Source organism: Salmo salar, chromosome ssa04, assembly GCF_905237065.1.
Source record: "Salmo salar chromosome ssa04, Ssal_v3.1, whole genome shotgun sequence".
Taxonomy (NCBI): domain Eukaryota; kingdom Metazoa; phylum Chordata; class Actinopteri; order Salmoniformes; family Salmonidae; genus Salmo; species Salmo salar.
The window spans coordinates 23,327,340-23,471,518 of record NC_059445.1 but is presented as its reverse complement, the minus strand read 5'-3'; the positions used below and the strand labels follow the sequence as shown (position 1 = coordinate 23,471,518).

Here is a 144,179-nt window from a genome sequence, read left to right as displayed (position 1 = left end):
CAGTTGAGCATTTAGCAGTCATGCATGACACAGCATAAAGTAGGCGTTGCAGCCAGTTCCACTGAACTGCATCTTGGGAGGTATCGACTGGGTGGTAATGTTTCAAGCATTATCATGTGTGTCAAATACGTCAGTTTATTGTAGGCTATTTCCAAGATAACTGGGCTGTTATTGTCAATAGACGTTCACTTTCGTTTTCGGCCTTGCGCCATAAGTAACTATTCGAAACTGTATTTATATTTGCTTGTAGGCGTGTTTTCTTTTATGCCCTCTATAAATACAGTTTAATTTAAGATTCATTTTAGTTTCCTGTTTTGTTGATGATAATGATGATGATTAGTCTTTCTGTATGTCATGGTTGGTTGCGATCATATAAACCCATCATTGAGTCGGACACATCGGCAGGTGTCTCTCCTTCAAGTGTTAGAATCTGTATGGACTTGTTTAAGAATATAACACAACAATGATTTCATGGGGAGAGGATAGTCGTAATGGCTTTGGTTTAGATACGACAAGAACGGATATTAGTTGCGTTAATTTGATACACCTTAAATCTAAAATTCAGGGTCTGTCCGCAGGTAACAGTGTGGTCGCGTTTATCAGAAATAATGGGAGACTAGTGTCTGTCGCACAGATTCAAGAGGACCAAGATGGGAGAAGATTCACAGGGAAACTGAGTAGGTCTAATCTCCTTTCCAATCAATTTTTATAAAATATTTTCTTGAGTTGCCCAATCATATGTTTTATGTGCTTTAGAGAGTGTGAAACGTAAGGAGACGATTCGGGCTCTGAGTTGTGGAGATTCTCATGCTGTTTTACTGTCAGAAGAGGGCCGGGTTCTCTGCTAGGGGACACAACAAGTACAGTATACATTACACAATAGCATATGTGTTGACTTTTGTTAAATATATTGAAATAATCAAGGTCCAGACCGAAGACCCTGAACAGTACATTATTTGAAACAGGTGTGTTAGTGTTGGGTTTAAACAAAAGTCTTCACACTCAGTAGCTCGCTCAGGCTGTAGCTGGAGACTCCTGATTTATCTATTATCAACCTCATTTTTTGGTGTTTTTATGTGAAAAAAATAAAGAAAAGTACAGAAATGTGCTTTTTCTGTCTAAAAACTATTTTAACCAGGATGAGAGAGAACAATGTGACATGTGTTTGAGGGTTATGTGTTGTAAATAATTATAAAAAATAATATATAATAATAACAATAAAACAAACCCAATTTTCTGTAGACAGACATGCCCCAGCTCCTGTTGATTGCCTGAATCTGAAGAAGAGTGTTTTGATTTCATGTGGAGGAGAACATACTGCCGTTCTGACAAAGGTTGTATATCTGTCTGACATAATTACACTTTTCCCTATCATTTGAACTAAATGTTGTTTGGACCATACAATATGTCTACATTTTATGTGTGTTTATTTATATTGGTGTCTCAATGTTCGCTGCAGCCAGCAACTGGAACAAGCTGCAACAAGCACTCAAACTGGACAGTTTTATCTCTTCATTCAAAGACTCAATTATGGACACTCTTACTGACAGTTGTGGCTGCTTTGCATGATGTATTGTTGTCTCTACCTTCTTGCCCTTTGTGCTGTTGTCTGTGCCCAATAATGTTTGTACCATGTTTTGTGCTGCTACCATGTTGCGCTGCTGCCATGTTGTGTTGCTACCATGTTGCTGTCATGTTGTGTTGCTACCATGCTGTGTTGTCATGTGTTGCTGCCATGCTGTGTTGTTGTCTTAGGTCTCTCTTTATGTAGTGTTGTCTCATGTCGTGATGTGTTTTCTCCTATATTTTTATTTAATTAAATTATATTTTTAATCCCAGACCCCGTCCCAGACGGGGGGACCTTTTGGTAGGCTGTCATTGTCAATAACAATTTGTTCTTAACTGACTCGCCTAGTTAAATAATGTTGAAATAAAAAAAGAAATGAAATGTTTTAGTTTTTAGTTCCCTGGAATTTTGCATTGAAACATCCTCATTAACGTAGAGGAAAACACTGTATGATAACTGTCTGGGTTGATTTTGTTCTAGGGAGGTGTGGTGTTCACATTTGGCTCAGGCCGCTATGGACAGCTTGGACACAACTCTCTCCGAGATGAACTACGACCTCGAGTGGTGGGGCAACTCTGGGGGTCAATGGTGACCCAGATAGCCTGTGGAAGGTAGGCTACACTTATTACACATGATCTGGAATTGACAAAATGTTTTGACACAACAAAAATTGTGATGTAGAACCTGTTTGGTTATTTTCATCTTAGCATAAGACCTTTTTAGAAGTCATTGTTGATTTGAGAAATGTTTTCTCTGTCCGTTTGCCACATTAGACACCACACATTAGCATTTGTGGGGCCCTCCAATAAGATCTACTAATTTGGGTGCGGAGAGCAAGGGTAGCTGGGAAATGCAGTAAAGATTGATCAGTCTGTGCCCCTACCAGTACAACTGCCAGGTAAAACATTCATTTATGGTATACCATTAGCCAGAGTACACGCATTTTCAGAACAGATCAAACCTGAATAAAAGTCAACTCAACAAATGCTTATTTGACAATACTCAACTAAAATAACATGAAGTAAAACATGAAATAGCATTAACTTGATAATCAACTATTTTTGTCAACATTTCAGACCAGATTGATGACCAGAAAATTGAACACATTTTTGCTGGAGGAAACCATTCCTTTGCATTGTGCACTCTTGGTCAGGTATGGACACAATTTGCTTTGAAACAATGAGTTAGCAAAACAGGACATAGTTTGTCCTTTATACTTAACATTGCTGTGATACGTTTCATCACTTTGTCATCTTCCCAGGAGTCTGAAGAAAGGTCTAACAATCTCAGGTCAAGTGTGGGCAAAGTGACACAACAAACTATAGATGAAGAAATCATTGACAAATGGATCTCAGAATGTGATTCAAAATCATGGAAAAAAGGACAGAAGTAAGTATGATATAAGTAACTATCATTTACTGTTGTTATTTCCTTATTTTGTTTATGTACGGTCAAATACTGAACTGAAAGATTACTCAAACTTGTATTTGCAGGGAAATCACCAAAATGTTTTCTTCTGCATCATGCTTAAATGGGAGTTTTCTTGATAAAAGGTAACAGTATATAATATTGGTTCAAATGATTGACTTGTGTTTGAAATATTACATTATCAAAGTATACTGATTTAAATATTTAAATATTATACATTTTTTTCTTGCTTTTATTAGTTGTGACAAACATTACCAAACCTCACCAAAACAGTCTGGCCTGGATTCTTCACTCGTCCAAGGCGCATTCCGGAAGCTGGCGAAAAAGGACAAAGTTTTGACTGAGGTATTCTGTCAACATATTTATATAATATACCGGTATACTCGAAACACTGATCTCCCTCACTAGCTTTAAGCACCAGCTGTCAGCGCAGCTCACAGATCACTGCACCTGTACATAGCCCATCTATAATTTAGCCTAAACAACTACCTCTTCCCCTACTGTATTTATTTATATATTTTGCTCCTTTGCACCCCATTATTTCTAGTTCTACTTTGCACTTTCTTCCACTACAAATCTACCATTCCAGTGTTTTACATTTACGTCATCCAGTGTTTTACATTTACGTTTTACTTGCTATATTGTATTTACTTTGCCACCATGGCCTTTTTTGCCTTTACCTCCCTTATCTCACCTCATTTGCTCACATTGTATATAGACTTATTTTTCTACTTTATTATTGACTGTAAGTTTGTTTTACTCCATGTGTAACTCTGTGTTGTTGTATGTGTCGAACTGCTTTGCTTTATCTTGGCCAGGTCGCAATTGTAAATGAGAACTTGTTCTCAACTTGCCAACCTGGTTAAATAAAGGTGAAATAAAAAAATAAAAAATGTAATCTAATTCCTATTTGTCTTTATCTTGCCATATCTGTTCAATAGCACATTGAATTGCTGAAATACTTGTCATTATCATTTGAATGACATACAACACTTTCATTGCACTAGGTTGAAGCTGTTGTCCAGCACACACTGCTTCCCTCCCTGTATGAGGAGCCCATTGGAGTGGAGGGCTTGAGGGTCTACCTGGTTCTCCCTGACCTCCTGAGGGTCCTTCACAAACAGCACAGAAGGACAGATCTCACCAAAGCCGTTGCTGCTGCTATCCTCAAACTGCACCCCGACAAGCTGCAGGTCCTCGGTAATGTTGCTGTCCATTTAAAATGTTAAGTGTGTCACCCCAAATTCAACTAATCAACAATAACTTTGTCGCAGATCTGTTTATGCTTTAACCAATTAAAGCAACTCTTTACCTTGGTCATTCGTTACCATGCCAAATATGTTGACATAGCATGGCAATGATAGTCAGAGGAGTTGGCTAAAGTGCAAACAAATCTGGATCTGGGTAAATCACAAAGTTCTTGATGATTTGAAATAGGTTTGTTTGTGCTGAGCTAAAACACACGTGCACACCCTGAAGGATTAATTCTATGCCCTCAGTGAATGTTTTGAGAAGAAATTGCATAATTCATCTCTTCTTTAACATGTCCTGTAGTTGACTGGTGGTCCTCACTGAAGCTCTCTGTCGCGACCAAGCACATTAGGATGTGGAAGAAGGCCCTATCGGTGATTCTGACAACTACCCATCTCCGCACCCCTGGCCTCAAACACCTGTTCCAGGTCCTCGACCATCTCCACAGAGTCAGTGTCCATGCATCTCTGCCCTTACAATCAATTTGATAAAGTTGTTGACCATTTTGAACAGGCAACATCCGGTCCCAACATGGTGCCAGGGTCATTTTAATGGAGCCTATGTATTTACTTTATTGCACAAATCAATGAAACCGTAACTGAGAGTTGATGAAATAACATTTTGCTGATACACAATTATATTTTGCTAATACACTTAATTTATTTATAAAGTATTTTCTTGTCATATTAAAGCTCCTTGACTTTTGTATATTATTTAAAAGGCAAACCAAAAGGCTGGTGGGGCCCAGATTGTTCCCGACAGTTCTTTTTGTTTGGAGGATACTGAGTTCCATCCCATGTTCCTAGAGGAAGATGTGAAGCTTTGGCGTTCATTGTCAAAGCAGGTAAGAAAAGTAAAGTTATCTAGTCTCAGTCTTGAGGTGTTTGTTTGTTGTTTTGTTAAGATTTAGTGTCAAAGGCTGCATCTCAATAGAAGCTTCCTATGCTTCATCAACAATGATCTGAAAAAACAGACAATGGTGGTTTCCTACTAGAGAATCTGTCTGTCTCTTGAATTTTTTGTTTTATCAGTGCAGACGAATGAAATAAGATGGAGAGGAAGCTACTTTAGGCTTTTGAGATGCATTGTATGTTTTCTTTTACATCACTTTCAGGATCAGACAACTGCCATCTTTTGTCGTTACCCATTCTTGATGAATCTGCAGAGCAAGATAAACGTTTTTAACATCAATGCTGCACTCACAAAGGTAATGAATCTTGCTTCTCAATATATAGTATTATAATATACAGCAGATACTATAAATCAGGGTGGCTAAACCCCCTACTAGAGACCAACTGACTGTGTATGCAGGCTTTTGCTCTTGCCCTGCTCTAACACACCTGGTTCTACTAATCAGCTGCTCACCAGGATCTTGATTAGCTGAATCAGGTGTGTTAGAACAGGGCTGGAGCAAAAGCCTGCATTCCAAGTAGCTCTGGAGTGTTGACCATCAATACTGAAGAAACCAACCATATTTATTAACCTTGTTGATGGGAGAAACTGGTTGAAATTAATACTAGAAAAGCACTAACTGAAGACTTAGTATTGCACTGTATTGCAGAATCCCCCTAACAATCGCCAAAGGACTGGCATGTGGCCTTTTGACATGTTCCCCGTGGCGGCTCCTGCTCCGTTCTTTGAGCTGAGGCTGAGGAGAGCATCACTCATCGAAGACACTTTCCATCAACTGAGTGTCGCATATCACAGTACCTTCAAGAGGTCCATTGTGGTAAGTCCATATTTTTAAATATGATGAGACAATGTTTTGAACAGAGAAGGGCTATGCCAAAATGTACTGCTTACCTCTCTCAGGTGTATTTCGACGAGGATGCGACGCTGACAGCTGTCTACAAAAGGGACTACTTCCTCCATTTGTTTGATAAGCTGTTGGTTCCCGAATCTGGGATGTTCATGTACAACGACACCAACACGCTGGCCTGGTTCCCTGCAATGGTGAGGCACGTTTAGGGAAGTTACACTTGAATTATGAGGTTTTCTGCTCCTCAACACATTATTTTATTTCTATATCGATAATCATTGTACTTTCAAAAAGCTTCAAATGTGCTGGTAGTGAAACACTATAATTATATGTTCCTGGAGAGGATCTACTACTGTATTACTACTGTATTACTAGCCTACTGCTGTATTGTAGAAACCACAGTACCTTCCCTTTACTGTATATTAAGCTATCATTTTCCCCAGGTTATCAACAGCATGTCCTATATTTTCACTCATGGCGTATTTCTTGTCTCTTGTCCAACACATCCTTACTAACAGCCTAGAGTGGAGGAGAAGCGTTATTTCCTGTTTGGGGTTCTGTGTGGGATGGCCCTGTACAACAACAACATGGTGCACCTCCCCTTCCCCATGGCCTTCTTCAAGAAGCTGGTGAACATCAAGCCCTCTTTAGAGGACCTGAGAGAGTTTAGCCCCATTGAAGCTGGGTAAGTTCAGACCATAATATATTGTTATCCCTTAGTCAGTAATGTATTACAGTACAGGCAGTTGTATTTGTTATAAGGACACCAAGGACAGATTAAGAAATTGCATCTCAATGCATTTTATTGCATCTCAGGGGCAGGGCACTTGCTCTGTGTGGATAAGCAATTATTCATTATTTGGATAAATAGTTTTTAATTTATGAAAGCATCATGATTTATTGATTGCAGATTTTATAATTGTCACATATTATTTTCAATGCTTTTGAAGGAGTTTGCAGTACATCTTGGATTACCCTGATGATGATGTTGAAAACATGGACATGACTTTCTCAGTATGTATTGCATTTGTCACGGCTGTTGTCGGTGAATGAGGACCAAAACGCAGCAGGTACGTGAATGCTCATCTTGATTTTTAATTATCTTTCAAAACGAACATACAAAATAACAAAAACACGAACGATCAACAAAAACAGTCTGGTAAGGCACAAGGCGAAACACAGAACAATCACCCACAAATCACACATACAAACACACCCTAATATATGGAACTCTCAATCAAAGGCAGATAGACAACACCTGCCTTCAACTGAGAGTCCCAACCCCAATCAACCAAACATAGAAACACACAACCTAGACTAACCATAGAATTACTAAACATAAACCAAAACCCGGAATTACTAAATCAAACACCCTTTACACAAAACACACCACCCCGAACCACAGAAAACAAATACCCCCTGCCACGCCCTGACCAAACTACAGAACAATTAACCTTATATACTGGCCAGGACGTGACAGCATTCAAACAGTTTGATCGATGAACAAATAAAATCTAACATAATACAGATGTAGGATATTAATTTGATCACTCTTTTGTTGCTGACAATTTTCCTGCACAGCAGGAAATACAAACTTGTAGTGTATTCAAGGTTTTATAAGGCTTCTAAAGTTAGTAATTTACACTTTAAAATGACAGACTTGATTTGCCCATACGAGAAATGTGTCAACCCCTACAAAAAATGTCCATTCATTATAATACACATAATAATTCACATTTCCTGTTGCTGCAGGATTATTTTCCAGCTGTATCATTTTGGCTCAAATTAAGATCTTACATCTGTAGTTAATTGAAGTGAAGTGGTATGAATTACTGAACATAAGATCAATTATATTATTTCAGTGTGTATTTCTTTCCCAGATCACTCCCATCTATTTTTCCATACCCTCAGTCTGAAGTGTTATCATTGTTCATTTACCTCACTATTTTCATTACTCACTATTATAGGTGATGTGGGGTGACGTAGTGGTGGAACTTGATCCTAAAGAAACTGGAAAACTCGTCACAAGTGCTAACAAGTAAGATTATAGCAATATTTACTACTGACAAAATACAAGGTTTACAAAATGACAAGTTTTTCCATTGCTACAGCTACCAGGATTGGGGTCAATTCCATTTCGGCAATATCATCTCAAATTGAAATATAATTGTATGAATGGAGAAATCATAATGGAAAGTAAATGATGCTTCTCATTCCTTGAATTGACATCAACTGGAATTGACAGCAACCTATACTATCTACAACTCAATGGATATCTGACTCTGTCATTCTTTTGACAGGAAGGAGTTTGTTGACACCTATGTGAACTACATCTTCAACCAGTCAGTAGAGGTGGTGTTTGAAGAGTTCAGGAAAGGCTTCTTCAAGGTGTGTGACATGGATGTGGTGGAGTTCTTCCAGCCAGAGGAACTGAGGGGAGTGATGGTTGGGAAGGAGAACTTCGACTGGGAAACGCTGAAACAGGTCAGAACCATGTTTTGTTACTACATGACTGAAGCTCAATCACAAATCTACCCCAAGCCAATTGTCTACATCTGAGAGCATTAGACAAGTAAAAACATATAATATATGCAGAAATGTCACCTAGCCTTTCAGAGGGCAAGATGGAGCCTTAAAAACAAGTGTCCTGGGGTTGATTTGGGATTCATGGTGAACATGTTCTGCAACCTAGCTAAAATGTTGTTTTGATACATTGATTTGACAAATGGTTTGAATGTTGTTAAGTGTCTATTGCTTCACCATATTAATTGATGGCATTTCCCCCCAAACTAGAACACTGTGTAGGAGAGTACCATGCTGGGCATCCCAACATCGTCACATTCTGGGAGGTGTTTGAGGAACTGACAGAGGATCAAAAGAAAGCGTTCCTGTGTAAGTATGGAACATTTTCATTGTAACAGATGAACCAATAACGTAGGCTACTGAGAATAACGTTCTGTTCTGTCATTCACTGCCCTCTCCCTTTTACCACCTTTGCCCCTTCAGTGTTCCTGACTGGCTGTGATCGTGTGCCCATCCTGGGTATGAACCAGATCAGGATGAGGGTCCAAACCCTTCTCAACTCCTCCCAACAGCATTTTCCAGAGGCGCTGACCTGTCACTCTCTGTTGCAGCTGCCCATCTACCCCTCCAAAGAGACACTACAGAGCAGGCTTATAGAGGCTGTTGGCCACAACAGAGGCTTCTGGAATGAATAATGGGTGTATAGTGTTGCTGCTGTATATACTCCTCTCCTGAGTTCATCTTTTCATTGTTCTATAGTTGGGTTTAAGATTTGGATTGTTTTAATGTAGGGTTGTATTTCAAATCCTAACTTGAGATCTGTGTGGTACTATGACATTATCATATTGCATTCATCAAATGTTATTAAAATATTTATAAATCAACAAGTACAGCATGGTTTGTGCCTGCACATTAAACAGATTTTAAAAAATGATAACAACCAAGATACAAGGAAATCCCAAAGTAATTGAAATAATCAAATTGTTAATAGAAGCATCAGGTTTTCAGTTGAACACAAGAACTATTCTTTTACAAGACCCACCAAATGGTTCATTACAGAAATCAATGAAAACATAATATCCCTGCAGTTAGGTGGCACACAATAAGACACGGATCATTTGGCACACATCCTTCTCAATCATCCTTCCCCAATTCACAATATAGGGCAGGATTTAACTCAAGGCGCTCTATAGCGCAGCGCACTATAAGATACATTTAAAGGTCATTTACACTTTAGCAGACATGCCAGCATTTACCATGAACGTGATCTCAGTGAACATCGGGAACAAGGCCTTTAAAAGGCGTATTTTCGGTTGTGTAGTGCCTTGACATAAAAATAAAACCTCCAGGCTCATGATTTGAGCACCACTGACCTCGACTTATATTTAGAGTACTACTCAAGTTCATAGCACTTCTAAATGAGTAATTTTCCTTCGTGAACTTGATTCCATTTCCAAAAAGACATACATACTGTTCAAATGACGCATACTTAATTCCCTTTGAAAAGAGACGCACGTGTAAACAAAGTCGTATCGGATTTTAAGACACTATATAGAGGTCATGTTAAAGGTACCCGTGATTAAATTACAAACATTCCTCTTTGATTTTTAAAAGATCAGTGCAAAATAGATCACTTCCAGATCAGTGGAGGCTGCTGAGGGGAGGACGGCTCATAATAATGGGTGGAACGGAGTGTTTGATGTGTTTCATACCATTCCACTGATTCCGCTCCACCAATTAAGGTGCCACCGACCTCCTGTGTTCCAGATAAATGCAGTAAGTGCATTTTTGATCAGCGATCATCATAAGAGATCTTCTTTATGTAACAGCGCCCTCTGGTGTTTGTGGTCAGACTTAACAATGGCGTTAAGGACCGGGGGTGTTTGTGAACTCCACCGTACAGCGCCTGGGGTTGCATGGGTCCCCCTCCAGCTCCAGGGTGGTCACATTGTTGGATGCACGTACAAGGTGAACTGTGGGCCGCGAGCGGGCCAGTAGCGGCCCAGGTTGAAACCGTTGATCCGCACCTGGCCCTAGTTATAAAAACAAAACAAAGTGAAAGCATAAAAAAAAGGCTAGAAATAACGTACGTGTTCAGGATTCAGTAGTGTCAGGGACCATGAACAAATATGCTGCACCAGGGTATATGAAACTGACGTGATTCAGTAAACCAAGCTTATGTGATGAGTAACCTTGCCTGAGCTCTGAAGAGGTGAGTCTAAGGTTAATGCCTAGGCTTTAGCTCAGAGGGCTAACACACCAGTCTTGTCAGGGCACAGAAGACACAGATCAGTTATACTGACCAAAACTATAAACACAACATGCAACAATTTCAACCATTTTACTGAGATACAGTTCATGTCATGAAATCAGTTAATTTAATTCATTATGCCCTAATCTATGTATTTCACATGACTGGTCACAGATACCTTAAAAAAAAGTGTGGGCGTGGATCAGAAAACCAGTCAGTATCTACTGTGACCACCATTTGCCTCATGGGGTACTCTGTTCACAACTTGCCCACACAACGCCATACATGTGATCTGCAGTTGTGAGGCAGGTTGGACATATTTCCAAATTCTCTAAAACGATGTTGGAGGCGGCTTATGGTAGAAATATGAACATTCAATTATCTGGCAACAGCTCTGGTGGACATTCCTGCAGTCAGCATGCCAATTGCACGCTCCCTCAAAAATTGAAGCAAAAGTGGCATTGTGTTGTGTGACAAAACTGCGCATTTTAGGACAGCTCATAATAATGGAATGGAATGGCATCAAACACATGGAAACCATGTGTTTGTTGTGTTTGATACCACTCCACTAATTCCGCTCCAGCCATTAACATGAGCCCGTCCTCCCCAATTATGGCGTCACCAACCTCCTGTGTTGCGTTTATATTTTTGTTCAGTAATAGATGACCTGGTTAAGAAGCTAAGATTTTTCTACAGAAACAGATCGTTCCTTTCTCTAAGCAGTTGGAAGCAGATTATTCAGTCAACCTTTTTATCTGTTCTTGATTATGGTGATATTATTTATCAGCTGCTACTACTCTTAAACCTTTGGATGCCATCTCCCATATAACCCTTCGTTTTGTTATAGATGACAGTTTTGAGACTCATCACTGCATCCTGTATCAAAAGGTTAATGTATATCTATCTATAGATTTGTTTGGGTATAAAGTATATATTTATGTTGTATATACAGGGCAAATTTGTAAAAGAGGCCTAGGTCTCAATATGTCCTCCCTGTTAAAATAAAGGTATAAAAATAAAAATATTATAAAAGTTTGGGTTGGCATTGGGCCTAGTGCAGATTTACCAACCCTTGCAATGGTTTTGTTGTTTTACCATGGTACAATAAATAAAAATGTAATGAACAAAGATACAGAGTCAAACTCTGGAAGTTGGACAGATAAGCGTTGTGTAACAATGGCACTGCATAGGGCTACAATATGCATTACATATTTTACCAATCCGATTAGTTTTTTTATCAGAGTAGATGGGAATGAAATAGAATCGACTGAGTTGTTCGACTGAGTCATGAATCACCACATCTCTATCTATGACATTTATGTCTGCAACTGACCGTGGCCCTTTTATCTCCGTCCCAGTTTATGCACTTTATAGACCACTAGAGGGTAACGCGACCAAAGAAATCTCCACCGACAGTATTGCTGCCTTCATCCAATCTTTTTTGACATAAAATACCAACAGGTTCATCAACAGCATGTAAAAAAAAAATCTGTAATATGTCGATGTACACATTTCCTACTTTCACAATTTGCTTCGCAAAACAAGCTTTATTGGGTTATAGATTCATAGCAATAGGCATTCACAAAGACGTGGTTGCACAACTCTGTGTGATCAAACAAGCAAACTAATTATAACAAAGAATACGTTTTGAAATTGTAATACATTTTATCCACAAATTTGATCAATAGGATAATATTTATGGTCAGGGATTTGTTTAAAAATTCTGATGTAGCCTACGTCAGGGGTTTTCAAACCTCTCCTTGGGAACCCCCAGCCATTCCATGTATTTTACGGGGTATGGTAGTAGGTGCCAGGCGCACCAGTTTGAGTGTGTCAACAACCAAATCAAATCAAATGTATTTGTCACATACACATGGTTAGCAGATGTTAATGCGAGTGTAGCGAACTGCAACGCTGCTGGGTTTTTCACACTCAGCAGTTTCCCATGTATATCAAGAATGGTCCACTACCCAATGACACTCTCTGTCCACATCCCTCATAGGGATGACAGTCATTTCCCCTCACACACATTATACAAGCCAACTATTAAAGAGGTTATACATACTGTATGTCTGGACTGTCAGGTTATGAGCCTTACATCATTCATTCAATGTACTTGCTTATCTCCCCAATGTATGTAAAGTTGTCTCCAGCTGGAGAAGCTTACTACTTTTAATTATCTAATACATTTAATAAGTCAATCATTCCTTCCAATCCCATCTCAATGCATATATGCCAAAGCTGTTCTGTCTAACACTCAGTTTATTGCTTTATTTGTGTAGTAACCTGGTATATTTATGTTTACCAATAGATGGCAGTATTGACTCAAGACGGGGGGTTTCTTTCCGCTATCCGTAGCCGTTTTCTACGTCTGCCTTATATAACTAACTATGCTTGAGAAAGCCTAGTTTACGTCAGGTCGTACCCAGATGCATTAGGGAAAGTTATTCTAAGTAACCATGAAATACTAAAACGTACTTACGTGTCCAGTGTCATCAATCTAAGAAGCCTCTTAAAATACTACATATTTGGTGACTAGGATGACTGCGTTGGATTTGTTTGCCACGAATTCAACGGAGTGTTTGGCGTGTAACGCTGGATGTGGTGAAGATTCTGAAGAATTGATTCCCAGGATACGTGTAGGAAAAAATATTGACTGTGTGAGGCGAGAGAGAATCGGAAAAGATGGCTTTGGAAACAATAGGTTCGCTACCACCATTTGATCCTAAAAATCAGGAATGGGAGGAGTACTGTGAAATAATGGAACATTTCTTTGCTGCTAATAAAATAACTGATGCAGCTATGGAAAGCCATACTCATAAGCGTTGTCTGTGCACAGACATACAGTTTACTGAGAAACATGTTGAGCCCAGATAAGCCAGGAGAAAATACATTCATACATCTAGTCCTTCTATTAAAATATCACTTCAACCCCAAACCCAGTGAAATAGTGCAACGATTCACGCATGAGTTAACCTACCGAATCAATTGGGAACATGTGGCTGAGCTGAGAACTAGCACTGGACTGTAACTATGGGAATACATTATCTCTAATGCCACGCGATCGGCTGTTGTGTGGGATTAATTATGACAGGATACAACTACGCTTGTTAACAGAGCCTAATATCACATTTGAGAATGCACTCAAACTGGCCCAGGCCACAGAGTCCGCGAATAGAAATGCACTGGATTTACAGGCAAGGTGCGCAACTATGTGCCATACAGTAAAGGTGAGTAGCTCTGAGCGCGCTGAATTTCAAAGAGGGGAAAGCCGCGGGGCAGCAGCCAATAATAAATAGACTGTTATAGTTGCAAAGGCAAACACGCAGCGCTTGACTGTAAATTCAAACATGAAAAGTGTTATGCCTGTGGGATAATGGGACACATGCGAGGGCGTGTCGCATTAAGAAAAGCCACCATCTACAGAAAACAGAATACCTCGCCACGCTCAAATCAAGTGATAGAAAATGAAAGTGAGTGCGTAGAAGCAGAGCAAGCGTTCTCACTGTACAGTGTACAGGAGGCGATATGAAAAAGGTGACGCCTTTCATTGTGGAAATTGGATTAAATGGATTTAAGGTACCGTTTGAAATAGACACAGGATGTAGCGTCACACTGATGAACAGGTCCCAATTCAATGAGAAGTGGAAAAAAGTTGAAGTGCCTAAACTGAGAGACACACCCATTAAACTCAGCATACACAGGGGAGAAGATCACTGTGATTGGAGTTGCTGATGTTCAAGTGGAATATCAAGGTTTGCCTCTTGTAGTGGAAGGTACTGGCCCCAGCTTACTAGGGAGAGGGTGGTTGGAGGGGAAAAAATTTAACTGGGATGAAATCAAACATGTTACCACAGAGACATTGTCCCTGCAGCAAGTGCTTTCAAAGCATGAGTGTGTTTTCAAAGAAGAGCTAGGGACATTAAAAGGTGTCCATGCTACCATTCAAGTTGCTGCAGATGCTGCTCCCAAATTATGTAGGCCAAGATCAGTTCCATATGCTATGAAGCCTAAAGTGGATGTGGAAATTGGCAGACTCTTAGCAGAGGACAGAATTATTCCTTTCAAGTTCTGAGCTTACCTTTCGGGGTGTCTTTTGCACAAGCTATCTTTCAAAGAACCATGGGAGTTCTGCAGTGGATACCCAAGGTAGCACTTTACCTCTACGGCATTCTTGTCACGAGAGTAACAAAGGAGGAACATCTCAGAAACTTGGGTGAAGTTGGGTCTCCGGCTGAAGAGGAGCAAGTGTACACTGTTAACTGATGAAGTGCATTACCTGGGTCACAAGGTGGACGCCAAGGGGTTACCCACTGTAAAAGCTAAAGTGAGGGCTGTCGCGGAAGCTCCAGCTCCGACAAGCGTTACAGAGCTGAAAGCCTATCTAGGCTTACTGATCTATTACAATCGCTTCCTCCCTAACCTCTCTACCCTCTTAGCTCCACTGTATCAACTGTTAAGGAAGGATGTGGCCTGGAAATTGTCAGAAAGACAGGAAGAAGCTTTTGCAAAGTCAAAGGTGTCACTGCAATCAGCAGAAGTGCTGGTGCACTACTCATCTTATCTTGTGATGCCTCATTGTATGGTGTGGGGACGGTTCTGTCACACCGGATGGAGAATGGTGCAGAGAAACCTATCCGGTTCATGTCAAGAACATTGTCGCCAGCGGAGGAAAAAGTACTCCTCATATTCGAAATACAGAGATTCCACAAATACTTATACGGGAGAACAATCACTATTGTGACCAACTATAAGCCTCTGATCTCTCTGTTCCATGAACAAAAGCCAGTACCACAAATGGTCTCTCCAAGAGTTAAACGTTGGGCTGTGTGGCTCAGGGCCCACGACTACAGAATTTACAAGCCAGGTAGATGCCATGGGAATGCTGATGCTCTGAGTAGACTGCCCATTCCAGAAATCATCGCTCAAAAAGGAGAAAATGACCAAGTCTTGATGATCGAAGTGTTGGATGATGCGCCGGTGAACACAGCACAAATCAGGCAATGGACTTCAATAGGATTTGACATTATCACAAGTGCATGAATTTATCCTGAAAGGATGGCCTTCAGTGACACAGCCTCAGATCATTCCTTACTACGTTTGTCACTTGACCTTGACTGTTCGAGATGGGTGTGTTCTGTGGGGTTCAAGAGTAGTTATCCCACCACAAGGGCAGGGTATGCTACCGAAGTTGTTGCACCAGTCGCATCCAGGTATGTTGACAATGAAAGGCATAGCGAGTCATATGTCTGATGGCCAAAGATGGACCAGGATGTGGAAAATTAGGTTTGTCAGAGTAACAGGAAGTCATCCCCCGCCGCGCCATTACATCCATGGGAATGCCCGTAAAAACCACGGACACGACTACATGTGGACTAAAACTGAAGGACCTCGGTATTACTCTGGACCCTGATCTCTCTTTTGACGAACATAAACTCAGCAAAAACAGAAATGCCCCTTTTTCAGGACCCTGTCTTTCAAAGATAATTTGTAAAAATCCAAATAACTTCACAGATCATTGTAAAAGGTTTAAACACTGTTTCCCATGCTTGTTCAATGAACCATTAACAATTAATGAACATGCACCTGTGGAACGGTCGTTAAGACACTAACAGCTTACAGACGGTAGGAAATTAAGGTGACAGTTATGAAAACTTAGGACACTAAAGAGGCCTTCCTACTGACTCTGAAAAACACCAAAAGAAAGATGCCCAGGGTCCCTGCTCATCTGTGTGAACGTGCCTTAGGCATGCTGCAAGGACGCATGAGGACTGCAGATGTGGCCAGGGCAATGAATTGCAATGTCCGTACTGTGAGACGCCTAACACAGCGCTACAGGGCAGACCACGCAGTGGCAGACCACGTGTAACAACACCTGCACAGGATCGGTACATCCGAACATCACACCTGCGGGACAGGTACAGGATAGCAACAACAACTGCCCGAGGAATGCACAATCCCTCCATCAGTGCTCAGACTGTCAGCAATAGGCTGAGAGAGGCTGGACTGAGGGCTCGTAGGCCTGTTGTAAGGCAGGTCCTTACCAGACATTACCGGCAACAACTTCACCTATGGGCACAAACCCACCGTCGCTGGACCAAACAGGACTGGCAAAAAGTGCTCTTCTCTGACGAGTCACGGTTTTGTCTCACCAGGGGTGAGGGTCGGATTCGCGTTTATCGTCGAAGGAATGAGCGTTACACCGAGGCCTGTACTCTGGAGCGGGATCGATTTGGAAGTGGAGGTTCTGTCATGGTCTGGGGCGGTGTGTCACAGGATCATCGGACTGAGCTTGTTGTCATTGCAGGCAATCTCAACACTGTGCGTTACAGGGAAGACATCCTCCTCCCTCATGTGGTGTCCTTCCTGCAGGTTCATCCTGACATGACCCTCCAGCATGACAATGCCACCAGCCATACTGTTCGTTCTGTGCGTGATTTCCTGCAAGACAGGAATGTCAGTGTTCTGCCATGGTCAGCGAAGAGCCCAGATCTCAATCCCATTGACCACATCTGGGACCTGTTGGATCCTTACAGGTGCCTTGGTGGAAGAGTGGGGTAACATCTCACAGCAAGAACTGGCAAATCTAGTGCAGTACATGAGGAGGAGATGCACTGCAGTACTTATTGCAGCTGGTGGCCACACCAGATACTGACTGTTCAGGGACACATTATTCCATTTCTGTTAGTCACATGTCTGTGGAACTTGTTCAGTTTATGTCTCAGTTGTTGAATCTTGTTATGTTCATACAAATATTTACACATGTTAAGTTTGCTGAAAATAAACGCAGTTGACAGTGAGAGGACATTTCTTTTTTTGCTGAGTTTAGTAGTGATGTCAACCTCAATACATGTTGATGTCATCATCACCAAGAAATTGCATTACAGTTAAAAAGCGACTTTGAGTACCATCATCGATTTCTCTATGCTAGCTACAGTGCCTTGCAAAAGTATTCACCCCCTTGGCTTTTTTCCTATTTTGTTTCATTACAACTTGTAATTTAAATAGATTTTTACTTGGATTTCATGTAATGGACATACACAAAATAGTCCAAATTGGTGAAGTGAAATGAAAAAAATTAGTTGTTTCAAAAAATTCTAAATAATAAAAACGTTAAAGTGGTGCGTGCATATGTATTCACCCCCTTTGCTATGAAGCCTCTAAATAAGATCTGGTGCAACCAATTACCTTCAGAAATCACATAATTAGTTAAATAAAGTCCACCAGTGTCACATGATCTGTCACATGATCTCAGTATATATACACCTGTTCTGAAAGGCCCCAGAGTCTGCAACACCACTAAGCAAGGGGCACCACCAAGCAAGCGGCACTATGAAGACCAAGGAGCAAGCCAAACAGGTCAGCGACAAAGTTGTGGAAATGTACAGATCAGGGTTGGGTTATAAAAAAATATCTGAAACTTTGAACATCCCATGGAGCACCATTAAATCCATTATAAAAAAATGGAAAGAATATGGCACCACAACAAACCTGCCAAGAGAGGGCCACCTACCAAAACTCATGGACCAGGCAAGGAGGGCATTAATCAGAGAGGCAACAAAGAGACTAAAGATAACCCTGAAGGAGTTGCAAAGCTCCATAGCGGAGATTAGAGTATCTGTCCATAGGACCACTTTAAGCCGTACACTCCACAGAGCTGGGCTTTATGGAAGAGTGGCCATAAAAAAGCCATTGCTTAAAGAAAAAAGTAAGCAAACACATTTGGTGTACGCCAAAAGGCGTGTGGGAGACTCCCCAATCATAAGGAAGAAGGTACTCTGGTCAGATGAGACTAAAATGTTGCTTTTTGGCCATCAAGGAAAACGCTATGTCTGGCGCAAACCCAACACCTCGCATCACCCCGAGAACACCATCCCCACAGTGAAGCATGGTGGTGGCAGCATCATGCTTGTGGGATGTTTTTCATTGGCAGGGACTGGGAAACTGGTCAGAATTGAAGGAATGATGGATGGTGCTAAATACAGGGAAATTCTTAAGGGAAGCCTGTTTCACTTTTCCAGAGATTTGAGACTGAGACATAGGTTCACCTTCCAGCAGGACAATGACCCTAAGCATACTGCTAAAGTAACACTCGAGTGGTTTAAGGGGAAACATTTAAATGTCTTGGAATGACCTAGTCAAAGCCCAGGCCTCAGTCCAATTGAGGATCTGTGGTATGACTTAAAAATTGCTGTACATCAGCGGAACCCATCCAACTTGAAGGAGCTGGAGCAGTTTGCCTTGAAGAATGGGCAAAAATCCCATTGGCTAGATGTGCCAAGCTTATAGAGACATATCCCAAGAGACTTGGGGGGGGGGGAATAGTTACACACGCTCAAGTTTTTTTTTTTTTTTTCACAAGAAAAAATATTTTGCATTTTCACAGTGTTGTGTAAATAAAATGATACAAACCCCCCAAAAATCAATTTTAATTCCAGGTTGTAAGGCAACAAAATAGGAAAAATGCCAGGGGGGTGAATACTTTCGCAAGCCACTGTATGCTACCAGTTATATGAATGTGAGTTAGCATTTAGCAGTCACTTCTTCGAAACCTGAAAAGGGACCACTTCTAAATGTTATGCCGTGAAAACAGACAAATATATCCAAATCAAACTTTAGTAAGCACATTCTGGGCATGTTACAATACCTCAAAATGACGATTTGACAAATATCGATTTTGTTAAAACAGATTTGTTGAATGTGCGTCCTTCTATCCCCCACGGTCTGCGTTCCATTGACTTCATTACTGCCTCTATTAGCATTCAACACTTTAGTTTATCAGAGATGATCAGTCTTGGTGATCAGGGAGATAGAGATACAACCACAAGAACAGAGAGGCTACTGCCAAGCCATTGAGTAGAGGAGCCTTTGGGGATGATTGATGGAGGACTCGTACTTGTAGGAGATCTGGTGAGACAAACAGACAAAGACAGACGTTCATTCTCCAAAGAATAAGGTAGACATTTTAAAACCACTTGACTCTTGTTTCGTCTAAACCTATTTGGTAGTCTAATGTTGTCATATCTTTTCGCTTACATAACCTGGCCTCACCTGGGGAAGAGGTAACAGTCGCGGATGCTGTCAATGCTGTGAGTCCTTGAACTTGTCATACGATCTCTCTGTACTCGTGATCTTCATTGCTTACATTCTTTACTCAGTAGCCCTCTTTGTGGTAGCAGTCCAATACAACCCATTAATATATTACTGGTATTCTAGGCTACCGCTATTTAGTCTGAAATTGCAATGTACTAAATAGTACCTTCTAGTGCTATATTGTTAATTTGTGAGCAGATACTTTAGCAGAATATTTCCTTAAGTGTATACCTTGATTGCATGACACATTAGTATTGTTTTTTAATGAAGTTGCCACTAGCCTATTTAATTTCCTTGTTTGAGGTAGTTTTTTTCTGTGCTCGATAGAGAGAACTTTAGGCTATTGCATCGATTTGTAAATGACCATAAGAAATTGAATATCCAAATAATAATTTGCTAGATTTTCACTCTCACCTTCTGAACTTGTTTAACAGTCCGTTGAATTGTCTCACTCCCTTAGAGGTCTGTAGCATAAGAGTAAACACTTCCTGTTACTATCTAGATACTGTACATCATCTCTTTCTTTCTCTCTCACACACGCACACACACACTTTGTCTTGCAATCTAGAGCCATAATCTTTACGCTTAATTCTATGCAAAAAAAAAGGTTTATTTTTCTGCTAGGGATGTGCAGTTATTCGAATATCCGAACGAACGTTAGTATTTGAATACTTGTGAGTTTTCATTTTTTCGACAACATAAAAAATATACAGGCGTCTTTTTAACTTTTCAAAACTTTTTCTAAATTAAATTAAAATATCCATGTTACATACCCGGATATGCCATGACATTTCAAATTATACATTTAATAATGTAGTTTTTATAAAGTGCACGTGCGCCCCCCCCAAAAAAGACCAGTAGCCAACCAGAAGCCTTCAGGTGTGTAGCTTGTTGTTTGTGTTGGCCAATCAAAGTGGCTCAATGTCAAGCAAGTGGCGTGAGAGTTCACTGATGCAATGCAAGTTGGAAAAAAATACAGAGTCCATGCCCTGACGAATTGAGGCTGTTCTGAGGAAAAAAGGGGGTGAACAAGTTGAAACCGTAATTCCCAGAACAGTGTAAGTTACGTCAATTATACCAGGACCTCTGCATACTGATATTTGCACCACAGTTGTAAGGCAGGCTTGACCTCAACTCTTCTTTGCAGAAACCACCATGTGCTTCAATGAGACAACACTCAAATGAATTGTTCTTCAATTCTGGTCCAAGTCACACAGTGTGCAGGTTTTAGTTCCAGTCCAGTACTAAAACATCTGATTCAACGAATCAAGGGCTTTATGATCGGTTGGTTAGTTGTATCCAGTGAGCTGGTGCTGGGCTGGAACAAAAGCCTGCACAACATGCAGGTTCCAGGATAAGGATGAAATATTAGTGAAAACATGTGTGGCTTCAGCTGTGATTGAGTCAGTGCAAACACCTTGTAACTAAGACCTAAAGGCTAGTGCTACAGGTGATTTTGAGCATGTCTTGAGCTTGGAGAAAGGGCACTCTCTGTCCACATCCCTCATAGGTATGACAGTCATTTCCCCTCACACATATTACACAACCTAAATAATACGAGGTCACACTGTTTGTCTGGACTGTCAGGTTATGAGCCTTACATCATTAATTCAACGTACATGCTTATCACCCCACTGTATGTAAAGTTGTCTACAGCTAGAGAAAATTACTACTTTGAACTATTTAATATATTTAATACATCAATCACTCCTTCCCACCCCATCTCAATGCATATATACCAAAGGTGGACTATCCAACACTCAAAAATACTCATCTTATTGCTTTATTTGATATCAAAACAAGAGGAACATTTAATTACATCTATGAAAACTGGACACCACTCACACTCAATTGTGATACAAAAATATTTGCTAAATGCATACCATATTGTTTAAAACGTCTTATCTAATATTATCAATTCACCATAATCTTATGTTTGACAAAAACAATAAAATGCAAAGAAATACATTTTAAGAGAATATCATTATGCTGAGGGATTTGACAGGTTTGCACTTTGTCACATTTGATGAATGTGTCTGTGTGCATTGATATTACATACATGCAATTTTGTGTGTGCGTGTGCGAGTGTGTGTGACCTTTTCAATAGACGTGGTAAAGAGGTTCATGGAACTCGACCAAAACAATGGAAACGCATGGGGGAAAGATGCCTCATTGCCCACTAGCAAAATTAGCCTACATTTAGGCTATTGTTTATGTGTGTTTCACACTATGTTGAGGTAAAAATCAGAGTATAATGCTGGAATGGATGTCAACCCGAATACATGTTGATGTCATCATCACCAAGAAACTGCATTACAGTTAAAACCGACTTTGACTACCACCATCGATTTCTATATGCTAGCTATGCTACCAGTCTATATGAATGGGAGTTAGCCTTTAGCAGTCACTTCTTCCAAACCTGAAAAGGGACTATTTCTAAATGTTATGCTGACAAAACAGACAAATATATCCAAATAAGACTTTAGTAACCACATTCTGGGCATGTTACAATACCTAAAAAAAAATGACGATTTGACAAATATCTATTTTGTTAGATCAGATTTCTTGAATGTGCATCCTTCTATCCCCCACGGTCTGCGTTCCATTGACTTCATTACCGCATCTATTAGCATTCAACACTTTAGTTTATCAGAGATGATCAGTCCTGGTGATCAGGGAGATAGAGAGAGATACAACCACAAGAACAGAGAGGCTACTGCCAAGCCATTGAGTAGAGGAGCCTTTGGGGGTGATTGATGGAGGACTCGTACTTGTAGGAGATCTGGTGAGACAAACAGACAAAGACAGATGTTCATTCTCCAAAGAATAAGGTAGACATTTTAAAACCACTTGACTCTTGTGTCGTCTACACCTATATGGTAGTCTAATGTTGTCATATCTTTTCGCTTACATAACCTGGCCTCACCTGGGGAAGAGGTAACAGTCGCGGATGCTGTCAATGCTGTGAGTCCTTGAACTTGTCAAAACGATCTCTCTGTACTCGTGATCTTTATTTATTACATTCTTTACCTCAGCCACCCTAAACACCTCTGCTGGGGATATCAGCTGATCAATGCTGTCTGAGAAGCAAGTGTACTCATCAATGTTGACTACAGTGCAGGAAGTGATGTTGAAAAGGATCCCATTATCTGTAGCAGATTCCTCCGAATCAGAACGTTTGGCCTTGGTTGTAGTAAACCTCCCAAATCGCACTTCTGACCCTACTTGTACCTCATACTCTTTGCTTGTGCCATAAAACACAGTTTGGCACTTCTCTGTCTTCAGAAGCCTCATGGCATCCATTAGAAGGAAGTGGAGGGATTTGAACCGGAACTCTCTGTTATAGACATTGACATTCCCACCCTGAGTCTCCACTGCATTGTTGAAAATCTTTCTGAACACGTTTCCCCCATGTCCATAAGCCACCAATGCAGCCGTGTGTTGCTTGATGCCTCCCGGTATTAACTTCGGACACTGCTTTGCCCGCCAGGCAGAACTATACTCTATACTGCCTTTCAGTTCTTCTTCCAGCAGACCCCCTTCCACAACCTTCTTCAGCATCTGCACCCGACATCGAGTGTACTGGTCATCCACGGCATTAGGAACCATGTCCATTACCTTTGCCTGAGTCACCTGTAATAGTAAAGATAATTGTTACCCTTTTTAATACAGGTAGTGTCACAGTGTAACAATGTATAGGCACTCAACATTTTATGACAATACAATTCTAATTTGCCAAGTTCAAATTCAAGCATTTGCCAAATTAAGTACATCAAGGTCAGTTTCCCAGAGTAAGGCTAGTCCTTGACAAAAAAACATGCTCAATGGAGAGTCCAGGAATAGGCTCACTCTGGATCTGGGAAACTGGCCCAGAAGTCTATCCTTACAGTATGTCTGGTTCAATCAGTGGTGTAAAGTACTTAAGTAGTACTTTAAAGTATTTTTTACTTAAGTACAGATACCCCAAAAAACGACTTTACTATTTATTGTTTTGACAACTTTTACTTCACTATATTCCTATAGAAAATATTGTACTTTTTACTCCATAGATTTTCCCTGACAAACAAAAGTACATTTTGAATGCTTAGCAGGACAGGAAAATTGTGAAATTCACACACTTATCAAGAGAACATGTGGTCATCCCTACTGCCTATGGTCAGGCGGACTCACTAAACACAAATGCATCTTTTGCAAATGTCTGAGTGTTGGAGTGTGCCCCTGACTATACGTACATTTTAAAACAAGAAAATGGCGCTGTCTGTTTTGCTTAATATAAGGAATTTTTTTGACTTTTGATACTTAAGTATATTTTAGCAATTACATTTACTTTTGATACTTAAGTATATTTAAAGCCAAATACTTTTAGACTTTTACTCAAGTAGTATTTTACTGGTTGACTGTCACTTTTACTTGAGTAACTTTCTATTAAGGTACACTACTGTTCAAAAGTTTGAGGTCACTTAGGAATGTCCTTGTTTTTAAAAGAAAAGCACCTTTTCTGTCCATTAAAATAACATCAAATTGATCAGAAATGCAGTGTAGACATTGTTAATGTTGTAAATGACTATTGTAGCTCGAAACAGCTGGTTTTTTACGGAAAATCTACAGTTGAAGTCGGAAGTTTACATACACCTTAGCCAAATACATTTAAACTCAGTGTCTCACAATGCTTGACATTTAATCCTAGTAAAAATTCCCTGTCTTAGGTCAGTTAGGATCACCACTTTATTTTAAGAATGTGAAATGTCAGAATAATAGTAGAGAGAATGATTTATTTCAGCTTTCATTTATTTCATCACATTCCCAGTGGGTCAGAAGTTCACATAGACTCAATTAGTATTCGGTAGCATTGCCTTTAAATTGTTTAACTTGGGTCAAATGTTTTGGGTAGCCTTCCACAAGCTTCCCACAATAAGTTGGGTGAATTTTGGCCCATTCCTCCTGACAGAGCTGGTGTAACTGAGTCAGGTTTGTAGGCCTCCTTGCTCGCACAAGCTTTTTCAGTTCTGCCCACAAATTATGTATAGGATTGAGGTCAGGGCTTTGTGATCGCCACTCCGATACCTTGACTTTCTTGTCCTTAAGCCATTTTGCCACAACTTTGGAAGTATGCTTGGGGTCATTGTCCATTTGGAAGACCCATTTGCGACCAAGCTTTAACTTACTGATGTCTTGAGATGTTGCTTCAATATATCCATATAATGTTCCTTCCTCATGATGCAATCTATTTTGTGAAGTGCACCAGTCCATCCTGAAGCAAAGCACCCCCACAACATGATGCTGCCACCCCCGTGCTTCACGGTTGGGATGGTGTTCTTCGGCTTGCAAGCCTCGCCTTTTTCCTCCAAACATAACGATGGTCATTATGGCCAAACAGTTTGATTTTTGTTTCATCAGACCAGAGGACATTTCTCCAAAAAGTACGATCTTTGTCCCTATGTGCAGTTGCAAACTGTAGTCTGGCTTTTTTTATGGCGGTTTTGGAGCAGTGGCTTCTTCCTTGCTGAGCGGCATTTCAGGTTATGTCGATATAGGACTCGTTTTACTGTGGATATTGATACTTTTTTTTACCTGTTTCCTCCAGCATCTTCACAAGGTCCTTTGCTGTTGTTCTGGGATTGATTTGCACTTCTCGCACCAAAGTACGTTCATCTCTAGGAGACAGAACGCGTCTCCTTCCTGAGCGGTATTATATTTACATTACATTTAAGTCATTTAGCAGACGCTCTTATCCAGAGCGACTTACAAATTGGTGCATTCACCTTATGATATCCAGTGGAACAACCACTTTACAATAGTGCATCTAAATCTTTTAAGGGGGGGTTTAGAAGGATTACTTTATCCTATCCTAGGTATTCCTTAAAGAGGTGGGGTTTCAGGTGTCTCCGGAAGGTGGTGATTGACTCCGCTGTCCTGGCGTCGTGAGGGAGCTTGTTCCACCATTGGGGTGCCAGAGCAGCGAACAGTTTTGACTGGGCTGAGCGGGAACTGTGCTTCCTCAGAGGTAGGGGGGCCAGCAGGCCAGAGGTGGATGAACGCAGTGCCCTTGTTTGGGTGTAGGGCCTGATCAGAGCCTGAAGGTATGGAGGTGCCGTTCCCTTCACAGCTCCGTAGGCAATCACCATGGTCTTGTAGCGGATGCGAGCTTCAACTGGAAGCCAGTGGAGAGAGCGGAGGAGCGGGGTGACGTGAGAGAACTTGGGAAGGTTGAACACCAGACGGGCTGCGGCGTTCTGGATGAGTTGTAGGGGTTTAATGGCACAGGCAGGGAGCCCAGCCAACAGCGAGTTGCAGTAATCCAGACGGTATGATGGCTGCGTGGTCACATGGTATTTATACTTGCGTACTATTGTTTGTACAGATGAACGTGGTACCTTCAGGCGTTTGAAAATTGCTCCCAAGGATGAACCAGACTTGTGGACGTCTACAATTGTTTTTCTGAGGTCTTGGCTGACTTCTTTTGATTTTCCCATGATGTCAAGCAAAGAGGCACTGAGTTTGAAGGTAGGCCTTGAAGTACATCCCTAGGTACACCTGCAATTGACTCAAATGATGTCAATTTGCCAATCAGAAGCTTCTAAAGGCATGACATAATTTTCTGGAATTTTCCAAGCCGTTTAAAGGCAGTCAACTTAGTGTATGTAAACTCCTGACCCACTGCAATTGTGATACACTGAGTTATAAGAAAATAATCTGTCTGTAAACAATTGTTGGAAAAATGACTTGTGTCAAGCACAAAGTAGATGTCCTAACCGACTTGCCAAAACTATAGTTTGTTAACAAGAAATTTGTGGAGTGGTTGAAAAACCAGTTTTAATGACTCCGACCTAAGTGTATGTAAACTTCCAACTTCGACTGTACATAGGCATACAGAGGCCCATTATCAGCAACCATCACTCCTGTGTTCCAATGGCACGTTGTGTTAGCTAATCCAAGTTTATCATTTTAAAAGGCTAATTGATCATTAGAAAACCCTTTTGCAATTTTGTTAGCACAGCTGAATGCTGATTAAAAAAGCAATAAGACTGGCCTTCTTTAGACTAGTTGAGTATCTGGAGCATCAGCATTTGTGGGTTCGATTACAAGCTCAAAATGGCCAGAAACAAAGAACTTTCTTCTGAAATTAAGGCAATTTCATGCGAGAAATTGCCAAGAAACTGAAGATCTTGTACAACGCTGTGTACTACTCCCTTCACAGAACAGCGCAAACTGGCCCTAACCAGAATAGAAAGAGGTATGTGATGCCCCGGTGCACAACTGAGCAAGAGGACAAGTACATTACTGTCTAGTTTGAGAAACAGATGCCTCTCAAGTTCTCAACTGGCAGCTTCATTAAATAGTACCCGCAAAACACCAGTCTCAACGTCAACAGTGAAGAGGCGACACCGGGATGCTGGCCTTCTAGGCAGAGTTGCAAAGAAAAAGCCATATCTCAGACTGGCCAATAAAAAGAAAAGATGGGCAAAAGAACACAGACACGGGACAGAGGAAGATTGGAAAAACAGTGTTATGGACATACAAATCTAACTTTGAGGTGTTCGGATCACAAAGAAGAACATTCGTGAGACTCCGAAAAAAATGAAAAGATGCTGGAGAAGTGCTTGACGCTATCTGTCAAGCATGGTGGAGGCAATGTGATGGTCTGGGGGTGCTTTGGTAGTGGTAAAGTGGGAGATTTGTACAGGGTAAAGGGGATCTTGAAGAAGGAAGGCTATCACTCCATTTTGCAATGCCATGCCATACCCTGTGGACGGCACTTAATTGGAGCCAATTTCCTCCTACAACAGGACAATGACCCAAAGCACAGCTCCAAACTATGCAAGAACTATGTAGGGAAGAAGCAATCAGCTGGTATTGTGTCTATAATGGAGTGGCCAGCACAGTCACCGGATCTCAACCCTATTGAACTATTGTGGGAGCAGCTTGACCGTATGGTAACGTAAGAAGTGCCCATCAAGCCAATCCAACTTGTGGGAGGTCCTTGAGGAAGCATGGGGTGAAATCTCTTCAGATTATCTCAACAAATTGACAAATACAGTTTTGTAAGGCTTTGTCTGCAAGGCTGTAAGTGCTGCAAATGGAGGATTCTTTGACAAAAGCAAAGTTTGAAGGACACAATTATTATTTCAATTAAAAATCATTATTTATAACCTTGTCAACGTCTTGACTATATTACCTATTCATTTTGCAACTAATGTCATGTATGTTTTCATGGAAAACAAGGACATTTCTAAGTGACCCCTAACGTTTGAACGGTAGTGTATCTATACTTTTACTCAAGTATGACAATTGGGTACTTTTTCAACATCTGGGTTCAATCAATTCAATCTTATGACAAAAAAAAATGTGTTTGGCCAAAACTCTTACCCTGTGCGAGAGCGCAGCAAAGAGGATCAATATGAATATCTTCTCTCTCTGGCACTGCATTTTCTCAGCAACGGCTGCCTTGTGTGTTCTGGTGACCAATGAATGAGGGATTGAGAGGAGATGGGACAGATCTGAGATGAGAAACAAAATGCAATTGAGAGTAAATTACATTGTGAGGTTATAAATCGCAAACAATAATCTTAAACTTACACAGACACAATTTTACTGTATGTTTTACAACTTTTAGGGGTCTTTCATCACAAAATGTCCAGGCAATGTTTAACTACACAACTACTGCCCCTTCTCACAGGTATTATTCTGAAAGTTGACGCATCTACAACATAGATATTTTCAGTGTGGTATGTTCCTAGACTCAAGTGTAAGTAGCCTACAGTTGTTTTAGTTGAGTAACTTCTACTATTAACGACTCAAACTATAGGCCTACTGTTATAAAAGGCCCTGAAACCTAACAAGCATAACATGGGACAATCAAAATAATACATGAAAGATAAGATTTGGACACATAGCTTCAGAGTCATGTGGTGATCTAAATGTAATGAACAAACAGAGAGTCAGACTCTGGAAGTTGGACAGATAAGCGTTGTGTAACAATGGCACTGCATAGGGCTACACTATGCAATAGACATTTTACTAATCAGTTTTGGTTTTTATCAGAGTAGATGGGAATGAAATAGAATCGACTGAGTTGTTCAACTGAGTCATGAATCGAGGCATCTCTATCTATGACACAGTCGGCCAGTGATACCTTAACTGGGGAGGACGGGCCCATAGTAATGGCTGGAACGGAATTAAAGGAATGCTATCGAACACATCAAATACATGTTTTAATGCGTTTGATACCATTCCATTCACCGCATTCCAGCCATTATTATGAGCCGTCCTCCCCTCAGCAGCTTCCTGTGATGCTATGGCATTTCTGTCTGCAACGTTCCACATTTGCATACTGATCGTGGCCTGGTATGTAGCCCTTTAATACTCCAGGGTTTCACAAACTTGGTCCACGGACCCCCAACCATGTAACATTGTTGCATACCTGGATATGCCATTAAATTTCAAATGATGAATTTAATAAAAGTTCAATTCTTTAATGTAGTTTCTATGAAGTGCACGTGCACCCCATAAAAAGACCAGTAGCCAACCAGAACCTTCAGGTGTGTAGCTTGTTGTTTATGTTGGCCAATCAAAGTGGCAAAGAGGCTCAATGTCAAGCAAGTGGAGTGAGAGTTCACTGATGCAATGCAAGTTGGAAAAAAACATGGAAATAAAAGTTAACGAAATGAGAAGGAGTAGGCTACAATGAGTAGGCTGTTGTTTTATCTGAATTGGTTTGGGGAGAAAGCGCAGCATGTGGCCTCAATTACAGATGCCTTCAGAAAGGTTGACTTTTTCCAAATGTTGTTGTGTTACAGCCTGCATTTAAAATGTATTAAGTTGAGATTGTTGGTCACTAGCCTACACACAATAACCCACGATGGCAAAATGGAATTGTGTTTTTTGATTTAAAAAAAATATATAACTATACGAAATTAAAATAAATATTCAACCCTTTTGTTATGGCATGCCTAAATAAGTTCAGAGTTAAAAATGTCCTTAACAAGTCATATAATAAGTTACATGGACTTTCTCTGTGTGCAATAATAGTGTTTTACCTTCAGGCTCTGATCAGGCCCTACACCCAAACAAGGGCACTCCGTTCATCCACCTCTGGCCTGCTCGCCTCCCTACCTCTGAGGAAGCACAGTTCCCGCTCAGCCCAGTCAAAACTGTTCACTGCTCTGGCACCCCAATGGTGGAACAAGCTCCCTCACGACGCCAGGACAGCGGAGTCAATCACCACCTTCCGGAGACACCTGAAACCCCACCTCTTCAAGGAATACCTGGGATAGGATAAAGTAATCCTTCTAACCCCCCCCCTTAAAAGATTTAGATGCACTATTGTAAAGTGGTTGTTCCACTGGATATTATAAGGTGAATGCACCAATTTGTAAGTCGCTCTGGATAAGAGCGTCTGCTAAATGACTTAAATGTAAATGTAAATGTTTAACATGATTTTTGAATGACTACCTCATCGCTGTATCCCACACATACAATTATCCCTCAGTTGAGCAGGAAAGTTCAAACACAGATTCAACCACAAAGCAGGGATGCAAACTGGTGAGGTCCCAAAAAGGTGACACTTTTTTTGTTGTTGCATTGAAACACGCAAAAAAATCCCTGCTAGGGGGAAATGCAGGTTTTAACTAAATAAACAACAAAAATTATGATCTACATGATCAGTCTCTGTGTGTAAAATAAAAAGTGGTTAATGTGAACCTAACTCACAGTTAAAAAAATGTAAAGAAAGCAATCCAATGTTATTTGTTGCCTAGACTTTACTGCAAATGACACTTGAAAGAAAACGCATTAATATTGCAGTTAGCTATGACAGCCTTTATAATATAAAGCTTGTGACCACACATAAATGTTGCACTTGGGGGAAAAAACATCTTAAAATAGAAATAGAATGAAACAAACAGGCATTCTATGTTTGCTCTATTATAGTGGCTCCTATAGACATCAATCAAATGCACAAGGCTACATGTGCGCAAAAATAAAGTTCAGAGTAAAAAAAAGTATTAGAAGGGTGGGGAGAATTCTGGCAGGGAGATTTTTGGCACAACGGCCAGGAGTCGTATACCAGTTAATACTACAGCGAATTGGTTAGGTTACTAATGTTAGCTCACACGATGTTAGCTGTCTGCCTTTATTAGCAAGCTCATTTTCACACCATAAACTCAATTATTTATCAGATAAGTTGGCTAATGTTGATCAACATAAATTGGCTAATGTTGCCCAACATTTCTCTAGCTAGCTAACGGGTCCAGCTAGCAAGATGCTTAACAGTGCTAATAGTTGTTCACCACACTTTCTCCCTCACCTCAAACTTTCCAAAAGCCAGTCGTTTTTCGGTTACAGCTCATGAAGTACGCTTCATCACCTTCTCACCCCGGTCTCCGTGGTCAGGCTTCTCACCTAAAGTTGCCTCTTCGTTATCGTTCAGGGGACGCGCTGCTGTAACTGACAAGCTGACTTTCCAGAGGCGCGCTGACGCTGTAAGTAGTAAGTTGGTTGTCTCCTCTTTCTTCAGTAGCGTGCTGCGCTGCATTCTGCTGTTATGTAACGATTGGCTGAGCCTTCGTCAGTAGTGATCCAAACCCACACCCAAACCGTTCTCATCGGATCTACACGAATTACGTAGGGCACCTATTTTGGTTTAAAAACGGCGAATTTCGCCGAAAAGTGACTAGTTTGCATCCCTGACAAAGACCAGTGAGATTTTCCAATGTCTTGCAAAGAAGGGCATCTATTGGTAGATAGGTAAAAAATAAAAAGAAGCGGACAATTAATATCCGTTTGAGCATTGTGAAGTAATTAATTACACTTTGGATGGTGTATCCATACAACCAGTCACTACAAAGATACAGGCGTCCTTCCTAACTCAGTTGCCGTAGAAGGAAGGAAACCACTCAGGGATTTCAGCATGAGGCTTTAAAACAGTTATATAGTTTAATGGATGTGATAGGAGGAAACTGAGGATGGATCAACAACATTGTAGTTACTCCACAATACTAAACTAATTGGCAGAGTGAAAAGAAAGAAGCCTGTACCGAATAAAAAATATTCCAAAACATGGATCATGTTTTCAACAAAGCACTAAAGTAATACTGCAAAAAATGTGGCAAAGCAATTACATTTTTGTCCTGAACACAAAGAGTTATGTTTGGGAAACATCCAATACAACACATTACTAAGTACCACTATCCATCTTTTAATGTTATGGGTATGCTTGTAATCATTAAGGACTGGGGAGTTTTTCAGGATTAAAAAGAAACGGAATGGAGCTAAGCAAAGGCTAAATCCTAGAGGAAAACCTGGTTCAGTCTGCTTTCCACGAGACACTGGGAGATGAATTCACCTTTCAGCAGGACATTAAGCTAAAACATAAGGCCAAATCTACACTTGAGTTGCTTACCAAGAAGATAGTGAATTTTCCTGAGTGGGCGAGTTACAGTTTTGACTTAAATCTACTTGAAAATCTATGGCAAGACCATAAAATGGTTTTCTAGCAACGACCAACCACCAATTTGACAGAGCTTGAAGAATTTTGAAAAGAATAATGGACAAATGCTCTTAGAGACTTACCCAGACACACAGCTGTAATCGCTGCCAAAGTTGACTCTACAAAGTATTGACTCAGGGGTGTGAATACTTATGTAAATACAACATATTTGTATTTCATTTTCAATAAATGTGCAATAAAATTCTAAAAACATATTTTCACTATGGCATTATGGGGTATTGTGTGTAGATGGGTGAGAGAAAACAAATATTTAATACATTTTGAATTCAGGCTGTAAAACAACAAAATGTTAAGTCAAGAGATATGAATACTTTCTGAAGGTATTGTAGCCTAGCCAGAATCTGACTGGATGTCATTCCTTGGAAAAATCCAGGAGAGCTTCATCAACAACAAAAAAACGAATGCCAAAAGTTTTATCTGAGTGCACAAATCAGTATGCCTACCTACCAAAGTCCAGCACTACTACCGCCCTTGTGAAAGCCACACACACTCCTGGCTGACAGCTACAGACTCCAAAAAAACAACAATGGTGAGGGTGTTACTTGCTGATATGTCCAAAGCCATTGATCGAATAGATCACGCAAAGCTCCTGCAACATCTGTCTGACATTGAACTGTGTCCAAGGTTACTAGCCTGGCTCCACAGCTACACCACAGGAAGAATGCAGAGGGTGATGGCAAATGGCACTTTTAGCCCTTGGTCAGAGGTCACCTCTGGTGTGCCACAGGGGGTGTGGTTGCACCATATCTGTTTCTCCTTCACATGTCCACCTGAAAAGTTGTCTTCAGTGACACTCTGGACACTGGACAATGTAGGGCTGTCCCGAGCCATACCATTAACCAGCATCAAAGAGGACATGTCCATGGGCTTGGAGGCAAAGCAGCTGGAAGAGTGGGCCACATCCAACAACATGCTCCTGAATGGGAAAAAGTCCATGGAAATTCGAACATGTTATTTCTAGAGACCACAACCCACATCACTAATCCTAGAAGGACAGGAAGTACCAGTGGTAACAACAACTAAGTATCTTGGTTTTCATCTAGAATCTAACTTCAGTGGTGACACACATGTGGAGCAGTCAGTGAGGAAGGCCTCAAAATGCCTGCACTTTGTGAATGGTCATGCCAGAATTGGCCTACCGACTGAAGATCTGGTCACAGTCTATACTATACTGCTTAGACCTTGTCTGGAATACGGTGGAGTGATGTTAGTTGGATGCAGTAAAAAGCAGCAGGCCCAACTGGACAGGGTGCAGAGGAGGGCCTTGAGGACCATCTCCAGAGTTGGAGCAGTCCAACCACAGGTTGCAGTGCATCTGGTGAAAGACATGCACACTCTTGACCATCCACTGAATGACCTGCTCCCTCCAAAAAGAGGTAACTGCACCACCAGGCTCCTGAGAAAATGCCATCAACTGTCCTGCATAACTGCCCAAACGAACCGCCTGTGAAAACGCCACTCTACCCACTGCTACCAGACTGCATAATAACTCTAGCTCTTAAATGGTTCTCCCAAAAATTATATATATTTTTTAAATCACATTTTAATATTACATTTCCATCATGAAAAAATGTCCTGTAATGTTTTCAATTGTTCAATATTCTATACATGTCACGTATTATGTGTTATCTATTTTAAATTAGTGTTTTGCAATGATTAGTAATGTAAATTCTGCATTTCTTCAGTTTCATCTGTGAGCAAGAATAAATCAACTCAAACTCTTCATTAAGTTCTCTCTCTAGTCAGAATGCTGCTATGACACGATCAAGACTGCTCGGGGCCGGCGAGAGATATGGCTCGGGAAAAGTACCTCAATCCAGGAATGGAATACAGCGGTGTACTCCTAATTATCCCAACTGACAAATCGAGAAGATTGAAATACTGCTAGTTGTTAATGAATGTTAGTTGTTCGTCAGCATGCTAGGCTAGCTAATCCTATAGCAGCCCATTGGATTCCATGAAAAGGCGATGCCTAGCGTTGGGGTGAGTAGCTACAGGAAGTGTTGTCGAATCCAATAGGCTACTCCAGTCAATATAGACACTGTTATATGGGATGATAATAAATAACATCGTCGCTGATGCAAGTTAGCTAGCTAGTGTTGGCTGTAGCGGAGTTGTCTTGGCGTCTCTCTCTCCCTCCGTCTGCTCGCTCCCATCTCTATTTCCTGTTCTTCCACAGCTGCAACAGTAAAGTACCATCTTTTCCCTCGCATAGCTGGGTTCAGGTTTAAAACGTAGGTTTTTAAAAACCACATGTATTTCAAATATCCGAATATCAGACAAAAATCTATGTTACTATTCGACTAGTAAAAGTATTTCAAACTCCCATTCCTTCTTTCTGCATAGGTTATTATATACCTATTTACCTGTTCAATTGCCATTTTAATTTTTAGTACAACTGCCACACTGATGTATAGTATCATAACCCAACAATTAAAGCAATTTTAGTATTTTCTTTACTCTTTGCCTGGTTAAGTCAGTGTGCACCCTCCGAAAAATACTGCTGACAGTTATTTTTTGAAATAATAATGATAAACGTGAGCTTAAAAGTGAAGTTTGGTAATTAATTTAAAATATGAAGAAGAAAAAAAATTTATGCATTTAGCAGTCATGCATGACAGAGCATAAAGTAGGCGTTGCAGCCAGTTCCACTGAAATGCATCTAGGGAGGAATCGACTGGGTGGTAATGTTTCAAGCATTATCATGTGTGTCAAATACGTCAGTTTATTGTAGGCTATTTCCAAGATAACTGGGCTGTTATTGTCAATAGACGTTCACTTTCGTTTTCGGCCTTGCGCCATAAGTAACTATTCGAAACTGTATTTATATTTGCTTGTAGGCGTGTTTTCTTTTATGCCCTCTAAAAATACAGTTTAATTTAAGATTCATTTTCGTTTCCTGCTTTGTTGATGATAATGATGATGATTAGTCTTTCTGTATGTCATATGGTTGGTTGCGATCATATAAACCCATCATTGAGTCGGACACATCGGCAGGTGCTCTCCTTCAAGTGTTAGAATCTGTATGGACTTGTTTAAGAATATAACACAACAATGATTTCATGGGGAGAGGATAGTCGTAATGGCTTTGGTTTAGATACGACAAAAACGGATATTAGTTGCGTTAATTTGATACACCTTAAATCTAAAATTCAAGGTCTGTCCGCAGGTAACAGTGTGGTCGCGTTTATCAGAAATAATGGGAGACTAGTGTCTGTCGCACGGATTCAAGAGGACCAAGATGGGAGAAGATTCACAGGGAAACTGAGTAGGTCTAATCTGCTTTCCAATCAATTTTTATAATATATTTTCTTGAGTTGCCCAATCATATGTTTTATGTGCTTTAGGGAGTGTGAAATGTAAGGAGACGATTCAGGCTCTGAGTTGTGGAGATTCTCATGCTGTTCTACTGTCTGAAGAGGGCTGGGTTCTCTGCTTGGACAAAGCCAATATTCTCAGGTGGGTTCCATTCCATAATGATACATTTATATGTAGTTTACCCAAAGAAATGGTCACCCCCTCATTCAAATAGCTAAAGTATAAAAACAATTTGTCATTTAATTGAAATGGGCCAACTAATCTTATTTATCTTTCTTCTTTTTCCCCCAGACCATTGGATAAGAAGCTATTTAACCGAAAGGTAACTCAGGTTGCATGTGGAGACCAGCATTCAATTTCACTAACACAGGGTAAATGACCATTAACACACCACTAATCGCTGTTTCACAATGCAACTTAACCAAAACAGTCTAACCTTTCAAAACTGTAATCCTGTACAATGTTCTCACTGTATGGTTGCTTACTTCTGATTTCTGTTCAGATGGTCAGGTGTTCACATGGGGTCAGAACACCAGCGGTCAGCTGGGTTTGGGGTGGGGCAATCCCAGCGCCATGTCCCCAACACCCCTGAAGTCTCTATCAGGGATCCCCCTGGTTCAGATCACTGCAGGGGGAGACCACAGCTTCGCTCTGTCCCTTTCTGGAGCTGTGTTCGGCTGGGGCAAGAACACAGCCGGGCAACTGGGACTAGGGGACACAACAGGTACAGTATACATTACACAATAGCATATGTGTTGACTCTTGTTAAATATATTTAAATAATCAAGGTCCAGACCGAAGAGCATAAATTGTACATGATTTGAAACAGGTGTGTTAGTGTTGGGTTTAAACAAAAGTCTTCCCACTCAGTAGCTCTCTCAGGCTGTAGCTGGAGACTCCTGATTTATATATTATCAACCACATTTTTTGGTGGTTTTATGTGAAAAAATATAGAGAAGTACATAAATTAGCATTTTCTGTCTAAAAACTATTTTAACCAGGATGAGAGCACAATGTGTCGCGTGTTTGAGGGTTATGTGTTGTGAATAAATAATTATAAAAAATTATATATAATAATAACAATAAAACAAACCCAATTTTCTGTAGACAGACATGCCCCAGCTCCTGTTGATTGCCTGAATCTGAAGAAGAGTGTTTTGATTTCATGTGGAGGAGGACATACTTCCGTTCTGACAAAGGTTGTATATCTGTCTGACATAATTACACTTTTCCCTATCATTTGAACTAAATGTTGTTTGGACCATACAATATGTCTACATTTTATGTGTGTTTATTTATATTGGTGTCTCAATGTTCGCTGCAGCCAGCGACTGGAACGAGCTGCAACAAACACTCAAACTGGACAGTTTTATCTCTTCATTCAAAGACTCGATCATGGACACTCTTACTGACAGTTGTGGCTGCTTTGCATGATGTATTGTTGTCTCTACCACCTTGCCCTTTGTGCTGTTGTCTGTGCCCAATAATGTTTGTACCATGTTGTGCTGCTACCATGCTGTGTTGTCATGTGTTGCTGCCATGCTATGTTGTTGTCTTAGGTCTCTGTTTATGTAGTGTTGTGTTGTCTCTCTTGTCGTGATGTGTGTTGTCCTATATTTTTATTTAATTAAATAATATTTTTAATCCCAGACCCCGTCCCCGACGGGGGACCTTTGGTAGGCCGTCATTGTCAATAAGAATTTGTTCTTAACTGACTTGACTAGTTAAATAATATTAAAATAAAAAATAAACCAAAAAAATGAAATGGTTTTTAGTTCCCTGGAAATGTGCATTGAAACATCCTCATTAATGTAGAGGAAAACACTGTATGATAACTGTCTGGGTTGATTTTGTTCTAGGGAGGTGTGGTGTTCACATTTGGCTCAGGCCGCTATGGACAGCTTGGACACAACTCTCTCCGAGATGAACTACGACCTCGAGTGGTGGGGAACTCTGGGGGTCAAAGGTGACCCAGATAGCCTGTGGAAGGTAGGTTACACTTATTAGACATGATCTGGATTTGACAAAATGTTGTGACACAACAAAAATTGATGTAGGACAGTTTTGGTTATTTTCATTACATTTATATTTTAGTCATTTAGCAGACGCTCTTATCCAGAGCGACTTACAGTAGTGAATGCATACATTTCATACATTTTTTTTTCTTCCCCGTACTGGTCCCCCGTGGGAATCGTACCCACAACCCTGGCGTTGCAAACACCATGCTCTACCAACTGAGCCACACGGGACATTTTCATCTTAGCATAAGACCTTTTTAGAATTCATTGTTGATTTGAGAAATGTTTTCTCTGTCCGTTTGCCACGTTAGACACCACACATTAGCATTTGTGGGGCCCTCCAATAAGATCTACTCATTTGGGTGCGGAGAACAAGGGCAGCTGGGAAATGGAGTAAAGATTGATCAGTCTGTGCCCCTTCCAGTACAACTGCCAGGTAAAACATAAATTTATGGTATAACATTATATATGGTATAACATTACTCAACTAAGATAACAGGAGGTAAAACATGAAATAACATTAACTTGATAATCAACTATTTTTGTCAACATTTCAGACCAGATTGATGACCAGAAAATTGAACACATTTTTGCTGGAGGAAACCATTCCTTTGCATTGTGCACTCTTGGTCAGGTATGGACACAATTCGGGTTTGAAACAATGAGTTAGCAAAACAGGACATAGTTTGTCCTTTGTACTTAACATTGCTGTGATACGTTGCATCACATTGTTATCTTCCCAGGAGTCTGAAGAAAGGTCTAACAATCTCTGGTCAAGTGTGGGCAAAGTGACACAACAAGCTATAGATGAAGAAATCATTGACAAATGGATCTCGGAATGTGACTCAAAGTCTTGGAAAAAAGGACAGAAGTAAGTATGATATAAGTAACTATAATTTACCGTTGTTGTTATTTCCTTATTTTGTTTATGTACGGTCACATACTGAACTGAAAGATTACTCAAACTTGTAATTGCAGGGAAATCACAAAAATGTTTTCTTCTGCATCATGTTTAAATGGGAGCTTTCTTGATAAAAGGTAACAGTATTTAATATTGGTTCAAATACATGATTGTCTCATGTTTGAAATATTACATTATCAAAGAATACTGATTTAAATATGACATAAATATTGACAATTATTTCTTGCTTTTATTAGTTGTGACAAACATTACCAAACCTCACCAAAACAGTCTGGCCTGGATTTTTCACTCGTTCAAGGCGCATTCCGGAAGCTGTCGAAAAAGGCCAAAGTTTTGACTGAGGTATTTTGTGAATATATTTATAAATTGATATGTAATCGATCCTATTCTGACATGTATCTTGAACGAGGGACGATTCACACACCTCTTTCATTGCACTAGGTTGAAGCTGTTGTCCATCACACACTGCTTCCCTCCCTGTATGAGGAGCCCATTGGAGTGGAGGGCTTGAGGGTCTACCTGGTTCTCCCTGAGCTCCTGAGGGTCCTTCACAAACAGCACAGAAGGACAGATCTCACCGAAGCCGTTGCTGCTGCTATCCTCAGACTGCACCCCGACAAGCTGCAGGTCCTCGGTAATGTTGCCGTCCATTTAAAATGTTTAAAGTGTGTCACCCCAAATTCAACTAATCAACAATAACGTAGTTGTAAATCTGTTTGTGCTGTAGACAACTTATTTTGTCCTTGTTCATTCGCTATCGGGCAGATTTCGACTAGGCTAAATTTACAAAACCATTGATAATTTGAATCGAATGTGGTTTGCTGGGCTAAAACAAGACTTGTGCACATTGGGGGTGCCCCTGGAATGATTGTGAAGTAGAGCAAATTCTACTTCTATGGTTTGAGAAAGTAATCTGTGTGTTATCATGTCCTGTAGGTGACTGCTGGTCCTCATTGAAGCGGTCTGTCATGACCAAGCACATTGGGGTGTGGAAGAAGGCCCTGTCGGTGATTCTGAGGAGTGAACATATTCTACGCACTCGTGACCCTGGGATCAAACACCTGCTCCAGGTCCTCGGCCATCTACACAGAGTCAGTGTCCATGCTTCTCTGCTCGTACTGTCAATCCATTTATAATGCTGTTTTCCCATTTTGACCAGTCAACTTCGAGGACCAATCTGGTGGCAGTTATTTCAATGCAACCTATTTAGAATCAATGAGACTGTAACTGAGATCTGATTAAATAATATTTTTCTGACAAACATGGAAAATATTTAGCTAATACTTGCTAATAATTGTTTATTTATTATCAATGTATTTTACTTTTCTATATTGTTTCAAAGGCAAACCAGAAATCTGTAGAAACCCAGAGAGTTCCAGACAGTACCTTTTGTATGGAGGAGGTTCACTTCAATCCCATATTTCTAGAGGAGGATGTAAAGCTTTGGCGTTTATGGTCAAAGCAGGTAAGAAAAGTTATTTTGCCTCAGTCACTGATTGCTAACCATGCTAGTTGCTGTCAGTCTTCAAGTGTTTTAATGTTTGTTGTTTGGGTCTTAGAAAGTGTCCTACAGCAGGCTGCATCTCAATAGAGGCTATAGATTTCCTCTACCTGAAATGGTCTGGAAAGAGAGAGTGAAGGAAACATGTTGTTTTCCTACTGGAGAATCTTTCTCCCCTACTAAAGTTCCTTCTTATCAGTGCAGATGAACATAATTAGACAAAGAAGCTCCTTAATTGAGATGCATTGTACGTTTTCCTTTACATCACTTTCAGGATGTGGATCAGACACCTGCCATCTTTTGTCGTTACCCATTCTTGATGAATCTGCAGAGCAAGATAAACGTTTTTAACATCAACGCTGCACTCACAAAGGTAATGAAACTTGCTTCTCAATATATAGTATTATAATATACAGCAGATACTATAAATCAGGGTGGCTAAACCCCCTACTAGAGACCAACTGACTGTGTATGCAGGCTTTTGCTCTTGCCCTGCTCTAACACACCTGGTTCTACTAATCAGCTGCTCACCAGGATCTTGATTAGCTGAATCAGGTGTGTTAGAACAGGGCTGGAGCAAAACGCCTGCATTCCAAGTAGCTCTGGAGTGTTGACCATCAATACTGAAGAAACCAACCATATTTCTTAACCTTGTTGATGTGAGAAACTGGTTGAAATTAATACTAGAAAAGCACTAACTGAAGACTTAGTATTGCACTGTATTGCAGAATCCCCCTAACAATCGCCAAAGAACTGGCATGTGGCCTTTTGACATGTTCCCCGTGGCGGCTCCTGCTCCGTTCTTTGAGCTGAGGCTGAGGAGAGCGTCACTCATCGAAGACACTTTCCATCAACTGAGTGTAGCATATCACAGTACCTTCAAGAGGTCCCTTGTGGTAAGTCCATATTTTTAAATATGATGAGACAATGTTTTGAACAGAGAAGGGCTATGCCAAAATGTACTGCTTACCTCTCTCAGGTGTATTTGGACGAGGATGCGAAGCTGACAGACGTCTACAAAAGGGACTTCTTCCTCCATTTGTTTGATAAGCTGTTGGTTCCCGAGTCTGGGATGTTCATGTACAACGACACCAACACGCTGGCCTGGTTCCCTGCAATGGTGAGGCACGTTTAGGGAAGTTACACTTGGATTATGAGGTTTTCTGCTCCTCAACACATTATTTTCTTTTCTATATCGATAATCATTGTACTTTCAAATAGCTTCAAATGTGCTGGTAGTGAAACACTGTTAAAGATATGTTCCTAGAGAGGATCTACTACTGTATTACTACTGTATTACTAGCCTACTGCTGTATTGTAGAAACCACAGTACCTTCCCTTTAATGTATATTAAGCTATCATTTTCCCCAGGTTAACAACAGCATGTCCTATACTCTCACTCATGGCGTATTTCTTGTCTCTTGTCCAACACATCCTTACTAACAGCCTAGAGTGGAGGAGAAGCGTTATTTCCTGTTTGGGGTTCTGTGTGGGATGGCCCTGTACAACAACAACATGGTGCACCTCCCCTTCCCCATGGCCTTCTTCAAGAAGCTGGTGAACATCAAGCCCTCTTTAGAGGACCTGAGAGAGTTTAGCCCCATTGAAGCCGGGTAAGTTCAGACCATAATATATTGTTATCCCTTAGTCAGTAATGTATTACAGTACAGGCAGTTGTATTTGTTATAAGGACACCAAGGACAGATTAAGAAATTGCATCTCAATGCATTTTATTGCATCTCAGGGGCAGGGCACTTGCTCTGTGTGGATAAGCAATGATTCATTATGTGGATGAATAGTTTTTCATTTATGAAAGCATCATGATTTATTGATTGCCGATTTTATAATTGTCACATATTATTTTCAATGCTTTTGAAGGAGTTTGCAGTACATCTTGGATTACCCTGATGATGATGTTGAAAACATGGACATGACTTTCTCAGTATGTATTGCATTCAAACAGTTTGATCGATGAACAAATAAAATCTAACATAATACAGATGTAGGATTTTTATTTGATCACTCTTTTGTTGCTGACAATTTTCCCACACAGCAAGAAATGCAAACGTGTAGTGTATTCAAGGTTTTAAAGGGCTTCTGAAGTTAGTAATTTACACTTTTTAAAATGACAGACTTGATTTGCCCTTATGAAAAATCTATCAACCCCTACAAAAAATGTCCATTAATTATAATACACATAATTCACATTTCCAGTTGCTGCAGGATTATTTTCCAGCTGTATCAAATTGGCTCAAATTAAGATCCTACATTGAAAAGACCCTACATTGAAGTGAAGTGTTATGAATTACTGAACATAAGATCAATTATATTATTTCAGTGTGTATGTCTCTCCCAGATCACTCCCATCTATTTTTCCATACCCTCAGTCTGAAGTGTTATCATTGTTCATTTACCTCACTATTTTCATTACTCACTATTATAGGTGATGTGGGGTGACGTAGTGGTGGAACTTGATCCTAAAGAACCTGGAAAACTCGTCACAAGTGCTAACAAGTAAGATTATAGCAATATTTACTACTGACAAAATACAAGGTTTACAAAATGACACGTTTTTCCATTGCTACAGCTACCAGGATTGGGGTTAATTCCATTTTGCCAATATCATCTCAAATTGAAATATAATTGTATGAATGGAGAAATCATAATGGAAAGTAAATGATGCTTCTCATTCCTTGAATTGACATCAACTGGAATTGGCAGCAACCTATACTATCTACAACTCAATGGATATCTGACTCTGTCTGTCATTCTTTTGACAGGAAGGAGTTTGTTGACACCTATGTGAACTACGTCTTCAACCAGTCAGTAGAGGTGGTGTTTGAAGAGTTCAGGAAAGGCTTCTTCAAGGTGTGTGACATGGACGTGGTGGAGTTCTTCCAGCCAGAGGAACTGAGGGGAGTGATGGTGGGAAAGGAGAATTTCGACTGGGAAACGCTGAAACAGGTCAGAACCATGTTTTGTTACTACATGACTGAAGCTCAATCCCAAATCTACCCCGAGCCAATTGTCTACATCTGAGAGCATTAGACAAGTAAAAACATATAATATATGCAGAAATGTCACCTAGCCTATCAGAGGGCAAGATGGAGCCTTAAAAACAAGAGTCCTGGGGTTGATTTGGGATTGATGGTGAACATGTTCTGCAACCTAGCTAAAATGTTGTTTTGATACATTGGTTAGACAAATGGTTTGAATGGTGTCAAGTGTCTATTGCTTCACCATATTCATTGACGGCATTTTCCTCCAAACTAGAACACTGTGTATGAAGGAGAGTACCATGCTGGGCATCCCAACATCGTCACATTCTGGGAGGTGTTTGAGGAACTGACAGAGGATCAAAAGAAAGCGTTCCTGTGTAAGTATGGAACATTTTCATTGTAACAGATGAACTAATAACGTAGGCTACTGAGAATAACGTTCTGTTCTGTCATTCACTGCCCTCTCCCTTTTACCACCTTTGCCCCTTCAGTGTTCCTGACTGGCTGTGATTGTGTGCCCATCCTGGGTATGAACCAGATCAGGATGAGGGTCCAAACCCTTCTCAACTCCTCCCAACAGCATTTTCCAGAGGCGCTGACCTGTCACTCTCTGTTGCAGCTGCCCATCTACCCCTCCAAAGAGACACTACAGAGCAGGCTTATAGAGGCTGTTGGCCACAACAGAGGCTTCTGGAATGAATAATGGGTGTATAGTGTTGCTGCTGTATATACTTCTCTCCTGTGTTCATCTTTTCATTGTTCCATAGTTGCGTTTAAGATTTGGATTGTTTTAATGTAGGGTTGTATTTCAAATCCTAACTTGAGATCTGTGTGGTATTATGACATTATCATATTGCTTTCATCAAATTTTATTAAAAGATTTATAGATCAAAAAGTACAGCATGGTTTGTGCCTGCACATTAAACAGATTAACAAAAATGATAACCAAGATACAAGGAAATCCCAAAGTATTTGAAATAATCAAATTGTTAATAGAAGCATATCAGGTTTTCAGTTGAACACAAGAACTATTCATTTACAAGACCCACCAAATGGTTCATTACAGAAATCAATGAAAACATAATATCCCTGCAGTTAGGTGGCACACAATAAGACACGGATCATTTGGCACACATCCTTCTCAATCATCCTTCCCCAATTCACAATATAGGGCAGGATTTAACTCAAGGCGCTCTATAGCGCAGCGCACTATAAGATTCTTTTAAAGGTCATTTACACTTTAGCAGACATGCCAGCATTTACCATGAACGTGATCTGTGAACATCGGGAACAAGGCCTTTAAAAGGCGTATTTTCGGTTGTGTAGCGCCTTGACATAAAAATAAAACCTCCAGGCTCATGATTTGAGCACCACTGACCTCGACTTATATTTAGAGTACTACTCAAGTTCATAGCACTTCTAAATGAGTAATTTTCCTTCATGAACTTGATTCCATTTCCAAAAAGACATACATACTGTTCAAATGACGCATACTTAATTCCCTTTGAAAAGAGACGCACGTGTAAACAAAGTCGTATCGGATTTTAAGACACTATATAGAGGTCATGTTAAAGGTACCCGTGATTAAATTACAAACATTCCTCTTTGATTTTTAAAAGATCAGTGCAAAATAGATCACTTCCAGATCAGTGGAGGCTGCTGAGGGGAGGACGGCTAATAATAATGGGTGGAATTGAGTGTTTGATGTATTTCATACCATTCCACTGATTCCGCTCCACCAATTAAGGTGCCACCGACCTCCTGTGTTCCAGACAAATACAGTAAGTGCATTTTTGATCAGCGATCATCATGAGATCTTCTTTATGTAACAGCGCCCTCTGGTGTTTGTTGTCAGACTTAACAATGGCGTTAAGGACCGGGGGTGTTTGTGAACTCCACCGTACAGCGCCTGGGGTTGCATGGGTCCCCCTCCAGCTCCAGGGTGGTCACATTGTTGGATGCACGTACAAGGTGAACTGTGGGCCGCGAGCGGGCCAGTAGCGGCCCAGGTTGAAACCGTTGATCCGCACCTGGCCCTAGTTATAAAAACAAAATGTGAAAGTGAAAGCATTAAAAAAAAGGCTAGAAATAACGTACGTGTTCAGGATTCAGTAGTGTCAGGGACCATGAACAAATATGCTGCACCAGGGTATATGAAACTGACGTGATTCAGTAAACCAAGCTTATGTGATGAGTAACCTTGCCTGAGCTCTGAAGAGGTGAGTCTAAGGTTAATGCCTAGGCTTTAGCTCAGAGGGCTAACACACCAGTCTTGACAGGGCACAGAAGACACAGATCAGTTATACTGACCAAAACTATAAACACAACATGCAACAATTTCAACCATTTTACTGAGATACAGTTCATGTCATGAAATCAGTTAATTTGATTCATTATGCCCTAATCTATGTATTTCACATGACTGGTCACAGATACCTTAAAAAAAGTGTGGGCGTGGATCAGAAAACCAGTCAGTATCTAGTGTGACCACCATTTGCCTCATGGGGTACTCTGTTCACAACTTGCCCACACAACGCCATACATGTGATCTGCAGTTGTGAGGCAGGTTGGACATATTTCCAAATTCTCTAAAACGATGTTGGAGGCGGCTTATGGTAGAAATATGAACATTCAATTATCTGGCAACAGCTCTGGTGGACATTCCTGCAGTCAGCATGCCAATTGCACGCTCCCTCAAAAATTGAAGCAAAAGTGGAATTGTGTTGTGTGACAAATCTGCACATTTTAGGACAGCTCATAATAATGGAATGGAATGGCATCAAACACATGGAAACCATGTGTTTGTTGTGTTTGATACCACTCCACTAATTCCGCTCCAGCCATTAACATGAGCCCGTCCTCCCCAATTATGGTGTCACCAACCTCCTGTGTTGCGTTTATATTTTTGTTCAGTAATAGATGACCTGGTTAAGAAGCTAAGATTTTTCTACAGAAACAGATCGTTCCTTTCTCTAAGCAGTTGGAAGCAGATTATTCAGTCAACCTTTTTATCTATTCTTGATTATGGTGATATTATTTATCAGCTGCTACTACTCTTAAACCTTTGGATGCCATCTCCCATATAACCCTTCGTTTTGTTATAGATGACAGTTTTGAGACTCATCACTGCATCCTGTATCAAAAGGTTAATGTATATCTATCTATATATTTGTTTGGGTATAAAGTATATATTTATGTTGTATATACAGGGCACATTTGTAAAAGAGGCCTAGGTCTCAATATGTCCTCCCTGTTAAAATAAAGGTATAAAAATAAAAATATAATACAAGTTTGGGTTGGCATTGGGCCTAGTGCAGATTTACCAAACCTTGCAATGGTTTTGTTGTTTTACCATGGTACAATAAATGAAAATGTAATGAACAAAGATACAGAGTCAAACTCTGGAAGTTGGACAGATAAGCGTTGTGTAACAATGACACTGCATAGGGCTACAATATGCATTACATATTTTGCCAATCCGATTTGGTTTTTATCAGAGTAGATAGGAATGAAATAGAATCGACTGAGTTGTTCGACTGAGTCATGAATCACCACATCTCTATCTATGACATTTATGTCTGCAACTGACCGTGGCCCTTTTATCTCCGTCCCAGTTTATGCACTTTATAGACCACTAGAGGGTAACGCGACCAAAGAAACCTCCACCGACAGTATTGCTGCCTTCATCCAATCTTTTTTGACATAAAATACCAACAGGTTCATCAACAGCATGTAAAAAAAAATTCTGTAATATGTCGATGTACACATATCCTACTTTCACAATTTGCTTTGCAAAACAAGCTTTATTGGGTAACAGATTCATAGCAACAAGCATTCACAAAGACGTGGTTGCACAACTCTGTGTGACCAAACAAACAAACAAGCAAACGAATAATAACAAAATATATGTTTTGAAATTTTAATACATTTGATCCACAAATTGTATCAATAGGATAATATTTAAGGTCAGGGATTTTTAAAATGTATTCTGATGTAGCCTACGTCAGGGGTTTTCAAACCTCTCCTTGGGGTGCCCTATTCACAACTGTCTTGGTGTGCTTGGACCATGTTAGTTTGTTGGTGATGTGGACACCAAGGAACTTGAAGCTCTCAACCTACTCCACTACAGCCCCGTCGATGAGAATGGGGCGTGCTCGGTCCTCCTTTTCCTGTAGTCCAACTATCATCTCCTTTGTCTTTCATCACGTTGAGGGAGAGGTTGTTGTCCTGGCACCACACGGTCAGGTCTCTGACCTCCTCCCTATAGGCTGTCTCATCGTTGTCGGTGATCAGGCCTACCACTGTTGTGACATCAGCAAAATTAATGATGGTGTTGGAGTTGTGCCTGGCCGTGCAGTCATGAGTGAACTGGGAGTACAGGAGGGGGCTGAGCACGCAATCCTGAGGGGCCCCGTGTTGAGGATCAGCGTGGTGGATGTGTTGTTACCTACCCTTACCACCTGGGGCGGCCCATCAGGAAGTCCGGGATCCAATTGCAGAGGGAGGTGTTTAGTCCCAGGGTCCTTAGCTTAGTGATGAGTTTGAAGGCACTATGGTGTTGAATGCTGAGCTGTAGTCAATGAATAGCATTCTCACATAGGTGTTCCTTTTGTCAAGGTGGGAAAGGGCAGTGTCGAGTGCGATAGAGATTGCATCATCTGTGGATCTGTTGGTGCGGTATGCATATTGGAGTGGGTCTAGGGTTTCTGGAAAAATGGTGTTGATGTGAGCCATGACCAGCCTTTCAAAGCATTTCATGGCTACCGACGTGAGTGCTACAGGTCGGTAGTCATTTAGGCAGATTACCTTAGTTTTCTTGGGCACAGGGACTATAGTGGTCTGCTTGAAACATGTTGGTATTACAGACTCCGGTAGGGAGAGGTTGAAAATGTCAGTGAAGACACTTTCCAGTTGGTCAGCGCATGCTCAGAGTACACATCCTGGTAATCCATCTGGCCCAGCAGCCTTGTGAATGTTGACCTGTTTAAAGGTCTTACTCACATCAGCTGCGGAGAGCGTGATCACACAGTCATCCAGAACAGCTGATGCTCTCATGCATGTTTCAGTGTTACTTGCCTCGATGCGAGCATAGAAGTTATATAGCTTGTCTGGTAGGCTCGTGTCACTGGGCAGCTCTCGGCTGTGCTTCCCTTTGTAGTCTGTAATAGCCTGCAAGCCCTGCCACATCTGACGAGCGTCGGAGCCGGTGTAGTACGATTCGATCTTTGTCCTGTATTGACGGTTTGCCTGTTTGATGGTTCGTTGGCGGGCATAGCGGGATTTCTTATAAGCTTCCGGGTTAGAGTCCCGCTCCTTGAAAGAGGCAGCTCTACCCTTTAGCTCAGTGCGAATGTTGCCTGTAATCCATGGCTTCTGGTTGGGGTATGTACGTACAGTCACTGTGGGGACGACGTATTTGATGAACTTATTGATAAAGCCAGTGACTGATGTGGTGTACTCCTCAATGCCATTGGAAGAATCCCGCTAGCAAAACAGTTCTGTAGTTTAGCATCTGCTTCATCTGACCACCTTTTTATAGATTGAGTCACTGGTGCTTCCTGCTTTAATTTTTGCTTGTAAGCAGGAATCGGGAGGATAGAGTTATGGTCAGATTTGCCAAATGGAGGGCGAGGTAGAACTTTGTACGCGTCTCTGTTTGGAGTAAAGGTGGTCTAGAATAAATGTTTTCCCTCTGGTTGCACATTTAACATGCTGATAGAAATTTGGTAAAACTGATTTAAGTTTCCCTGCATTAAAGTCACCGGCCACTAGGAGTGCCGCCTCTGTATGAGCGTTTTCCTGTTTGCTTATGGTGGAATACATCTCATTGAGTGAGGTTTTACTGCCAACCTCGCATTGTGATGGTATGTAGACAGCTATGAAAAATACAGATGAAAATTCTCTAGGTAGATAGTGTAGTCTACAGCTTATGAGATACTCTACTTCAGGCAAGCAAAACTTTGAGACTTCCTCAGATTTCGTGCACCAGCTGTTGTTTACATAAATGCATAGGCCCCCGCCCCATGTCTTACCAGAGGCTGCTGTTCTGTCTTGCCGATTGTGTATAACCCGCCAGCTGTATGTTCTTAATGTCGTCGTTCAACCACGACTCGATGAAACATAAGATATTACAGTTTTTAATGTCCCGTTGGTAGGATATTTAAGAATATTTTGAAGATAAATACACAACGCAGAGTTTGAGAGGACTAAAAACTAGAGTACTAATGGTCAATAGCGAATTGTAAATAGGAGTTGGGTGTCAGTTCAACATCTGTTCAGAATCTGTGGAATGTCACTCCTGAACTCAGAGCAACGTGTGCTACGTGGGTCACGTTTCCATTGGTCTGTACATTGAGTCTGGAGTGGGATACTTGTTATCTGGCCACTGGCCAAGTTGTCCTACAAGGACTTCTGATTGGTCAACCCCAGGCTAGGGTGGGGGGTTATAAATGGCATCCTGTTCCTTTGTTCGGTGGGGAAAATCTGAGGACAGGGGAGACTGAACATCTGAACATCTACCTCCCAGCATAACATCTTGATTTGTCCTCTCTGAATAAACCAATTTTTCTCCCCCTGATTTGCTTTGGAGTTTGTGTTATTGAAGAATAACATAAATTGCTAACACTTGGTTCCGTGACCGGATGAATTGGTCTGAACAACAACAACAAGAAAGACTTATCAACTGTGTGTTGATCCAGAGGAAAGAAGGCTGTGCACAACACACTTTGGCGATTCAACTCTTAATATCCTGATTGATGGCAGAATTGCTGGGTGAGTCTAGACCAATATCATTTTAAAAGAACCAAATCATGTTAAAATACTGTATGCAATGAGTGATATGTATCTGTGATGTATAAGTGTTCAAGTCCTTTGTTATATTACAGTGTTTAGTCCTTTGTTACTCTATTAAAAGGTAGGAGTCCTTACTCCATTAAAAGGTTTGAGGCCTCTGGTTTTTTTTTGTGAAACTTTCTTGTTGTATAGAAGTGAGTTGTTAGTTGAGAAGCATTTTTTGGGGGGTGAAAGCTTTTTGAGTGAACATAAGTTATGGGTAGCCAGGCCCTACAGAAACAATTTGTGTTCTAGAAGGGTTTTGGGTCCTTAAAAAGATATATATATATATATATCACGTTTGCCGTTAATGTAATGTTATTGTTAAGTGAGAAAACCACTCTGGTAAAGGGTGGAACAGCTCTTCCGGATGTGAACATGAAACTCACTATCTATAATCATTTCAAAGTAGAGCAGGAGACACGGGTGAAAAAGTCAGACGTGACCCCCACCCGTGGCCTCTCTGTTCCCTCTCACACTGAATTGGGCAAGGCAGATCAGGTTTCAAGCAACTGGTCGGCACTGCTTGTTTTTGAGTCAACAGATTCTGACAGCAGTGACGAACGATGTCTTAGGCCAACCAGTACACAGGCTGTAAAAGGAAGTAAAGACAAACTTCGAGAGACAGTGATCACACAAATCAGCATCTCCAAAACAGTTGGATGAATGGTCAACAACTTTTAAGCATCCACGAGACGTGGTTATCAGATTTATGCAGGTTCCGAGTGAAACCAACATTATTCGTTCAGTAAAAAATAAACCTGGTGTATGTTATTATTGCGGGATTTCTGGTCACTGGCAATGAGAATGTTGGGAAAGAAAATGTGATTTTATGAGAAGTGGCCAGGAGAAGAAGGGTCTGTCTAAGGGAAGATGGAATCAAGACAACAGCCCCAATGACACAATGCTTGAGCAGAAATGTAAGAAGCTCTCTCCAGCTCAGCAGCAGAGTTTGGTGGAGGTAAACTAATAGACTCCCTCCTACATCCCATCTCAGCTGGTGAACATATGAAATCAGATGGAATATATGTGAATATGATGTTGTTAACAACTTTGCAGTAGATTTTTTTAGTAGATACGGGTGCTGAATTCACTGTATTTCAATATCTTATGCAAAACATATATGTCCTCAGTACACGGGCAAGAAGATGAGAGCAACAGGAGTGGGGGAAGACAGATATGAAACTTTGGATATGGAACCACAGGTGTTGCTCCACCTTGCACAAAACAATATCCCATTAGCAAGGAAGCTATGGACGCTACTACAGTAGTGATTAAAGATCTATGGGACATGGGTATAGTTGAAAAGACACCATGTAATCCAGCTACTCTGATGTATCCTACAGATACCACGTTACTTGAACACGACTGTTGTGAGTTGTTTTGGATTAGCTCTCTGATGGGTTTATAGAGTCATGTGTTGGTAAAGCCTGAGTTTATCTTATACACAGACGGTTCAAGCATTGTGGAGGGGAGGTGTGAGGCAGGCTGGGCATGGGTAGTTAATGGGTAGTTACTACAATGGACAATGTGATAATACCAGGCACGTTAGAGTTGAGAAAAGTAGGCGTTCACTTTATGAGTGACACAATGCTTAACTATTGCATACAACTCTCTAATGGGAAATAACTCCCGAGTGGGGACATAACATAGTGTCAGGACAGTGGGTGATGGTAAAAAAAACATGTGATGGTAAAAAAATATGTGACAGAGACATTAGGGCCAAAATGGGAAGGTCCTTATCAAGTTTTGCTATTAACAAGGTCAGCGGTAAAAGTCCAGGGAAAATCACGATGGGTACATGTCATTCATTGTAAGGTTGTCCATTTTGATGACAAAGCGGAGCCTGGAGAGTAAAGAACTGATTGATTAGCAATTGGGGGCCAATCTTGGGTGAAGAAGCATAGTTAGATGATCAGAACCTGATAAGCTTCTAAGTTGTATACCACAGTCATCATATTAGGGATATCTAGGTGAAATGTCCAACGTTTTCCTGTAAACTGGGACATGCTTACTTAGGGAAATCTGTGAAATACCAATTTCTCTTGAAACCAGGACATGTTACTTTCACTTTTTTCCCCCTTCGTTACAGGTTATGTGAATCTATCGTCTGAGGCTGCAGCGATATCCCTTGAAGGTACCTGAAACAATACAAGATCACCGGTGAAGTGCAGCCAATGGAACGGAAGGAGAATTCCTCACTACCTGCAGACTGTCAGAACATAATATCTAATAGTTATCTATGTGGGACTGATACCAGCGTGGAAGAGCTGGTCACTTTTAAAGGACTTTGTGAATGATTACCTCTTCAATAGGACGATTGAATATTATTGTCTTGCAGACAAGTGAAAGATGTTTGAAATAATGTTCCCTGTGAGTTTCCTCCTAATACAGGATGTGGGTGGTGTGTCCATTTCTAACACAGAGATGCATCAGCAGGATGAGGGACACTCGGGCATCAATACGTTTCTAGCTCTCTTTCTACATTATGCCACAGTAGTCCCTCAAAGTAGTTGTTGGATTTGTACATATGCTCCATTCACATCAAGGGCAGGTATTCCATTAAGGGATATTCCTTTAAAACCAGAGCGAAATGTTGGGTATATGGAGAGATGTTAATTGGTATAAGGAGATTATTGGTACTAATTTGGGTGAGAACGTTGAGAATCAACATGCGAGAGTACCTAGTTCTGCAGTACCTTCCTTCATTTGAGACCAATGACACTAATCAGCGACCACCTTACCTAGTTATTACACATGCCCTGTTGGGTGGTTATGTTTTAATAGGTCACTCTCTTGGAACTTGTCTCAACTGCACCAGGACGCGTTTGTCAAAATAGGACAGAGTTAGTGTGATCAGACTATCTGCCTGTGACGGTACTAAGGTTGCGGAATGTCTAATGTCTGTTGAAATGACTCAGTAATTTCACTAGGAATACTTTTGATGCCAGTACCTTCGGTAATATAATCAATAATGGTATGATAGCTCCAAATGGGACTTAGTTTATCTGTGGATCATATGCCTATTCCTGGTTACCAAAGTTGTGGCAAGGGTCGTGTTAGTAAGGGTCGTGTTAGTAAGGGTCGTGTTATTTGGGATATGTTGTATGTAAGACGTTCTGTGAATTCTCCTTTTTTACACCATCATAAACATGTGATTACAGAAACGGAGAGATTCTTTGCAATTGCGTTTCCCTCTTATGGTATTTCTGAAATAGCACAGGAAGTTATTAATATGGCTAACTCTTTGGAAATCCTAGCTAATAGTACAGTTGAGAGTATTGAGTTAATTACTGCTGAGATGGTTGCCATTCGGACTGTGGCAATGCAAAATAGTTTGGCCCTTGATTATCTTCTGTCCGCATAAGGAGGTACATGTGCTGTTACTGGTGCTGAATACTGTACTTACATTCCTGATAAATCTGAGGAAATAACTGACCTAATCCAAAAGATCAGGACTGATGGCGCTAAATATCATGATTCCAATCCAGATGATTTAGGCTTAGTCATGTGGTTGTCTTCCACATTCGGTACATGGGGATGTTTTTTGGTGAGCATGATACTTCCAATAGTGGGAGTTATGGTTCTTTTTCTCATCCTCATCCAGGTTATCAAGTGTGCTAAAAATCCAATGGTTACGTGATAGGGGATATCATAAGATTCATCAACCGTGTCCTTTTGGAGATGGGTGTCAGTGGTGTTCACCAGATTGTGGAGTGGGATACTTGTTATTTGGCCATTGGCCAAGTTGTCCTACAAGGACTTCTGATTGGTCAACCCCAGGCTAGGGTGGGGGGTTATAAATGGCATCCTGTTCCTTTGTTCCGTGGGGAAAATCTGAGGACAGGGGAGACTGAACATCTGACTCCCAACATAACATGTTGAATGGTCCTCTCTGAATAAACCACATTTTCTCCCCCTGATTTGCTTTGGAGTTTGTTATTGAAAAATAACATAAATTGCTAACAGATATACGTGCTTTCAGTTCGGCCCATTTATTTTCCAGCGATTGAACGTTGGCTAGCAGAATGGAAGGCAAGGGCAGATTAGCCACTCGTCGCCTGATCCTCGCAAGGCACCCTGATCTTTTTCCTCAAGATCTCCGTTTCCTTCTCCCTGGCGAATCCAGAGGATCGGGGCCTGGTCGGGTGTCTGCAGTATATCCCTCGTGTCCGACTCATTGAAGAAGAACTCCTCGTCCAATTTGAGTTGAATAATCCCAGTTCTGATGTCCAGAAGCTCTTTTCGGTCATAAAAGACGGTAGCAGCAACATTATGTACAAAACAAGTTACAAATAACGCGAAAAAAACAAACAAAATAGCATGATTGGTTGAGAGCCGATAAGACGGCAGCCCTACCCTCCGGTGCCATTGGTTGTTTATGTACACTCAGTGAATGTGGGTATAGTAATATGGCTTGTGGATCATTCTGTGTTTATCTTATATAGCAGGCAGCAGAGTGTGGCATAGAGGAGAGTATTGATGACAGATAATACAGAGTAGCATAGTTAAAACCAGCAAGTGGCTGGCACATTTATTAGAAAAAAAGGGGTGAACAACTTGAAACCATAATTCACAGAACAGTCAGTTACGTCAGTTATACAATTAAAGAAACTTCTTAGAACAGTGTAAGTTACGTCAGTTATACCAGGACCTCTGCGTATTGATATTTGCACCACAGTTGTAAGGCAGGCTTGACCTCAACTCTTCTTTGCAGAAACGCCCATGTGCTTCAATGAGGCAACACTCAAATGAATTGTTCTTCAATTCTGGTCGAAGTCACACAGTGTGTGCAGGTTTTAGTTCCAGTCCATTACTAAAACATCTGATTCTACTAATCAAGGGCTTTATGATCGGTTGATTAGTTGTATCCAGTGAGCTGGTGCTGGGCTGGAACAAAAGCCTGCACAACATGCAGGTTCCAGGATAAGGATGAAATATTAGCCAAAACATGTGTGGCTTCAGCTGTGATTGAGTCAGTGCAAACACCTTGTAACTAAGACCTAAAGGCTAGTGCTAAGAATGGTAAAAAGGCCCATGGAACTCAACAAAGACAATGGAAATGCCATGGAAACGCATGGGGGGAATAATGCCGTGGGGAAAAGATCCAGAATCTCCTCAATGGCCACCAGCAAAATTAGCCTACATTTAGGCTATTGTTTATGTGTTTCACACTATGTTGAGGTAAAAATCTGAGAATAATGCTGATATGGGTGTCAACCCGAATACATGTTGTTATCATCACCAAGAAACTGCATTACAGTTAAAACCGACTGACTACCACCGTCGATTTCTCTATGCTAGCTATGCTACCAGTCTATGTGAATGGGAGTTAGCCTTTAGCAGTCACTTCTACTAAACCTGAAAAGGGACTATTTCTAAATGTTATGCAACGAAAACAGACAAATATATCAAAATCAGACTTTAGTAACCACATTGTAGGCATGTTGCAATACATCAAATATCTATTTTGTTAGATCAGATTTGTTGAATGTGCGTCCTTCTATCCCCCACGGTCTGCGTTCCATTGACTTCTTTACCACATCTATTAGCATTCAACACTTTAGTTTATCAGAGATGATCAGTCCTGGTGATCAGGGAGATAGAGAGAGATACAACCACAAGAACAGAGAGGCTACTGCCAAGCCATTGAGTAGAGGAGCCTTTGGGGATGATTGATGGAGGATTCGTACTTGTAGGAGATATGGTGAGACAAACAGACATAGACACACTTTCATTCTCCAAAGAATAAGGTAGACATTTTAAAAACACTTGACTCTTGTGTCGTCTACACCTATTGGGTAGCCTAATGTTGTCATATCTTTTCGAACGCTTACATAACCTGGCCTCACCTGGGGAAGAGGTAACAGTTGCAGATGCTGTCAATGCTGTGAGTCCTTGAACTTGTCAAAACGATCTCTCTGTACTCGTGATCTTTATTTATTACATTCTTTACCTCAGCCACCCTAAACACCTCTGCTGGGGATATCAGGTGATCAATGCTGTCTGAGAAGCAAGTGTACTCAGCAATGTTGAGTACAGGGCAGGAAGTGACATTGAAAAGAATCCCATTGTCTGTAGCAGATTCCTCCGAATCGGAACGTTTGGCCCTGGTTGTGGTAAACCTCCCAAATCGCACTTCTGACCCTACTTGTGCCTCATACTTTTTGCTTGAGACACGAAACACAGTTTGGCAGTTCTGTCTTCAAAAGCCTCATGGCATCCATTAGCAGGAAGTGGAGGGATTTGAACCGGAAGTCGCCGTTATAGACATTGACATTCCCACCCTGAGTCTCCACTGCATTGTTGAAAATCTTTCTGAACACGTGTCCCCCATGTCCATAAGCCACCAATGCAGCCGTATGTTGCTTGACGCCTCCCGGGATTAACTCCGGACACTGCTTTGCCCCCCAGGCGTAACTATACTCTATACTGCCTTTCAGTTCTTCTTCCAGCAGACCCCCTTCCACAACCTTCTTCAGCATCTGCTCCCGACACTGAGTGTACTGCTCATCCACAGCATTAGGAACCATGTCCATTACCTTTGCCTAACATGCTGACCACACCGCCCGCGTCGCGTGCGCAAGTGGTGCAAAATAAATGTACAATCAATCTCCTGACTGGAGGAGGAAATAACAAAAAAAAGGTATCCTTTTTTCCCCCTCATACCGTAGTTTGGGTTGGCAATGTTTTTCCTGATACAATTAATCAAAATGTAATGAACAAACATACAGAGTCAGACTCTGGAAGTTGGACAGATAAGAGTTGTGTAACAATGGCACTGCATAGAGCAACAATATGCAATACACATTTTACTAATCAGTTTTCGTTTTTATTACAGTAGATGGGAATGAAATAGAATCGACTGAGTTGTTCAACTGAGTCATGAATCGAGGCATCTCTATCTATGACACAGTCGACCAGTGATACCTTAACTGGGGAGGACGGGCTCATAGTAATGGCGGGAACGGAATTAATGGAATGCTATCGAACACATCAAATACATGGTTTTAATGCGTTTGATACCATTCCATTCACCGCATTCCAGCCATTATGAGCCGTCCTCCCCTCATCCTGTGATGCTATGGCATTTCTGTCTGCAACGTTCCACAACATTTGCATACTGATCGTGGCCCGATATGTAGCCCTTTTATACTCCAGGGTTTCCCAAACCTGGTCCTGGGTGCACGTTTTGTTTTTTACCCTAGCACTACACAGCTGGTTCAAATAACCAATTAATCATCAAGCTTTGATGATTATGAATCCACTGTGTAGTGTGATGGCAAAAAAACGAAAAGTGCACCCGGGGGGTTAGGACCGAGTTTGGGAAACCCTGTTATTCTCCTTCCCAGTTTATGCACTTTATCGACCACTAAAGTGTACAGTGACCCAATCTCCACCCACAGTTTTGCTGCCTTCATCCGATGTCTTTTGACATAAAGTACCAAGCGGTTCACGAACACTATGTGAAAAATATTTCCATATTTATGTCTATGTATACATTTCCTCCTTCCACAATTTGCTTTGCAAATCAAGCTTTATTGGGTGAAAGATTCATAGCAACAAGCATTTACAAAGAGTTGATAGCGTAATTCTGTGTGACCAAACAATCAAACATACGCTTTACGAATAATTATTACTAAGGTCACGTTTTTAAATTGTAATACATTTTAGGCACAAATTTGATCAATAGGATAATATTTATGGTCAGGGATTTGTTTAAAATATTGATGTCGCCTAAATCAGGGGTTTTCAACCTCTTCTCAGGGACCCCCAGCCATTCCTTGTATATTAACTATTCCACAGTTAGCACACCTGTCTCGACTAATAAACAAGCCGTTGAATAGGTGAATCAGGTGAGCTAAATTGTGAAACATCTGGCCACTGGTCTACATCAATATAATCTATAGGTTCATAAACGTCATTATACAGTAGGCCTATACTAAATAGTAACAACAAACATCATAGCCTAAGCATTCATTCAAAATCCAAAACAATCATACCAGATATATAAGACATGTCCACATCTATATTGGACTAACAGCCATTAAAAATGTTGAAATTGTTGTCAACATTCAGTAGCCCTCTAAGCTCAGTCTCAAGGACTGTAACAGAGGTATACTCTGTAACAACACCCTGAGCTGTGTTAGGACCCAAGGCACCTCCAGACTTGAGAGGTTTGTCGTTGTTGTCGGTGCAGCAGTAGGCATTCCAGTAGTGACTCGGAACATTGACTCGCTGGTTCTGGTCTACCCACATGCTGCTTGGGACCACCCCTGTCACCACATACATCTTACTACAGCCTGCACTCAAAACATCCTTCAGCCTCGTCTCATACCGGTTCCACGGCCCGTTGTTCATCCTCCTGTCTTGCGGAGCTACGTTGGTATGGGTCATGGTGACTTTGGAGGCATCTTCTTTATGGTGTCCTGCGGGGTTTAGGTGCCCGCGGTCGTACGAGCCAAAGTTGTCATCGAGAGCCTGACTCCAGCCCAGCTTGTAGTTCTGTCGGTATTGTGGAGAGCGTTCACTGCAGCCATTGTTTTGGTTGTATTTCTTGATCTCACTCAAGGATCCTTTCTTATCCATTTGCTGTATTGTTAGGTCAGGATGCACAAGCTGAAAAATACAAATATTTACAAATTAGCCACTCCACTTCAAGCTTTGTGGTAGCAGTCCAATACAACCCATTAATATATTACTGGTATTCTAGGCTACTGCTATTTAGTCTGAAATTACAATGTACGAAATAGTACCTTCTAGTGCTACTTGCATGAATACAATCGTTTTCTAACCTGCTCTACAGCTAATGTCCTGTTCTACTGTAAATATTTAAACTACACTAATGTGTTGCATCATTCTGTAGTTGTGCCAGTCATATTAAATGGCTGCTGCACTGAATTTATAGGACATTTAAAAAAGGTGATAATGAAAATGTAAAATGCAAACCTGTGGTTCATAATAAACTATGGACCCCTCTCTGCCAGGGACCCCTTTGATATCCATTTCATAGGCAGAGTACAGAGGGATCCTCCTGCCACGGTCATACAGAGTGGCAAAGTAATAGTGGTTACCGTTTCTCTGACAGATGTATGCAGGAGAGGCAGCACTGTAAGCAGAGAGACATTTCTCAGGATTCTCTAAGCCCTGTGTGTCAGGCTCGATCGGAGTGGGGAGTGCTATATTCAGACCAGACACTGGTGTCTTTTTGAAGAAAGAATCTTTGCAGTTGTCGAAATTTGGAGCCACTTCCCCTCTGACTGCCAACAAGGGGAGCAGACAGAGGGACAAGAGGGACAGAGTCACCATGCTGTGCCCCTGTGGAGAAAAACAGCACAGATTAATCTATATTGCAATGTTACCTTTACATTATGACTGCTTAAGGTCACAATTAGTCACTAGAATCAACTCAAAATCAGGTTATGAAAACCACCCAAGTTCCTGAAACAATATAGTTCCTGTTTACTGTAGTTTCCCCCCATCTAGAGGTTGACTTCCTGCTTCTCATTTCTGGTCAAAGGTTGCTAAATGATCATGTTGCTGTAAGGTTAATTATGCTATATTCATCTACACTCCAAACATATTGTTCATTTTGTATTAGTCAAATTGTGTTAGTCACATGCGCCGAATACAAGTGAAATTCTTACTTACGAGCCCCTAACCGACAGTGCAGTTTCAAAAAAATACAGATAATAGCAGTATATTTCCTTGAGTGCATATCTTGATTGCATGACACATTAGTATTGTTTTGTAAGCTGCCTATATCCTTCTTCATTTGTCTTCGTTTGTAGTTTTGTTTATAACGTTAAGAATGTGGCACGAGTCTCTCATATATATTCATTCCCTTGTATGAAATAATTTTTGCTGTGCGCGACACAGAGAACTTTGCGCTATTGCATCGATTTTCGAAATAACCATAAGAAATGGAATATCCAAATAATTTGTTAGATTTTCAATCTCACCTTCTGAACTTGTTTAACAGTCCTTTGAATTGTCTCACTCCCTCAGAGGTCTGTAGTTTCAGAGTAAACACTTCCTGTTACTCTCTAGATACTGTACATAATCTGCCTCTCTCTCTCTCTCTCTCTCTCTCTCACACACACACACACACACACTTTTTCGTGCAATCTAGATCCATAATCATTATGCCAAATTCTATGTCATAAATATGTATATTTTTCTGCTCGGCATGTGCACGGTTATCAATATCTGAATGGACGTTAGTATTCGATTACTTGTTTTAATATACATTTTTCCAAAAAAAAAATGTATAGGACAATTTTAACCCTGAAAAGGCTTTTTCTGAATTAAATTTAAATATCCATGTGACATTGTTACATACCCGATTATGCCATTACATTTCAAATGATTCATTTAATAAAAGTTCGACTCTTTAATGTAGTTTTTATGAAGTGCACGTGCCCCCCATAAAAAGACCAGTAGCCAACCAGAAGCCTTCAGGTGGAAATAAAAGTTAATGAAAAGTTAATGAAATGAGAAGGAATAGGCTACAACGAGCATGAATTGGTTTGAGAGAAAGCGCATCCTGTGGCCTTAATTACAGTACGGTACCTTCAGAATTGTTCACACCCTTTCACTTTTTCCAAATGTCGTCGTGTTACAGACTGAATTTAAAATGCATTAAATTGAGATTTTTGGTCACTGGCCTACACACAATAACCCTAACGTCAAAGTGGAATTGTGTTTTTATATATATATATATATATATATATATATATATATATATATATATATACACTGCTCAAAAAAATAAAGGGAACACTTAAACAACACAATGTAACTCCAAGTCAATCACACTTCTGTGAAATCAGACTGTCCACTTAGGAAGCAGCACTGATTGACAATAAATTTCACATGCTGTTGTGCAAATGGAATAGACAACAGGTGGAAATTATAGGCAATTTGCAAGACAACCCCAATAAAGGAGTGGTTCTGCAGGTGGGGACCACAGACCACTTCTCAGTTCCTATGCTTCCTGGCTGATGTTTTGGTCACTTTTGAATGCTGGCGGTGCTTTCACTCTAGAGGTAGCATGAGACGGAGTCTACAACCCACACAAGTGGCTCAGGTAGTGCAGCTCATCCAGGATGGCACATCAATGCGAGCAGTGGCAAGAAGGTTTGCTGTGTCTGTCAGCGTAGTGTCCAGAGCATGGAGGCGCAACCAGTAGACAGGCCAGTACATCAGGAGACGTGGAGGAGGCCGTAGGAGGGCAACAACCCAGCAGCAGGACCGCTACCTCTGCCTTTGTGCAAGGAGGAGCAGGAGAAGCACTGCCAGAGCCCTGCAAAATGACCTCCAGCAGGCCACAAATGTGCATGTGTCTGCTCAAACGGTCAGAAACAGACTCCATGAGGGTGGTATGAGGGCCCGACGTCCACAGGTGGGGGTTGTGCTTACAGCCCATCACCGAGCAGGACGTTTGGCATTTGCCAGAGAACACCAAGATTGGCAAATTCGCCACTGGCCCCCTGTGCTCTTCACAGATGAAATCAGGTTCACACTGAGCACGTGACAGACGTGACAGAGTCTGGAGACGCCTTTTGAGAACGTTCTGCTGCCTGTAACATCCTCCAGCATGACCGGTTTGGCGGTGGGTCAGTCATGGTGTGGGGTGACATTTCTTTGGGGGGCCGCACAGCCCTCCATGTGCTTGCCAGAGGTAGCCTGACTGCCATTAGGTACCGAGATGAGATCCTCAGACCCCTTGGGAGACCATATGCTGGTGCGGTTGGCCCTGGGTTCCTCTTAATGCAAGACAATGCTAGACCTCATGTGGCTGGAGTGTGTCAGCAGTTCCTGCAAGAGGAAGGCATTGATGCTATGGACTGGCCCGCCCTTTCCCCAGACCTGAATCCAATTGAGCACATCTGGGACTTCATGTCTCGCTCCATCCACCAACGCCACGTTGCACCACAGACTGTCCAGGAGTTGGCGGATGCTTTAGTCCAGGTCTGGGAGGAGATCCCTCAGGAGACCATCCGCCACCTCATCAGGAGCATGCCCAGGCGTTGTAGGGAGGTCATACAGGCTACTGAGCCACACACACTACTGAGCCTCATTTTGACTTGTTTTAAGGACATTACATCAAAGTTGGATCAGCCTGTAGTGTGGTTTTCCACTTTAATTTTGAGTGTGACTCCAAATCCAGACCTCCATGGGTTGATAAATTGGATTTCCATTGATTATTTTTGTGTGATTTTGTTGTCAGCACATTCAACTATGTAAAGAAAAAAGTATTTAATAAGATTATTTCTTTCATTCAGATCTAGGATGTGTTGTTTAAGTGTTCCCTTTATTTTTTTGAGCAGTATATATAAATTAATACAAAATGTCAATAAATATTCAAACCCTTTGTTATGGCATACCTAAATAAGTTCAGAGGTAGAAATGTACTTAACAAGTCACATAATAAGTTGCATGGACTCACACTGTGAGCAATAAGAGTGTTTAACATGACTTTTGAATGACTACCTCATCTCTGTATCCCACACATACAATTATCTGTAAGGTCCCTCAGTTGAGCAGGGAATTTCAAACACAGATTAAACCACAAAGACCAGGGAGGTTTTCCAATGCAATGCAAAAAGGGCACCTATTGGTAGATGGGTAAAAATAAAAAGAAGCAAGCAATGAATATCCCTTTGAGCATGGTGAAGTTATTAATTACACTTTGGATGGAGTATCCATGCACCCAGTCACTACAAAGATACAGGTGTCCTTCCTGACTCAGTTGCAGTAGAGGAAGGAAACCACTGAACGATTTCACCACGAGGCCAATGGTAACTTTAAATAGTTACATAGTTTAATGGATGTGATAGGAGGAAACTGAGGATGAATCAACAACATTGCAGGTACTCCACAATACTAACCTAATTGACAGAGTGAAAAGAAAGAAGCCTGTACAGAATTTGAAAAATCCAAAACATGGACCCTGTTTGCAACAATGCACTAAAGTAATACTGCAAAAAAATGTGGCAAAGCAATTACATTTTTGTCCTGAACACAAAGTGTTATGTTTGGGGAAAATCCAATACAGCACACTACTAAGTACCATGCTCCATATTTTTAAGTTGTGGCTGCATCATGCTATGGGTATGCTTGAAATCATTAAGGACTGTGGAGTTTTTCAGGATAAAAAATAAACAGAATGGAGCTTAGCACAGGCAAAATCCTAGAGGTAAACCCGGTTCAGTCTGCTTTCCACCAGACACTGGGAGATGAATTCACCTTTCAGCAGAACAATAAGCTAAAACACACGGCCAAATCTACACTTGAGTTGCTTACCAAGAAGACAGTCAATATTCCTGAGTGGCTGAGTTACAGTTTTGACTTAAATCTACTTGAAAATCTAAGACAAGACCTTAAAATGGTTGTCTAGCAATGATCAACAACCAGTTTGACAGAGTTTGAAAAGAATAATGGGCAAATGTTACACAATTCAGGTGTGGAAAACCCTTAGAGACTTACCCAGAAAGTCACAGCTTTAATCGCTGCCAAAGGTGATTCTATAAAGTATAGACTCAGGGGTGTGACAATTTATGTAAGTTAAACATTTATGTGTTTAATTTACTATAAATTTGCAATAAAATTGTAAAAACATGTTTTCACTTTGTCATTATGGGGTATTGTGTGTAGAGGGGTGAAATAAACAAATATTTTATACATGTTTTATATTCAGGCAATAACACAACAAAATGTGGAATAAGTATGAATACTTTCTGAAGGCAATGAAGCCTAGCCTGAATCCGACTAGACGTTCATTACATTCTCTCTCTAGTCGGAACGTGGCTAGGCAGCGACCAGGACAGCGCGGAGTCGACGAGACATATGGCTCGGGAAAACGTACCTCAATCTAGTGATGGGATACGGCAGTGTACTCATAATTATCCCAACGGACAACTCGAGAAGATTTAAATACCTCTAGATTTTAATGACTGGTATTTTCGCCAGCATGTTATAGCTAATTCTATAGCAGCCCATGTGATTCTAGCGTTGGTGTGAGTAGCTACAGGAAGTGTTGTCGAATCCAATAGAATAGGCTACTCCAGTCAAGACAGGCACTGTTGTATGGGATGATAATAAATAACATTGTTGCTGCTGCAAGTTAGATAGCTATGGGGGGTGATAAGGGACATATATAAGTCTTATGGGGGGTGATAAGGGACATATATACGTCTAGGCAACCGTACCACCTGACATGACATGATACCAGCATCTTAGTAACGTCTGTGTAACGCCTGCATCACTTGTTAATGAAAGTCATAATGCGCATAGTTTATATTTATATGAATTAAATCTCAACCATAAGTGTTAGAAACATACAATGTATCACCTGGGTGGTAATGTTTCAAGCATTATCATGTGTCAAATGTGTCAATATATTGTAAGCTATTTCCAAGATAACTGGGCTGCTAATGTCAGTAGACGTTTAATTTTCGGCCTTGTGTCAACAAGTAGCCTAATCCAAATAGTAAATTATGTTTGTAGTCGTGTTTTCTTTTATGTCCTCAATAAACACCCTTGCTGTTTATGTATTAGGCCCACATGACTACTTTATAAACATCCATATGAAGGCCTAGATTTCTGTTCGTGAGATTCATTCAAGATTCATCTTCGTTTCCTGCTTTGTTGATGATGAGTCTTTCTGTATGTCATATGGTTGGTTGCGGTCATATAAACCCATCATTGAGTCGGACACATCGGCAGGTGCCTCTCCTTCAAGTGTTAGAATCTGTATGGACTTGTTTAAGAATATAACACAACAATGATTTCATGGGGAGAGGATAGTCGTAATGGCTTTGGTTTAGTGAAGCTTAATGGTTTAGATACGACCAAAACGGGTATTAGTTGCGTTAATTTGATACACCTTAAATCTAGTATTCAGGGTCTGTCCGCAAGTAACAGTGTGGTCGCGTTTATCAGAAATAATGGGAGACTAGTGTTTGTCGCACGGATTCAAGAGGACCAAGATGGGAGAAGATTCACAGGGAAACTGAGTAGGTCTAATCTCCTTAACAATCAATTTCTATAATATATTTTCCTGAGTTGCCCAATCATATGTTTTATGTGCTTTAGAGAGTGTGAAATTTAAGGAGAAGATTCGGGCTCTGAGTTGTGGAGATTCTCATGCTGTTCTGCTGTCTGAAGAGGGCCAGGTTTTCTGCTTGGACAAAGCCAATATTCTCAGGTGGGTTCCATTCCATAATGATACATTTATATGTAGTTTACCCTAAGAAATTGTCACCCCCTCATTCAAATAGCTAAAGTATAAAAAAAAAAATATTGTCATTCAATTCAAATGGGCCAACTAATCTTATTCATCGTTCTTCTTTTTTCCCCCAGACCATTGGATAAGCTATGTAACCGACAGGTAACTCAGGTTGCATGTGGAGACCAGCATTCAATTTCACTAACACAGGGTAAATGACCATTAACACACCACTAATCGCTGTTTCACAATGCAACTTAACCAAAACAGTCTAACCTTTCAAAACTGTAATCCTGTACAATGTTCTCACTGTATGGTTGCTTACTTCTGATTTCTTTTCAGATGGTCAGGTGTTCACATGGGATCAGAACACCAGCGGTCAGCTGGGTTTGGGGTGGGACGAGCCCAAAGCCGTGTCCCCCAGGCACCTGAAGTCTCTATCAGGGATCCCTCTGGTTCAGATCACTGCAGGGGGAGACCACAGCTTCGCTCTGTCCCTTTCTGGAGCTGTGTTCGGCTGGGGCAAGAACACCGCCGGTCAACTGGGACTAGGGGACACAACAAGTACAGTATACATTACACAATAGCATATGTGTTAACTCTTGTTAAATATATTGAAATAATCAAGGTCCAGACCGAAGACCATGAACAGTACATTATTTGAAACAGGTGTGTTAGTTTGCCAGCAGCATACACTCTGCATCCCACTGCTGGCTTGCTTCTGAAGCTAAGCAGGGTTGGTTCTGGTCAGTTGTTGGATGGGAGACCAGATGCTGCTGGAAGTGGTGTTGGAGGGCCAGCAGAAGGCACTCTTTCCTCTGGTCTAAAAAATATCCCACTTCCCTGTGTAGGGTGCTGTCTTTTGGATGGGACATTAAACGGGTGTCCTGACTCTCTGATGTTGTTAAAGATCCCATGGCACTTATTGTAAGAGAATGGGTGTTAACCCTGGTGTCCTGTCTAAATTCCCAAGCTGTCCCTCATACCATCACAGTCACCTAATCATCCCCAGCTTACAATTGGCTCATTCATCCCCTCTACCCTGTAACTATTCCCCAGGTTGATGCTGTAAATGAGAATGTGTTCTCAGTCAACTTACCTGGTAAAATAAAAATAGTGATGGGTTTAAACAAAAGTCTTCCCATTCAGTAGCTCTCTCAGGCTGTAGCTGGAGACCCCTGATTCATCTATTATGAACCACATTTTTTGTAGTTGAAAAACTATTTTGACCAGGATGAGAGAGAACAATATTGTGTCATGTGTGTGATATGAGGTATGTGTTGTTTTGTAAATAAATACTTATAATAAAATGAACCCAATTTTCTGTAGACAGACATGCCCCAGCTCCTGTTGATTGCCTGAATCTGAAGAAGACTGTTTTGATTTCATGTGGAGGAGAACATACTGCCGTTCTGACAAAGGTTGTATATCTGTCTGACATAATTACACTTTTCCCTATCATTTGAACTAAATGTTGTTTGGACCATACATTATTTATTTAAATGGGTGTCTCAATGTTGTAGTTTTTAGTTCCCTGGAAATTCGTATTGAAATGTCGTCATTAACGTAGAGGAAAACACTGTATGATAACTGTCTGGGTTGATTTTGTTCTAGGGAGGTGTGGTGTTCACATTTGGCTCAGGCCGCTATGGACAGCTTGGACACAACTCTCTCCGAGATTATCTACGACATCGAGTAGTGGGGCAACTCTGGGGATTAAAGGTAATTCAGATAGCCTGTGGAAGGTAGGTTACACTTATTAGACATGATCTGGAATTGTAAAAATGTTGTGACAGTACAAAAATTGTGATGTAGGATCTGTTTGGTTATTTTCATCTTAGCGTAAGACCTCTTAACAATTCATTGTTGATTTGAGAAATGTTTGGGGCCTTCCAACAAGATTTACTCATTTGGGTGTGGAGAGCAAGGGCAGCTGGGAAATGGAGTAAAGATTTGTCAGTCTAAGCCCCTCCCAGTAGAACTGCCAGGTAAAACATTAGTTTATCGTATAACATTACCCGGAGTACACACATTTTCAGAACAGATCGAACTTGAATAAACGTCAACTCAACAAAATGCTTATTTCAATACTCAACTAAAATAAATAGGAAGTAAAACATGAAATAACATTAATTTGATCATCAACAATTTTTGTCAACATTTCAGACCAGATTGATGACCAGAAAATGGAACACATTTTTGCTGGAGGAAACCATTCCTTTGCGTTGTGCACTCTTGGTCAGGTATGGACACAATTCGGGTTTGAAACATTGAGTTAGCAAAACAGGACATAGTTTGTCCTTTGTACTTAACATTGCTGTGATACGTTGCATCACATTGTCATCTTCCCAGGAGTCTGAAGAAAGGTCTAACGATCTCAGGTCAAGTGTGGGCAAAGTGACACAACAAACTATAGATGAAGAAATCATTGACAAATGGATCTCAGAATGTGATTCAAAATCATGGAAAAAAGGACAGAAGTAAGTATGATATAAGTAACTATCATTTACCGTTGTTGTTATTTCCTTATTTTGTTTATGTACGGTCAAATACTGAACTGAAAGATTACTCAAACTTGTATTAGCAGGGATATCACCAAAATGTTTTCTTCTGCATCATGTTTAAATGGGAGCTTTCTTGATAAAAGGTAACAGTATTTAATATTGGTTCAAATACATGATGGACTTATGTTTGAAATATTACATTATCGAAGAATACTGGTTTAAATATTGCGTAGATATTGACAATTATTTATTGGTTTTATTAGTTGTGACAAACATTACCAAACCTCACCTAAACAGTCTGGCCTGGATTTGTCTCACCGGAAGCTGCCGAAAAAGGACAAAGTTTTGACTGAGGTATTTTGTGAATATATTTCTAAATTGATATGTAATCGTATTCCTATGTATTCTGACATGTATCTTTGATTGCACATTGAATTGCTGAAATACTTCTAAATTGTTGTCATTATCATTTGAACAAGGGACGATTCACACACCACTTTCATTGCACTAGGTTGAAGCTGTTGTCCAGCACACACTGCTTCCCTCCCTGTATGAGGAGCCCATTGGAGTGGAGGGCTTGAGGGTCTACCTGGTTCTCCCTGAGCTCCAGAGGGTCCTTCACAAACAGCACAGAAGGACAGATCTCACCGAACCCCTCTTTTACGCTGCTGCTACTCTCTGTTTATCATTTATGCATAGTCACTTTAACTATACATTCATGTACATACTACCTCAATTGGCCCGACCAACCAGTGTTCCCGCACATTGGCTAACCGGGCTATCTGCATTGTGTCCCACCACCTGCCATCCCCTCTTTTTACGCTACTGCTACTCTCTGTTCATCATATATGCATAGTCACTTTAACCATATCTACATGTACATACTACCTCAATCAGCCCGACAAACCGGTGTCTGTATATAGCCTTGCTACTGTTATTTTCAAATGTCTTTTTACTGTTGTTTTATTTCTTTACATTACACACACACACACACACACACACACACACACACACACACACACACACACACACACACACACACACACACACACACACACACACACACACACACACACACACACACACACAGAAACACCTTTTTTTCTGCACTATTGGTTAGAGCCTGTAAGTAAGCATTTCACTGTAAGGTCTACACCTGTTGTAATTGGGGCACGTGACAAATAAACTTTGATTTGATTTGATTTGCTGCTCTCCTCACACTGCACCCCGACAAGCTGCAGGTCCTCGGTAATGTTGCCATCCATTTAAAATGTTTAAAGTTTGTCACCCCATATTCAACTAATCAACAATAACTTAGTCGTACATCTGTTTGTGCTGTAGACAACTTATTTTGTCCTTGATCATTCGCTGTCTGGCAGATTTAGACTAGGCAAAACCAGTGATTTATTTTTATTGAGTGTGGTATTCCTGGGCTAAAACTAAATGTGTACACTCTCATGTTGCCCCTGGATTGATTGTGAAGTAGAGAAAATTCTATGCCACCACAAAATGGTTTGAGAAAGTAATCTGTGTGTTATCATGTCCTGTAGGTGACTATTGGTCCTCATTGAAGCCCTCTCTCATGACCAAGCACATTGGGGTGTGGAAGAAGGCCCCGTCTGTGATTTTGACAAGGAAACATTCTATGCACCTGTGACCCAAGGATCAAACACCACACAATTTTTTCCCGATGTTCACAACATGGACATCTATTTATTTATGATACACATTGAATTGCACATTTCCATTCAGTGTGCAATTAATGAAGTAGCTGTCTAACCCCGGGGTCTCAAGCGCAGCTGGGCGCCATTTCACAGGAACAACTGCCATGTTTTTGCACGCAGCTAGCCGTTAGGATGTTACTCCATCTCCTCTTTTCCGTGGATGGATTCCAATAGCTCCTAAGAGAGCTTTCAGCCCTGTGGCCGCTCACAGCCTTGATCTCTCTGGCCTCCAGACCTGCATCAGAGAGCTGCTGGATGGTAGTCATCTTGATGCAGTGGTTGGTATACCTACGGGATGTGCCAGCCTCCTAGAGAGAGAGCGAGCAATTAATAATAACAATATGACAATGATTCTATTAATGTTTATTCTATTCATATTACTGTATAGCAGCCTAGTTATTTGAACAAAATGTTATACCTTGCACAGACGGGACAGCATTGATGAAATGGTGTTGAGTCCCATTGGCTCTATGGTATACCACAACGTTGTTGTTGGATAACTTTTGTCTGGCTAACAATGGGAATTCCAAACCACCCATTGTATAAAACTATATAATATATGGCGGAAATGTCACCTAGCCTATCAAAGGGCAAATTGGAGCCTTAAAAACAAGTGTCCTGGGGTTGATTTGGGATACATAGTGAACATGTTCTGCAACCTAGCTAAAATGTTGTTTTGATACATTGATTTGACAAATGGTTTGAATGGTGTCAAGTGTCTATTGCTTCACCATATTAATTGACGGCATTTCCCCCCCAAACTAGAACACTGTGTATGAAGGAGAGTACCATGCTGGGCATCCCAACATCGTCACATTCTGGGAGGTGTTTGAGGAACTGACAGAGGATCAAAAGAAAGCGTTCCTGTGTAAGTATGGAACATTTTCATTGTAACAGATGAACCAATAACGTAGGCTACTGAGAATAACGTTCTGTTCTGTCATTCACTGCCCTCTCCCTTTTACCACCTTTGCCCCTTCAGTGTTCCTGACTGGCTGTGATCGTGTGCCCATCCTGGGTATGAACCAGATCAGGATGAGGGTCCAAACCCTTCTCAACTCCTCCCAACAGCATTTTCCAGAGGCGCTGACCTGTCACTCTCTGTTGCAGCTGCCCATCTATCCCTCCAAAGAGACACTACAGAGCAGGCTTATAGAGGCTGTTGGCCACAACAGAGGCTTCTGGAATGAATAATGGGTGTATAGTGTTGCTGCTGTATATACTCCTCTCCTGAGTTCATCTTTTCATTGTTCCATAGTTGGGTTTAAGATTTGGATTGTTTTAATGTAGGGTTGTATTTCAAATCCTAACTTGAGATCTGTGTGGTATTATGACATTATCATATTGCATTCATAAAATTTTATTAAAACATTTATAAATCTTGTGCCTGCACATTAAACAGATTAACAAAAATGATAACCAAGATACAAGGAAATCCCAAAGTAATTGAAATAATCAAATTGTTAATAGAAGCATCAGGATTCCAGTTGAACACAAGAACTATTCATTTACAAGACCCACCAAATGGTTCATTACAGAAATCAATGAAAACATAATATCCCTGCAGTTAGGTGGCACACAATAAGACACGGATCATTTGGCACACATCCTTCTCAATCATCCTTCCCCAATTCACAATATAGGGCAGGATTTAACTCAAGGCGCTCTATAGCGCAGCGCACTATAAGATACTTTTAAAGGTAATTTACACTTGAGCAGACATGCCAGCATTTACCATGAATGTGATCTGTGAGCATCGGGGAAAATGCCTTTAAAAAGGGGCATTGTCGGCTGCATGGAGCCCTGACATAAAAAGAAAACCAGCAGTACTATGGACCTCCAGGCTCATGATTTGAGCACCACTGACCTCAACTTATATTTAGAGTACTACTCAAGTTCATAGCCCTTCTAAATGACTCATTTTCCTTAGTGAACTTGATTTAATTTCCCTAAATATATACATACCGCTCAAATGACCCATACTTAATTCCCCTTGAATACAGATCCTTGTGTAAACAAAATCATGTAGGCTTAAGACACTGAATTGTCAAATAGAGGTAATATGAGAGGTACAGCCACCCGTGATAAATTACAAACATTACATTACTCTTTGATTTTATAAAGATTAGTGCAAATAGATCACTTCCAGATAAATACAGTAAGTGTATTTTTCATCAGCGCTCATCATAAGAGATCCTCTTTATGGAACAACGCCCTCTGGTGTTTGTGGTCAGACTTAGCCGTGGCATTCAGGACCGGGGTGTTGGCAAACTCCACGGTACAGGGCCCGGGGGTGCATGGGTCTCCCTCCAGCTCCAGGACGGTCACGTTGTTGGGCGCGGCTGTGCTCAGGATGCTAGCAGGCACGTACAAGGTGATTTGTGGGCCGCGAGCGGGCCAGTAGCGGCCCAGGTTGAAACCGTTGATCCACACCTGGCCCTAGTGATAAAAACAAAACAAAGGAAACAAAACAAAAAAGTTTTAAGTCTCGAAATAACGTACGTGTTCAGGATTCAGTAGTGTCAGGGACCATGAACAAATATGCTGCACCAGGGTATATGAAACTGACGTGGTTCAGTAAACCAAGCTTGTGATGAGTAACCTTGCCTGAGCTCTGAAGAGGTGTGTCTAAGGCTAATGCCTAGGCTTTAGCTCAGAGGGCTAACACACCAGTCTTGTCGTCGCACAGAAGACACAGATCAGTTACATTATCTATAAAGGTAATTTGCAGTTGGGGTGCCTGCTCAGGAACAATGTACAGTACAGTTCAACAAACAATTAAAATCTCCTTAAAAAAAGGTAAAACCTCACCTTTCTCCAGTCAGGGAACTGGATGTAGGTGTCCTGGGGCAGGTCTGGGATGCCGTCCGGGATGACAAAGGTGCCCCCATAGAAGGAGGGGACGGAGAGGGGAGAAGGTGGTGGGATGCCAGCTTCCCTGGAGCCCATCTCCCAGAGAAGACCCTGGCTAACAGCCTGGTCGATGCTGAGGCTGTAGACTTCCCAGCCGGTGAGGATGTCAGCCCCCAATGTCAGGTTAGACACCAGGCCCTGTGTAGAGAGAGTGGGCGAGAGGAGGGAGTCAAAACATCCTAGTTGTGTATGTGTGCATAGGACACTTAGGGTTGGTTTCCCCAGACACAAATTAATACTAATGGTGGACTAAAAAGCAGGTTCAATTAAAATTCTACAAAATGCTTCTTAGTCCAGATCTTTGCTCAATCTATTTCCAGGAAACCAGCCCATAATGTTCAGTGGGACCGAATAATGTTATGTAGAATTAAGTAGCTAATGGAACGGTGCTAGTTAAATGTTTACTCCGGAGCCAGCTTTGAATAACCTCTTGCCTTAAAGTCGTTGATGTCTTTCCCATAGTTGACTCGGCCCATATTCTCCACCAGTATGTCCACCTGACTCCCAGCCTTCCCAGTCACGTTGATAGTCAGGGCCTTGTCCCTCTCTAGAATCCCAGCAGCAACCTAATGACAGACCATATTGAATTGCAACAGACGTTTTCCTTTTTAGAAGAACCTGAAGACTTTTCTCTCTTCCTCTTGAGAAGATAATCTAATCCAGTCTGACTTTGTATGAATGACAGTGATCACCAACCCTGGTTCTGGAAAACTACATGGTGTGCAGATCTCGGTTCCAGTCCAGCACTACAACACAGATCTCACTAAACAAAGTCTAAATTGGGAGTTCTTGTGCAGAGCTGGGACAAGAACCTGTCCTCCTTGGACCAGTGACCATTGTTGAGCACCAACATGTTAACTTGCAGCAAACCAAATGAAGTGCATGGGGGGAAGTTTCGATGACGAACTCACCCCGTCGACTGATACATATGCCCGGTCGTGGACTCCATTCAGTGGTGAGGACAGAGGGGTGGGCTTACTGCAGTCCACAGGCAGCTTGGTCTGATAGAGGACGAACCCAAACAGCTTTTGGAGAGAAAACAAAATAAATGGAGTAAAGCCTCTCAGCCATTTTGGATCATAACAACCATAGCTGCTTATACTTAGTGTAGAAAAGGACAGACAGACATTGAGCTTGTGGACGTACTTGGTTCATCTCAATGAAGGTCAGCGGGTAGATGCTTTTGACAGGACCGGAGAAGGATAGTATATCTAGAGCATCGACTACTGTGTGGAGCTGAGGAGGCAGAAAGAAACGCATTCTGTTGGAATCTACTGGATTCTATTCTATACTGTGTACACTCCATGTTCAATCAACACAAGAGAAAAAAATAGAAAATATACATTTGCTTTTAGAGTATTATGACATGCCTATGATACAATGTAATTATATATATATATATATATATAATAAACACTTAACCAGCACTTGCACCCCCCCACTCCACTAGCTCTGACTCTACTGAAAAATGTACTTTCTATGCCTGTGATGTGGTTGTCCCACCTAGCTATCTTATGATGAATGCATTAACTGTAAGTCTCTTTGGATAAAAGCGTCTGCTTAATGACTAAAATGTTAAAATGTAAATATTGCAACACTACTCCGCACTGTGTGCCATGTGTCAACAAGGTCAGGTAAAGGTAAAGTCATTTCTACCCGGCGCTGTGGCTTAGTTGGTTAAAGCGTCTGTCTAGTAAACAGGAGATCCCGAGTTTGAATCCCAGCAGTGCCTTTTTTAGCATTTCATTGTACTGTGTACACTTCTCTTTAATCCGTGCATATGACAAATAAACGTTGATAAAAGTGTTAACTCAAATGTTTAATGTCTGAAGATGATTGACCTTCTTCATTGGTACAGCTCCGTAGGCATATTTAGGTGTTGATGGAAGCACGGGTCCCTCTGGTATCTTCCGATACTGTTGGGGGAAAATACAGGTGGATATGACATCATTAGGGGATCATTTGTAAAACTGACCGATTTACCTTTAATTACAAACTTATAATAAGTCAGGGTACTAAAATGCTGACCGTAGAAACTTTTGCTATAAAAGTCACAAGAAAGCATAATCTAATCAAACATGTTGTATGTACGACATGTTGTGTGATATCTCTGTTACCAACCAGTTTGATGACATCCTGGATGGCAAAATACTTGTCAGTGAGGTCTCCTGCCTCAGTGAGCGGGGCGTCATAGTCATAACTAGTAGGCTGGGGGGCATAGGGGGTATTGGCTCCTGAGAATATTAAGAGAAAAACATTTTTATACAACGAGTGGGTCTAATCCTGAATGCTGATTGGTTAAAACCGCATTCCAGCCGGTGTCTATTCGACAAGTTACCACCGGCTAAATCTATGACGTTAAAAATGCCTATTTACTCTGTTCCATCTGACTTGACTTTGTCTCGGGCCTAACGACACCCGTGCCAATACATCCTCCAAACACCGGCTTCTTGGGCATTATCACTTAAATAAACTAATCTTCACATCATGGCCAAACCCAAATAAAGTGAACTAGATTGGGTTCTGCAATAGAGAATATGGGACCATTGAACAATTTAACTCACCATTCCAGTATCCAAAATTGGTTCCTCCAATAAACATGTATCTGCACAGAGAGGTTTATAACTTGATGTCACTAGTTGAAAAATCCTCTGTGCCTTTTTGATGTTAAATGTTTCATGTGTGATGATGTCAACACATATTCCTATCAATCATTGTTGATAGAATTATGACTATTATCCAATCAATTCATTTCTCTGTCTATACCCAATATCCATCCACCACAACTCACAGATTAACGCTGGCGCCGATGGCGAGGATCTCGTTGAGGGACTTGGCCACGATGGCGGTGGACACTGTAGAGTGATGCTCTCCCCAGTGGTCCAGCCAGCCGGTGTAGAACTCAGAGTTCACCTGCAACACAGGATACAGTCAGCACTATCTGGCCATGCTAGAGAGGACAGAAGTGTGTTGGACTTTTACCACTAACATCTAATGACATGTAGTTATGGTTTGTGTGCGTCTGTAAGTTGTTGTTCGTATGTATAAGTTTGTATCTGGAGTGAAGAAATAAAAATTATATTTAAAAAAAATCTATATACAAAAAGAAACATCTAATGACAAACATGCTTACCAAGGGTCCATGGGGCTCTGCCTGTCTCTGTGCATCAAATGCAGCAGACACATTCCCACCTGTTAAACAAATACAAACGCACAGACAGACACACGCAAAGACAGACACAGTTGTTGAACAATGCTGGATACGGTGGTATAACACAGCCGTCATAGATTTCTATGGTGCAATGAGTCAACACGTCTGTTTTTGAAAACAAAGGAAATAGGCTAGGTTAGACGTCACATTAATCAACAACCACCCAGATCTAAGACATATAGATACCATACCAACTGAACACTTCTATTCTTGTTCAAATAATACCTGTTCCATTTAGTAAGTAACTATCCCAGGCATTTCACAGGAAATGTATCACCATTGACCTTTGTTGTGTATATTTCGACCTGCATCAGTTCCCTCTTGACACTGATCTAATGTCAGCTTTGCCATTTCCCTATTATCAGTATGGTAGTGATTTTGGGAATATAATTTTATTCTAGATCTGTGCCCCAGAAGCCTACCTGGGCCGAAGTCCACAGTGGCGTAGAGGCCCTGCAGAGAGCCACACTTGAGGTACCCGGCCCCGGCCCCGTCTGTGGTGAATAGCACCACGTCGTTCCCCAGGTGGGAGCGGAACAGACTGGTCAGGTGACGCAGGTAGTTGTAGTCACAGGCAAAGTAGCTTCCGTACTCATTCTCCACCTAAGAGGGAGAAGGGGAGGGAGAGCAGAGAGAGAGATGGGGTCTTGTTGAGGAGATGAGAGGCAATGTTTGACAAACAGTCTTCTATTGAATTGTAGAGTTTTAAAGGCACAATATGAAGTTGTCCAAACTATGATTCCCCAATAAATGTTTTATTAATCATTGGATATACATGGCTCACCTGAACAGTGATGATTGGGCCGCCGTTCTGATAAAGGAACGGCTTCAAAATTGGCAGTAGCATGCCCATCCACTTGTCAACAGCCGCAATGTAATCTGAAACAAACAGATTTAGGTGTCATAAAAACACAACTCTTATATTGTAATACTAATAGGATCCATTGCAGTCTCATCTAACGGTCAATACACACCTGGGTCTGAGGAACGCAGGACAATGTCTTTCTTGTGGAGCAGCCAGGCAGGCAAACCCCCCTAAAGCCCAGGTTATGAAAGGGGCAAATTATCACACAGTCCGTCAAGAAATACACTGCGGATGTCGAAGTGCCGTTACTACATTGTGATTGATCGTCTTCCGAAAACAACTTGGAATACCGGCACAATTTGCCAACATTATTACACATCATATCATCAACAGGTATATTTATCATAAAACAATTGTTTAGTCATTCTCTCACCATATCCCACTCTCCACAGATGTAGGGCCCAGGCCTCAGTACAACCAGCAGACCAATGTCTTGGGCCAACTGCAGGAAGTGTTCTAGATCCCTGTCCCCACTGAAGTTGTACTGATCCGAGGAGGGCTCGTGGAAATTCCAGGGGACGTACCTGGAATGTCAAATGGACAATGATGTACTATTTAAGTCCATACCACCGAAAGGTAAATCATAGCTCTTTCTGAGGTTTAAGGCCCGACAAAGGAATTCTGTCGGGTTATCAACATTTGGAGGATATGTGATTAAATGGCTCTTTGAATTACTTTGATCAACGTCAATCCTATGTACCAATGGGCCACTGAAATGACTAACTGAAAACTAGAATGAACATTGAAGACACTCTTCTAACTGGTTGGCATTCAGTTTATTTATGACATAGTGGCCAGTCTACATTTGCCTGGATACCCAGATTAAACGCTACGCCAAGCCTGCGGACGTAAGTTTCTTCTCCACAATGAGTCTGGATCTGAGCATCCCTCCCGACCCAGATTGGTTCAGAAACCAATGGGTTGGACCAGAGCCAGAACACACGTGGGTAAAGGAGGCGGTTTGCAAAATCGTCATTGGCTTTGATACTCTGATTGGTTAGCGACGATCCAATCGCTGATGCCATTGTTTTTTTAAATTTTTCGTCAGGCTAAGTCTACATACGTCTGAATGGCGTTCAGTCCGGCCATATACATCTTGAGTAGCCTGTCTTTCCAGTAGGCCCTGGGGATCCTGTTGTAGTGGATGCTACCGGAGATGTAGCGGAACTCTTCCCCATCCTTACGGAAGCAGTCGTTCTTGTAGTCCACACTGAAGGTCGGCGGCACACCAAGCTGAAAGAGATTTCAACAGAGTAAGAGTCACATACCGTAATTTTAAATCTTGGGGAGCTATGCAGTCAGTGTGCTGTTTTTTTTACGGCTACAGCAAACGGACTTTAGAGAGATAGTTGTCTGAGGGGCCGCATCTTGAGAGCAACCGATATAATTTAATTGCAGTCATGCAACTGTTCTGTTAAAGGTTCATCTTTTTATGGTGAAGGGATGATTTATCAGGTGACGGCACAAGGTTGGCAACAACAACGTGACTGCCAATCGTTGTCCCCTAGTTAAGTGCCGTTGCTGGGTGTATAAAATGAAAAGGCCTACATCTCGATGAAAATGAATACAGAGAGAAAAAGAGGCCATTGTAATGCACATTTACGTTATTAATTGATATGGCTTGCAGTAGATAACCACAGACAGAAGGGTTAACCCAGACACTTCAGAGGCTATAAAGAAGAAGCATCCGTTTAGAACGTTCTCTCACCACCAAATATATGGTAGTGAGAGAAAGTCCTTTCGGGGGGGGAGGGTGAAACTGGGCCGAGATTGCTTTCTTTTTCTATTGCCAATACTACAATCTGTTACAATGTTTTATAGACTTAAAGCTTTTCCAAAGTTGAAAAGCCCTACTTCTCGATTAAAATGAATACAGAGGGGAAAGAGGTCATTCTAATATTCATTTAAGTTATTCATTTCTATGGTTTGCAGTAGATCAACTATGATAGTTCATGTCAATTAAGCAGAGTTTGAAATGTTGCTAGCTAGTTACTTTGAAAGCAATCAACACAGATATGCTAAATCAGTGCACTAGCGGGTAAATGGTTCAAGGAACCAGCGATTAGTTCCAAGTTATAGGCTAATCTATACATCATTCATGTTTTACGTGCATTCCAAAAGGAGGCTTGAATTCTGACTAGGTAGCTTGCTCTCTGTGAGCTGTATGAAACAACATGTATGTTTTCTTTCCCAACTAATTCAGTCTAAGCTACTACGAAATGAACCATGTAAGAGTACTTACTGTACTTGCAAAGAGGGAACACAGTAGCACAACTCCAACCCTTGAGCAAGCCATGTCTGAATGTCGTGATGCACTGACTGATTGACTGAACTTCAACAGATGAGATGCGGAAGTTGGATATTGTCATGTGACGATGTCTGTTATGGCAGTACTAACGCCTTACCGGTAGGCGGCAGTCTCATAGAATGCTCAAGGCACAAACTGTATGCTCGTACTTCCTGTAATCGCTTCCACACGTGGGCTTCCGAACTCTGCTCAGGTTGTCTCTTCTTACGGTCTGTAAATAACAACATATGTATTGATTATTTGTGGTCACACCGTCGTATAATTTTGACAATATGTCGACAAGTGAGAAAATAACACCAAACGAAGGACTGAGCGCCGAAGAGGACGAGTTGCCTCCTCCCGTTGTGACTCGGACCCGTAGCGGGCGCAGAGTACGGACCCCAGCTGTGTATCTTGACTCTGAAGTACCGAAGACTCCAACACGCCGAACAAGGAAATCTGTCATTCAAGAGTTACCGAATGAGAATGCAGAGAACCAGACGGAACCCGAACCAGAGGTTGTAGTCGTGGAACCGGTTGCCGACGAGACTCGTGCGAAAAAACTTCCAAGCAGTCAGTCCAAATCAAATGCATTGGCAACAGCTGAGGCATGTCCAAAACTGGTCAAATTAGACACACCTGTAGGGAAGTCATTAGGTACAGTTATTCCAGCTGTGTCACATTGCAACGAGAAGGAAAACAAGGTTGGTCCCGTACCAATGGAGACTGTTCCGGACCGCCCAAATAAAACGGCCAAAAAGAGGACTCGTTCAGAGTCAAATGAGAAACTTGACGTGATACCTTTGGGTAAACCGAAATCCGGACGGGTATGGAAAGACCGCAACAAGCAACGGTCAGTAGTTGCAATAGCCTACAATGCTATTAGCCTACAATGCTAACTACCTGCATGCATATGCAAACTATTACTAGTCAGCCCAGCCCATGCAAACACTGCCTAGAAATTGTTTAGGAAAATGTACCTTTTATCGAACTCCTTTTGTTTTTCAGGTTCTCGGCTCTTTTAAGAGATAAGCCACTGTGCTCCTCCTGGGAGAAGAAGATGGAGGCCAAGCGAGAGAAGGAGCTGGTGAGGAAATATTCCCTGCAACTGAAGGAGGACAAGGCCAGGGAGAAAGAGGTCTGTGTCGTCGCCTGTTCATGTTAGTGCACTCTGATATCTTAAAGTAGTGCACAAACTGCGTTCAAAACAACTGGAAAAATAGAAGTCTCCGACTTCAGTGCGTTCAAGACAACTGGGAAACGAGCTCCGACTGGGGGAAATCGTTTAACTTAGGCCTCTATCTAGAGCTCTGACTTTCCAACCTGACGCTCACTGGCGTAGTGATTTGACCTCTTATTTTTCAGAGTTCCCAGATATCTTGGAACGCACCATTTAGTATATGGACCACACAGAGGTTGGCAGTGCAACTGATTGTTTAGGCATCCCCTCATGTGGTCGTTTTTTGGGTATCTTTTGTCCCTTACAGGAAAAGAGGAAGAGGCATGAGGAGAATTTGAAAAGGCGAGCTGAGAATGAGAGGAAGGGGGAGGTTGTGCAAGTGGTAAGTCAACACACACAAATCCCCACATTATCCCAAGTGAGATGGGGTGAGGGTATTTTTCTATCACTGTAACCTATGTGAGCCAGGTAGATCTCTATTGCTGACTTCAGAGACCGTATGTATCAATTGTCTCGGAGTAGAAGTGCTGTTCTATGATCAGGTTTGCCCATGTTATCTTGTTCATTTGTGATCTGAAAGGCAATACTGATCCTAAATCAGCCCTCTTACTGAAACTTGATACATATGGCCCCAGGCTAAGCGCTACATTCTCCCCCCTGGTTATATTTCCATCCCAGATCCGGAACACAACAAAGATCAAGAGGATGAAGAAGAAACAGCTGAGGAAGATTGAGAAGAGGGACACACTTGCCATGCTGCAGAAATCACAGCCCAGGAACCCAAAAGCTGCACGGAAAGGTGGCAAAGTGGACAAGTAGAGGGAGTGCATTGGTTGACTGATGGGATGTTCAGCTCTGTTGAGAACCACCCCCTAGGCACTTCATGTAGATATGAGAGAACCACTCAGAAAAGGGGCTTGCTCCACGCATCGACCCGGTATTGCAGTTCAATCTTTCCCTCAATAGGCTAGGTGGAATTTTTACCATATTTGTTAATCTATCCAATCCTTTTCAGATCTACACAGTGCCTAGGGGGTAAGGCCAACATGGCTATGCTCACTGTGTGTGAGGCTGCTGGAACTGGAGAGCATGAGCAGCAAACCCTTTCAAAACAAATAACCAACTGTCTGGAGCATCGCAGATGCGAAAAGTGCCTCCTACCTCTATTTTGTGGAAATCCAAACATGAGCTGGAAGAATTCTTTACTTGAACTATGTTTACTGTAATGCAATGTTCCATTAAACAAAGCAAATTGTTATACCAGTGTGTCTCCCAACCTTTTCTTAGTGGTCCACTAGATCACCATTGCAAGCTTTTTGCCCACTTTAGTGTGTTGCATTAAAGAAATGACACTAAAGCAAGTGTGCACTTCTCCAGTCAGGCTTTATTACATCACCCTGCGATGCTGTTATACTCAGCGCACTGACCAAGATCCATAAGAGAATGAATGAGCTTAAAAAGATGGGGAACTACAACAAATGGAGGGACAGACCATGTGAACAACATTCAACTCCTAAGACAGGTCCAGTACACTCTAGTTGTACAACACTTGATAATTTTTTTTACAACTATTGTGTCTTCACAGCAGTGTAACTGGATCAAATGTATTGTACAAAGTAAGTGTGTACAGGGCCAGGGAGTAGGAGAAAAAAGTAATCAAACAAGTTACAGTTGACTTACAATTAATGGAGAAAGACTCATGTTCTATTTTACAGAAACAAATGGGAGTTCTCTCTGACCTTAAACACAATCACCATACTTAGATCTAACTAATCAATATTATTAGCACTAATTACTTTGATATATACAAATATTAGCAATGTTCTGTTTCGCTTTGTATAGTTTTTTTTCCCTCGGTCTCAAAAACATTTTGTAAGTACACTTGAAAATAAAATGCAATTTATTTTTTGGAACTCAAACCTCGCACTCAAGCTCACATTCTGTACTAGTGCACACACACTTGTAATCTACTTTAGTTAATCTCTTAATGCATCCCTATTCATTTATAGTGCACTACTTTTGACCAGGGCCTGGTCAAAATAAGTGCACTTTATAGGGAATAGGGTGCCATTTTGGACACTAAATTACTAGGCCACTATTCCAATGTTATGGTCGAGTCTGCTTCATACACTAACCCTAATAAAAAACGATAAGGCTACGCTAGGTTGTTTTGCTGTTGAAGAGGTGGAAGTCATCTTTGGGATGTAGGACGTAGTAGAAACTGTTTAAATAGTATTTTATGACGATACATCCTTCATTTAGCCGATTCCGCTGCTTCAAGAGGGATAACAGCCACAGCAGAGGAGCTAATGTGATGTCACCGGGTTCTCACACGCAAGCACACACACACACACACACACGTGGGCTCCTGCATTTGTTGCTCACCCCCGTTCTCTCAAACAAAAACACACACACACACCTCTTAAACAGCATTTGTGAAGCTTTGAAAATCTGGCAGCCTCAAAGCAGACAAGCACCAACCCATTGCTATTATAACCCCCCCTCTTCACACACACAGACATATACTCTCACACAAACTGTTCATGTCCATTTGCAGTTAGTCCATATCCTTTGGAAGAGGAGCAAGGTAGAGTTAGTGTTTGATAGATTCTAGCGATTTAACACTAATCAATCAGACCACCCATCTGCCCCCAGTCTTTTCCACAGACTAACATAGCAAGAGATGGAGTGGGTGCGAAAGAGAGCAGCAAAGGAAGAAACAGAAGACACAGAGGTCTAGCCAGTGGCTCTAAAGGGAGATATCTAATCATTGTAGTGAAGATGAAGCTTCAGGGGTGACGTTTTCCCTAGCTACAGATCTAGGATCAGCTTCGGCTCCCCTAATCCATACCTTAAACATTAGTGGGGGCAAATGCAAAACTGACCCCAGATCAGCATCTAGAGGCAACTTGACCCTACACGGAAGATGAAGGCAGAAGAAAGCAGGTCTTTCCCCCTGTCCGGTTGCATTGTCCTACAGGGTCTCACAGCCCCTATGCACACCATCCCCACAGAGAGTGATAGGGGAGAGGTAAGGGGCATTACAACCCAAAATCTAACCTGAAAGAGGGAGGGTTGGGGTTAAACAGGGTCGATACCCAGTTTGTCCCTTCTTCAATTGGGGGGGAAAAAGGGCAGCTTGTGGCTTGTTCCAAATGCCTGGGTTAGTACAATTCGCTGATCGGGGGGGGTGAAAATCAATATATATCTGGGCACATGTCCCAGTTGCCGTGGTCCTTCGCCTCCCAGTATCCCCCCTTGTAGACGTGCATGTACTCTCCCGTGACGACGTCCTCGGTCCTCTCGAACCACATCGCCTCATAGTTGTCCTGGTGGACGCCTGACGAAAATAACAAGAGAAAAAGAAAGACATTTAACCTATTGAAATTATCATAGGATGTTGAGGACCAGCCATGGAAGCTTTGGGAAAGGGACTTCTGCATCAAGACCATATAAAAGGATGAGGTCAGGATGACAAGGACAACATTGCAGCAGTATGGTGGTGTCTAGCTACAATAGTTACCAGAGTTGTCATGTCTAGCGCTACAAGATTTCACACATACGAACGCCGTAAGACTTTGGGAAGTAGTATTTCTCAACTAAGTTAAACTGCAACTACTAGAGCGTCTAAGAGGAAGGAGACAAACTACAGACAAATAACAGAAAGGAGAGAGAGAGATAACAACACTGGTGTTACTTGCTTTTGACCGCAGCTCCATAATGACATTCCATGTCATCCACTGGGGGGGAGGGACAAGATGGAAAGATATGAGGTATGATAAAAAAAAAAAGGTGTGAGAATGAAATCATGATGTGTGTGTGTGTCCCGAACGATGAATACTTGCTTTGATACTCTGACAGGGGCGGACCACGTGGGGCTGCAAAATGGAAGACTGACAGATAAGTATGTGAGTGTGTGGATAGAAATAAACAGTGATATAGAGAGGAAGAGAGTAGAGGGCTACTTGCTTGGAGCGTGAGGTGGAGAATCGTCGGGGTCCGCTGAAGGGGGAGAGAGGAACATGAATAATTGACAGAAAGGAAAGAAATGAAAAGAAGAGGGGGGGAAGAGCCTACAACCTAACCAATTAAATCTATTTAATATACTTACTGGTGTGGAAAATTAAAGCTAGCCTGCTTTTACTACGCTACGGAGCGGTTTCCTACCACAGGACATTGCCGCATCACAAAAAACCTGGGTCGTATTCACTAGACACCTTGGGTAGAAAAACGTCCCAAAACAGGGAGGGACTACCTGAACTTGTCAAATAAGAAACTTGTTGTTGTTGCAAAACGTTTTGCTAGTGTGCAGTAATGAACACGACCCTGGTATTGATTGACTAGCATATTTGCATCACAAGAAAGCTAGCTACCATTTGTCTAACTATCTTTCTGTCATGTATGTATGTATGTATGTATGTATGTATATATTATAATAAATAAATTATAATAAATAAAATACACACACTAAACAGAAAGTTCTAGAAGGATCACGTGTCAGAAGGAGAGGGAATAAGAGTGAACGCGTGGAGAAAGCGAGGGAGTGCTATAAGGACAGAGCGATGGAGGGAGGAAAGTTAGTGGTACTTGCTTTCGTCCGAAGCCTGGCTCGCTTCCGTACCAATCTCCACCGCATCGGCTGAACACAGCACAAACCAAGGATGGACGCATGAATAAAGCAGGATATGATGGATGGTCAGAGGTATTAAATACACCTACCTTGTGAAAAGTGGAACGGCTTGTGTGTATGTGTGTGTGAGAGAGAGAGTAAAGTGAGTCAATAGGTGGAAGAGGAGGAGTACTTGCTTTTCAAAGGCGAGTCAGTGATGAAAGAGTCCTCAATGACAGCTTGGGGGACAGAGAGACAGACACGTGTGAAAGACAGACAGATAGATATATACAAGAGGAGAAAGGGACAGACAGGTAGACTATGAACACAGACAGCTCTGGGACGACACTCACTTTGTCTTTCCTCAAACCTGCCTCCATCTCCGTGTCTTCTCTCTAGCCACAATAGGAAGCCAAAGAGACCAGACTCCTCATTCAACTTAACGGGGAGTACTTCCTTACTCACAAGCACAAGAATTGGATCTTGCTCCCATCTTGGGCATGTCCCAATAATATCCTCAGCGGTACCAGAGCACCAAGTCTAGGACCAAAAGGCTCCTCAACAGCTTCTACCTCCAAGCCATAAGACTGCTGAACAATTCATAAAATCGCCAACGGACTATTTACATTGACCCCCCCTCCCTTTTGTACACTGCTGCTACTCGCTGTTTATTATCTTTGCATAGTCACTTCACCCCTACCTACATGTAAAAATTACTTCAACCAACCAGTACCCCTGCACACTAACTCGGTACCAGTAACCCCTGTATATAGCCTCGTTATTGTGTTACTTTTTATTATTCTTTTTTACTTTAGTCTATTTGGTAAATATTTTCTTAACTCTTCTTGAGCTGCACTGTTGGTTAGGGACTTGTAAGTAAGCATTTCACGGTAAGGTCTACACTTGTATTCGGCGCATGTGACAAATACAGTTTGATTTCAAGTATGCACTTGTTTACTACTTCAAATATTGGATTGGTGAGGCATGGGTTAGTGGGTGTCTCCACCTTGTTTCTTATACCAGTCATTTCCTTTCAAATAAGTATAGGAAAGTCAACAAGTGAACACTGGGAGGAAGGAGAGATAATTGGGATGTAGCCCTTCTTGCACCTGCTTCCCTCGTCCCCTCCCTCTTTCTTACCGTCCTCTGCTACCTCCACCCCTTCTGCCCCCTCCTCGGGCAGGTTGGCTGCGCGCTGGGCCTCTCTCTCTCTCTCGCGGCGGACGCTCCTCTGCTTCTCCTCCAGCCGTTGCTTCTCGGCATTGGCTTCGTCCCACCGGCCCGCCTCCATCAGCTGCTGGTCGGGCCGTCGCCGGCTGTCGGTGGGCGCCACGCCCTCCTCGAACTCGTTGAGCGTCAGCGCCAGCGACGAGAAGTAGTACATGGTCTCCGCTCCCTCACTGCAGATGGGAGGAAGAGAGAGGATGGGAAACGAGGGGAGAGAGAGAATGGAGGAGGAAGTGGAAGGGACAGAGCGAGAGAGAGAATGGAGGTGGAAGGGACAGAGCAATAGAAAGAGAGATGCCAAACAACAGAGGTGAGATGATTGAAAAAGCCATGTTCTTTGACACACCAAATTTCTTATTCATTTGCAGCACCTCATCAGCAAACTCCCCCCCACCCCTCCCCACACACTCTACTCACGGTAGTGGGTTCTTCTTCCAGAGCTCCTTGGCTTTGAGCGTCTGGTAGACGGTCTTCTGTTTGCCCTCGGTGCCGTTCTCTCCCTTATTGCTCTGCATCACCCTGGAGAACTCCATCTTCTCATCCCACGTCCCTGACAGCACATAGTGGGCCTTACCCTCCTTGTCGGTCACCACACCAGTCACCTTCCTGGCCACGTCTCTGGAGAAGTAGCTATACGGGGCGAACTTGAGATGGCAGCAGTCGCCGGTCCGGTGGTTCACCACGTCTATCTCTCCCGACTGAGAGAACCAGAAAAAGCGAGAATGGAATTCTTTAAAAATGTGTCGTTCACTTAAATAAATCTTGAATGTTTTTTTTTTTTTATGCTTGGAATTAGTCTAAAATCTCCTAACGTCCACAGTACGTGCTGCGTGCACCGATGCCAAAAATGGTGGATTGATAATGTCACTATAACAGAAATAGCCATCATGTGTGAAACATTTCTTACCTGGTCGATCCACAATTTGCCCACGATGATGTTGTGTACTGTTGTAGTGACTTTCTTCCACGAGTAGTGATTGTTGCTCTTCTCAAACATACATTGGATAGAGCCTGTGGAAGAGGATTACACCACAGCAAACTTGGAAAATTCAAACTATACAAACAAAACATTTGCGTAATGGAGACATTGGCTGGCAGCTATCAGTCCTCACACACCGCCTTACCCAGAGGCATGATGGAGAGGTATTTTCCCCTGAACTTGCTGGCGAGGGAGATCTCCTGTCGGAGGGTCCAGCCTCTCTCTGAGATGGCATGATGAGCAGCTGCAGGTGGGTGGTGACTCACCTGGATGAAGGAGGATTGGGTAGGGCTATATTACAATTGAGTCAATTAGCACAGTGTTTTGCAAACCTGGTCCTGGGGACCCACAGAGTTCCATGTTTCTTTTTTAAATGTGCACTAAAACACCTAAATCCACTAATCAATGGCTTGATGATTAGCCAATTTCTTGAGTCATATATGGTTGTGCTGGGCTAAAACAACATATTTAAACAATTTATCTAAATGAGTTTCATACACGTGGGAGTAGAGAGCTGTTGTTTCACACAGCTGCCCCTAGGGGGTGTTTTCCCTCAGTAATCCCCCAGAGAATTGAGTACCACAAGTCATAAAACCCAGAAATGGTTCCAATCGTTTTTTTTTCTCCACCATTCATTTTTCCATCTGGGATTTTAGAACTACTTAATATAAGGGTTGTGTTTCGTGTAGGCTTCCCCTGGCGTGACGTTTTGATAACCACGCAAATCTCTCGGACACGGTAACTTTACCAATAACAAGCACAGCATTTGGGGAGTCAATTGAGGCAAATATATTGATAAAAACTCACGGCTATCAAAACGTCACGCCAAGGTAAGCCTACAGTTAATAAAAGAATTCTGTAAAATTCACAATGTGAAAAATGAATGGCGGAAAAACCACTGGAACCATTTCCGTGGTTTTATGGGTATTACGTGGCGGACTATTGGAACGTGATACAGCAGAAGGGAACGTTACAGCACCACAGGTGATGGACAGCGCTGGAACTCCTGACAGTTTATAGAGGTACCACTACCCATAGATGCCCTCTCTGGAAAATGTACTGTGGGAATTGTAATGGGAAATTATTTTCCTGTATTTGATTTACTGTTGATATGGACTGATATGTAATAAACATGACTATGTGCTGGGAGACGCAGACATTCCTTCGGGGAAGGGAAACAGGAGCTAACCGTGTACGTTTAAGTAACATATCTAATGAAGTAGTCGTCACTTGTTAGTCTATAATTATCTGTTGTAACCGAGTACTGATGTTCTACCTTTGACCTGTTAAAACTGACGGTATCAAATGTTATGGTTAATGTTTGACGCCAGGCTCGATTCGAGGCCAGAGATAATGCATCTGCGTCACTGTAGCAGCTGTTGCTGGGACTTCCTGCAAGCCTCTCGGGCTGGTGTTTACAGAACATTTCATGCTGTGGGATTAATATTTAAAGGCCTTCTCTGCTTTTGTTCTGGAGGGGTCTCCTTGTTGCAACTTGTAAAAAACCGGATTTATATGATCAGATTGTTGTGATGTCAACTTGTGGTTAATTGAATGTGTATTGGTTTTAAAAACATAGCCACTGTAGATGCAAATCATCTTCTCTCCTACTCTCTCTCTGCCCCCTCCCGCGCTTAGCCCCTCACCCATTTGAACCTGTAGCCATCACCCCCCCCCCTTTCTGTTTTTCCAATTCCCCTCTTTCCCCAACCAGTCATTCCCCCCACCTTTACCTGTTCACATAGTGAGCGGTAGCCGCTCTCCCTCAGCCGGTCCAGTTCGTAGGTCTCCCCCAGTAGGGGGTTGAAGGGTTTCCCCTGTGCGGTGGACCGTAGTGGAGTAGGATGAAACGGTGAAGGCAGCCACGTAGCACAGCTGCTCCAGAGAGCTCTGGCACTTAGCCGCCTTGTCCAGGAGCTCGTAGTACTCCAAGTCCTCGGATAGACGCTGCAGCATGGAGATCGGTTCGTTGAAGTTCACCTGAGATAAGAGGGAGAAAAGGGGGCGAGGAAGAAAGGAAACTTAAAAATGGAAAGGGTTATTAAGGAATAATACATGTAACTGCCAAAATAAAGGAAACACCGACAAAGTGGCTGGGACTCTATTGGAGGGATGCGACACCATTGTTCCCCAATTTGGTGGAAAAAAATGCTGTCTCAGGCACCTGTCCAGAATTTCTCATAAATGTCAATTTGGGTAGAGATCTGGTGTCTGAGACACACACACACACTTTAAAACCCCCTATGCTCCTTTGAGACCCCTCTTTCGTAGTCACAGACCTCTTCTTCTAGCCGTGGTAGCCAAAATATTTGGGAAACTGGCCATTTTTATACATGACCCTAAGCATGATGGAATGTTAATTGCTTAATATACTCAGGAACCATCCTGTGTGGAAGCACCTGCTTTCAATATACTCTATCCCTCATTTACTCAAGTACAGTGTTTACTTTATTTTGGCACTTACCTATAGATCCATTTCATTCCAGAAAGTTGTTCCCTCCCTTCTGCCCTTGTTCAATACAATGCACAGAGCTGAAAGAAACAGTTAGGGTGTGCTGCAATAGTCTATAGTCACACACACATGTGTGTTTCTTACAGGCATGGGGATCTTGGAGAGCTCTTTGCCGATGCAGTTCTTCATGATGCTCCAGAGGTTCAGCGAATAGTTGGGCTTGTCTGGGATTTTGGTCCGCCTCTTCCTCACTGGCTCCACCTCCAGGGACTGGGGCGACTCCGGATTGGACCCCAATGACTGCTCGTCACAAAGCTGTGGGTGGCCAGAGAGTGCAGAACACAAACACGTTTGATTTCAAGGGACATCCTATGTACTGTAAAGCAAGTAATTAAACAAACATTTCAAATATCAAAACAGTGACCGACTCACCGATTGGTCATCGATTCCAGTCTCAGCGCTGAGACCACTGATGTTACTTCCTGACCTTCTGAGTGGAGGAGAAAGAAACAGAGATAGATAGAAAGAAAGAAGAGCATTTTACCAATTACAGTTTCCCTTCTAAAAGCTCAGTATATTGCTCATAAAATGCCATGCCATTTGTATTGATAAAAATGAGGAGGTTGAGAGAGAAAGAAGGAAAGAGAGCGAGAAACAGGGAGAGACAGATGGAGAGTTAAAAAAAGAAAGGAGGTAGAGGCGTGCTGACCTATGATACTTGGGGTCGGCCGGTACAGTGATGAACCCCGCCGGGTCCTCCATAGCGTCAAAGAACTCGTTTTCATCATCCTCGTCGCTTGCGTCTCCCTTTGCTGAACCCGAACCTGAGGGAGAAAATGAAATATTATGAATGACAGTGTGTTGTAGATTCACTGGTTGACTTAACTAGCAGGCTAACAATCAGTTTGAAGTTAGGGGGTTAAAGGTCAGGGGTCAAAGAGTTAATGTAACAGTTTGTTCGGGGTCAGAGGTGATGCCTTACTCTTGCTGTCCAGGGCAGGGTTGCTCTGGGACAGGGGCAGTACGGTTGCCCCTCTGAAGGCCCTCTCCAGGTGGTTGTGCTGCTTGGCTAGCTGCTCCAATGTCTCCTCCAGCCTTATCCTCTGGTCCCGCTCCGAATGCAAGGCTTTCTGCCACCGTTTACTGTGGGCCTGGGCCAGCGCTAGGAAGTCTCTGCACGCCTGGGGGGAGAAACGTTAGGGAAAGGTTGGAGGCAAATAGAAAAAAACAACAACAAAAAACATTTGATACAAACACCAAAAACAGTACGGTGGGTCTGGGCCTGGGAGTCTCTGCACGCCTGGGGGGGAGGAATGTTAGGGAAACAGAGGAATGTCAGGGAAACCTCAAATAAACGCTTTAAGAACATTCATACAACACCACAAAGCCTTGTAAATGTTTGTGTAATACTGAAGAAACAGATGGCTCGTACTGTGGGCTTCAGCTAGACTGCACTATTAGACCGTCACTGTATTATATGAACAATGTTTCGTGAACCAGTTTTGCACACTGTAAAAACAATAACATCAACACATACGTTGATCATAGCGTTGGAGGTGATGCGGAACAACGTGGCTCTCTCCGTCACCTGCCTGATCTTGCCATCCGTGTCGCCTCCCAGCCGCACCCCCTCCAGCTCTGACAGGGACCTAGGACAGGGGCACAGCCAAGGAGAGTCAGCCAGTCCCTTCAACCCATCTCTTTTGTATGTAGTACATGTAATTTGTTTATTCACTCAGACTACTCTGCAACCAAGACAAATATCTGGTCCATAACAAAATCTTAGACCTTTCCTGATCAACCAGTTACTATGTGCTTGTAAGGATAGAACCCGAGCAATAGCTTTTTGCATCCATTCATGTGTTCTATGGATGTGGGCAAAGTTATCTTGTTCTATTACTATCGGTGTCTATACATGGGGGGAAAAAATCAACCACTTGTTGATTGTAAGGTTTGTGTGAGAGTGATGGGTTGACCCCTGACCTTTGGAGGGCGGAGCCATGCTTGGCGATGAGGTCGTTGCAGGTGCTCAGGTCTTCCACCTTGCTGCCCAGCGTGCGTAGTGTGGACTGTACCTCTGAGTTACGTGCCCCTCCGCCCTGTCCCGAGGTAGGGGGTGACGTCGGACACTCGTCACCAGAGTCATCTGGAGAAGAAGAGAAGAATCTCAAATATATTTTGATTTGTTTAACACTTTTTTGGTTACTACATGATTCCATGTGTTATCTACAATGTAGAAAACAGCAAAAATAAAGAAAAACCCTGGAATGAGTAGGTGTCCAGAAAGAAAAAAAAAATACATTCTATCAGAATGATAGCCCCACCCCCTCACTCTAACTGGGGGTTATACAGAAAACTGTAATTCTTGATAAATAAAACATGTTCTCTCTCTCTCAAAAAGAACATGAAGAAACACATACAGTATACACTCCACTCAGACACCCTCCTTCCCTTACCGTCTCTCACTACCAATTAAAGACTGTTCTACACAGACAAATCCCTTCCTCTCCAGCCTCATTTTTCCCGCTTCTCCCTCCCTCCCTCCCTCCCTCCTCCCTCCCTCCCTCCCTCCCTCCCTCACCAGACTCGGCCTGATTGCGGACAGCCTTGGCCTTGGCCAGCTCCAGGGCGGTGATCCAGCGCTGCCGCTCCACCTCAGAGCTGGCCTTCAGGTGGTAGGTCTGTGCCCCGCCGTTGGAGATGACAAAGTTGCACGAGTCCTCCACCGCGATGTTGGCCGTGGCCAGGTTGATGGTGCCCCGGCATGTGTGGCCCATCTCCGCCTGGGTCCTGGGGAGAAACAGAGCGAGAGAGTGGAGTGGATTAAACTAGGGTCAACTCCTGAACCAGCTCCAACTCCTGCTTGTACGGCTGGTCCGAAAACAACTCCTAGCCCCCTAACCTGGTCCTCTTCAGTGTTTACTCATCTGAAGGAACCATATAGGAAGCAATACGGCAGAAGCTTCTCTAAGCCTACTGGAAACCAAGATAAAGACGTCACTTTAACTACGCCTACCTGGTTTCTTTTGTTCTGCAAACTCCAGAAAGAGGGAAAGAGGCTACAGAATATGTTCAGACTGAGGCAGCTTTAGGCTAGTTGGAGCAAAATTAAGTAACCTAATTTTGGACAACATTTACGTCATTTATAGCAGACGCTCTTATCCAGAGCGACTTACAAATTGGTGCATTCACCTTAAGATATCCAGTGGAACAACCACTTTAAAATAGTACATCTATATCTTTTTTTGGGGGGGGGTTTAGAAGGATTACTATATCCTATCCCAGGTATTCCTTAAAGAGGTGGGGTTTCAGGTGTCTACAGAAGGTGGTGATTGACTCTGTTCTCTGTTCCACATTAAGGTTTTATGTTACATTACATTAAGTAAAGGTCTCTAATTACAGCCAGTTTAACCAGGAACCATTATGATTACACAAGCAAAGAGGAGGGTGGACCCAATACTAAGAAGCGTGGCAATAGAAACCAGCTGACTGATGGACCAGTGTGGACTATTGGCTATTGTTGCCTAACTAATTTGTTCATATAGAACAAAGGAATCGGTCTAATACAGCTATGCTATCTCCGATGCAATATAGCCTAGTGTTGAAAAAACATTTCATATTGCACCATTTCTGGTTTCGCATGATTGCAAAAAGCTTTGTACAAATGTCTCGCTAAATGCACTCTTGGCAAGTTATTCGAGAGAAAACAACCTTACTTGGAAAAAGACTAAGAGATAGGAACATGAAAAGTGTGTAAATTGTTGGATGTGCTTATCACCGGACTCTAAATTGTTAGGCAAACAGTACTGTTAACACAACACAACACAACACACACTGCTTGGAGTGGGAGGTGAATGGTACACAGCTATGTCACTAAACAAACACAACTCATATTACACAGCCCAGCGAAGACACAATGACTCCCCCACAGGGCTGAAAACACTAAGTATTCGGACACACCTCTTTGTTGCAAGCAGAACTGAGAGGAGTCATGCAATATTGTGACACCATTAAATGGCAGAGTTACACAGGGAATCCATAATGACCTCAAGCTTCAATTTCTTTATGATACTATGCGCCATAGTCAAAACTCATGATAGGCATATAAAGGAGAGCAAGTTGTATTCATCTTGTAGGGCAGGGGAAATGGGAACAACACAGAGCAAATCACAGCTATAATATAACCGTTTAGTTAGTCCTCCTAGCTAACTAACTAGCTAGCACAGTGTCCTTCACTCCCACCTGCCAAACACCTGCCCTTGCCGTTGTTAACAGAACTGCTGGAAAGCAGTGCCCAATAGGCGGGGGTGAAATACACCGTCTGCTGGTGTGCTAGCTAGCTACTTATCCCGGATGCTGTGTACCGGAGTCCTAGCTAGCTAACTAACTAGCTAGAACACAGTGTCCTTCACTCTCGCTTGCCCTATGCCGGCCCTCGCTGTCGTTAACAGAACTGCAGGCAAACAGTGCCTGACAGGCAGGGGTGAAGGACACCGTCTACCGTTGTCCTAACTAGCTACTGACATTATCGCCCCAGCCTCTTCTTGTGTGGGGTTTATCGGCTGTTTGGTATCCAACGGTATGGTGCATTACCGCCAACTACTGTACAGGAGCACCCTGCCTCCTGTACCGGAGTCCTAGCTTAAAAAAAAATGGACCAATAGAAGTATAAAGAGGTGTTCCGGCAGGTGCAGGAATGCCCACAAGCAGGAACGCCCTGAATTGCAGACAGCAAAGATTTCTGGTAACTGTTAGTCTTATCTGTTACAGTGGATGCAAAGAGGTACTATGCCATGCAACCCCATTCTTACCTGTAGTAGGATAGTAAACCGTTGCTCAAGACGAACCATCGTCGCTGGTAGCCCTTGATGTAATTTGTCCATTTGAATAGCCATCCTTTGTATGTGTCTCCAGCCGGAGTCGGGGTGGGTGCCTTGGGCTCCGACATTACGACAGCCTGTGCCTTCACAGTGGGCTATTAGATTGGGGCCTAGGGACATGAAAAGCAGTAAGACAACCTGAAAATGGCAGTGGAAAATCTACAGGACAATTTACTAGCTAACTAATCCATACATACTTGGGATACGTAGAGGTCTAGTAGTAGACCACGTAAGTTGTCAGTGTATAGTCAGAACAGTTTCTACAATCAGCATAACCCAAAGGCCGGTAGACGGCGATATTGAGTCGTTTCGATATCGCCATCTACCGGCCTTTGGGCTCCAATCAGCAGTCAACACCCGATTCCCCATCAGTGACACTAGCCTATCTGTCAACTACCTGGCTTTGGTTAACAGTTTATACTGTGTAAATTGATATAGTAAGTGATATCAGCAACTTAGCTCAGCTGGATAAGTTGTTGGAGACCAACTGCTGCTAGTGATGTTAACAAGACTTAGCTTGCTAGCTAGCCTACACACGTCGGGCTAGATAAGATAGGCTAAGCAGGTAGTTAAGCTAGTTACAGTAGCTAGCTAACGTTAACGGCATAACCAGTCTTGTCGAGGGCAAGACCATAACAGCAATCACGCTTCCATCCAAACGTTGGCATAAAGCTAGAGGGATACTAGCTAACGTTATTACTACACAATTTGCAATGACTATACACTTTACACATTTAGCATCGTCAGTGCAAAATCAACACAAACTCGCTAGCGGCCTAACAACAGAGCACAGCCTGGCGCTGAAGTGCAGCATCACACACCGGACTCACGACAATGACAGGCGGATCCACACCGACGCTAGCGACCGTCGACCGAGAGTCGATGCCTTGAGCAGCTAATCATCTCAAGTTTTGCAATAAAAATACACGTATATTATGCTCGTATAGCTAGCTAATCAATGAACCACACAACCAACCAACCAACCTTTATCAGTATGTCGAGGAAAAACTGACGCAATTTCCTTGGGCTTGACAACTTCAACATCCGACTACCAGACTGGACATTATTTTTGCATAAAAAAAATGAAAGTAACATGACAAACGTGGCTATCAAGCTACAACCTTTCCCAATCAAAGTTGTCTTCGCCTTAGCATTAAATGTCACGAACACAATTGATTTCAGTTGTTTGTTTACTTTTTTTTTTTTTTTTTTACAAATATGTCTACCTACCTTGTATCGATGGGCATGTTCGTTTTACGTGGGCGGGGTGTGCACATTGTAGACCATTCCATTGGTCTATTATGAAATATCCACTCAACCGGGCACCGGTCCATGCAAAACGAACTAGCCCACTCACTGGCACCACCTGTGTGTGCCGCCAGAGACGACAAAGTGCTTTCGCTTCAAAATGTAAACACATAAATAAGAGTCCTCGTTAGAAACCTTTTTTCAAGGAAAATACTCTTACATTTCTCAACGCCGGTGGAACCTTCATATACAGCCATTGGGTGGAGCACTGTGGCTGTGTGTGTGGGTGGGTGGGGTACAGGGGTGTATTCATTACACAACTGGTGAATACACAACTGGTGTTTTCTGGCTCCTTGAGGTAGCAGTTTCCCTTAACCACTGATCTAGGATCAGATTGCCATAACCACAATCCGGATATTTTATTGGTGATGAAAAACATCTCACCCTGGATCTTGACCTGTCTCCTGTCCCACTCGTCTGTGCCATGGGTTCACAGTCTGTTAGCAGCGCCAGCTTCAGTTGACCCCGTAGTGTCCTGTTTTAGTCCTAGGCTCATGCCCAGTTAGGCATCAAGTCTCCAGCAGTTTGTGGCCTTAGTAGTAACTAAGCCACACAACCTCACCTCAGGCACCCAGCTTTCTTCATGCTCTGGATCCCTTATAGGCCTTGTTCAAAGCAGAGGTCACCTGAATCTGCTCTACCCACCCAGGGAGCCATCTCCAGCTGGTAAGGTACTGTATCAGTTGGATTCTGCTGGAGCCATGCCAACTCTAGCACTAGGAGCTAAGCCTCCCCCTTCCTCCCAGTTCAACACCTCAGGAGGAAATGTCAGTTGGCCGAGCATTCAAAGGTCAAGACAGCAGTTCCGGGAGAGCGAGGTGGTGGTGGTGGTGGGGGGGGGGGGTTGAAACAACAGGTCCGGGACAAGGTAGCACGTCCAGTGAAAACAGGACACTGCTTACCAGCTGCCACTCAAGTCTTATGTCCAGACCCACCTTGACTGCTCCCTTTGTTGCTCTGCCTACATGCACTGCCATTGCCTGCACCTTTGGTTATAGCCCCTTTATTGTTCAGACATCCATGGAAGGGCAGAGAGGCCGAACAACAAAGCGTGATTCCACGCCAGCAGAAGCAGAAAATATTTTGGGTATCTTAGATTGTTCTGGCAATTCTCACATAGAAACTTCATTGAGAGAAAGGATGTTTGACAGGCATTATACATTTGTATCACCATTTTTTAAAAATTTTAAAATCATGACTTAAGTATACATTTTTGGGCTATTTATAGACCAATACAATAAATGAATGTGAAAATCTGTATTTCAGAATCTGTACATATTGCATATGTTAGAGCACACAATAAGGAGAAGAATGATGACACCAAGGTGTTGTCTGTATCATGTACGGTTCACGGATCATAAGGTCTTACTGTAGGTCTAAAAGGGGCCTACAATTCCCACTTTTTTTTCAAGTTTCTATGTGAGAATTGTCAGAAATATCTGATACCCAAAATATTTCCTGCTACCGCTGGCATGGAATCGCCCCAAAGGGATGAGGGTGAAGTCTACCTTTAGTTAGTGTGTGTTTTTGTTGTGTTGAGAAGAGGACCACTCTGTACACTCTGTACTCCATAAAAGGTACAAAGACAGAAATGTGTGTATCCTCTTCCTCTTAGACCAGAAAAAATAAACGTTTTGCTGTATCCGCATTTGAACTCCTACTGTTTGACAAGCAAACTCACTCTCTCATTCTCACTCTCCCTCTTTTCACCTTTTCCTCCTTTCCTTCCCAGGGTTAATCATATCTATGGAGACACTGAACTAAATGGGATACCGCCAGTCATCTGGCTTCGGTAGACCCTGGCCCAGACACGGCCTTCATCTCCTTCACTTGTTCTCCCACAACTACCATGAACAAAAATATAAACGCAACATGTAAAGTGTTGGTCCCATGTTTCATGAGCTGAAATAAAAGAACACAGAAATGTTCCAATACGCACAAAAAGCTTATTGCTCAAAAATTATGTGCACAAATTTGTTAATATCCCTGTTAGTGAGCATTTCTCACTTGCCAAGATAATCAATCCACCTGGCAGATGTGGCATATCAAGAAGCTGACTAAACAGCATGATCATGACACAGGTGCACCTTGTGCTGGGGACAATAAAAGGCCACTCTATAATGTTCTATTTTTTCACACAACACAATGCCACAGATGTCTCAAGTTTTGAGGGAGTGTAATTGGCATGCTGGCTGCTGGAATGTCCACCAGAGCTGTTGCCAGAGAATTTAATGCTCATTTCGCTACCATAAGCTGAACCTAATGTCGTTTTAGAGAATCTGGCAGTACGTCCAACCGGCCTCACAACTGAAGACCACGGTTTACTGATGTCAACGTTGTGAACAGGGTGCACCATGGTGGCAGTGGGGTTATGGTATGGGCAGGCAAAAACTACGGACAACAAACACAATTGCATTTTATCGATGGAAATTTGAATGCACAGAGATACCTTGACGAGATCCTGGGGCCCATTGTCTTGCCATTCATCCGCCGCCATCACCTTATGTTTCAGCATGATAATGCACGGCCCCATGTCACAAAGATCTGTACATAATTCCTGGAAGCTGAAAATATCCCAGTTCTTCCAGGGCCTGCATACTCACCAGACATGTCACCATTTGAGCATGTTTGGGATGCTCTGGATTGACGTGTAGGCAGCGTGTTCCAATTCTCGCCAACATACAGCAACTTCGCACAGCCATTGAAGAGGAGTGGGACAACATTTCAAAGGCCACAATCAACAGCCTGATCAACTCTATGCGAAAGAGATGTGTCACTCTGCATGAGGCAAATGGTGGTCACACCAGAAACTTTATTTAAGGTATCTGTGACCAATTCCCAGTCATGTGAAATCCATAGATTAGGGTCTCATTTATTTCTTTCAATTGACTGATTTCCTTATATGATCTGTAACTCAGTAAAATCTTTGAAATTGTTGCATGTTGCGTTTATATTTTTGTTCAGTATACATCAAATTCACTGAAAACTGTGAAATGGCGACGCCGCGAAACCTCAAAAGGCGTTTGGCTTCCACGGCTTCTTCAATAACATAGAGGACGGTGATGGCTAATGTTGCTAACTGTTCCCAGACCAGGGTTTACCGTACTAAGTAAGAGGTGGGCAATTTGAATGAACCACGGTCTGAGAACCTGCAGTATTATGTCAACGAAATCCACACAAGACACAATGACTACAGTAACGCAGACCCGATCATCATCAGCAGGCCCGCATGGAATTTGCGCACGCAGAATTCCGATGAAAATCTGCGGGATTTTAAATAGAACGCGAACGATTCTAAAGCTAAAAATACACTGCCAGTTGATAGAAAAGTTAACAAAAATGTACTTGTTGCTGAATTTGCATTTTCCTTTCATTTTCATGCATTTCAAATCACCCAAAAGTGTCACACTATCCCAACCGTAGCCTCTCCCCTGTGTGAGTGCTGCAGACAGATAGATCAGTGAATGAATGGCAGCTGTCTGAGGACAGAAGTAACGTTATCCAGCAAAAAAAATGCCCAGATTTACAGCAGAGGAGCTGAGGCGACCAGAATAACAGCCAGGAACAGGGATGGAGAAATACTTCTCTGCAAAGACCGTCAGAATTCAATCGACTACATACGGCGTGAAACTGCGGTGGAGCACATATTTTCTTGATAATTTCATGTTTGTCTGTATCTGTAGTTGGATGTCCCTTGGGGGTATCCGTACCTATGTATGACATGTGTGGGTTAGGGGAATAAACAGGCTGGAGCTAGAACCTCGTTGTCGCCGCTCCTTATTTTTTAGATCATACTAAATGGTGTCAGTTGTTTTAAAATTCACATAAACGTTAAGGACGTACCAAGTAAATCATACATCCAGGCTGTTTCAAAGCAGGGAGGGCAGTGTTGGAGATAAAACAGCGCATATCATTATTTTGCTAGCTAACGAGCAAGGACTAAGTTACTGCTAAGCAACATGTTGCAAGAGGAAGAAGCTGGCGGGATTTCAGGGTTTGCGACTCCCAAGTTCAACGGGCTCTGGCGCAAACACGGACAGGCCAGTGGCTAGTGCTGACGGATTTCGCATTAGTCCCCCGGAGAATTTTGTTTGTATGGACATTCAAAACTGGCCGAAATGGATCGGGCGCTTTGAAAGGTACAGGGTAGCATCAGGCTTAAACGTGAAAAAAATGAGGCATTTCAAGTTAATACACTGATCTACTCTATGGGTGATGAAGCCGAGGATACATTAAATGCTTCAACGTTGACTGAGGAAGAGACACTTAACTACAGTGCCGTTAAAGACTGTTTTGAAACGCATTTTGTAGGGAGACGCAACATTATATTTGAGAGAGCTAGGTTTAATATGCGCAAACAGGAGCAGGGTGAAACCACCTGACAGTTTTATCACAGCTGTTCACAAACTAGCAGAACATTGTCCGTTTGGCGCGCTCGGGGAAGAGCTGATCCGAGATCGTATTGTAGTGGCAATAAGAAATATATCACTTTCTGAAAAGTTACAGTTGGATTCCCAGCTTACCTTGTCTAAAGCTGTAAACCAGGTTAGGCAGAGTGAGACAGTAAAAAGATAGCAGCTCCGTGCAGAGCGAAGAGAGTGAGGAAATAAATGCATTTTTATTCCCGAGCTAAAAAAAAAACGGAGGGGAACACAGAACAGCACCAGTAGCTAGTTCAAGTGTTTGTCGCAAATGTGGGAAATCCCCTTTCCACAGATGGAAAGATTGCCCAGCAAAGGATGCGGAATGCAGGAAATGTCACAGGAGAGGACACTTTCCAGCTGTCTGTCGATTAAAGCAAATGCATGAGGTCTCAGAGGGGGTACAGCAGGACAGCATCTTTCTGGGAGAAGTAAAGGAAAACAATGCTGGCTGGCGTTCAGACATTACACTCAATGGGGAGGTTGTGTCATTTAAACTAGACACTGGGGCAGCAGTGACAGCTATCCCAACTAGGCTGTATAGCTATAGCAGAGATGGCCCTTTGCTCTCTACAAACACAAAACTGTACGGGCCCAGTAATACGATTTTACCAGTGGTAGGGCACTTGGTGATTAAACTGGAGAGTAAAGACAAAAGTGGCATCCAGCCTGTCTTCGTCATTGACTCTCCAGCCAGACCGTTGCTGGGGCTGCCAGCAATTGAAGCATTTACGTCATTTAGCAGACGCTCTTATATCCAGAGCGACTTACATTGCAACTCATTGAGAGAGTGAGCGAACTGGAGGACCCAGGTGAGGTTTTCAAAAAGAAATTCCCCAAAGTGTTTTCTGGTCTAGGAAGGATAGAAGGTGACTACAAAATCCGCCTGAAAGAGGATGCTGTCCCCTATGCCCTTACCCACCTCCCGCCGTGTGCCTATCCCTTTATTGGCCAGAGTAAAGGAAGAGTTGGGGAGGATGGAAGAAATTGGGGCGGTGTCTAAAATAGAGAGTCCCACAGACTGGTGTGCAGGGATGTGAGGTCTGTACAAATGTGAGGGGATGTGAGGTCTGTACAAAATGTCAACCTTGTCATCCGGAGCCAATGATGGCAAAGGAGCTGCCAAAACGGCCATGGCAAAAGGTTGGGACAGATATGTTCTATTTGAAAAATGACACTTATCTGCTAGTGGTAGATTACTACTCAAGATACATTGAAATAGCAAAGACACCCATAACCACATCAGCTGGTGTTATCAATGGATTAAAGTCAATTTTTTTCCAGGCAAGGGGTCGCTGAGGTCCTGGTTACAGATAACGCTCCCCAGTTCTCTGCAAGCTCCTTTTCTCTGTTTTCACAGAGAGAGCTGCGAAAACAGTCAAGGGACTGCTGAAAAAGAACAAGGATCCATACAGGGCTCTTTTAGCTGACAGAGTTACACCACTGCATCATGGGCTGTCGCCTGCCGAGCTCCTGATGGGCAGGAGGCTGCGTTCCCCATTGCCTCTCTTGCCGGCTCAGCTTAAACCCCGATGGCCTAACAGGGAGGCCTTCGCTGAGAGGGACAAACGGCTGAAACAAATGCGAACTGGAGACTTTAATCGAAGACACCGTGCTACGGAGAGGCCAGAGCTGACCGAAGGTCAACGTGTGTGGATTACAAACTCAAAGACACCAGCAATAGTGCTGAGGAAAGCGGATGCCCCACGCTCCTATGTGGTGGACACAGGCTCAGAAGAGGTACGAAGGAACAAAACACACCTCAGAGCTCTTCCAGATCTACCAGCCACACAGACTGAGGCCACAGAAAACGCACAAAAAGAGGGTGAAGGAGAGAGAATGCTCACAGAGCCACAAGCGCGCCCAAAAAGGGATGTGAAGCCACCAGGCTGAAAGACTATGTTACGTGAAGAGAAAACATACTGTTGGGGACCATACCCAGCAAAAAGAGACTGTACCTAAGTTAATGTTCATACTGTGTGATTTAATGCTTTCATACTGTTTCAGGACATGAAGTATGTTAGAGAATAATACTGGTTTCCCAATTGCATTTCAGTTATGCTTCAGTGGTTATGCATGTTGAGTTCTTGTTCATGGGAGAGGGGAAGATGTAGTAGGATGTCCCTTGGGGGTATCCGTACCTATGTATGACATGCGTGGGTTAGGGGAATAAACAGGCTGGAGCTAGAACCTCGTTGTCGCCGCTCCTTATTTTAGATCATACTACAGTATTTAGATAGGAGTGTGAAGGTAACTAGCTAATTTTAGCCTGGCAAGCTTCCCACTCCATGCCATTTAGGCTCGTTAGCTAATTTAGTTGAGGTGAGTTAATGTTAGCTAGTAGCTAACAAGTTACCCAAAGTGACCGTCTGGAGCTATCAAAACAAGTGACATGTTGGGAATTAATTACAAAAGCAGCAAGTCACAGACATTATTTTTTGTAAAATTTCTTGTTTAAAAAAATTGTTAACTATCATTGTTTTTAAAATGTGTGTGTGAGACATACTATCAGGTTTATGGTCTGTGTGTGTCGCTTCAGGAGAGAGTGCTTAGCTTCAAAGCGTGAGATTCACTCTAGGGCTGCTATTGAACTCAACCTGAGAATACTTAATTTGCTAAATGTAACATTGTTCTTTACTTTCAGAAACATTTTCAGTGCAAACAAGAACACAGACCCTGGCCTCCTGTCTTGCAAAGACCCCTCCTCAGAAAGGAGTTCGTCTTGGGACTTCACAAGAACATTAATCAAAGCAGATATACCTCTTGAGAAGAGGCCCAAGTTCTCCACATTTCTGAAGAAACACTGCAAGCAGGGAGGGTCTATCCCAGCGCCATCCCACCTGCACACAGAGTACTTTCCAGAGCTCTACCCACAATATCCAGCCCAGGTGGTAGGGGCAAGAAAGGACATTAAGGACTATTTCCATGCCATCCCTGCTCTTTTAAAGATGTTGATGGCAAAGTACAAAGCATTGAGCACTAAAAAGCATGTCAAGTCACACATCTACCAACTCTCCCACTCTTTCTGTGTTTTGGTTTGAAGCAATTTGATAATAGTTATATGGTGAATGGAATGACGAGACAAAATTGTTAATCTAATCTATTTCGTGTTTATGTATTTATTGATGGATTCATCAATGTATTATTTGTATTTATGTACCTTTGCACTTTGTTGATGATGCTCTATTTATTATCAGATTTTTCCATAAGGAAACGTTTACAATAAAAGGATCATATAAAGATTGAGTCTGTCAAGGTTATTTTTAATTGAGCTTTAGTAGAAGGATAACCATAGGTTCATGGTCATCTAATACACAAAATTAAGCATTTATTTACATGAAACAATGTTCCCAATGTTAAGTAATGTTAGTACTTTCTCCCCAGGCCAAGGTCATAAAAACAGGCATCAGTACACTTCATTTCTTTTGAGCCTAATATCTAATGGTCAAATTCAAATTCTTCAAATAATTTTTTTCTTCTTAAAAATTGTTAATGTTGTGGGAAATTTTGATGAAGGGTCTTGTTTTCAGATCTTTCACATCCTGCCACAGTGAATGTTTTTTTTTGTCTTTCCACAACCATTTCACCTGCAACAGTTGTGTGTTTCTGAATTCAGGATTGTCTACTAAAGCAAAAGTTAATGGAGAATGGAGTACAAGTGTTCTGATGGGAGTTGGAGAGAAGCAGCTGTCATTTGTCTGTAATGGTTTATGCTCTTAAAAGATATATATTAGATCAGCGTCTGGGGATAATTTAATCCTACTCCATACAACCCTCAGCTGCAGAGATAATGCTACTCCACAGCACCATGAGGCGACATGAACAGTGATATGTTTTGTGGTTATTTCAAGTCAATAGAGATACTGTGGATTGCTTGCAGATTTCATCTCTAGACTCCGAGGTCTAGAGTTTCCATCATTGTTATTAAAGGCCTAGTGCAGTCAAAACTGTGATTTGCCTGTGTTTTATATATCTTCACACTATGAGGTTGGAATAATAAATAAAAATAGTGATATTGCCCTTTTAGTGTAAAAGCTGTTTGAAAACATCGGCTGAAATTTCAGCCTGTTTTGGTGGGATGGAGTTTTGGCCTGCCTGGTGACATCACTAGTTAATAGACCAATAAGAAAGAGATTTCTAAACCTTTCTGCCAACAGCTTGTTTTCAGTTTTCCCCTCCCCACTCAGATCACTCCCACACAGTCCTAGCAAAAAATCTTGCTTGAGAAATTGCTCTTTGCTAAGAAGCTATTTGTGTTTCTCTTTGACCATTTTAATTGAAAACAATAACAGTAAGGTACTTAATTGTTACGCAGAAATGATTTGATATTGAGATAAAAACGGCTACATTGGACCTTTAAATCTAGACTCGAGAACATAATAGAACAGTGGTCCTAAATCCATTCGTGGGGGACACACAGGGAGTGCACATTTTTGTTTTAGTGCAGCACTATAATACATGTTCATAATAAAATGTTTTATTAGTTCATTAGTAGTTTTTTAAAATGTTTTACAAAATGTTGAACGCATCAATAACATCAGTCTCACCATTCTCTCCATCACCTTAAGAGACCGGGAAACTCCTGTTTCTAACAACGTGAAAACATCCACACCATACTTTGAACAACAGCCTGTACTGTACTGTTTGATCATTATTCAAATAAAAGCAAACATGATTTACATAGAACATTTTACAAAATTAAATGGAATCACATATCAATGTATTTGAAACCTACAAGATGAATGATCCAGAGTTGCTTTTCTTTCTTAACAGTCTTGTCCATATCCTGCTTCTTATTCTAATCTCCTGACAGAAGATCTGTGTCTTAATCGTCTTTCTTCTTTCCACCATCTTCCTGTTTTCTTTCTTTGTGGATGAACAGCATATGCCTGTTGAGGTTAACCTTGTAATTGAAGCTTTTTCCACATTCTCCACACTTAAATGGTTTCTCTTCCATGTGAATCATTATATGTTTGGTTAAGTCACTCTTTTGCTTGAAGCTTTTCCCACAGTCACCACAGCTAAATGGTTTATTTTCCGTGTGAGTCAGTAAATGAGAAGTTAGGTTCCTCTTCCTGTTGAAGCTTTTCCCGCAGTCACCACAGCTAAATGGCTTTTCTCCTGTATGATTCTGGATATGATCAATGAGGGTCTCCTTGCGATTGAAGCCTTTCCCACAGTACCCACAATGAAACGGTTTTTCTCCTGTGTGAATCATTTTATGCCTGTTCAGGGTCTGCCTACGAGTGAAACTTTTCCCGCAGTCACCACAACAAAATGGTTTCTCCCCTTTATTCTTTCCATTTTCGTACTGTGTTCCTTCTTTGTGGACAAGCAGTATATGCCTGTTAAGAGTAAGCTTGCGATTGAAACTTTTTCCACAGTCACCACAGTTAAATGGTTTCTCTCCAGTGTGAATCACTATATGTTTGGTTAGTTCTCCTTTCAGCTGAAATCTGTTCCCACAGTCTCCACAGCTAAATGGTTTCGCCTCTGAATGAATCCTCGAGTGCATCTTCAGTCTCCCAACCTGAGTAAAGCATTTGCCACAGTCAAGGCAGCAATGAGTTTTTTTAGACGTGGTGCTGGTTTTTGTATGTTTCCTCAATGGTGGGCTACTGTCAAGTCCTAACGGGTCGCTGCTTATGGCTGAGTTGTGGCTGGAGGTATTACCTTCATTATCTGGAGGGTTGCACGAAATGTCAAGACCCTTTATGTGAGTCACAGTGCCAAAAGGGTTGTGATCCAACAGTTTAAAGTCACTCCCTCTGTCATCCACAGTCTGGGTTTGGGGAAGATCACATTCACTTTTCACACAAGGAGGAGTGAATATGAACTCTATGGTGTCCGCCTCCAGGCCTTGAAGCTTCCCTACCTCCTGACTGGTCCAGATTTCCTCCTGTTCCTCTTTAATCTGTATGGGCTCTGGTTTCTCCTGCCTCAAACTGGGGCTCCACTCCTGCTCACAGTGCTGCTGCTCTGGGGTTTCCTCCTCTTTTATCTCTTTTGTGATCTGCAGAAGTCTCCGTAGCCGGTCATTCTCCTCTTTAGATCGGGAAATTTCCTCCTGGTACTTGGCTACCACTTTCTCTACAACGTCAAAAATCTCCACAGCAGCCACTGTTAAACGTTCATTAACAAATACACTCAAAGACTGTAGTTTAGCCATTTTCAGAAGCCTGCGAATTCGGTATTAAGTTTCGTGTCTTCCTTGGTCGACACAATGATTGTTCGATATCAAAACAAACTCGCTTCCAAATCGATTTCCGTGTTTTCTTCTTCTTTTATTTTTTTCAGTGGGTGCCGAGCCCAGAAAAGGAAAATAGCACCACCAGTTGGATGGAGTTCTGAGCTGCAATAGGTGATATGGTGAGTGTGATCCAATAACTATATAGCCTTTATAGCCCCACGGCGTAAGTCTATAATACCCATGAAACCTAACGATCAAACAGTGAAATGGTTCCAATCGTTTTCCATCATTCAGTTTTCCCATAGGGAATTTTAGAAACACTTGTTTTGTGTAGGCTTACCCTAGCGTGACGTTTTGATAACCGTGTAAATCTCTCTCGGACAAGGGGACTTATAACAATATATTCGGCTCTATTTACTCTGATTTGAAAAAACACTAATTAACATCAAAGTAGACATTATGCAAGACTACAAATCCCTGCAGGCTCCTGCACGTCATCTCTAGCTGACATCTTTGCTAACAGCTATTGTGTCAATTGAAAACTTGCACAAGACATTTCACAGAATATTCAATTTAAAGAAATGCTGCCAATTTATTCATCACTAAATTTAGCTAACATTAGATAGTTAATCCAGAGATTCTTACCTTTGCCTCAATTCGTCAGTCTCGTCCAGATCATCATGTCATTTGTAGTTCTTTATGATAGCGCATTTGCAGCTAATTAGCATGACATTTCTTTAGGGGTAAATACAAGAGAATATATTGACAAAAGTCACCTTGTCCTAGAGAGATTTACACAGTTATCAAAACGTCACACCAGGGTAAGCCGACACGAAACACAGCCCTTATTTTGTGTTTCTAAAATCCACTATGGGAAAAATTTAAGGTGGAAAAACTATTAAATTGTTTGACTGCTAAGTTTTATGAGGTGGTCACCAACCGGTCGATTGCAATCAACTGGTTGATCTCCAAGGCATTCTTAGTCGATCTCCAAACATTTCTGTAAAAAAAACTAAAGATAAAGCCTTGCGTTCCAATTTTTAACTATTCGTCTCACGCTGTTGGCTGTAGGTAGGCAAAGTGTTCCCATTTCATGTGTGAAGGTACAAACTCTGCCTTCCCGGCAGGTCCGGAGAGCAAATCAAATGCACTATAGGCCTATCACTGGCCAATCGGGCGGCTCAGATTACCATGTCTGCAGTAACATAGCAGCAGTAAAAGAAATCTAAAGCAAAGTTGATACTGTGAGATATCAAAACGTATATAAAACCATGACTAGAGACTGTCAACGAATACAGCAGAGCTGCTGTTTCTATGAGTGAGTTCATGTTTAAGTTTGTACTCAGCACTGTCAACACGTTTTATTCAACCCTTTTATAAGCCATAAAATGCGCCTTCTTCGTACTTCCACTCGCGCTACAACCAGCACTGCAGCTGTAATGAATGAGTAGGACACTGTGTAATAAGTGTAATACGTTGGTGTTATTAGTGCCTTGTGTCTTTTTTTATACCGAGCAATATTTAACCTTTTATGTTTATAGGAGTAACAACATGAATTTGTTCATGCGGCAGAAATAATGCGGTGCGATTTGAGTTTTGCTATCAGCTGGAAGACGGTGTCCTTTTTGGTCAGTCTCAGCGGAGGAAAGGGAGAGTTGAGGGATGTGGAGAGGTGGACCCTCAGATGCAGGCAAAATCAGCCCAGTAAAATAAAAAGCAAATTATATAAATGTATGTTCACTCAAGTGTGCCTCACAAGTAATACAACAACTGATTTATTACCGGTGTGATCATGTAGCTTACCTCCATGTTTATATATATATATTTTTTAAATGGTCCGAACAACAATGCATTGTCACGGCAATTCAAACAAAGCCAATATGCGGTGATATTGTATTGGGCCTATAGCCTACTGCACAAACCTCATTGCTACGGTACTGTTTTTAATAGGTTAATGTTGCATAGGCTTACATTCTTTAAGTCATGTTAAAAAAAAAATTTGAGAGGTAGATCTCGGCTTGTATTTTGACTCAGAAAGTGATCTTGACTCAGAAAAGGTTGGTGACCACTGGTAGTGGGTGTGACCGTGTAAAATGTTTAACGGAATCAATATAATAAATCCCGTATACAGTAACAGTTCAGATGAATAATTATTAGGCAGTGCAGTTGCAGTTCAAATGCAAAATGATTGGGCATAACATTAACAGACTTATAATAACAGACTATACTACTGTATCATTCTGTAGATCTAACAAACCAGATGGGTTCAGAGGATAATTAACATCCTTTCAGAGAATTTACTGGGGTAATAATAACTAGAGTTGATTTTGTTGTGATAATCTCTTTTAACCCAGAACTAAAGACTAATGTAATTGGTCAGCGGCTTGATTAAGTTCTGGGTCCATATGTGTTAAGAGAAGAGATGAGGAGATTCTAGAATGAGGAGCGGAACCGGAACGAGGAACTTCAACCTCTCTTTTTGCAAGTTACAGGCTGAAATTCGAAAGATGCTAACACCCGCGAAATTGTGATTTATCCAAATAACCAGTGAGGACAAACCGGGAACACGGGAACTGGTGTTGCTAGTTATCCCACGCATCCCATTCCTTCCCGACAGATTATATGGTTCCAGTTATGTTTACATAGATCTGTCCATGAGAGATTAACCTTGTGATAACACACAAGTGAAGCTGATGAAAAATGTTATAAACATGATTTTATTACATTAGGAACGCAAAGATTACACATATTTGCCACAGCCCCATCATAAGGAGGAAAAGTAATCGATGTCGGCCGTTTCATCGTTATTTCTTTGTAAATCAACATATACCACGAGTCATAAAATGACCGGTGGATTGCTGGGAGATTTTCTTTGATCACAGCACCCTGGTCATGGTAAAGATATGCAAGGAGTGTGGATTGCTGGTACATGAGTGCACATTTTTGTTTTAGCCAAGCACTAGACCTGTTTATAATCAAGGACTTGATGATTGGTTATTTAGTTATTTTTTTTGCCTGAAGTATACAATCATTTATCTAAAAATAACATCAATCTCATCACCCTGACAGACATTCCTACCCAAACCATCACCACCCCAACCCTCGCACCACCACACCATCTCCTGACAGAATATCTCCGTCTTAAGTTTCTTTTTTTTCTTCTATTTTCATCCTGATTTCTTTCTTTGTGGAATACCAGTATATGACTGTCCAGGTTAACTTTATGTCTCAAGCTTTTCCCACAGTCAGAACAATTAAATAATGTTTCTCCTGTGTGAGTCAGTATATGCTTTTTAAGCCTATATTTGTGTCGGAAGCTTTCTCCGCAGTCACCACAGCTAAATGGTTTCTCTCCTGTGTGAGTCAATGTATGCACGTTTAAGTGCTCTATGCGATTGAAGTTTTTCCCGCAGTCACCACAGTTAAATAATGTTTCTCGTGTGTGAGTCTGTATGTGTCTGTTCAGATGTCCCCTGTGTCTGAAGCATTTTCCACAATCGCCACAGCTTAAAGGTTTCTCTTCTGTGTGAATCATTATATGTTTGGTTAGGTCTCCCTTCTCCTTGAAACTTTTCTCACAGTCACCAGTTAAATAATGTCTCTCGTGTATGAGTAAGAATATGCCTGTGAAAGATCCCCTTGGGATTGAAGCTTATACCGCAGTGTCCACAGCTAAATGGTTTCTCTCCAGTATGAGTCTTTATATGCTCATTTAGGTTCCCCTTGTGTTTTTTAGACATGGTGCTGGGTTTAGGGCTGGGTTTCTTCAACGGTGGGTTGGGATCCAATGGTCGGCTGATGCGAAGTCCTACTGGATCGCTGCTTTCGGCTGATCTGTGGCTGGAGGCATTTTCTTGATTATCTGGAGGGACACAGGGATTGGCAAGGTGGGTTACAGTGACAAAATGTTTTAGATTCACTGGTTTAGTCACTCTCTCTGTACTCCAACGTCTGGGGAAAAGTCAAGGACTGAAGTTGATCCTCCTGATCACATTCACTTTTAACATCGGGAGGAATGAATATGAACTCTATGATGTCAGCCTTCAGCCCTTGAAGTTGTCCTACATCCTGACTGGTCACGGTTTCTTCGTGTTCATCTTTAATTTGTGTGGGCTCTGGGTCCTCCTGTCCCAGACTGGGGCTCTCCTGCTCATAGTGCAGCTGCTCAGGGGTAACCTCCTCCTCAGAGACAGCGAACAAGAACTGTTGGGAGTCTATTCTACATATTTTTTATCTTGGGTGTGACCCGCAGCAGTCTCTGAAACCGGTCATTCTCCTGTTGAGATCGGGAAATCTCTTCGCGATATTCCATTACCACTTTCTCTACTACATCAAAACTCTCCACTGCAGCCACCATTAAACGCTCACTAATAAACACACTCAAAGACTGTAGTTTAGCCATCTTCAGAGGACTGAGAGTTCGGTATTCAGTTCACTGCGTCTACGCAATGAATGTGCCTGTTGTAAAAACAAAACAAATGTCCCTTCCATCCTACTTCCGTGTTGTCTTCTTCGTTTGTGTTTGTCAGAGGTTGAGCCAAGAAACAGATAACAGCGCCCCCAGCAGTTGTGAGCTGGGATAGATAAGAACAAACATTTCGTTGGAAGGTTACTATGGAAAAGGAAAGGGAAAGGGGGATACCTAGTCCGTTGCACAACTGAATGCATTCAACAGAAATGTGAGTGTGCTCATGTAAAATTTTTAAAATAATTAATATAATAATATGATATATCCGTTATACAGTAACATATACATTGAAACATTATAAGGCTGTAGAGATACCATTATTGGGCATAAAATAACCAGTGGTGGAAAAAATAATAAATTGTCATACTTGAGTAAAAGTAAAGATACCTTAATAGAAAATGACTCAAGTAAAAGGGAAAGTCGCCCAGTAAAATACTACTTGAGTAAAAGTCTAAAAGTATTTTGTTTTAAATATACTTAAGTATCAAAAGTAAATGTAATTGATGAAATGTACTTAAGTGTCAAAAGTAAAAGCACAAATCATTTCAAATTCCTTATATTAAGCAAACCAGACGGCACCTTTTAAATTTTTTTTATTTACAGATAGCCATGGGCACACTCCAACACTCAGACATAATTTACAAACAAAGCATTTGTGTTTAGTGTGTTTGCCAGATCAGGTAGTAGGGATGACCAGGGATGTTCTCTTGATAAGTGTGTGAATTGGACAATTTTGCAACATCAAAAAGTTCACTTCCACTGCTATCTGGATAACTCCCAGCTCTACCTCTCCACCAAACCCACTCTCCCTCCCACCTCCCTCGTCAGCTGCCTTCTGGACTTCTCAAACTCAACAGCAACAAGACAGCGGTCATGCTCATCTGCTCCAATCCATTCTCTCCAAGCATCACCACAGATGGTTTCCTCTGTCCCTCTGTAAACACAAGTCAAAATCCTCGGTGTCTCCCTGGATAGTTCCCTCTCTTTCGAACCCCACATGAAAACCAGCTCCCGGACAGCATTCTTCCATCTACGCAATATCTCCAATACTCTCTTCCTTACCATAAATCGGGTTTGTATCCTCTTTCCAACCCCTCCCTCCTCTATTTATCTGTCCTGTTTTGTATGGTCATTTGATTTGAGATTGTTTAGATTTTATATTGCCCTGTTGATTGATGCACTTGATTTATCTGAGAGAGAAAAAAACACACAAAAAAAGGATGTCGTTGGCCAGTTAATATCATTGTTTAAATAATACTTGGGGTGGAAATGAAATATTAATTACATACTATACTGTTTAATTAGACATACAGTACTATGCTGTTTTTACTTAGAGAATGGTCTATTATGTTATGTTAGTATTTTTACTGATACAAGTTGTCGTGTGACTTAGTCATAAGTCTGGGAGTTCAGATAAGAGTCCTTTGGGGTACGACTGCAGTATGTGACATTCTGTTTTAACAATCTACAGGAATTTAGATGTGTGGAAACATGCAGGAAGGAACAGAAAACGGTTGCAACGACAACTATCTTAATCTGCACAGACAAAATTGTTGTTTGAAAAATCTGCAGTCTCTCTTCCTATAGAATTTCTCTGACATACTCTTACTTTAAAACCCCCTTTAAAAAAATATCCATCAGGATATTTTATAGAAAAATATATTCTATTCTTCGGACTAAAAAGGATTATTGTGGAAAGACGCATCATGAAATGGAGAGAGTAATTCTCAACATGTCACATCAGAATATAGGACTACATTTTTGATGTTGGAATACACGTTAATCTGAGAATATATATATTCCCCTTCAGCACCTCTTCGCAAAACAAGTTTTAGAATGACACACTGTGCCTATAACCAGCAGCTTTGCAAATTTGGGTGTTGCAGGAGGCGTTAAGTGAACGCCCATAGTTACCAATCCAGTTGTGTAATTTGAAAGGAAAGCATTGTCATTAGATGTAGCTCAACTAAAAACATTCAAGCATAACACTGTATAACTTCTGTGTTGATAAAATACTGTTTATAGTACTGGAATTAAACAGGATTTTACACTGTTGCCTTATTCTGCTAAACAGGTTCTTCGTTGTCACACTGACACATGAAAGAATGAATGATTCAGGGCAGGCAATGCAAAATATGTTGTTTGCATTACCTGCCCTGAGGCATTGATTCTCTCATGTGTCCGTGTGACAACGAAGAACCTGTTAGTACAGTTTGTCCTCTTTCAGGTCAAGTTTTGTAACTGTGTGACATGGAAATGGCACAAGAATTAAAATGATTGAATCAAAGGTTGGTTTTCAGCATTCCATGTACCTCTTACGTCAGAGACATCTCTGAATCTAAAGAATATGTGGCATTGAAAGTATGACTCATGTCTTAAATACTGAGTTGATTCTAAATGAATGTGTATATGTTAACGTACCGGTACTCTCTCTAGAGGGGATTCATGAAAAATACAAACCACAGTGTGGTTGCTTTAAAATAATTACAAGGTTTGAAAAGGTTGGCACTGCTCATCGTTTTCAGCATTCTATGAAATGTATTGTGATTACCGGCTTGAATTTAATTTTGGACAGTTGAACGCAAGCCATTTCAATTCATGTATTGAAATTATTTTCAGATCCAATTAACTAATTGGAGTTTGTATATTGTGTTACTAAGCATACTGATAAACTGTGATTTTAGTTGAGAGTCGGCAACAACAAAAAAATGTTTACAAAATAATATTAGGACATTATAGTGTTAAATAGCCTTGGCTTTCTGCCCTTGGAACTTTGGGGAGTGGTTAGGACACGTCTACATTCTGCATATAAACAACTGGGCAGGCTAAAAGTGAAACTATTGCTATACAATTGTAACTCCATGGCAGCCTAGCATATTACCAGTTCATGAACATTGAATATACTTGATTCAAAATAGGTAAGTGGTCAATTTGAATTATTTATTTGGCATCAATGTACAATTGTAAACCTGTCTTCTGGATAATGATGGCCATAAGGAAGTAAGCTGGTTGGTTACAGAAAGTTTTGGTTGTTTTATTAGCCTAGTTGGACAAGACGTTCAAGGTTGGCTCAAAGACGGTATCTTGCAATGAGGCTTGACTGATTGAAGACAACAATGTAGGCCTAAATGTTTTCGAATTGTTTTACAAGTACACCTACCCAGCTTTTTTTGTTAAGTTCCTTAAATGTGCTGAGAATGTACCAAAGCCAAGCCACTATCCTTCAACATTCCCAGGGAAGGATGTTTGCAAAATAACCATAGGACAACAACACTCTCGCCACGTTTTGTTGTTCTAAGAACATTTTGTGCAAGCTGAGAAGTCTGTATTGAAATGCAAATTCCTCTTGAGGACATCACATTTCAGGCTGAGAAGGTTGATCACGTGATCACCTGTTTAATTACGGCTAAAATATGAAAGGGAGAGGGGATTTTGTATTAGGACTTTTATTTATAATTATACGTGGATTAATAAATAGTAACCCAACTGGGATACATTCACATTACCCACAGATCTAGCCTCAGATTACCATAACCCCAATACTGATCTGCCATCGATGATGAAAAACATCTCACCCTATCAGATTGGCTTCTGTCCAGTTACTAGGCTACCTGTTCCATAGGTCCACAGTCCCTCGTTCGATTTGAAGACAGTTAGCAAGGCATTTCACTGTACTTGTGCATGTGACATTAAAACTTGAAACAGATCCCGTAGTGTCCTGTTCTAGTCCTAGGCCCTACTGTATGTCTCATGCCCAGTTAGGCTCCAAGTCTCCAGCAGTTTGTGGCCTTAGTAGTAGCTGGCTATGAGTCCCCTGCCTTGTGAGGTCCTAGGCCTCCTGTCCTGCTAGGGTCTCAACCACCTGACTTGGTGTACCCACCATTTCCTGATCCGGTGGGCCTGCTGCCTTCAGGCATGTACACCTAAGCCGGTACCCTCCTGGCATCTATGCATGTTCACGAGAAATTATGCTGCTCCTCTAGTTTTATAGTCAGGTGCAACTTGACTGTCCTCCCTTTGCAGACACCTTTGATTATATCCCTTTTATTGTTCAGATTTACATGGAAGGGCACATAGGCAGAACAGCAAAGATACCATGAGGGTGAAGTCCACCTCTAGTTAGTGGTGTGTGTTTCTGTCGTGTTGAGAAGAGGATGCAAACCATTTTCTCAATGACCACTCTGTAGAGACAATGACAGAAAAGTGTGTGTCCTCTTTCACTTGGAACAGTTAAATAAATGTTTTGCTCATACTCTTTGACAAGCAAACCCACTCTTATTCTCTCTTTCCCTCTCCATCTTTCCACCTTTTCTACCTTGCCCTCCCTCCTTTCTAGAGTAAATCATAACCATGGAGACACTGAACGAAATTGATCATCTCCAATCGTCTGGCTTTGGTAGACCCCTACCCAGACACGGCCTTCAACTCCTTCACTGGTTCTCCAACGACTATGTCACATTCAACAACGACAGCGAGATGGTGACAGTGCGCAACCCTAAGAAGAAGGCGTTCGGCTTCCACCGCTTCTTCGACACCCAACTGCTTCCAGACCAGGACTTACCGTGCTACCAAGTGGGCAATCTGAATGCCCCTGGTTCTGAGAACCTACCGCGTGATGTTCGCAAAAACCACACAGAACACAATGACGACAACAACATAGACCGGATCATCATCAGCCTCCAGTCAGACCGTGTATTGGACAGGATCTACGTGACCCAACATGATCATCACAGAGGTGCTTTTGACCCCCAGCGCACCTATCGCATCAGTAAGGGGTTGATCAGTATCATCCGTAATCTGGAGCTGGATGAGCTCCTGGAGCAGACTGGATACTCACTTCCTTGTCCTTCCTCCATGGCCACACTTAATGAAATGAGACACCTCCAGTCATCTGGCTTTGGTACACCCCGACCTAGACACGGTCTTCATCTCCTTTACTGGTTCGCCCACAACTACGTCAAATTCAACAAAATGGGTGAAATGTTGACAGTGTGCAACCCTGAGAAGAAGGTGTTTGGCTTCCACCAATTCTTTGACAAGATAGAGGAGCATGATGGCCAGTGTAACCAACTGCTACCAGACCATGGTTTACCATACTACGAAGTGGGCAATCTGAATGCCCCTGGGTCTAGGAACCTACCACGTTATGTCCGCAAAAACCACACGGGACACGATGACGACAGCAACATAGACCGGATCATCATCAGCATGCAGTCAGACCGTGTATTGGACAGAATCTACGTGACCCAACATGATCATCACAGAGGTGCTTTTGACCCCCAGCACACCTATCGCATCAGTAAGGGGTTGATCAGTATCATCCGTAATCTGGAGCTGGATGAACTCCTGGAGCAGACTGGATACTCTTAAGACTTTCCCCCCTGGCCAAGGGCATATAGACAGAGGCATCGTACACATAATTATTTTTTTTACCTAATTTCTTATGGTCAAAGTGAAATATTTATTTTCTTACAAATGTATACTAGGCATGGGTATGACATCATGTCTTCGATATTCCCCATCCATTATGTAGGAAATTGTGAATGTTTTTATTTAGATAAAGGGCCTTGTTTTCAGATGTTTCACATCCTACCACGTGTTTTGCTATTTTTCACCAACAATTTCACCTGCAATATTTATTGCCACAGTAGTCGGAACTAGGAAACTGTTATTATACATGTGCCGCGTTCAACCAATTAGCAAGTTAGAAATGTCTGAGTTTCCTAGGTCCGACTAGCACATGAACACGGCATGCGTGTGAAAGTGTGTGTGTGTTTGTTTCAAATAAAGGACATGATTACTTAATTAGTTGTTTTTTATTTAAATGTTTAGTACAAAATGTTGAATGTATCAATAACATCAGTCTCACCACATCAACACTTTGAACAACAGCCTGTACTGTACTGTTTGACCATTATATCGATATTCAAATCAAATAGAACTTTATTTACATAGAATAATGTTTTACAAAAGTAAATTAATCTCATCTAATAATCAAATGTCTCTGAAACCTGGGTCATTACAGCAATTAGGTGCCTTTTGAGTAGTGTAATATCATTTTACATTTTTCCTCTTCACCGCATACAAAACCAATCAGTCGATATAATCGAGAACAATCATCAGAAATCACGCGATATGAATCAGACAGTGGAGCGACGCCTGACCCACTAGTTAGTCAGAAGTTTCAAATCAACGTGAAGGCGTGCTTTGGGGGCACTATGGGCAGAGCAAGATGTCATTGGGCCAAATGACCAAAAAAGTCTGAGAACCACTGGACTAGGCAAGGGTAACCCTCTCACCAGGCTCGAATATGACTCTCACAATATTAACTTATGCAGAGTCTCTCAACAGCATGTTAAGCTTCCCAAGCAATTGTCTCCCGGTGTCACTCGATGCTTGGCTAATCTCTAGGCTGGCAAATAGCTCCACGACGAGACGATAGCTTCAGGCTTTACTAAGTTTAAACAAAATTATAACTCTTTTATAAAATAAAATATGTATTTCCCTTCATGTCTTAGTAGGTATGGGTTTTGTTCTAGTTCTGTCGTCTTCTTTTATAATTTTTCTTTACCAACAGTCCTGAGGTAAAACGTCCATCCTTTCATCAACGTCTTTTTCCCTCTCTTTTTTCCCAGGCCTCCCGTTAACCAGGTCAACTCCCATTGGCCACAACTTATTAACAAACGACCTTATTGGTCAAAACTTAAACTTAAAAGTAAACCAGACTATTCACTTATACATTAAATAAATATTTCTTCAAAAGCATAATGCATTAACAACATTACAGTTTAGGAGCAATTCAATCATCTTTTAAATATATAACCAATTAATTATAACAAATAAACTCAATACCTGGTTAAAACAAGGGTATTACACAAGTAATAGATGGTACATTATAACAATTCCAACAATAATCATCCATTTGCCAAGATGCCAAAATGTTCCTGTCCCATGCTTGTTGAAGCCCAAAGATGTGTCATCGCCTGTCTCTGGAGGCATTTCAGACTACCGTAATTTCCGGACTATAAGCCGCAACTTTTTTCCCAGGCTTTGAACGTCGCGGCTTAAACAATGACGCGGCTAATATATGAATTTTTCCCGCTTTCAAATTTTTTTCTCAAAAAAACACATTCTGTGACGTGCTCAGATTTTGGGCGGCATGAAGCTTTCATTAGACCAATGAAATTGCCGAATGGGTTAAGGTCAAACAACTATTTTTGTTTACTGTTTAGATTAAATCGAGCGCTCTCAAACTTCCCATCATTCTGATTACGGTAGTCATTTTGTCACCCTGATTCCTGGGGGTACAACAAAGTATTTGCAGCCACTCGACATCAGTGTAAATCGTGCATTTAAGGTGGCGCTCCGTGTTCAGCGGGAGGCTTGGATGACAAGTGGGGAGAAATCCTTCACTAAAACGGGCCGCATGCGAAGAGCAACTTATGGTCAAGTCTGCCAGTGGGTCCTGACAGCGTGGAGCATTGTAAAAAAATCCACTATCATCAACGGGTTTCGAAAGGCTGGAATGCTGCGTGTTGAAGAGGGCTCAGCGGGGGATTTGCCTCCGGATGAAAGTGACGAGAGCGACAATGAAAACGATCCAATATCGGATGAAGCAATTCAGAGGCTATTCAACTCCGACACCGAAGGAGATGGTTTCAGTGCACAGGAGAAGGAAGATGGTGACCAATGACTTTCTTGGTAGGCTACTGTTTACTGCTAATTTTGTATTTTTTGTTACAAGCCGTGTTTCGTTAAAGCCTATTTATTTTTGTTACGAGCCGTGTTTCGTTAAAGCCCATTTATTTTTGTGACAAGCCATGTTTCGTTAAAGCCTATTTATTTTTGTTACAAGCCCTGTTTCGTTAAAGCCTGTGTAAAGTTCATTTGTTTCAATGTACCGGTAGGCACCTGCGGCTTATAGACATGTGCGGCTTATTTATGTTCTAAATAATTTTTTTTTTTATTCAGTGGGTGTGGCTTATATTCAGGTGCGCTTAATAGTCCGGAAATTACGGTACTTAATGTCCATGCGAAGCACATCTTCCTACCCGTCTTTAGATTCCCTATAAGAAAATATTTGAGTGTAAGCAAAGTAACTCCACTAGTCATGCATTATGATACAGTAGATAATCATGTGTCCTATGTATCAGATCATTTAAATGTAATTAATAGTATATCTTCATTTAGAATAAACAAACTTAGTTGTCATTGTCTTGTTTTTCTTTACAGATGCCATCTTTCAGAAGAAAAATAGCCACGTTGGTTTACAGAGACCTGACTAGAGGCGTGATAGCACGTACACCCTTGCCACCAACTTGGATCGGTGAGAAAGTTGCTCTGTTCAGTTCTGTTCAACTTAATTTAACCAGGATAGTCCACTCAGTAACAATTGTCACTACTCTCTAGGGAGCAGAGCCGGTTCCCTCTGCAGCAGAAGTTGTGCCCAGTTGTAGTGACGCACCTCTTCCACCAGTATAAAAATAGTTTTGGAGGAGGTTGAGCTGCTATGTCGCTGTGGGGGATTGTGGCTCAGATAAATATTTCTGTGTCACATGTGCTGTGAGAACAAACAGCACCCTTAACATTGTCCACCAGTTGGAGTTATGGAAGGTAATGTATTTTATGTTATGTCAACAAACCTGTCAACTTCTGGCTAAAAACAAATGCTTCCCAGTCAAAAATGTTGATCATGTAGATACAGTTCAGTTTCTATAAACGTTAGAGTTCCCTGCAGCGGTAAGGTAAGTGTGGCAAAATAAGACATCTGGCTCTTTTACCATCTTGTAAACTGTATCAGAGCATCAAGTGTAGCAGCACCATGCTCAGAGACAGTTTCTCCCTCCAAGCCATACGACTGTTGATGAAAACTGAATTGGCTCTTTGCTGCTATGGCAACTACTGTACTGTATTGTACTTAGTATACTGTAGTTATCTACAGTTGAAGTCAGAAGTGTACATACACCTTTGCCAAATAAAATTAAACTCAGTTTTTCACAATTCCTGACAATTAATCAGAGAAAAAATTCCCTGTCTTAGGTCATTTAGGATCACCACTTTATTTTAAGAATGTGAAATGTCAGAATAATAGTAGAGAGAATGATTTATTTCAGCTTTTATTTATATTATCACATTCCCAGTGGGTCAGAAGTTTACATACACTCAATTAGTATTTGGTAGCATTGCCTTTAAATTGTTTAACTTGGGTCAAACATTTCGGGTAGCCTGTCACAAGCTTCCCACAATAGGTTGGATGAATTTTGGCCCATTCCTCCTGACAGAGCTGGTGTAACTGAGTCAGGTTTGTAGGCCTTCTTGCTCACACACGCTTTTCAGTTCTGCCCACAAATTTTCTATGGGATTGAGGTCAGGGCTTTGTGATGGCCACTCTAATACCTTGACTTTGTTGTCCTTAAGCCATTTTGCCAAAACTTTGGAAGTATGCTTGGGGTTATTGTCCATTTGGAAGACCCATTTGCAACCAAGCTTTAACTTCCTGACTGATGTCTTGAAATGTTGCTTCAATATATCCATATAATTTTCTTTCCTCATGATGTCATCTATTTTGTGAAGTGCATCAGTCCCTTCTGCAGCAAATCACCCCCACAACATGATGCTGCCACCCCCATGCTCCCTCTTTTTTCTCCTAACATAACGATGGTCATTATACCAAACAGCATCTTCACAAACTCCTTTGCTGTTGTTCTGGGATTGATTTGCACTTTTCGCACCAAAGTACGTTCATCTCTAGGAGACAGAACGCGTCACCTTCCTGAGCGGTATGACGGCTATATGGTCCCATGGTGTTTATACGTGCGTACTATTGTTTGTACAGATGAACGTGGTACCTTCAGGCATTTGGAAATTGCTCCCAAGGATGAACCAGACTTGTAGAGGTCTACAACTTTTTTTTCTGAGGTCTTTGATGATTTCCTTTGATTTTCCCATGATAACAAGCAAAGAGGCACTGTGTTTGAAGGTAGGCCTTGAAATACATTCACAGGGACACCTCCAATTGACTCAAATGATGTCAATTAGCCTATCAGAAGCTTCTAAAGCCATGACATAATTTTCTGGAATTTTCCAAGCTCTTTAAAGGCACAGTCAATTTAGTGTATGTAAACTTCTGACCCACTGGAATTGTGATACATTGAATTATAAGTGAAATAATCTGTCTGTAAACAATTGTTGGAAAAACTACTTGTGCATGCACAAAGTAGATGTCCTAACTGACTTGCCAAAACTATAGTTTGTTAACAAGAAATTTGTGGAGTGGTTGAATAATGAGTTTTAATGACTCCAACCTAAGTGTATGTAAACTTCCGACTGCAACTGTAGATGTTCCATTTGTCCAGGTGGGAAAGGGCAGTGTGGAGTGCAATAGAGACTGCGTCATCTGTGGATCTGTTGGGGCGGTATGCAAATTGGAGTGGGTCTTCCCTGTGGCTCAGTTGGTAGAGCATGGTGTGTGCAACGCCAGGGTTGTGGGTTCGATTCCCACGGGGGACCAGTACAAAAAAAAAAAAACATTTTAAATGCATGAAATGTATGCATTCACTACTGTAAGTTGCTCTGGATAAGAGCGTCTGCCCAAATGACGTAAATGTCTAGGGTTTCTGGGATAATGGTGTTGATGTGAGCCATGACAAGCCTTTCAAAGCACTTCATGGCTACAGACGTGAGTGCTACGGGTCGGTAGTAATTTAGACAGGTTACCTCAGTGTTATTGGGCACAGGCACTATGGTGGTCTGCTTAAAACATGTTGGTATTACAGACTCGGACAGGGAGAGGTTGAAAATGCCAGTGAAGACACTGGCTAGTTGGTCAGCGCATGCTCGCAGTACACGTCCTGGTAATCCGTCTGGCCCTGCGGCCTTGTGAATGTTGACCTGTCTAAAGATCTTACATCAGATGCAGAGAGCGTGATCACACAGTCTTCCGGAACAGCTGGTCCTATCATGCATTTTTCAGTGTTATTTGCCTCGAAGCGAGCATAGAAGTAATTTATCTCGTCTGGTAGGCTTGTGTTACTGGGCAGCTCTCGGCTGTGCTTCCCTTTGTAGTCTGTAATGGTTTGCATGCCCTGCATCCAACGAGCATCAGAGCCGGTGTAGTAGGACTCGATCTTAGTCCTGTATTGATGCTTTGCCTGTTTGATGGTTTGTCGGAGGGCATAGCGGAATTTCTTATAAGCTTCCGGGTTAGAGTCCCGCTCCTTGAAAGCGGCAGCTCTAGCCTTTAGCTCAGTGCGGATGTTGCCTGTAATCCATGGCTTCTGGTTGGGGTATGTACGTAGGATCACTGTGGGGACGACGTCATCGATGCACTTTTTTGTTGAAGCCAATGACAGATGTGGTGTACTCCTCAATGCCATTGGAGGAATATATATTATATTCCGGTCTGTGCTAGCAAAACAGTCGTGTAGCTTAGCATCTGCTTCATCTGACCACTTTTTAATTGATCTAGTCACTGTTGCTTCCTGCTTTAATTTTTGCTTGTAAGCATGAATCAGGAGGATGGAATTATGGTCAGAGTTGCCAAATGGAGGGCGTCTGTGTGTGGAGTATAGTTGAGTTATGTTCCCTCTGGTTGCACATTTAACATGCTGATATAAATTTGGTAAAACTGATTTAAGTTTGCCTGCATTTAGGTCCCCGGCTAAGAGGAGCGCCGCCTCTGGGTGAGCTTTTTCTTGTTTGCTTATGGCGGAATACAGCTCATTCAATGCTATCTTAGTGCCAGCCTCTGACTGTGGTGGTATGTAAACAGCTACAAAGAACACAGATGAAAACTCTCTAGGTAGATAGTGTGGTCTGCAGCTTATCATGAGAAACTCTACCTCAGGTGAGCAGTAGCTCGAGACTTCCTTAGATATCGTGCACCAGCTGTTGTTGTCAACAATACATAGACCGCCGCCCTTTGCTTTACCAGACGTCACTGTTCTATCCTGCCGGTCCATCTTATAACCAGCCAGCTGTTTGTTGATGTTGTTGTTGTCCAGCCACAACTCCGTGGCTGAACGTAGGCAATGTAGGCAATGAATGGCCTTAATGTTTTCTTTCCAATAATGAACAGTAGCCACCTTTGAATAAAATTGTTTTTAAAGTAAGCCTACCTCGCTTTTTGTGTGAAGTTCCTTAAATGTTCCAAAGCCAAGCAACTATCCTGCAACATTCTCAGGGAAGGTTGTTGCAAAAAACACTAGAACTACACTCTCACCATGTATTATAGTACATATAACATTTTCTGCTAGCGGTGAAGTCTGTATTGAAATGCAAATTCCTTGGCAGTCCTCTTGAGGACATCACAATTCAGGCTAAGAAGGTTGATCACGTGATCACCTTTTTAACGACGGCTAAAATATGAAAGGGAGAGGGGATTTTGTATTAGGATTTTTATTTATAATTTTATGTGGATTAATAAATAGTAACCCAACTGGGATACATTCACATTACCCACAGATCTAGCCTCAGATTACCATAACCCCAATACTGATCTGCCATCGATGATGAAAACCATCTCACCCTATCGAATTGTCTTCTGTCCAGTTACTAGGCTACCTGTTCCATAGGTCCACAGTCCCTCAGTATATTTGCAGCCCACACCTTCAGTCTGCCCGTAGTGTCCTGTTCTAGTCCTAGGCCCTACTATATGTCTCATGCCCAGTTAGGCTCCAAGTCTCCAGCAGTTTGTACCCTTAGTATTAGCTGGCTATGAGTCACCTGCCTTGTCAGGCCCTAGGCCTCCCGCCCTGCTAGGGTCTCAGCCACCTGACTTGGGGTACCCACCATTCACTAACCCGGTGGGCATGCTGCCTTCAGGCATGAGCACCTGTGCCGGTACCCTCCTGGATGCATGGTCCAGAGAAATTATACTACTCCTCTAGTTTTAAGGGCCAGATGAAATTTGACTGTCATGCCGTTGCCCACACATTTGATTATATCCCTTTTATTGTTCAGATTTCCATGGAAGGGCAGATAGGCAGAACAGCAAAAGAACCATAAGGGTGAAGTCCACCTCTAGTTAGTGTGTGTTTCTGTCATGTTGAGAAGAGGATGCAAACCATTTTCTCCATAGAGACAATGACAGAAAAGTGTGTGTCCTCTTTCTATAGGTCCAGACAGTTAAATAAATGTTTCGCTCATAGTTTTTGATAAGAAAAGCCACTCTTATTCTCTCTTTCTCTCTCCCTCCATCTTTCCACCTTGCCCCCCCTCTTTTCTAGAGTATATTATAACCATGAAGACACTGAAAGAAATTGATCACCTCCAAACGTCTGGCTTTGGTAGACCCCGGCCTAGACACGGCCTTCATCTCCTTCACTGGTTCGCCCATGACTACGTCAAAATCAACATAAAGGGTGAAATGGTGACAGTGCGAAACCCCAAGAAGAAGGTGTTTGGCTTTCACCGCTTCTTTGACAACATAGTGGAGCATGATGGCCAACGTAACCAACTGCTACGAGACCAGGGTTTACCGTACTACCAAGTGGGAAATCTGAAAGGCCCACGATCTAAGAACATGCCGGATTATGTCAGCGAAAACCACACAAGACAAAATGACGACAGCAACATAGACCGAATTATCATTAGCCTCAAGTCAGACCTGGTGTTGGACAAGATCTACGTGACCCAACATGATCATTACAGAGGTGCTTTTGACCCCCAGCACACCTATCGCATCAGTAAGGGGCTGATCAGTATCATCCGTAATCTGGAGCTGGATGAACTCCTGGAGCAGACTGGATACTCTTAAGACTTTCCCCCCTGGCCAAGGGCATATAGACAGAGGCATCGTACACATCATAATTTTTTTAACCTAATTTCTTATGGTCAAAGTGAAATATTTATTTTCTTACAAATGTATACTAGGCATATATGAGGTCATGTCTTCGATATTCCCCATCCATTATGTGTTGTAGGAAATTGTTAATGTTTTTATTTAGATAAAGGGCCTTGTTTTCAGATGTTTCACATCTTGCCACATTTTTTTGTTATTTTTCCCCAACAATTTCACCTGCAATATTTATTGCCACACTAGTCGGAACTAGGAAACTGTTATTATATATGTGCCGCGTTCAACCAATTAGCAAGTCAGAAATGTCTGAGTTTCCTAGTTCTGACTAGCACATGAACACGGCATACGTGTGTAAGTGTGTGTGTGTGTGTGTGTGTGTGTATGTTTCTAATAAAGGACATGATTAGTTAATTAGTTGTTTTTTATTTAAAATGTTTAGTACAAAATGTTGAATGTATCAATAACATCAGTCTCACCACATCAACACTTTGAACAACAGCCTGTACTGTACTGTAAGGTGTGCGTAACTGGTGGCAGGAAAGTCAGACGCAGGAGAGCAGAACTTGGTAAATAGCCGGAGCAGTTTAATAGTAAAAACCAACGGCATAAGAAAATACGATATATGGGTACAATAACCCGACGCACACCAGTCACACATATGTGCGCATGCACTTACAATAAACAATACCACACAAAGACATGGGGGGAACAGAGGGTTAAATACACAACACATAATGAGGGAAATGAGAACCACGTGTGTGGGAAAACAAGACAAAACAAATGGAAAATGAAAAATTGATCAGCGATGGCTAGAAGACCGGCGACGTCCACCGCCAAACACCGCCCGAACAAGGAGAGGCATCGACTTCGGCAGAAGTCGTGCCATGTACTGTTTGACCATTATATCATTATTCAAATCAAATACAACTGTATTTACATAGAATAATGTTTTACAAAAGTAAATTCATCTCATATTCATTTCTCTGAAACCTGGGTCATTACAGCAATTAGGTGCCTTTTGAGTAGTGTAACCTAATTTAAAAATTTTCCTCAAAGAGCACATGTTCAACTTCACCGCATACAAAACCAATCAGCCGATATAATCGAGAACAATCATCACAAATCACGCGATATGAATCAGACAGTGGAGTGCCGCCTGACCCACTAGTTAGTCAGAAGTTTCAAATCAACGTTTTATATGGTAATTCCCGAGTAAACAAAAAGCCTCAACCATGGCTGTTATACACCCCGTAAACGTTGGTGGAGGCAATTACCATATTTAATGTGTAGTAACTAAAACTAGAAGATCTTCTGATGTCCTTTCCCTTCGTCAAAGGTACGCAATCACATTATTTAAAAAAATATGATTTACAAAGCTAATGTACTGGATTATAAATGTTTTTACCCCTGGATAGCCTGCTAATATAACCCATAGTAGGGGAGAACATTTATTCAGCACATTTCGATCTGAATATGTAATCAATTTAAAAGGATTTGCAATTTTGCATTAGCAGTCTTTTCGGCCCAAATTTCCTGGGAACCATGTCATGGTGTCATTTCCTGTTTTCAGTGTTAGGCTATGTCTAATTTCTTTGGCTGCGTCTCCTTTTTTTTGGGGGGGGGGCTGCATCTCCTGTCTCTGTCTTAAATCTCCATATTGTAACGGTCGTCGTAAGGAGTTGTAACGGCTGTCTGAGGAAGAAGTGGACCAAAATGCGGCGGAGTTAGGGTTCGTCATATTTAATACACGAACACTATGCAATTCACCCCAAAAAAAACTGACAGCCAACACAGTCCTGTCAGGTGCAACCACAATAACAAGCACAATTACCCACGAAACACAAAGGAAACGTAGGCAACTTATGTGTGACTCCCAATCAACCACAACCCTCTACAGCTGTGCCTGATTGGAAGTCACACGGCCAAAATCAATGAAACAATAAAACACACACACTCCCTTCTGCCACGTCCTGACCCAACTACACCCTCTACTGGTCAGGACGTGACAGGAGTGGACCAAACTGCAGCAGGTATAGTGAACATCTTCTTTTTATTAGAAGGAAAAAACCAACAAAAACTAACGACGAAAACAGTCCCGTAAGGTGATCAGACTATACAAGGACTATACAAGGAACAACCACCCACAAACACAAAAGAAAACCAACCCACTTAAATATGGCCTCCAATTAGAAGCAACGACAACCAGCTGCCTCTAATTGGAGGTCGGGCCAAAACCCCAACATAGAAATAGAAAATATAGAACATACACCAAAAACCCCGAAACTACAATAACAAACAACCCCTTTAACTGGTCAGGATGTGACACATATTTTTCCTGAAGTATGCAATAGTAAACTTTCTCGCATGGATTTAAACTCTCTCTAGCCAATGCTTACACCATTCTTATAAGCAGGAACCAATATCCAATGTGGGTACTTACAAAGACTAATTTCATATGATATGCCTACATTTAAAATGCATATGAAGGCGTGCTTTGGGGGCACTATGGGCAGAGCAAGATGTGATTGGGCCTACAATGACCAAAAAAGGTTGAGAACCACTGGACTAGAGAAGTATTACATGGTACCTTATAACATTTCCAACAATAATCATCCATTTGCCAAGATGCCTAAAATGTTCCTGTCCCATGCTTGTTGAAGCCCAAAGATGTGTCATCACCTGTCTCTGAAGGCATTTCAGACTACTTAATGTCCATGAGAAGCACAACTTCCTACCCATAACTGTCTTTAGATTCCCTATATTCGATTGTGGCTCAGATAAATATTTCTGTGCCACGTGCTGTGAGAACAAACAGCACCCTTAACATTGTCCACCAGTTGGAGTTATGGAAGGTAATGTATTTTATGTTATGTCAACAAACCTGTCAACTTCTGGCTAAAGGTTTCTCCCTCCAAGCCATACGACTGTTGATGAAAACTGAATTGGCTCTTTGCTGCTATGGCAACTACTGTACTGTATTGTACTTAGTATACTGTAGTTATCTACAGTTGAAGTCAGAAGTGTACATACACGTTTGCCAAATAAAATTAAACTCAGTTTTTCACAATTCCTGACAATTAATCAGAGAGAAAAATTCCCTGTCTTAGGTCATTTAGGATCACCACTTTATTTTAAGAATGTGAAATGTCAGAATAACAGTAGAGAGAATGATTTATTTCAGCTTTTATTCATATCATCACATTCCCAGTGGGTCAGAAGTTTACATACACTCAATTAGTATTTGGTAGCATTGCCTTTAAATTGTTTAACTTGGGTCAAACATTTCAGGGAAGCCTTCCACAAGCTTCCCACAATAAGTTGGGTGAATTTTGGCCCATTCCTCCTGACAGAGCTGGTGTAACTGAGTCAGGTTTGTAGGCCTTCTTGCTCACACACGCTTTTCAGTTCTGCCCACAAATTTTCTATGGGATTGAGGTCAGGGCTTTGTGATGGCCACTCCAATACCTTGACTTTGTTGTCCTTAAGCCATTTTGCCACAACTTTGGAAGTATGCTTGGGGTCATTGTCCATTTGGAAGACCCATTTGCAACCAAGCTTTAACTTCCTGACTGATGTCTTGAAATGTTGCTTCAATATATCCACATAATTTTCTTTCCTCATGATGCCATCTATTTTGTGAAGTGCATCAGTCCCTTCTGCTGCAAATCACCCCCACAACATGATGCTGCCACCCCCATGCCCCCCTTTTTTCCTCCTAACATAATGATGGTCATTATGCCAAAGAGCATCTTCACAAGGTCCTTTGCTGTTGTTCTGGGATTGATTTGCACTTTTCGCACCAAAGCACGTTCATCTCTAGGAGACAGAAGGCGTCTCCTTCCTGAGTGGTATGACGGCTGCGTGGTCCCATGGTGTTTATACTTGCTTACCACTGTTTGTACAGATGAACGTGGTACCTTCAGGCGTTTGGAAATTGCTCCCAAGGATGAACCAGGCTTGTGGAGGTCTCTAATTTGTTTCTGAAGTCTTGGCTGATTTATTTTGATTTTCCCATGATGTCAAGCAAAGAGTTTGAAGGTAGGCCTTGAAATACTTCCACAGGTACACCTCCAATTGACTCAAATGATGTCAATTAGCCTATCAGAAGCTTCTAAAGCCATGACATCATTTTCTGGAATTTGTAGTTTGCAGCCCCGCACCTGTAGTGTGGGATGTATTTGAGGGGGATTACCTTCGCTATCCATGAATCCAATGCATGCTGGAAGGTAGTTATTGTATTTGAAATTGGAAATAAAACAAGTGTCTTTTGTGCAGTGTGAGTAGTTCAAAACAAAATCTCTCTACAGACAGTTGAGCTCTACTGGAAGCTCACAAATTAGTCATTTGAGGAGTTCAAACACTGGCAGTTTGAACGAGAGACTGTCAGGAAGTTGGCACAAAGTGTCCTCTCTGTCCACAGGTATGTCAATGATAACATTTAAGGAACAGCTATAAAGTCTCAGTAAGCTAGGACTCTTTTTTGCATTCAGTGTTGTTCATCATTGATGAGGGGTAATATATCCAACCTTAGTTGTCTTTCTCATATATCTTTTATCATTGCCTTGCCAAACAGTAGTAAAGTTATGCAGTAATACGATTTGCAAGCCTCAAAAAAACAACCCTTCGCCCAAGTCATGGGAGGTGGAAACAGGTAAAGTACGGGATTGACAGACAGGGCAAAGTTTTGTGGGTGACTTAGCCACCCAGGCCGCTACGTTTGCCATGAAGGCTTGTCTGGATCCACAACATGTGGGATAACGAGGCTCTGGTAAAGCTAGGTGGACCAATCATCTGCTTAGTGGATACTACCGATAACAGATACATTCACGAAGAAACTACAGGGTAAATGACATATGTTTCCCAATGAGCACAAGGGTTTAAGTAATACCCTTGCAAATGTCCATTCCCTGTATCCCTAATAATTGTGTTTAATTAATTATTTGCATTTTTATCTTAAAGGAAAACAGTCATCAAATTATTGCCGCTGATGCCCTATTTGGGCTTTCCCCAAAAAAGATTGTCTGGGACCAACATTAAGGGTCCCAAACATGCTGGGCGGTTCTTTTGTGACCAAGACAAAGTCAACTGCTTTGTAGGAGGAGCATCAGACACACCAACTGAGGTATACTGGATTTTGAAGAATGGGATGTATCTCACAATCAGTTAGTTTCACGAGCCCTCTTCTGTGTGACTTGTGTGACATGTGTTTGTGTGTATAACCAACAGCTGGGCTAATGTTGGAGAAGTTAAAGGTTTGATTGAAATCAGGAGAAGCCTTGGTGATGCAACTCTAGCATTGGAGTATTCTGTCCATATTTTTTTGTGGGGAAGTTGGAACAGGTTAGATGAAACATGAACTTATTAGTGAATGTGACTTTTTTCAATCATTATTTTTTCACTTCATTTTACAGGGGTGCCCAGGATTTCAAGCCGGTGATGTGCTGCGATCCAAAACCCAGAAACTGGACATAACTGGTGTGTTTGGGATGGCTTGCAGGCACAGGCATCTGCTGAAGTTCCTGAACCTGAAGCGAGGAAAGAAGTATGTTGATGGATGAATGGATGGGAGGCTTCAGATGTATAACTGATGTATTTTAGTTATATATAACATTGGCTACGATGACTGATGTTGAACTGTCATTTCAGGCTTGCAAATGTTCCTGCTGGTGGACCTGAAAGCAATGCAGGGACCAAACATCACAACGTTTCTTCACTATGACATTGCATGCCAGCTGAAGCCTCATTTACAGGTCAAATTGATAGATCAACATATGTTAGCTATTACAGTACATTAGATAATGCATTTAATATTTAACCACTATGCTGTAGTAAGAGATTCATGAATCACTTGATATGGTTTAATGAATGGCTTGAAACGGATTGCTCCATACCTGCTTTGTAATCAAAAGTTATATTTTACACAAAAGTTCACAAATAACTGCTCCTACACTCAATTATTTTGACATTTAGAAAAACAGTCCCAATCTGATGGTGGACACCACATTTACAATGCCAGCCTTTCATGCCTATGCCCATGATGCTGACTGTCAGGTAATAAATACATTATTTTCTTTATAATTTATTCTGTTAAACATCAATTACTTTTAGTTGCAGACAGTTGCCCTAACAGTATTATGAAACAGCTAGTTGTAATTTGTCCTTTAATTAATCATCATCACCCATTGTAATGCTCATTATGGTTTCTAATTGTACTTTACATTTCAGGTCAATGATGGTACCAGGTATGTGACTGGCAGTGGGCTTGCTGACAGAGAACAGATGGAGAGGTTGTGGTCCTACCTTAGAAAATTAGGGAAGATCACAAAAGAGATGACACCCTCACCGATGCCCTCCTCTACTACGCAGCCAGGGTCAGGAAGAAGCAAGGTATAAATAAATGTATAACTGGAAATCAGTTAAGTATTATTCAAAATAAAATGCTGATGGATTTTAAACAATCTATGAAATGTATCTTCACCTTCATACGTTATAGTACCAGCAATACAACTCCGTCGGCAGAGGTTAACCTCTCTGGGCCAGTGGGCCGTTAGCGTCCCACCCTAGTCAACAGCCAGTGGAATCGCGTGGCGCGAAATACAAATACCTCAAAAATGCTATAACTTCAATTTCTCAAACATATGACTATTTTACACCATTTGAAAGATAAGACTCTCGTTAATCCAACCACGTTGTCCGATTTCAAAAAGGCTTTACAGCGAAAGCAAAACTGTAGATTATGTCAGGAGAGTACCCTGCCGAAAATAATCACACAGCCATTTTCAAAGCAAGCATATATGTCACAAAAACCAAAACCACAGCTAAATGCAGCACTAACCTTTGATGATCTTCATCAGATGACACTCCTAGGACATTATGTTATACAATACATGCATGTTTTGTTTAATCAAGTTCATATTTATATAAAAAAACTGCTTTTTACATTAGCATGTGATGTTCAGAACTAGCATACCCACCGAAAACTTCCGGTGAATTTACTAAATTACTCATGATAAACGCTGACAAAATACATAATTATTTTAAGAATTATAGGTACAGTACTCCTTTATGCAAACGCTATGTCAGATTTTAAAATAGCTTTTCGGTGAAAGCACATTTTGCAATATTCTGAGTACATAGCTCGGCCATCACAGGCTAGCTAATTTGACACCCACCAAGTTTGGGGCAACCTAAACTCAGAATTACTATTAGAAAAATTGGATTACCTTTGCTGTTCTTCGTCAGAATGCACTCCCAGGACTTCTACTTCAACAACAAATGTTGTTTTGGTTCCAAATAATCCATAGTTATATCCAAATACCTGCGTTTTGTTCATGCGTTCAGGACACTATCCGAAGGGTAACGCGTGAGCGCATTTCGTGACAAAAAAAATCAAAATATTCCATTACCGTACTTAGAAGCATGTCAAACGCTGTTTAAAATAAATTGTTATGCTATTTTTCTCGTAAAATAGCAATAATATTCCAAACGGACAACGTTGTATTCATTCAAAGACTGAAAGAAAAAAATGGAGAAGTCTCGTGAATTCGCATCTCAGTCTCACTGTCCCCAGGCAGGCCACTTACAAACTCTGCTGCTGTACTTTGCCCAGAGACAGGAGACACGTCATTCCGCTTTCTGAACGCTTTATAGAGCCAATGGAAGCCTTAGAAAGTGTCACGTAACAGCACAGATGCTGTAATGTTGATAGAGATACAACAGAAGGACAACAAATTGTCAGACAGGGCACTTCCTGCATGGAATCTTCTCAGGTTTTGGCCTGCCATATGAGTTCTGTTATACTCACAGACACCATTCAAACAGTTTTAGAATCTTCAGAGTGTTTTCTATCCAAATCTACTAATTACATGCATATTCTCGTTTCTGGGCAGGAGTAGTAACCAGTTTAAATCGGGTACATTTTTTATCCGGCCGTGAAAATACTGCCCCCTTGCCCCAACAGGTTAAGTATTGAGGAGGAAACCGAGGCAAAGGAAGAGTTGATGGTGCTGCTAAACAGCATTCCAGGTTAGATTCCATGTGTTTTGCTCATCATTTTTGTTAATATAATGATCATTTTCTGCTAATTCAATCAGATGAATTGGAAACAGGGCTTCAGTAGCTGGAGGCAATGCTTTCTCCTACAGAGCTCCTCTTTATGGAATGGTTTGCCAATGTGAGAGAATCAGACTCAGTCTCAACCTTCAAGTCTAGGCTGAAGACTTCGCACTTCTGTCAGTCCTATGATTGAGTGTTGTCTGGCCCATGGGTGGGAAGGTGAACGGAAAGGTACTAGCCCCCAAAACCCACCCCACCCATAAACCTTACCTTCCTTAAACATGAAAGCCATCTGACCCTAGAGTGTTGACCCTGCTGGTCATCTATGAACATTTGAAAGTGTTTTTGTGTGCTCTATCCTGTTCTGATTATCCATCAGTCTGACAAGCACGCACACCATTGTTGGATTCTTGGTGAAACTTTGAGCATTGCTATACTAGAGACATGATAGATCAGAAGTAATAATATAGTATCTAAGGAGTGATAGAGACTGGTTTTTACATCAGAAGTTAATGGTTATCTGTAGGAGCCAGATGGCTTTGGAATGTGTTGGGTGGACGGGAGGAAGTCACAGAATTGCTATAGGGGAAAATGATGGACATCTGTGGATTAGGCGAAGGAGGGGTTGAGGCCAGGTCAGATCGATCCCCTGAAGGGAGAAATTATGGATTATTACCCTATTACCCTCTTCCTGTCGAACCATAAGATGTAAGGATTGGAGAGAAGAAGGAGTGTCTAAATTGGAATATATAGTATATACTTGTGGTGGTGGAAACATGTTTTTGTCTGAATGCAGCTGTATCGACCCTTTGGGAAGAATTAAACTTGGTTAACCTCTTGGACTTACCCTAGGATAGGGGGCGCCACAGCGCATTTTGAAAAAAATTCGTGCCCATTTTAAACGGCCTACTACACAAACTCAGAAGCTAGGATATGCATATAATTAATACTTGTGGATAGAAAACACCCTAAAGTTTCTAAAACTGTTTGAATGGTGTCTGTGAGTATAACAGAACTCATATGGCAGTCAAAACCCCGAGACCGATCGAAACAGGAAGTGGAATTCTGAATTGTGGACTCAACTTCACATCTTTCCCTATTAATCACACCGTGAGCTATGGTTCATTGAGCACTTCCTATTGCTTCCACTAGATGTCCCCAGTCTTTACAAAGTGGTTTGAGCCTTCTACTGTGGAAACTGACAGAATGAGAGTCTGTTGAAATTGGTCACAGGAGGAGGGCCATCACCATTATGACGCCGGCGCCCCTGTCTACCCCCTCCTTTCGAAACGTTTTGAAACACAATGCAATCGTCCCCCTCGAATCTTATTGGCTCTCTTGTTGAAACAGGCCCTGAAGATTTATGTTATACAACGTTTGACATGTTTGAACGAACCTAAATGGGGGACAAAATGTTTGTTTTTTTCGAAATTGCTGTCCCGCGGCCGACGATGGTTTTGGATACAGCCTTCAGACGCGCTAACAACAGCAAGCTAATGGAACATAAAGGATGGTCTTTTTCGAACGAAAATACATTTGTTGTGGACCTGGGATTTCTGGAAGTGCTTTCTGATGAAGACAACTAAAGTTAAGGGATTATTGACAATATTATACAAGATTAGATGTGATATGCGATTGTTCCAAGATGGCGCCGAGCTGTATTTACTAGCTAATTTTCTGAGTATCGCATCCCCTTTTATCGCAAAGTGTGATTACCCAGTAAAGTTATTTTTAAATCTGGTATTACAGGTGCTTTCAAGAGATATTCATCTATACATCTTAGAATGACAATATTACATTTTAAAAATGTTTTCGAATAGTAATTGAGTAAATTGTAGCACTGTTTCCCGGGATGCATGAGGGAAAATAGTTAGTCAACGTCAGGCGCCGATGTAAAATGCTGTTTTTATATATAAATATGAACTTTATCGAACAAAAGAATGCATGCATTGTGTAACATGATGTCCTAGGTGTGTCATCTGATGAAGTTTGTAAAAGGTTAGTGGTGCATTTAGCTGTTTTTTGGTTATTTGTGATGCATGTGGTTGGTCGGAAAATGGCTATGTGGCTACTTTTACCATGTACTCCTCTAACATAATCTAATGTTTTGCTTTTCCTGTAAAGCCTTTTTGAAATCGGACGACGTGGGTCGATTCAGGAGAGGTGAATCTATAAAAGGATATGAGACAGTCCTATATTTGAATTTTTTTTCTTTTTAATTTCGTTATGCTAATGTCGATAGGAGTTTTTCGCTGGATGTTCGTCCGGCATACGGGACAGAGGCCGCACAGGGGTTAAGCTTCTCTAGTGTCCGTGAGTTATTTACTCTGAAAATAGGGAACCTAACACCGGCAGCCACCCTCCCTTCCCTCCCTTTTTTTTGTTTAGGGGATTTGTTTTGGTTTGTTGTCGTTTTTTTTCTTTTTTTCTATGTTTTGTGTAGGTGCATTTCGGGGTATGCACCTTTGAGGGGGGGGGGGTACTGTCACTATTGGTCCATCACGCTGTACTCCTGCTGCTCCTTCCTCTTCCGCCGCTTGGTCCTGGTTTGGTGGGTAATTCTGTAACGGCTGTCTGAGGAAGAAGTGGACCAAAATGCGGCGGAGTTAGGGTTCGTCATATTTAATTAAACGAACACTATGCAATTTACAAAACAACAAAACTGACAGCCAACACATCCTGACCCAACTACACCCTCTACTGGTCAGGACGTGACAATAGGACAGTCTGACATGAAATATAAACCCTAACCTTAACTCTAACTTGAGTTCAGTGTCGGCAGCCATTTCCAGGGTGAAATGCTCAGTCTGAAGCCAATCGGCTATGGGTTTCAGAGCCCTATCATAATAATGCAAGTCATACCAACCTTTAAAGGGTTTATTTACAGCCTCTGGGGTATAACATGTTGGGCAAAGTGGTATAGGACCGTCTGACCCATATGATGTGAATCATTGTCATGCTATTTGATATACTGTAAAAGCTTCAGTAAAAATAACTCCATGGTAGCAATAAATCTAAAAAAGGTAGTTTATAAATGTGAAGAATGTGTTTTAGGTCCATACCGGTAAGTTAACCAACCTTATGTAAATTAGCCACAAGAGGATTGTCTTTTGAATAACTGGTCAGTCCATAGCACTTTCCACGCAGCTTCATGCAACTTTGATGTAAGGCTTGTTGTAGTGACAACTTCTTTGCGTCACTCCCAACCAGTGCTGTTCATTGTTGCTTATCCAATGTTCACTAGATCTATCAATGTAATTACACCCAACACAGTGTTGAATATTTTTTTTAATTAAAAAACAAATAGTTGTGGCTAAGTAATAATGGAGTTCATTGCAACTGCATGGATGTCTGTGTATGTCTGTAAGAAAATAAATACGGAGACACAATTACAAAGTGATGTAATAAAGTATGTTCTTCATAATCAAAGACAAAATACAGGTTAACTTGTTGGCTACATTCAAAATTCTGTCAAACAGACGTGTTTTTAATATAGTGTCTGCACTGAAACACCTCATTCATTACATGCCTTTCCACACATTTACCCAATTTCTAATTCTGAACTGACTCTTTCTATGCCAGCAAAGATTCTGGTCATTGACTACAATTACTGTTTTATCTTTTACTCTTTAATCATGCAGTACACATTTGCTGTGCAAAGTCAGGCGCTGTTGTTTATCTGGAATAGTCACACCCTGATCTGTTTCACCTGTCTTTGTGTTTGTCTCCACCCCCCTCCAGGTGTTGCCCATCTTCCTAATTGTCTCAAGTGTATTTATACCAGTGTTCTCGGTTTGTTTGTTGCCAGTTCGTCTTGTCTTGCCAGTGTGTTTTCTTGTCTCCCTGCTTTCTCAAGTTCTCTTTTCTAGTTTCCCGGTTCTGACCATTCTGCCTGTCCTGACCCCGAGCCTGCCTGCCGTTCTGTACCTGCCTGACTCTGCCCGTTTATGAACCTCTGCCTGCTTTCTTGTATCTTATTGACTCTGCCCTGGATTATGGACCTCTGCCTGCCCCCAGTTTGGGTCAATAAACATCTGTGACTCTAGCTGTCTGCATCTAGGTTTTATCCTGAGTTCTGTTAGGAATTGAGTATTGAACTAAGCCAAGCATCATTCATAAGATAAAAAAACATACATACTGTAGTTACATAACATACAATTACACTGAGTTCACAAACATTAAGGACACCTTCCTAATATTGACTTGCACCCCCCCTCCCTCCTTTTGCCCTCAGAACAGACTCAATTCGGCAGGGCATGGACTATACAAGGTGTTGAAAAGCGTTCCACAGGGATGCTGGCCCATGTTGACACCAATGCCTCCCACAGTTCTGTCAAGTTGGATGGATGGCCTTTGGGTGGTGGACCATTCTTGATACACACGGGAAACTGTTGAGTGTGAAAAACCCAGCAGCATTGCAGTTCTTGACACAAACCGGTGTGCCTGGCACCTACCACCATACACCATTCAAAGGCACTTGAATCTTCTGTCTTGCCCATTTACCTTCTGAATGGCACACAAACACAATTCATATCTCAATTCTCTCAAGGCTTAGAAATCCTTCTTTAACCTGTCTCCCCCCTTCATTTACACTGATTGAAGTGGATTTAACAAGTGACATCAATGAAGGACCATAGCTTTCACCTGGATTCACCTGGTCAGTCTATGTCACGGAAAGAGCAGGTGTCCTTAATGTTTTGTATATTCTGTGTACATGCATATATTATTTCCAACCTCTGGGGAATTAGACACATGTCCTGGTGCAGCCCAACCTCCAGCCTCAGCCCAACCTCCAGCTCCAGCCTCAGCCCATCCTCCAGCTCCAGCCTCAGCTCCTGCCTCAGCCCAACTTCCTGCCTCAGCCCAACCTCCAGCTCCAGCCTCAGCCCAACCTCCTGCCTCAGCCCAACCTCCAGCTCCAGCCTCAGCCCAACCTCCTGCCTCAGCCCATCCTCCAGCTCCAGCCTCAGCTCCTGCCTCAGCCCAACCTCCTGCCTCAGCCCAACCTCCAGCTCCAGCCTCAGCCCAACCTCCAGCTCCAGCCTCAGCCCAACCTCCTGCCTCAGCCCAACCTCCAGCTCCAGCCTCAGCTCCAGCCTCAGCCCAACCTCCAGTTAAAGGCCCAGGCCCAGCACCAACTACAGGCCCTGTTCCAGCTCCACTCCCAGCTCCAGCTCCACTCCCATCTCCAGGTCTAGGCCCAGCACCACCCCCAGCTGCAAACAGATATTCTAAAATCAAAAATGTGCTCAATCTTCTCATAATCAGAGGACACATTGACCCAGAAAAAAACCCAATAACAAGTGGTGGATGGCCATATATAGTAAAGCCCACCGTTGCCCTTTAGTGAGAGCAGTGGCCACAATGGGTATCTGTTCAAAGGGAATGTCCTGATTGTCTAAAGTAATGGGTCTAGTCACTGCCTGTTCTGTACGTGTCAATGTTGTTCATCTCAATGACCAAGACATTACAATTCTGCATTGAAACAGTGTAGAGAGCATGCATTGTATCTTACTTATTGGAAACTTGATTCCATGGCCTGCGTTCAAAATGGAAGATAGTTGGTCCATGCCATAGTGGGAGGGCTTTTTCAACTCTAACGCACCTGGCATACCCTCTACTTCAATGACCACCTTCTTGGCAGCCACAGCTATATATGGAATTCCGCCCTGTCCACCTGCTTCATCTAAACAGAAACAGAAATAAGGCTTTAGTGAAGGAAGATCAAGTGTACACATTATTCCAAGCTTCTACCAGTGATCCAGAAATCTGCTTACTTGAATATCAACAATGTAAACCAAAAAGGCACAGCTACCACATTTGTTTTTATAAATCAAAAGTCAGCCCTTATATCCAGAACTCTGTCTGTGAATTTTAGTGGTTACATTTTTTAAGCTTGCTTAAAAGCGGAGCAGGACCGTTATTTAATTGTTGAATCACAGATATACAGTACATTTGAATAGTTATTTCAAATAAAATGGTACATGCTTTACTTCTGATCGAATAAGGCTTGTACTCCTTGCACTCTAGCCTTGTCAAACCCCTTTGACTGTGAAGCTGCAGGTTTGCCTAGAGGTAACAATAAAAGAGGCCCAGTGCTGTATGAGTGTGTTTAAAGGCATTATAGATGTACAGATGTAGGAACTTAATTTGAGTCAGTTTGCTACAGCAGGAAAATAATCCTGCAGTAACAGGAAATGTGATATGTGGATTATAATACATTGACATTTTTGTCGGGTGTTGATACATTTATTGCAAGGGAAAATCAAGTCTGACATTTCTAAGTGGAAATTACAAACTTCAAAAGCTTTTTCAAACCTCAAATACACTGCAAGTTAAAATTGTCCTGCATTGCAGAAAAGTTGTCCTGTAACAGGGTGATCAAATTGAGATCCTACATCTGTATGCTTGAGGTTAAGTCAGTGGTTCTTAACCTGGGTTCGATCGAACCCCAGGGGTTCGGTGAGTCAGTCTCAGGGGTTCGGCGGAGGTCAAGACACACACCCGACTCATATGATTCGTGATGACACGCCCCGCTTGGCCATCATTAGCTGCAGGTGATCACGCAACATCGCTTGGCCTATCTGTGCTGCAGGGAATTTGGCGCGCTCAGTAGTCGAATTGTGACTGTCGTGATGGTACGTCGTGTGATTTCTTTCTTAATATTTTAATCCCTTCATACTAACTATGTCGAGCAAAAAAAGAAAGTGGTCGGACGAATATGTACAATATGGATTCACATGTATAACGGAACGTGATGAGAGTCAGCGTCCTAACTGCATGATTTGCAATGCCAATTTGAGCAATTCTAGTCTAGCACCGGAAAAACTAAGAGAACACTTCCTTAAGCTGCATGGAGATGGACAATACAAGAACACAACGCTCGCTGAATTCAAGGTGAAGAGAGCCAGATTCGATGAAAAGGCTACTCTGCCTGTTCTCGGCTTTGTACCCATCAACAAACCGATCCTCACAGCATCGTACGAAGTTGCTTACCTGATCGCAAAGCAGGGCAAACCACACACCATTGGTGAAACACTCATGAAACCAGCTGTGTTGAAGATGGCGAATATCATGCTGGGAAAAGCGGCTGAAGTTAAGTTATCCCAAATTCCTCTTTCAAATGACACCATTAGCGACAGAATAGAGGACATGAGCAAAGACATCTTGGCTCAAGTAGTTGCAGATCTGATTTCAAGCCCGGCAAAATTCAGCCTTCAACTCGACGAGACCACAGACGTTTCCAATCTAAGCCAGCTTGCTGTATTTGTGCGCTATGTGAAAGACGACGTGATAAAGGAAGATTTTTTATTTTGTAAGCCTCTTACGACAACAACTAAGGCAGCCGATGTGAAGAAACTTGTGGATGACTTCTTCAAAGACAACAATCTTTCGTGGGATATGGTTTCTGCAGTTTGTTCGGACGGAGCTCCAGTCATGCTGGGAAGAAAGTCTGGTTTTGGTGCGCTACTGAAAGCCGATGCACCAGACATAATTGTTATGCATTGTATTCTGCACAGGCATGCGTTGGCAACAAAAACCTTGCCTCCAAAACTGGCAGAAGTATTAAAAATTGTAGTGGAATGCGTGAACTATGTGCGAAATAGTGCTCTGAGGCACCGCACCTTCAGTGAGCTGTGTAAAGAAATGGGCTCTGAATTTGAGGTACTTCTGTACCATTCTAACGTTCGGTGGTTATCCCGGGGACAGGTGCTGAATCGTGTTTTTGCCGTGCGTGTGGAATTAGCCCTGTTTTTGCAAGAGCACCAACATCGTCATGCAGATTGCTTAAAAAATTCTGAGTTCATTCTCATTTTAGCGTACATGGCTGATATCTTCGCAGCTCTCAATCATCTCAATCAACAGAAGCAGGGCGGTGGAGTCAACATCATCGAAGCGGAAGAAAACCTGAAGGCTTTTCAAAAAAAGCTACCGTTATGGAAACGACGAACAGAGAACGATAACTTCGCAAACTTTCCCCTGCTGGACGACTGTGTAAGATCGAAGATGTATCTGGAATCGTGATAAGCTATGCATATTTATATATGCATGAAAACCAAAGTCTGAAACCATGACAATTCCCACTCTCTCTTCACCTGACTCTATGCCTCCAAGATAATTTCCTGCTGGGTTCCACAAAAATGAAAGCTCTGAAAAGCTTCCTCATGCTTTCACCCAGTCTTCCCCTTTAGGCCCCAGGTGCCGAGAGGTGTTCCCAAGTCATGTCATTTTCACTTTGTTCCCCATCTTCTCCATTTCACCTGATAGGCACGAACACCTGATATGCAAGTGTGTATCCCTAATCCACGTTCCATCCTCTTGAGGGAACTCAGCACTGTATCTGCTTTCACATCAATGCCTTCAACATTTTGTTCACAGTACAATTACCCCTCTATCCTCTATCATATGATGCCTTAACCCATAAAGTAGCTAAACCGCAAACCAACTATGACGTTTATAGATGTTCCCAGACCCAACCCATCTGTATGTCTTCCAGTGGAATCTACTCTCTCTCTCGCTCCCCTTCCTGTGTCATGGTGTCTTCACTCACCCATTATGCAGTTGGACCTCACTTCACGTGAAAACTATGCACCCCCCTAAGGAGAGACGATCTTAACCACTGCAGGTACTGTTCGAAGTAGTGTGTTTCTCAAACCAATGCTGTTCCAACACCCCCGCCTGATGTCTCTTGATGTACACTCAAACTCCAGAATTCAGCCCGTGCCCTTGGTTATATCTTGGTTCCACCTGAGGATATGCACACTGCAACACATGCGTTATTTCCTGACAACATCATTTGTGATATTTGAATAACCGCATCCCCTGTCCTTCCATCGGTCCCCCAGTTACCAGTAACCAATCCAAGTGATATGAGTCGTCATAAACTGATATCTCAACAATGCTACAAAAGTAACCATTGCTACTTCCAACATGGCCCATGACTAAAGTCTCACAATACCCCTCATTTGCGCAGTAGTCCAATTCCATGCTATCAATACAGCATACAGCTTGAGAGTGGTGTTTCACTGAGGGCCTTATGCCTCTCATTCAATTTTCCTCATAGGACACTAAGTAATATCACTTTTATAATCTGATTCTATAACGTGTCTACCTTGTCTGCAAAGTTTCATAACCAAATTCCTGTTTTGATAAACAGATCTGTCATAGAAGCCAAGTGCTACTTATATGTGAAGATGCATTTGCTGTATGTGTTGATGTCCTACTATGATGGAATGCAGTAATGAGTCAGAGTGCCTTTAAGTGACTCTGTTCATTCATTTCAGGGAAGAGACTTGTATACTGCCCTGACAAATTAGGCCTATGTGGAGTTCCGACATGATATGTTGCGCCGTCTGGCCCCAGAAACACAAATGATCTACTAGAAACATCTCTGTTACATTTTTGTCAAACAATTGTACAAACTAACAGACTTCTAGTCTTTCATTTTATTTGTTTAGTGGGATCCCTATGATCTGTTACAAAGCTGCAGCTACTCTTCCTGCATTCCAACAACTATTAAGTTGTATCCAAGTATATTTTACATCTCTTTACAGGACATTGGAAGAGTGGTGGTAGAAGCGATGGGCTTTTTTGCTTTGCCTGGATTAAGTTATGAGCCACCAAAACATGAGGGAAAGTACTTTTCAAACCAAGCTGATAAGTGATAACATTATGCCCGAATGTAATATGTACTGCATTTTAAGGAGAACTTCCATTGTATGTATTGCTGTTTATAATTTAAAGTGAAAGCTAATAAGTATATATTGGGGATAGTATCATTGTATGAATGTTGTGGTGGAAATTCTACCTTTAACTAATAACGAGGAGAGGCAAAATCAACAATCAATCAAGGTATTACTTTAATTAAAAACGTATTATAATAAGGAGGCTGGTCGGACCACCCACGCAGGTGAAATGGAGAGAGAGCCTGCTGAACAAAGAGTACAGGAACATTTATATAGTTAAGCTACCCCATGCAAGCATCTGCAAAACACGTGATCCTATGTATGTGTTTGTGTGTGTGAGGGGAGACAACTGGGTGAAAAGGTTACCTCAGTCTGTCGCAACTGAGTGAGGACAACAGGGGTCAGAATGACAGGAAGTCACTCCAGACATACTTCCTCTAACAGTAGCTCAACGGTTCCCCCAACTTGGGCAAGCAAGTGCGTTTGACTGTCGGCCCAGATTTTGTATGGTCGTACAGGTCACACACACACAAAAACATGAACCTTCTGCCCAGAAACAGGCTCCAAACAGAACAATAGCTCTATCACTGGTGTGCAGAATATAACACTTTGCCTTGTCTCCAGTTAAGCTAAGAGGAACCAGTTAATCTCTGTCAGCTCTTGGCTGAGCGCCCATGTATCATGGGGTCATTCTACACACACAGAACAGTTAGAGCAGGCCTCTTATTAATACACACACTTTTCTATCTTATATGAGTTAGTTAAAGAAACTATCTCAAGCCCAATGCCTAGGCTTAAAGAAGGATATTTTAGTACACAAGCATTAGTAAGGTTCAACAGAAAATGCCCTCACAACATTAGCTCTGAAGATTGTGTGACATTATTACAAAGTGCTCCAATGGGGATTAAAGAGATGCGACTCTCTAATATTGGTGCTGAAAGATATTGATGCTTCAGAAAATAAATCTGTCTATTTGAAATCTCTCAGGCACATCAGATACAACTGATAGCATTAGGCTTTATCAAGGGCTTTGTGATTCGTTGGCCACTCAATTCAGGTGTAATAGTGGCTGGATGGATAAAAATGCTTTCTTACTGTTTACTTGGAAACTAATTAGGAAACATGGCATCACTTTGTACTTGCATAAGAACTGCTATATAAGTGCAATGTAATTACAGTCTAGCGGTATTGTTTGTTAGCTAAAAACTCCAGCCAACATGTTTCAGAACAATATCGATACTGAATTTATTACTGTGTACTAGTTCTATAGGTTTGAGGGCAGCTTGATGTAGTGTGACTAGATGTTATATTGCCCTGTTGATTGATGCACTTGATTTATCTGAGAGAGAAAAAACACACAAAAAAACGAATGTCGTTGGGCAGTTAATATCATTGTTTAAATAATACTTGGGGTGGAAATTAAATATTAATTACATATTATACTGTTTAATTAGACATACTATGCGTTTTTTCCTTAGAGAATGGTCTATTATGTTATGTTAGTATTTTTACTGATACAAGTTGTCGTGTGACTTAGTAATAAGTCTGGGAGTTCAGATAAGAGTCCTTTGGGGTACGACTGCAGTATGTGACATTCTGTTTTAACAATCTACAAGAATTCAGATGTGTGGAAACATGCAGGAAGGAACAGAAAACGGTGGTAACGACAACTATCTTAATCTGCACAGACAAAATTGTTGTTTGAAAGAATCTGCAGTCTCTCTTCCTATAGAATTTCTCTGACATACTCTTACTTTAAAACCTCATTTAAAAAAATATCCGTCAGGATATTTTATAAAAAAATATATTCTATTTTTTGGACTAAAAAGGATTATTGTGGAAAGACGCATCATGAAATGGAGTGTCACTGAAGTTGTCATGGAGAGAAGCGGACCAAGGCGCAGGGGGATTGTGGACACTCATGTTTATTAAATAAAACACGTAAAGCATCCACTTGAAAAAAACAAACAGTATTTACAACAGCAACAGTCTTGCAGGCACATACAATGCAGTGCGAGGACAACCACCCACAACCCCAAAGAAAAACACACACACCTATATAGGACTTCCAATCAAAGGCAACTCAACACACCTGCCTTCAATTGGAAGTCCCAATCACCAACACAACATTTAACAAACACAAACCACCTGCCACATCCTGACCAAGACTAACACAATTACGCCCTCTGCTGGTCAGGACGTGACATGGAGAGAGTAATT

At 41.7% G+C, this 144,179-nt stretch overlaps 8 protein-coding genes, 2 long non-coding RNA genes, 1 other non-coding gene and 1 pseudogene across 11 annotated transcripts; 8 read left to right on the top strand and 4 right to left on the bottom strand.

The window, feature by feature from the left end:
- LOC106602650 (probable E3 ubiquitin-protein ligase HERC3) overlaps window positions 1–44,002 on the top strand; it is a 44,009-nt pseudogene extending 7 nt beyond the window's left edge.
- LOC106598458 (E3 ISG15--protein ligase HERC5-like) lies at window positions 7,774–9,415 on the top strand. Its single transcript, XM_045716674.1, has 4 exons — window positions 7,774–8,043; window positions 8,306–8,489; window positions 8,799–8,897; window positions 9,012–9,415. The coding sequence occupies exons 1-3, from the start codon at window positions 7,976–7,978 to the stop codon at window positions 8,808–8,810; spliced, it is 264 nt and encodes an 87-aa protein (XP_045572630.1). The 5' UTR covers window positions 7,774–7,975; the 3' UTR covers window positions 8,811–8,897; window positions 9,012–9,415.
- LOC106592796 (T-cell ecto-ADP-ribosyltransferase 2) lies at window positions 21,640–31,429 on the bottom strand. The gene is made up of 4 exons (XM_045716669.1): window positions 31,178–31,429; window positions 28,240–28,370; window positions 22,799–23,505; window positions 21,640–22,654 (listed from the first exon to the last, which is right to left on the bottom strand). The coding sequence occupies exons 2-4, from the start codon at window positions 28,297–28,299 to the stop codon at window positions 22,522–22,524; spliced, it is 900 nt and encodes a 299-aa protein (XP_045572625.1). The 5' UTR covers window positions 28,300–28,370; window positions 31,178–31,429; the 3' UTR covers window positions 21,640–22,521.
- A 5,779-nt stretch (window positions 44,003–49,781) lies between the features above and the next one.
- On the top strand, window positions 49,782–53,892 carry LOC106596719 (uncharacterized). Its single transcript, XR_001326746.2, has 2 exons — window positions 49,782–49,909; window positions 52,062–53,892. It is a non-coding gene; the product is annotated as an uncharacterized lncRNA (long non-coding RNA).
- A 3,595-nt stretch (window positions 53,893–57,487) lies between these two features.
- Window positions 57,488–60,189, bottom strand: LOC106602544 (endonuclease domain-containing 1 protein). Its single transcript, XM_014195215.2, has 3 exons — window positions 59,932–60,189; window positions 58,919–59,287; window positions 57,488–58,588 (listed from the first exon to the last, which is right to left on the bottom strand). The coding sequence occupies exons 2-3, from the start codon at window positions 59,276–59,278 to the stop codon at window positions 58,007–58,009; spliced, it is 942 nt and encodes a 313-aa protein (XP_014050690.1). The 5' UTR covers window positions 59,279–59,287; window positions 59,932–60,189; the 3' UTR covers window positions 57,488–58,006.
- A 9,991-nt stretch (window positions 60,190–70,180) lies between these two features.
- On the top strand, window positions 70,181–70,810 carry LOC123742431 (uncharacterized). The gene is made up of 2 exons (XR_006769569.1): window positions 70,181–70,297; window positions 70,412–70,810. It is a non-coding gene; the product is annotated as an uncharacterized lncRNA (long non-coding RNA).
- Window positions 70,774–78,891, bottom strand: glb1 (galactosidase, beta 1). The gene is made up of 16 exons (XM_014195229.2): window positions 78,661–78,891; window positions 77,482–77,651; window positions 76,792–76,942; window positions 76,528–76,588; window positions 76,338–76,432; window positions 75,976–76,156; window positions 75,476–75,534; window positions 75,134–75,255; window positions 74,907–74,947; window positions 74,464–74,576; window positions 74,184–74,258; window positions 73,489–73,578; window positions 73,254–73,367; window positions 72,777–72,908; window positions 72,241–72,480; window positions 70,774–71,868 (listed from the first exon to the last, which is right to left on the bottom strand). Exons 1-16 carry the CDS (start codon window positions 78,712–78,714, stop codon window positions 71,614–71,616), a joined length of 1,953 nt encoding a protein of 650 aa, XP_014050704.1. The 5' UTR covers window positions 78,715–78,891; the 3' UTR covers window positions 70,774–71,613.
- On the top strand, window positions 74,001–74,074 carry trnat-agu (transfer RNA threonine (anticodon AGU)). Its single transcript has one exon. It is a non-coding gene; the product is annotated as a tRNA-Thr (tRNA).
- A 107-nt stretch (window positions 78,892–78,998) lies between the features above and the next one.
- Window positions 78,999–81,145, top strand: LOC106602548 (coiled-coil domain-containing protein 86). Its single transcript, XM_014195230.2, has 4 exons — window positions 78,999–79,558; window positions 79,714–79,843; window positions 80,193–80,267; window positions 80,564–81,145. The coding sequence occupies exons 1-4, from the start codon at window positions 78,999–79,001 to the stop codon at window positions 80,702–80,704; spliced, it is 906 nt and encodes a 301-aa protein (XP_014050705.2). The 3' UTR covers window positions 80,705–81,145.
- Window positions 81,146–81,249: 104 nt separating this feature from the next.
- osbp (oxysterol binding protein) lies at window positions 81,250–95,242 on the bottom strand. Its single transcript, XM_045716667.1, is given in 17 exon segments — window positions 81,250–83,225; window positions 84,692–84,733; window positions 85,635–85,894; window positions 86,139–86,419; window positions 86,629–86,732; window positions 86,846–86,966; window positions 88,434–88,517; window positions 88,519–88,680; window positions 89,297–89,467; window positions 89,585–89,639; window positions 89,862–89,976; window positions 90,135–90,333; window positions 90,690–90,801; window positions 91,136–91,298; window positions 91,734–91,942; window positions 93,964–94,142; window positions 94,854–95,242. Coding segments are annotated over 16 exon segments (2,358 nt in total). The 5' UTR covers window positions 94,101–94,142; window positions 94,854–95,242; the 3' UTR covers window positions 81,250–83,082.
- Window positions 95,243–113,193: 17,951 nt separating this feature from the next.
- LOC106602549 (uncharacterized) lies at window positions 113,194–116,224 on the top strand. Its single transcript, XM_014195231.2, has 2 exons — window positions 113,194–113,337; window positions 114,756–116,224. The coding sequence occupies exon 2, from the start codon at window positions 114,770–114,772 to the stop codon at window positions 115,787–115,789; it is 1,020 nt and encodes a 339-aa protein (XP_014050706.1). The 5' UTR covers window positions 113,194–113,337; window positions 114,756–114,769; the 3' UTR covers window positions 115,790–116,224.
- Window positions 116,225–118,374: 2,150 nt separating this feature from the next.
- LOC123742429 (uncharacterized) lies at window positions 118,375–124,607 on the top strand. Its single transcript, XM_045716666.1, has 2 exons — window positions 118,375–118,745; window positions 123,646–124,607. The coding sequence occupies exons 1-2, from the start codon at window positions 118,652–118,654 to the stop codon at window positions 124,173–124,175; spliced, it is 624 nt and encodes a 207-aa protein (XP_045572622.1). The 5' UTR covers window positions 118,375–118,651; the 3' UTR covers window positions 124,176–124,607.
- The last annotated feature ends 19,572 nt before the right edge of the window (window positions 124,608–144,179 follow it).

Bases quoted from the DNA above. Each gene is read 5' to 3' on its own strand.
- LOC106602544 (XM_014195215.2), bottom strand. From the start codon at position 59,278: ATGGTGACTCTGTCCCTCTTGTCCCTCTGTCTGCTCCCCTTGTTGGCA. The intron at 58,589-58,918 runs GTTTGCATTTTA...TGTATTTTTCAG, and splicing joins TAGTTTATTATGAACCACAG to CTTGTGCATCCTGACCTAAC.
- LOC106602548 (XM_014195230.2), top strand. From the start codon at position 78,999: ATGTCGACAAGTGAGAAAATAACACCAAACGAAGGACTGAGCGCCGAA. The intron at 79,559-79,713 runs GTCAGTAGTTGC...TTTGTTTTTCAG, and splicing joins AAAGACCGCAACAAGCAACG to GTTCTCGGCTCTTTTAAGAG. The intron at 79,844-80,192 runs GTCTGTGTCGTC...TGTCCCTTACAG, and splicing joins ACAAGGCCAGGGAGAAAGAG to GAAAAGAGGAAGAGGCATGA.
- LOC106598458 (XM_045716674.1), top strand. From the start codon at position 7,976: ATGTGGGGTGACGTAGTGGTGGAACTTGATCCTAAAGAAACTGGAAAA. The intron at 8,044-8,305 runs GTAAGATTATAG...TTCTTTTGACAG, and splicing joins CTCGTCACAAGTGCTAACAA to GAAGGAGTTTGTTGACACCT.
- glb1 (XM_014195229.2), bottom strand. From the start codon at position 78,714: ATGGCTTGCTCAAGGGTTGGAGTTGTGCTACTGTGTTCCCTCTTTGCA. The intron at 74,948-75,133 runs GTGAGTTGTGGT...CTCTCTGTGCAG, and splicing joins ATCGGCGCCAGCGTTAATCT to ATACATGTTTATTGGAGGAA. The intron at 73,368-73,488 runs GTACGTCCACAA...TCTCTCCAAAAG, and splicing joins CCTTCATTGAGATGAACCAA to CTGTTTGGGTTCGTCCTCTA.
- LOC106592796 (XM_045716669.1), bottom strand. From the start codon at position 28,299: ATGCAGTGCCAGAGAGAGAAGATATTCATATTGATCCTCTTTGCTGCG. The intron at 23,506-28,239 runs GTAAGAGTTTTG...TTACTATTACAG, and splicing joins TTGCTGCGCTCTCGCACAGG to GTGACTCAGGCAAAGGTAAT. The intron at 22,655-22,798 runs GTGAGGCCAGGT...TTGTCTCACCAG, and splicing joins GACTGTTACCTCTTCCCCAG to ATCTCCTACAAGTACGAGTC.
- LOC123742429 (XM_045716666.1), top strand. From the start codon at position 118,652: ATGCCATCTTTCAGAAGAAAAATAGCCACGTTGGTTTACAGAGACCTG. The intron at 118,746-123,645 runs GTGAGAAAGTTG...CCTCTTTTCTAG, and splicing joins CTTGCCACCAACTTGGATCG to AGTATATTATAACCATGAAG.
- LOC106602549 (XM_014195231.2), top strand. From the start codon at position 114,770: ATGGAGACACTGAACGAAATTGATCATCTCCAATCGTCTGGCTTTGGT.